This window comes from Coregonus clupeaformis, chromosome 10 (genome assembly GCF_020615455.1).
Source record: "Coregonus clupeaformis isolate EN_2021a chromosome 10, ASM2061545v1, whole genome shotgun sequence".
In the NCBI taxonomy this organism is placed as follows: domain Eukaryota; kingdom Metazoa; phylum Chordata; class Actinopteri; order Salmoniformes; family Salmonidae; genus Coregonus; species Coregonus clupeaformis.
The window spans coordinates 61,586,527-61,730,705 of NC_059201.1; the positions used below are offsets into that span (position 1 = coordinate 61,586,527).

The 144,179-nt window shown below is 43.6% G+C and overlaps 3 protein-coding genes, 1 long non-coding RNA gene and 1 pseudogene across 14 annotated transcripts; 2 read left to right on the forward strand and 3 right to left on the reverse strand.

Annotated features, from left to right (window-relative positions):
- Positions 1–1,618: 1,618 nt before the first annotated feature.
- Positions 1,619–39,703, reverse strand: LOC121576049. 4 transcript variants are annotated; one of them, XR_006661524.1, is made up of 8 exons: positions 38,847–39,703; positions 36,812–36,880; positions 23,523–23,591; positions 21,303–21,416; positions 21,135–21,224; positions 2,590–2,687; positions 2,414–2,497; positions 1,619–2,162 (listed from the first exon to the last, which is right to left on the reverse strand). It is a non-coding gene; the product is annotated as an uncharacterized LOC121576049 (long non-coding RNA). The 4 variants fall into 4 exon arrangements; XR_006661523.1 differs by having other exon boundaries at positions 36,812–37,165; XR_006661521.1 differs by lacking the exons at positions 36,812–36,880; positions 38,847–39,703 and adding an exon at positions 34,576–34,665.
- Positions 39,704–40,735: 1,032 nt separating this feature from the next.
- LOC121576073 lies at positions 40,736–40,854 on the reverse strand (annotated as a pseudogene).
- Positions 40,855–41,976: 1,122 nt separating this feature from the next.
- Positions 41,977–67,662, forward strand: LOC121574672 (RNA-binding protein 39-like). 6 transcript variants are annotated; one of them, XM_045223142.1, is made up of 17 exons: positions 41,979–42,427; positions 42,977–43,039; positions 43,401–43,464; positions 46,760–46,809; positions 46,921–47,106; positions 47,751–47,816; positions 47,916–47,969; positions 48,677–48,794; positions 49,118–49,276; positions 51,642–51,779; positions 53,516–53,581; positions 59,731–59,935; positions 60,089–60,175; positions 60,422–60,551; positions 60,729–60,834; positions 60,913–60,991; positions 66,876–67,662. In XM_045223142.1, exons 3-17 carry the CDS (start codon positions 43,432–43,434, stop codon positions 66,977–66,979), a joined length of 1,581 nt encoding a protein of 526 aa, XP_045079077.1. In that variant the 5' UTR covers positions 41,979–42,427; positions 42,977–43,039; positions 43,401–43,431; the 3' UTR covers positions 66,980–67,662. The 6 variants fall into 6 exon arrangements, with proteins under 6 accessions (XP_045079073.1, XP_045079075.1, XP_045079072.1 ...); XM_045223138.1 differs by lacking the exon at positions 43,401–43,464 and having other exon boundaries at positions 41,977–42,183; positions 49,118–49,270; XM_045223137.1 differs by lacking the exon at positions 43,401–43,464 and having other exon boundaries at positions 41,978–42,183.
- Positions 67,663–85,438: 17,776 nt separating this feature from the next.
- LOC121574673 (histone H1-like) lies at positions 85,439–86,815 on the reverse strand. Its single transcript, XM_041887211.1, has 2 exons — positions 86,729–86,815; positions 85,439–85,906 (listed from the first exon to the last, which is right to left on the reverse strand). Exons 1-2 carry the CDS (start codon positions 86,813–86,815, stop codon positions 85,439–85,441), a joined length of 555 nt encoding a protein of 184 aa, XP_041743145.1.
- A 44,234-nt stretch (positions 86,816–131,049) lies between these two features.
- On the forward strand, positions 131,050–138,707 carry LOC123491630. Of its 3 annotated transcripts, XM_045223144.1 has the most exons (5): positions 131,050–131,943; positions 132,098–132,265; positions 132,479–132,574; positions 135,377–135,538; positions 138,631–138,707. In XM_045223144.1, the coding sequence occupies exons 1-5, from the start codon at positions 131,494–131,496 to the stop codon at positions 138,694–138,696; spliced, it is 942 nt and encodes a 313-aa protein (XP_045079079.1). In that variant the 5' UTR covers positions 131,050–131,493; the 3' UTR covers positions 138,697–138,707. The 3 variants fall into 3 exon arrangements, with proteins under 3 accessions (XP_045079079.1, XP_045079078.1, XP_045079080.1); XM_045223143.1 differs by lacking the exon at positions 138,631–138,707 and having other exon boundaries at positions 135,377–137,539; XM_045223145.1 differs by lacking the exons at positions 132,098–132,265; positions 138,631–138,707 and having other exon boundaries at positions 135,377–137,539.
- Positions 138,708–144,179: the final 5,472 nt, after the last annotated feature.

Consider the following 144,179-nt stretch of genomic DNA (forward strand, 5'->3'; position numbering starts at 1 on the left):
CCTACACTAACATAAGTCAGGAAGTTGTGCGTGTTTCTAGACGGTATAAATCATTTCCAGTCATCACAGGAGTGGCATATTAGGCGGCAAGCTAAACAAGTTCAATATTCACAATGCTCTTAGGTATGTTTCCTGAAGGCTTTCTCTAGTGCTGCGTCCACTTAATGCTCTTCAAATCGATCCCTTCTTGCACCATCTCCCACAAGGGGCTGAAAAGTTGGAGAACAATGAAGACATTGAGACCTGTTAGAGTGCATTGATAATGTTGCAAATTAACAGGCTAATATATAGTATTCCATTAGCTCAGGGATGGGCAACTTTGATGGGGGCCACAAAAAAAAATCAGAACTGATGAGGGGCCGTAGGGGTTGCAGGTCTGCGTACCCATATCCATACCCACACATGCAGTATGCCTTTTGGGTGCCCTAAGCGAAATTTGAAGTTTAGAGTTAATTTCCTGCAATTCTTCACATTTTGCCATGGGGCGGAGAGAAGATTTTAGCAATTTTATAACTAATTTCATGCAATTCTACTCATTGTGCCATGGGACGGAGATAAGATTTTAGCAATTTTATAACTCATTTCATGCAATTGTACTCATTGTGCCATGGGACGGAGAGAACAATTTGCAGTTTTACAGCTAATTTCCTGCAATTCTACACATTTTGCCATAGGGTGGAGAGAAATGTTTGCAGTTTTTAATAATATCTGACAGAGTGATAACAAAATGTATGGGGCCCCCCGGCCGGTAATTGGACCATGATTGAGTCACGGTATATCTGTGCATTCAAATGGCCATCGATAAAAAAGCAATTGTGTTTGTTGTCCGTAGCTTATAACTGCCCATACCATAACCCCACCACCACCATGGGGCACTCTGTTCACAACGTTGACATCAGCAAACCAAATCACTCGCCCACACGACGCCATACATGCTGTCTGCTATCTGTCCGGTACACATGAAACCTGGATTCATTCGTGAAGAACACACTTCTCCAGCGTGCCAGTGGACAAAGGTGAGCATTTGCCCACTGAAGAGTTACGATGCCAAACTGCAGTCAGGTCAAGACCCTGGTGATGACGACGAGCACGCAGATGAGCTTCTCTGAGACGGTTTCTGACAGTTTGTGCAGAAATTCTTTGGTTGTGCAGACCCACAGTTTCATCATCTGTCCGGGTGGCTGGCCCCAGATGATCCCACAGGTGAAGAAGCCGGATGTGGAGGTCCTGGGCTGGCGTGGTTACAGATGATCTATGGTTGTGTATTTGACGTACTGCCAAATTCTCTAAAACAATGTTGAAGGCGGGTTATGGTTCTCTGGCAACAGCTCTGGTGGACATTCCTGCAGTCAGAATGCCAATTACACACTCCCTCAAAACCTGAGACATCTGTGCCATTGTGTTGTGTGACAAAACTTCACATTTTAGAGTGGCCTTTTATTGTTCCCAGCACAAAGTGCACCTGTGTAATGATCATGCTGTTTAATCAGCTTCTTGATATGCCACACCTGTCAGGTGGAGGGATTATCTTGGCAAAGGAGAAATGCTCACTAACAGGGATGTAAACAAATTTGTGAATAACATTTGAGAGAAATAAGCTGTTTGTGCGTATGTTTTATTTCAGCTCATGAAACATGGGGCCAACACTTGACATGTTGCATTTATATTTTTGTTCAGTATATTTAGGTTAAAAGGATACCTATGTCTTCGACAGGCTGCCTCACACCAATCTCATTGTTCACTGTCATCAGACACCAAACTTGTGTCTGGATGAATTGTTTCCTCCAGTAGCTATAAACTATTTCAACATTTTAAGATCAGCATGTGGGGTATTTAGGACATGCAAACATATTGAAGAAATAGGCTATGAGAACTTACAATCAAGTTACCTGGACAATTGAGCTTATTCTTAGTACAAGAAAGCAGTAGTGGATTTATACAATGGGGCTCTATAAAACATTGCACATAGAACAAATGTTTAGATTAAACAACCAAACAATTAAGCTTGCCTGTAGGTAAACCAGGCCCTTAGTCTTCACAGGAAGATAGATTATGTCAAAGCCCTTTGCCTCCAAGACTCGACAGGAGGCCAGCACACACTTATGCTCCGTCTGAGTGGTGTTAACGTGCTTCTTCTCGGCCTTGTAAAACCGGGCCACACCCTAGGAGGAAAGCATTGTGGGAAGAAACAAAAACAGACACTCAGTTCCTTTTCCTCTCAAGTGTTATCATGGTATCTTAATTTACAAATACATGATACAACAGAACAGTTGATCGACCTTAGCTCCTTCTTATGTCTTAATCTTTTCATCAGCTGGCAGTTCTTGGCATGTATTATTCACCCTCCCAAATCCTTGCCAGAGGCCAACCTTGCTCTTAATCTGACTGCTAAAGCGGTACAAGAGGGACTTACTTTGAGTGACATATTATTGGATTCAGTGGCACCACTTGTGAACACGATTTCACGAGGATCTGCAGCAATCAGGTCTGCCACTTGCTGTAAGGATAAATCAAAGGAAGATATTTTAGCACCTGACATCATTGGATGACATGATGCAATAGCTGGTCAATTAATTGTCATTCAATTACCTTTCTAGCTTTTTCCATTGCACTCTCACTGTTCTGGAGTGAGGGTAAACATAACAATCCTCTTTATTGGGAAGCATTGCATCCTGAACTCTTGGATCCTATTGTCATGAAATAAAATATATTGAGTCTGTGGTGGTTGCAATACTCAAAGATGACATTTCATTGAATCGAATTAATAACACCCAATGATTTACCGATTTTATGACACCAGTTTTCTACAATTATCGTTGGAGAGGCTAGAGGCTGGTAGATACAATACCATTGGTGTTGTTGCTTGAAAATCCATGTACAGAGGTCGCAGCTCATTTCTCCAGTTCTCTACTTTTTATAAATTATGTAAAAACACCACAATATTGACATTTGTTATTAGGGTCCAGCAAGCACACACGTCTGTGTGAATTAATTGGCAAATGTCTCATGCATTCAGGGCAGAAAGACACTGTCATACTGATGTGATGATGGCATAAAAGTCGGGGAACTGGTGCTAGCAGATTTGAATGGCTAATGTCATGCTCCATTACACTGGCGTAACACAGAGAGAATTTAACAGTACCTAACTAGCTATCTAATAACGCCTATCAGCCATCTGGAACAGGTCTGATTAGGCAATATTTTAATAGCTAGCCTAGGGAACTGGCTAACGTTAGCTTGCTGCGTCATCGAATGACCATCATTCGCTAACTACATTTACATTTTAGTCATTTAGCAGACGCTCTTATCCAGAGCGACTTACAGTGAATACATTATAATTTTTTTATTTTTTATACTGGCCCCCCATGGGAATCGAACCCACAACCCTGGCATTGCAAACGCCATGCTCTATCAACTGAGCTACATCCCTGCCGGCCATTCCCTCCCCTACCCTGGACGACGCTGGGCCAATTGTGCACCGCCCATGAGTCTCCCGGTCGCGGCCGGCTGCGACAGAGCCTGGATTCGAACCAGGATCTCTAGTGGCACAGTTAGCACTGCGATGCAGTGCCTTAGACCACTGCGCCACTCGGGAGCGCTAACTAGGCAAGCTAACGTTAGCCAGTTCCCTTGCTATTAAAATATCGCCTAGTGTCGTAGTAAATATATAATGTTATAGCTTGGTCTGACTAAAATCTTGTGCATGACCCATCTTGTGTTGGGCCTTTGGATTTAATACAATGCACAAAGACTTCTATCTTGTCGGCCTTATCAGCAGGTGGCTATGGACAACACCCACGCCATAGGTCTCTCAGTTCTCCCAAACTCACGACTTCTTGCTCTGAGGACATACACACACACCCCCACACACACACACATATACACACACACACACACACATCATCATTGTTAAACATACACACACACACACACACACACACACACACACACACACACACACACACACGCACACACACACACACACCTCATCATTGTTAAACATACACACACATACACACACACACACACATACACACACACACACACACACACATCATCATTGTTAAACATACACACACATACACACACACACACACACACACACACATACACACACACACACACACACACATCATCATTGTTAAACATACACACATACACACACACACACATACACACACATACACACACACACATACACACACACACACACACACACACACATACACACACGCACACACACACACACACACACATCATCATTGTTAAGCACACACACACAAAAACCCCCTTCTCTTAGGCTGAACATCTGAAGACAGAGAACCCGACTCAGAGCCAATGCAATGGAAGTGACCTCGACCAACTCATCAGGACCAATCAGAAGATCAGAACTACTAGAATCAACCTACTTTATTTTATTGTATAAAATGTCAGCACACAATGTTTAGGGGCTCGCTCTCTCAGATATCTCCCTACGAGGTTGACGAACGGGTCCGTGCACGCTATTTACAGATATCTTTACCTCTGAATAAACTGCCTCATATTATACAATTATCCACCGTGTCCGAAAGTCTCTACTTGGTCTCCGTTCTCCAGTAAACTTGTTTTATCAACAAACTTGGTAGCAGAGGGTGGTTTTCTAACTCTGAATTCGGTCCACAAAAGTTGATAGAGACAGGAGACAAGTAAGAGACGGATCTGAAAGGACGGGTGACCTGTCCGCAGGAGCAGCCGGGAATCCAGCTCGCCTCAGGAAACTGATCTAGACGGCCGTCAATACAAAGGTAAGCAGAACCTGTTAAAACAAAATCTGCATATTGTATTGTAGGATAAACTAAATTATGATCAGTAAGTACTGGGCGTGAGTATGGATTACTGTAAAATTTATAACATATCTATTATGACTCAAAAGGCACATATGTAAAGATATCTGAATTCTTTAGGTTTTTACTGTTGAAATGTGACTCTCTAGGGGAGGAGTCTAGTTACAGAGGTTGTGGTTCACGAGAGACGGACCCTTTTATTTTTTACTGTTGATATCTGAAATCTTAGGTTTTTACTGTTGAAATGTGACTCTAAGAGAAGAAGTCTAGTTACAGTGGTTTTATTTTCTGTTGAAATGCGGCTTTCTAGTGAGGAGCCTATTACAGAGGTTTTGGTCCACAAGCGATGGACCCCTTTTATTTGATCCACAAGAGAAGGATCTGGTGACTTGATAAAAAGATTCAGATAGTCGGGGTTGAGTTAATTCCGTGAGAATCCAAGTCCAGAAAAGGTTCTCCCGACTAGACGCCAGTTGAATGGTTTAAACGACTGGGAGTCTCCTTGAGGAGAATCAAAAAAAATAAAAATAAAAATACGAGTTCAGATAGTCGGGCAATTGGTTGACGTGGCACTCAACTATATGTACTGTGAGGAACTTAAACTGAATTCGTGTGTTGATGCTGATATGTAATGAAAATGTAATTGTTGAAATGATAACCTGAATGTTGTGTAAGATTGGCCGTTTCATGAGACTAACTAGTGGATAACTTTTAAGAGGACCACTGAGTCCTATTTTGCCTGTTATGTAGCCGCTGCGCTAAAAGCTGACTTGAACTTTTTCCCTCTTGTGGTGTTGGTATTTTCATAATTCCTAAAATTAGATTGATAATTATTTTGGAAGCGCTCGAGTTTGTTAATATATTGTTCCAAAAGGGCGATTCTGATACCTTTTGGGAAAATATATAATAACTCGAATAACTGAAAAACAATAATAACTTTTGCTAAATAATTCCTAAAATTAAATTGATAATTATTTTGGGAGCGCTTGAGTTTGTTAATATATTGTTCCAAAATGGCGGTTCTGATACCTTTTGGGAAAATATATAATAACTCGAATAACTGAAAAACAATAATAACTTTTGCTAAATAATTCCTAAAATTAAATTGATAATTATTTTGGGAGCGCTTGAGTTTGTTAATATATTGTTCCAAAAGGGCGGTTCTGATACCTTTTGGGAAAATATATAATAATTCGAATAATTGAAAAACAATAATACCTTTTGCAAAATAATTCCTAATAATAAAGTATTGAACATTTTTTGTGTACGAGGGTGGGACATCAGAGATAAATCTCAGTCAGCGCCAAGAATACATTGCTGGATTCGGCCAGTGACGGGCTAAGAGCACCAAGATAGTCTAAAAAAACTGTATAACCATGGCAACCACTACCGTCCCAAAACTCAAGTTTAATGAATATCTAGATCAAAAAATACAGGATAGAGCGGGAGTGGTGCCGAATGTTTTTTAATTCGATCTAAAAGTTGGTGCGAGAGGAAAAGGCAAATCATCGATCTAAAAACAGACGGAAGAGTGACCTGAAAATCCTGGAGAAATCAACTATTCGTCTTGGCTCAGGAAACCTGATCAGAGCGCGCTCTTCTAAAAAGGTATGCAGAGCCTGTTAAAACGAAATCTTGCATATTGTATTATAGACCAATACCAAATTATGATCAGTAGTACTGAGCGTGAGTATGAATACTTGTTAAATAATTTTCCATCCTAATGAATTAAGGCATACATGAGATATCTGGTACTGTGTTTTATACTAAGGAATTAAGGAATAAGGAATAAGGAATAAAGATAAACGTATCCAGAATGTGTCGAACTACGGATTGACGCATTGGTGGATAAGATTTGACCCACAACTAGATTCCTAAAGGGACCCAGTTTGAACTGAGACCTTTTGCATAAATCCTATTAGGGGAGGTCCTACCCTATAGGTTGCGAGGAGGTAGAAGTTTAACTGTGGCAGAGTTCTAGACATTAGGTGGAGGGAGAGGTATGGTTTTGAGGGACGTCTGGACGCAGATAAACTCGAATCCATGCTTAAAACAGATACATAAGGTGTGTAAAGGAGAAATGAGCAGTGAGAGAGAAAGAGAGAGTTGCGAGGGGAGGGGCTGGAGAGAGTGAAAGTGTGGCTTTTGGAGCGAGGAAAGACTGGAGTTGGCTGGGAACACCACGGGGTGATTATTTGAGAGGTGCCTGTGGGTTTCTGACGAGGGATGAGATGGGTGAGAAAGTAGAGAATATTTACATTTGCATTTTTGGTGATTTGGCAGATGCTCTTGTCCAGAGCGACTTGCAGGAGCGATTGGGGTTGAGTGCCTTGCTCGAGGGCACATCGGCAGATTTTTCGCCTGGTCGGCTCTGGGATTGGAACCGGCGACCTCTCGGTTCTTGGCGCGGCGCTACTGATCACTAAGCTGCCTGCCGCACCATATGAGTTTAAGGTTGTGGCGTTGTTTGATCATGTGATAAGGTTTAATTTGTAATCGGACCATAACTAAAGTGGTTGTAGAAGTAATGTATAGGTAGGGGAGAGCCAATAGGGGGCTCCATTGAACTATTATGGTTTATTTGGCATTTCAATGGCATAAGGTGAAATCTGTATGCATGAGGGGAATTCGATTATGTATTATTATAGTATTATGGACACTCCGTAATAAATAAACTGAACCAAACAAGACGTTACTACAGCAATAGAGAATAGTTAATGTTGTTACGTTAGTTCTTAAACCCGATGATAGAGGAAAATGCAGAACGCTGTTAGAGTGTGTTTTATTTAGGCTACTAGGGTGTTTGAGACGGAAGGGCTGGCTAGACGGGGGTGATGACGTGGCTGGATGTGCGACGTGAAAGTATTTACTTTGTGAGAATCGTAGATGGTGTGGAGTGACTGGCGATGTCCCTGGTTCGAACACAGGTAGGGACAGTAGACAAAGCTTTCGCAGTGGGGCTATATACCTAGATTACTATGTGGATGTGAAAGGTTGAATTAGATAGCTTAAATAGAAGTATTCTAGAAAAGTCTATGAAAATATGTTATAAGGTTACCATGCGCTCTCCCCGAAGGAGCAAGGGGAGGGTGAGAGACAGTACAGTTCAGATGGTAGGAACATTATTAAATGTATGCTAATCAACGATAGCAAGTATTTGTTTTATTAATTAGGGCATAATCAGAGAGAACAGTTAAATAAATTGAATAGCGAACTGAAATGGTTTAGCGGGAAAATATAAATGTTTGGTACATGTAGCAGAGTTAGGGTAATCAATTAAATAATAATTGTATACGCGAGGAATTTTGAGTGGTTTTATAGATTAGTTATGAGGAATTAGATTGATACAAACAATTATTGATGGGTTAAGACTGGGGATAACCAGGAGAAAGAGATTAGCTCATCTCGTTGGAATGTTGCCAAGGGCTAGGGAGCAGTAGTGAAGTTAGGCCGTATTTAGGTCATGAAAGTGAGCTACCAAATTAAGGCCTGGCTATTTGTGGTTGTTTTTCAAATTGGGTTTTCAAATAAAAACAACACACCTAGTATGATGTTTATAAAGCCTTGTTTCAATTTTGGGGGTTTTCAGCAGGTCAAGGGTTATAGGTCTTAAAGGTGCACACAGTGAATTTTATGGATTTTTTAGGTTTTGGCTGAGTTTGGGGTATATATGATTTCTTATGAGAATGAATGTCATGAGGACTTAATGAACACTTGGGATAACTAACATTTATGAAATATTTAGAATAATGGTAATTGTTTAGTGTACTATGGGATTAAACAGTTCGTTAAATGATTTCAATGGCCTCTGAACTCTGTTTTAACATTCTGGTGTTAATTAATCATCCACACTAGTACATTCTAAAGGCATGAGAGGAAGACTTTAAGATAGTTTATTTTACTAAGTTGAGGGTAATTTATAGTACTGTGAAAATTGTGAAGAAGATTATAATTTGGTAATAATATATTTGATTTGAACCATAAATAACAGAAGAGAGAGTGGAGGAATGGCAATTGGATAATGAAATACCAATATTAACTAAAGTGATTGTTTAGGTAGGTGGTAATATTGACACATGGCCAAATCATGTGTCAAAGAGGGGGATGGTTGGATTAAATATTAAATATATACGAAGGAGAGGACAAAATACTTAAAAAAAAAAAAAAAACATGTATGATAGTTTATTAACCACACCTGTATGTCAGAGGTTTTGTGCCCCACAGGTGAACTAAAGGAGAAGGTGACCCACTCTATCTAACCAGGAGACTGAATCAGGCCTGGCGGGAAGGGCCCTACCAAGTACTGCCTTTGCCAGCAGAATAGCTGAGAGATCCATCTGGGTGCATGTCACACACTGTACAAAACCAGCTACACCTGACGAACAAACACAGAGTTAGGAGAAAGATCCGATCACCACTATGGTTCGGGGGTTGCCTCCTTAACGAAGATTCCTTAACGAAGATTCCCTTACCCTGTCTGATCATCCCTGTGTGAGTTCGATAGAAGGTAAAGCAATGGGTTGGCCTCTGGCATCTGACATGTTCTCAGGGCAAGGGTGGGGATTCACAGGTCTCCCGACGGTAGGTAGCTGTCTGATTGTGGGGGCCATATTCCTAACACACACGGACCCTCCTGTTTCAGCCAGAAGTGGTAGTTAACCTAACACAAGTTGAAAAGGCATAGGAGACAGCTAGACGTAGGGAAAGGGGAAATTCTAGAGTAAACCTCTCTGAGGGAGGTAGTGAGACCGGGGCTGTGATAAAGATAGTGCAAAACTATGGACCTGGAGGAAGTAGTACAGGTGGAAACGGGGTATAGAAATCTTAACCTGTGGTTGGAATGGATTCAGTATACGGGAAAAAAAAAAACTGTCTAAAGAGGACTGTTTTGCCTGTAGGACAGCCAAACCAGGGATAACAACTACTCCGTTCCCCTTGACAGGCTTTAACTCTCTGTCAGGTTTTTCCTCCATGCAAGCCACCTGGGAATGTGGTGAAAGAGTCTTATGGTAACTTGCACTATCTGTTTCCCCCGATAACAAAGTCATCCCGACCTGGGTTGCCTCAGTTTGAAGTCACAGGGGATTCTTATTATTGTTTTTCTAGGACTAGTAAGGATAGGATACTGTCACACCCTGGTTCGGGGACTCATTATGTTGAACCAGGGTGTGTTCATTCTATGTTTTCGGTTTCTCTGGTGGGTGTTCTAGGTGGTTTATTTTCTATGTTTGCCGGTGTGACTCCCAATCAGAGGCAAACGAGTGTCAGCTGTCGGCTGTTTGTCTCTGATTGGGAGCCATATTTAATCTATCTGTTTTCCTTTCGGGTTGTGGGATTTTGTTCGTGTGTGTGCGTGTTGTACACTAGACGTCACGCTTTCGTTGTTTATTGTTTTTGTTGTTGTGAGCATTTAATTAAAATCATCATGTTCACTCCCAACGCTGCGCTTTGGTCCTATTTCATAGACGGACGTGACAGAAAATCCCACCAAGACCAGACCAAGCAGCGTGTCGAAGAGCCATCGCGAATAAATCTCCGTGGCAGCTTCGATTGGGTCAAGCCCATGGAGGAGCTGAGTGAAGAGGGTTGGAGACAGAGGAGCGAGAGATGGGAGAGAATGTTGGAGGCCTGGGAAGACCCCCAGAACATTTTTAGGGGGGGGCTCACGACGTGGACGACGGGGCAGCAGGAGGCCGCGATGGAGCGGTCCAGCGGGTGTGAAGAGGAGGCCGCCAGGTTAAGGGGGCCACTGGTCACAGAGGAGAGGGATAGTGTGGAGGCACGGCGAGAGGTACTGGGGTGTGTGTCCAGTCCGGTCCGGCCCGTTCCTGATCTCTGCGTAGGGCCAGTGGTGTGTGTCTCCAGTACGGGCCGGCCTGTTCCTGTTCCTCGCATCGTGCCGGTGGTGCGCGTCGCCAGCCCGGTCCGGCCTGTTCCGCCACTCGCACCAAGGATACGGTGCGCGTCGCCAGCCCGACCCGGCCTGTTCCGCCACTCGCACCAGGGATACGGTGCGCGTCGCCAGCCCGACCCGGCCTGTTCCGGCCACTCGCACCAGGGATACGGTGCGGCGTCGCCAGCCCGACTCGGCCTGTTCCGGCCACTCGCACCAGGGATACGGTGCGCGTCGCCAGCCCGACCCGGCCTGTTCCGGCCACTCGCACCAAGGATACGGTGCGCGTCGCCAGCCCGACCCGGCCTGTTCCGGCCACTCGCACCAGGGATACGGTGCGCGTCGCCAGCCCAGTCCGGCCCATCCAAGCTTCCCGCACCAAGTCTGTGGTGCGTCTCGTCAGTCCTGTCCGGCTCGTCCCTGCTCTCCGCACCAAGTCAGTGGTGTGCGTCGCCAGCCCATTCCGGTCCATTCCTGCTCCACGCACCAAGCCAGGGGCGCGTGTCGTCAGTCCGGCTCCGGCCAGCGGGGCTAGACAGGACCAGGAGTACTTTGGGGGTTGGAGAGGGAGTGGGGATCAAGCCCGGAGCCGGAGCCGCCGCCGAGGAAGAATGCCCACCCAGCCCTCCCCTGTTTTGCTCGTATTTAGGCGCGGTCACAGTCCGCGCCTTTAGGGGGGGGTACTGTCACACCCTGGTTCGGGGACTCATTATGTTGAACCAGGGTGTGTTCATTCTATGTTTTCGGTTTCTCTGGTGGGTGTTCTAGGTGGTTTATTTTCTATGTTTGCCGGTGTGACTCCCAATCAGAGGCAAACGAGTGTCAGCTGTCGGCTGTTTGTCTCTGATTGGGAGCCATATTTAATCTATCTGTTTTCCTTTCGGGTTGTGGGATTTTGTTCGTGTGTGTGCGTGTTGTACACTAGACGTCACGCTTTCGTTGTTTATTGTTTTTGTTGTTGTGAGCATTTAATTAAAATCATCATGTTCACTCCCAACGCTGCGCTTTGGTCCTATTTCATAGACGGACGTGACAGATACAGGGTAGGGCATCTTAGCTCCTGCTCCCACACAGAGAATGTCACACCTAAAGAGACCATGACTAAATCTCTCCTCTTTGTTGCAGCAAGAGGATTATAGGAGCCAAAACCAGGCCCGTGCTGACATCTGATGGATGTGTGGTGATAACTGATTGTGAACTCACCTACATACGCAAACAATCAAACGTGTCAGAGATTGGTGAGTTGTCACATAGAAAGTAGGACCTCCTCCCGGGATCCTTTGATGAAAGGATATATATTGATGGGATCCACAATCAGATCGCAGCTGGGTTTGAATCAAGTATTTTCTGGTGGTCAAACAATTAATAAAAATGTAGATTGGATAAATTATATTTAATATAACCAGCAAAAGATTTATTAACCACACTCGTGATGCAATAAAGGGATTAGCTGAGCAGACAGCGGCAACTAGCTTAATGACATGGCAGAATAGAATAGCTTTAGATATGCTTTTGGCTGAGCGGGACGGGTTTGTGTTCTGTTTGGATATATGTGTTGTACTTTCATCTCCAACAATATAGCACCGGACGGGCCTGTGACCAAAGCGCTTGAGTGACCATCACCACGCTGGCGAACGAACTGGTTGAGAACTCTGGTATTGATAGCTCCATAAACGGTTGGTTTGATAACATATTTGGTAAATGGAAAACTATTGTTGTGACTATTCTGGGTGAAGTTATGGCCTCTATGGGTATACTTGTTCTTTGTGGATGTTGCCTTATTTCCTGGCTGAGTGACTGGTTTGGTGAGTACTCTTCTATGGTGGTTACTGGATTTCTGACCCTAGTAATTGTGTTTTTGCTGTTAATGTGTTGTGCTGCTTGCATCGTCCCTTGTCTCAGGAGGTCAGTGGTAGGAGTGGTGCAGGCGTCAGGTATGATGCTGTTGTTACCGGCCCAGGATGATGCAGGTGACTCTGCTACTGACTCTGAGACCAAGCTGGATGATCCATGTTTTGCCTAGTAAAATACATACACGCATTTATTTTCAGTTCTTGCTCATTTATTACCTTATGTTTTTACTAACCACTGTGATTGTTTATTCTTCCTGATGTGAAGGTAAAGGATTCCTGGGTGGCTGGTAGCCAACTCAGTACATGTTAGGTGTAGGGGGAGGAATAGAGGGTTAAAATTATTATTTTTATTTTCTATTAACATTAAATGTTGTGATTTAATTTCCATATCCTGTTATTCTTAAGGGTGATTATACTCAGTTTAGAGTGACACCATAAAATTGTTGGGTTTTATTTTTAATTGGATCTGTATGTGATGAATAGCTTGGAAGGAATGCATTAAGGAGGAGCACTACTGATATGGATTGTTTCACATAACAGGCTGATAAGAACACTCTCTCTTTGTTGTCTGTGAAACTGTCCTTGAACATGGGTACATGGAGTACAGTTTTTGGGGGCTCGTCCTTTTGGGTGCTGACTGTTGTACTATTAATAAAAACGTTGATAGAATTAACTGCATACATTAATGTTAAAAATTAGGCAATTGGACACAACAAGGTTTTGAGGCGGTGCATGGCCAGTTGGCTGCAACCTCTCTCATGGCTTTCCAAAATCGTATTGCTGTCGACATGCTCCTGGCTGAAAAAGGAGGAGTATGTGCTATGTTTGGTGAACAATGTTGTACCTTTATTCCCAACAATACAGCCACAGATGGCAGTTTGATAATTGCCCTGGAAGGGTTACAAACTCTTAATGGCAAAATGAAGAGCCACTCAGGGGTGGATACTTCAATGTGGGACTCTTGGATGGATGCGTTTGGTAAATATAAAACGCTTGTTTCTTCTATACTTGTATCCATCTCAATTTTGCTGCAATTCTAGTGCTTTGTGGATGCTGTTGCATTCCATGCATACGGACGCTGACAACCAGGATTATAACCACCGCTATTGATCCACATCCTGCAGATAACGGTCAGATGTTTCCTTTGCTTGCTATTGACGATGCTGACCAAGGATATCTGGATGATGAATAGCATTTAAGCTTTTTGTCACGTCTCTTGTGAGATGTGAAGAGGGGGAATGTAAAACTTTATCCTCTGATAAAGTTTTCCCTATTTTGCCAATTGCAGCATTTAAGCTTTTTGTCACGTCTCTTGTGAGACGTGAAGAGGGGGAATGTAAAACTTTATCCTCTGATAAAGTTTTCCCTATTTTGCCAATTGCAGCATTTAAGCTTTTTTGTCACGTCTCTTGTGAGACGTGAAGAGGGGGGAATGTAAAACTTTATCTTCTGATAAAGTTTTCCCTATTTTGCCAATTACACTGTTAGCTTGTGTCACGTCTTAAGTTTTCCTTCTTTACTGTTACTTGGTCACGTCTCTGGGGAGACGTGAAGAGAGGGATTTGTCGTAGTAAATATATAATGTTATAGCTTGGTCTGACTAAAATCTTGTGCATGACCCATCTTGTGTTGGGCCTTTGGATTTAATACAATGCACAAAGACTTCTATCTTGTCGGCCTTATCAGCAGGTGGCTATGGACAACACCCACGCCATAGGTCTCTCAGTTCTCCCAAACTCACGACTTCTTGCTCTGAGGACATACACACACACCCCCACACACACACACATATACACACACACACACACACATCATCATTGTTAAACATACACACACATACACACACACACACACACACACACACACACATACACACACGCACACACACACACACATCATCATTGTTAAACATACACACACATACACACACACACACACATACACACACACACACACACACACATCATCATTGTTAAACATACACACACATACACACACACACACACACACACACACATACACACACACACACACACACACATCATCATTGTTAAACATACACACATACACACACACACACATACACACACATACACACACACACACATACACACACACACACACACACACACATACACACACGCACACACACACACACACACACATCATCATTGTTAAGCACACACACACAAAAACCCCCTTCTCTTAGGGCTGAACATCTGAAGACAGAGAACCCGACTCAGAGCCAATGCAATGGAAGTGACCTCGACCAACTCATCAGGACCAATCAGAAGATCAGAACTACTAGAATCAACCTACTTTATTTTATTGTATAAAATGTCAGCACACAATGTTTAGGGGCTCGCTCTCTCAGATATCTCCCTACGAGGTTGACGAACGGGTCCGTGCACGCTATTTACAGATATCTTTACCTCTGAATAAACTGCCTCATATTATACAATTATCCACCGTGTCCGAAAGTCTCTACTTGGTCTCCGTTCTCCAGTAAACTTGTTTTATCAACACTAGTCAGACCAAGATACAAGATGACAAGTAGCTAATGAAACATTGTGTAAAAACCTCACGTAATATCAGCTACCTCTCTCAACAACATTCACGGCACTTTCAGCATAGTGTTCGGTGGCTTGGGAGCCCTCGCACGGATCTCAGAAGCTTCGCCGTAACAGTCTTGCTCATCATCTTCACAATTGGGCAGTGTTGCCAACTCGTCAGTAAGGAAAGTAGCTATTGGCTGTCCTAAAAGTCGCTAAATGACGGCATCACCTAATTTTCACAATTGGCCATGTGCATGTAGTTGTGATGGACGCTGTAGGAGAGAGGAATAACGTCGTGGGAGAGACAAAAAGTGAGTAAAAAACACCCTACATTTACATCCCGCCCTGAATTTAAGCCAGGGCGGGATCAGCCAGCGGTGGCTTCCCGCATTCGCGATTCATTTGCAGTCTGGACACGGAGGGGTGAACATCTCCTGCTCTGACTGCAGCTGGGAGGGACTGCTGCGCAAGGACTGGGCCGCCTGTGAGTGCTTTGGGATGGGGGCGGGGCCCACGGCAGCACCCGCTGCTCGTTGAGAAGAGTAAGAATGATACGTGCTTTCACATCAGTCTCCAATAACACCAGAAAAAGTCGCTAGATTTGTCGCTAGTCGCATTTTTGAAAATGTGTCACTAGAGAGGTCTGAACACTCGCTAAATATAGCAACATTTCTTAACTAACAATAATCATACAATAAAACAGACTGAACAAGTGTAAGGCCTAGATTCAATCAGATCAAACGTTAACCGGCGATAGCCGACACCCGCATAGCTGATGTTTTGGCGGTGTCTGAGGTGTTACTTCGTTGGATCGGTCAAATCGGTAAGCAGCTGCTCTTGATCGTTGTCACGAAACTACACCCGTCCTACTTGCGTTCCAAGTTTGAGAAAGTCTAGGCTATATAGATATAATGACGCTCAAATTCAAAATCATTAAATGAAATAATTAGGATTTCTATCAGCCTAATCGAGGTGTAGATTACATCTCAAATTCCAGTGTTCAAACTTGTAAACAGGGCTGCATGAGATTTCTGTTAATGCAACTCTGTGCTGCCAATGGCAATGTCCGCTTTAGTTATAATGCCAGGAGACGCTTGTGGATTTGACAGCTCTAACACAGTTCCACCTCTGACCCCGCCAAAACAACCGCTATGCAGATTTTGGCTAAAACGGATGTGATTGAATAGAGCCCCAAGTGAGGAAGAGTATGCATGTGCGTATACATTGTGATGTCACGAGAGGCTGTGTCCTGGAGGGACGTTACATCCCCCTGAGATGGCTGCAAACCCAGACAGCTATGGCTCCATCTGCTGGTATGGTCGGGAACTCCAACCCTCTATGGCCAATCTTCCCACGCAGCTGAAACCAATGAGGAGCTGATGAGCGGAAGGTTTGTTGAAGGGAAGAGACACAGTCTCCAAGCTGGGCTCTCTGGAGGACAAGAGTGCTGCACGTCCACTTCCATGAGGAATATAAGGATTTGGAGATACTTACCTTTGGGAAATACTCACCTTTGGATATATGCACCTGTGGAAATACGTGTGGGACATTTGGAAGGACGTTTTGCTGGGTTGGCCACTAGCTGCAACGTGGAATACAGTAAGACTGGGGAAAAGTTATTTGAGCGAGGGAGAGTTATGATTTTGGATGTGGAAGAGACATCCCTGAACTGTTAACCCTTAAAGAGCCACCAGAGAACAGAGTTGTGTTATACTTTCGTTAGTTTTCCAAGACCGTTAATAAAATCCTTGTTTTGGTTGAACCTGGTCTCCTTGCACTACTTGAGCAATCCCGCTGAAAGCTGTGTAGCCTCTCGTGACATCACAGATGGTGGAGAATACGGGCACGCTCAAGCGTTAATAGTGCATGTCAGAGGAGGATACCGAAGGTTTGATCACCCAGTTTTCCAAGTTGGCCGTAGGCTCCCCGCCGACTGAAATGGAGGACATATTGAAAGCCCTTGTTGCTGGCCAGCACGCCCAGATGCAAGCAAACGTGGCTCTCTTGGAGGAGCAAAAGAAAGCCAACCTTCTGAAGGCAGAGGAATTGCAGTTGCAGAGACAGAGGGTTGTCCAAAATACCCGCCCAATAAAGGCAAGTGACTTTATATCTAAGATGGGAGCTACCGATGACATTGAGGCATACCTGCATGCATTTGAGGCCACGGCCACTAGGGAAGCCTGGCCCAAGCAACAGTGGGTTGGTCTGTTAGGCCCCTTTCTAACCGGGGAATCGCTGAATGCTGTCCGGGACCTGGGCCCTGACCAGGTTACTGACTATGATGCCCTGAAGTCTGAGATCCTCAGCAGATATGGACTCACAAAGTTTGGTATGGCCCAGCGCTTTCACAGCTGGACCTTCCAACCAGACCAACCTCCTCGGGCGCAGATGCATGAACTTGTCCGAATCGCAAGGAAATGGCTGGATCCGCAGAGGAATACAGCAGCGGCGGTGGTGGAGGCCGTTGTGGTGGATCGTTACCTCACGCGCCCTGCCTTATGAGGCAAAACGGTTCATCAGTCAACAGGCCTTGACCACGGCTGATCTGACCGTGGAAGCTGTGGAAAAGTACCAGGCCACAGCGGAGATGCTGAATGCTTCCCGAAAAGACCCCAGGAGTGCGGCCCCACCACAAATGGGAAGAACCCGTCCAAAGGACCCCAAGGTCTCGAACCCAGCCACGTCAGGACTTATCCCGGCTCCAGGGGGAGCCAGAAACCAGGCGGGTCCAAGAAGAGTACACCAGGAGGGGGAAACTCGACAGTGTTACCGGTGTGGGGAGATGGGACATATCTCCTGGCAGTGTGGGAAACCAGCCGATGAACCTATGCCCACTGCGGAGTCCTCCAGCTCAGCACCCACACACCGTGTTGCCTCGCTCTTGGGAGTCGTAGATGGCGGCCCAGATCGACCCCCCCACCTGCCCGGTAACTGTGAATCACCATGATGTGGAGGCCTTACTGGATTCTGGTAGCCGGGCCACCCTGGTGCGTAAGGATTTGGTGGGCCCAACGTGTCTGACCCCGGGGAAAGTCCTCCCAGTTTCCTGTGTCCATGGGGACACCAGAGAATACCCCATTACTGAACTTACAATGACCAGCACACGGGGAACCATACACACGACGGCGGGGGTGGTTGATTCCCTCCCCGTCCCTGTCCTAATTGGACGAGACTGCCCAGCCTTTTACCCACTCTGGAGAGAGTCTCAGGAGAGGATAACCCGAGTACCTCGGAAACGGAGAGGCAAGACTCATCCTGGGAAGGCTCCGGTGCAATCCTCCGAGTTACTCACTCCCGCCCCGGGCTCTGATAGGGATGGCAGGTGCCCAGACCGACACAGAGACGGAGCTACAGAATCTGGACAAAGAACTGTCTGGTCTGAAGGGGACCGCTGAGAGGTATCGTTTGTTAAAGCAACAGTTAGACATGAAGACAGAAGAGTTAGATATCCTCCAGGCTAAACTCCAACAGAGCTCCTTCCCTAAGCAACAGGAGGAGCTGGAGAGGCTGCGCAGGACCATCGAGGAGTGTGAGGAGACCCTGCGCAGTAGTAAGGAGGTCCAGAAGAAGGCAGAGGAGAAGTACAAGGTGTTGGAGAACAAGATGAAGAATGCGGAGGCAGAGAGAGAGAAGGAACTGAAAGCTGCTCAACAGAAGCTAAACTCTGCTAAAACCAAGGCTGATGCGTTCAGTAAGAAACTCAAGGAGAGACAACAGGAGGCTGAGTCCCTGGTCCTAGAGGTGGAGGAGTTGAAGAGAGAGCAGGCTGGCAAGCACCACGGCAACGCGGACGCCCTCTCCCGGCGTGATGCCTTCTTCGCTGCCTTTACCCCGACGAGGACGTCGGTCCCGAGGAGGGGGATGTGTGATGTCACGAGAGGCTGTGTCCTGGAGGGACGTTACATCCCCCTGAGATGGCTGCAAACCCAGACAGCTATGGCTCCATCTGCTGGTATGGTCGGGAACTCCAACCCTCTATGGCCAATCTTCCCACGCAGCTGAAACCAATGAGGAGCTGATGAGCGGAAGGTTTGTTGAAGGGAAGAGACACAGTCTCCAAGCTGGGCTCTCTGGAGGACAAGAGTGCTGCACGTCCACTTCCATGAGGAATATAAGGATTTGGAGATACTTACCTTTGGGAAATACTCACCTTTGGATATATGCACCTGTGGAAATACGTGTGGGACATTTGGAAGGACGTTTTGCTGGGTTGGCCACTAGCTGCAACGTGGAATACAGTAAGACTGGGGAAAAGTTATTTGAGCGAGGGAGAGTTATGATTTTGGATGTGGAAGAGACATCCCTGAACTGTTAACCCTTAAAGAGCCACCAGAGAACAGAGTTGTGTTATACTTTCGTTAGTTTTCCAAGACCGTTAATAAAATCCTTGTTTTGGTTGAACCTGGTCTCCTTGCACTACTTGAGCAATCCCGCTGAAAGCTGTGTAGCCTCTCGTGACATCACAACATGTACACTACCTGTCAAAAGTTTGGACACACCTACTCATTCAAGGGTTTTTCTTTATTTTTACATTGTAGAATAATAGTGAATACATCAAAACTATGAAATAACACATATGGAATCATGTAGTAAACAAAAAAAGTGTTAAACAAATCAAAGTATATTTTATATTTGAGAATCTTCAAATAGCCACCCTTTGCCTTGATGACAGCTTTGCACACTCTTGGCATTCTCTCAACCAGCTTCACCTGAAAGGTGTTCCCACATATGCTGAGCACTTGTTGGCTTCTTTTCCTTCACTCTGCGGTCCGACTCATCCCAATCCATTTCAATTGGGTTGAGGTCGGGGGATTGTGGAGGCCAGGTCATCTGATGCAGCACTCCATCACCCTCCTTCTTGGTAAAATAGCCCTTACACAGCCTGGAGGTGTGTTGGGTCATTATCCTGTTGAAAAACAAATGATAGTCCTACTAAGCCCAAACCAGATGGGATGGCATATCGCTGCAGAATGCTGTGGTAGCCATGCTGGTTAAGTGTGCCTTGAATTCTAAATAAATCACTGACAGTGTCACCAGCAAAGCATCCCCACACCATAACACCTCCTCCATGCTTTACGGTGGGAAATACACATGCAGAGATCATCTGTTCACCCACACCGCGTCTCACAAAGACACAGCGGTTGGAACCTAAGATCTCCAATTTGGACTCCAGACCAAAGGACACATTTCCACCAGTCTAATGTCCATTGCTCGTGTTTCTTGGCCCAAGCAGGTCTCTTCCTATTATTGGTGTCCTTTAGTAGTGCTTTCTTTGCAGCAATTCGACCATGAAGGCCTGATTCACACAGTCCCCTGTGAACAGTTGATGTTGAGATGTGTCTGTTACTTGAACTCTGTGAAGCATTTATTTGGGCTGCAATTTCTGTTATCCTCCGCAGCAGAGTTAACTCTGGGTCTTCCATTCCTGTGGCGGTCCTCATGAGAGCCAGTTTCATCAGAGCGCTTGATGGTTTTTGCGACGACACTTTAAGAAACTTTCAAAGTTCTTGAAATGTTCTGTATTGACTAACCTTCATGTCTTAAAGTAACGATGGACTGTCGTTTCTCTTTGCTTATTTGAGCTGTTCTTGCCATAATATGGACTTGGATTTTACCAAATAGGGCTATCTTCTGTATACCTTGTCACAACACAACTGATTGGCTCAAAAGCATTAAGAAGGAAAGAAATTACACAAATTAACTTTTAAGAAGGCACACCTGTTAATTTAAATGCATTCCAGGTAACTAGCTCATGAAGCTGGTTGAGAGAAAGCCGAGAGTGTGCAAAGCTGTCATCAAGGCAAAGGGTGGCTATTTGAAGAATCTCAAATATAAAATATATTTTAATTTGTTTAACACTTTTGTTTACTACATGATTCCATATGTGTTATTTCATCGTTTTGATGTCTTCACTATTATTCTACAATGTAGAAAATAGTAAAAATAAAGAAAAACCCTTGAATGAGAGGGTGTGTCCAAACTTTTGACTGGTACTGTATGTGATAATTACCTGTATCACCTGTCGCTGCTGCTGTAACAGGTGCAGGGGCAGACGACTGCAGCTGTGAGGGCTGTGGTTGAGCTAATAGGGGTGTCAGATCTAAAAGAGAGAGGAACAATTTTCATAAGTGAAAATAATTATACAACAAAACAGAGTGAGTGTGTGTGTGATAATTACCTGGACCACATCACACTGCTTCAAGTCTACAGCCTCTGGAAGTTCCAGTGTGCCACTCCAGGCCTGGAACAGCTTGGTGGAAACAATGTCACCTACCGAGCCTGGTTGTCAGATCTGAAAGATAGGCACAATATTATTTTTATGACAAAGCCTTGACTACACTAAAACCTACATTAAGTGTGTGTGGCAACCGCGCAGCAGACTACATTTTTCAAACTGCTCATTGTACTTGCCATCGCAATCTGTGGTGTGTGTGATCTGTGTTATTGTGACTCAACCTGACCTTACTGTGTGTCAACCTGACCACATCCTTGTAGTAAGACATTCAGTGATTAACTTTGGGAAAAAGTGTACAGTAAAAAGGATGTCAAATATTCATATCTGGATTGACAAGTTTGCTAAATCATATGTTACAAAACCTCTAGGGCTTAGTCTAAACAAATTAAATAGAGGATTCTGGACCTAAGCCCTAGGACCATGCCTCAGGGCTACCTGGCCTGATGACTCCTGGCTATCCCTGTCCCCAGTCCACCTTGTCGTGCTGCTGATCCATTCTCTGCTGTTTCTGTCTGCGGCTATGGAACCCTGACCTGCTCAGGACTCACCGGAAGTGCTACCTTGTCCCAGACCTGCTATTTGATCCTGTCTCTCTCTACCGGACCTGCTGTCTCAACCTCTAATTTCTCAGCTATGAAGAGCCAACTGTCATTTACTCCTGAGGTGCTGAACTATTTTACCCTCTATAACCACTGTGATTATTATATGACCCTGCTGGGGGAATATGCACATCTTCCTGTTTACAGCGTTCCCTATGGGGAAATCAGACCAGCGCCACAAAACCAACCAGTGGCCGGAGTTATATTACATCCGGGTTGGTTTAGAAACCCCATTGACAATGCATAGGAAACGGTTTAGGGCCGTTTAGCTAAAGAATCCCTGGCTGCCGCACAGGGGCCGCGGGCGCGGACAAGCTGTGATGCCCCATGTATACTAGCACCCACGCGGTGAAACACCGCTTCCCATTCATTTTCAGTGGAAGGTGGCGTGGGAAGCTGTGAAAAAGTTAATATTTTCCCAACTTTATGCAAATCACCAGCGGCGACCATTGGGCGTTGACCAATAATATCGAGTGGTTCCCATGATGAATTTGATGCCATATGACCCAAGACTGGAGACTTTCATGAGCAAAGATGGCTGACATAAATACTAGGACCCATGGGGTGATGCACAATTGGCCCAGCGTCGTCCAGGGTAGGGGAGGGAATGGCCGGCAGGGATGTAGCTCAGTTGGTAGAGCAAGGCGTTTGCAACGCCAGGGTTGTGGGTTCGATTCGTATGCACTTACTAACTGTAAGTCGCTCTGGATAGGAGCGTCTGCTAAATGACTAAAATGTAAATGTAGGATGGAAGCAAATGTAAGTAATTAAACGTCATATCGAATCATGCAAATAATGTACAGTTGAGAGGAATGTGTTAGTTAACGAAGAGACAAACGATTATGCATATTTTTTTGTCATAAAGTTAATTTACGAAAATCGCTATTCAGCAAGCTAGCTGATTAGCTAACATTAGCTAGCTAGCTGGCTAGCTTTATTAGCGTTGTGACATGAGTATGAAATTCTAATTCTGGTTGTTTAATGTTTTAGGGACTCCTGAAACAACCAGCAAACCAGGCTGTCTTCTTGTGAAACAGTGGATGTAAAGAATCTAGCTAGCTAAAGCATTTACTGCAAATTGAATGTACAATTTTGTAAGCTTGCCTTGCTGATATGTGCTATGCAATGCAGCTGAAGTAACGTAGCTAGTTAACTATTTTCTTGCTTATTGTGCAGTGGAGGATAAAAATACCTGTATGGTCATCTATGAACATTTAAACGTCTTGAAGAGCGATCTGGCCTAAATGGCTGTACTCTTTTAAAATCTCCACCAGCACAACCAGAAGAGGATTGGCCACCCCTCAGAGCCTGGTTCCTCTCTAGGTTTCTTCCTAGGTTCCCACCTTTCTAGGGAGTTTTTCCTAGCAACTGTGCTTTTCGTCTGCATTGCTTGCTCTTTGGGGTTTTAGTCTGGGTCTCTGTATAAGCACTTTGTTACAACTACTGATGTAAAAGGGGCTTTATAAAATACATTTGATAGATTGCTTGTATATGCTTCTATTCATGTCAGTAAATCTAAATATGACATTGAGTTATCTTACATTTCCTCAATAGGAAATTGTACCTTAAGCCAACACGTTTTCCTGGTCTTTCCTGCTGGGGACAGGGGGCTTCAGGTTTGGGAATGGAGGTCCTAGAGAATTGGAATATTAACAATAATTAGTGTCCACAATTATGAATGAATGAAATTCAATTTGGGTTATCTGTGTATCTCATATGATTGAGAATTGCTGATGATATACTGTATAGGTCTATTTTCTTTAGAAAATCTGCCACGGAACCACACAATTAAATTGTTACTGAAGTCAAACCCTTGATTGAAAACAAGGGAAGTTGGGCAGAGCAATGGCAGCGCCATGTGTCGATCCCACACAGTATGCAGTAACATGGCGCCAGAGAAGATGGCTGCCGTTTTACAGCCCTCTAACCAATTGTACTATTACATGTGTTTTTTCGCGTTATTTGTAATATATTCTGTAAATAATGTTTCTACCACCAAAAAGAGCTTCTGGATATCAGGACAGCGATTACTCACCTCGTATTGGACTAAGATTTTTTCTACAACGAGTCGGACGCGAAGGATATTCTACAGACACATGACATTGGCCCAAATCCCTGTCATTCGCATGAGAAAGAGACAGATATCGTGGATGTAGGTTGGGGTGCCTTGTAAGGATCCGACAGCGAGTGAGTAAACTGCCTCTTCCATCAATCCTATTAGGACGACCTAATATCAATAGGACATTAAAAACTGTAATATCTTATGTTTCACCGAGTCGTGGCTGAACGACGACATGATTAACATACAGCTGGCGGGATATACGCTACATCGGCAGGATAGAACGGCTGACTCCGGTAAGACAAGGGGTGGTGGTCTGTATATATTTGTAAACAACAGCTGGTGCATAAAATCAAATACTAAAGAAGTCTCGAGGTTTTGCTCGCCTGAGGTAGAGTATCTCATGATAAGCTATAGACCACACTATTTACCAAGAGAGTTTTCATCTATATTTTTCATAGCTGTCTATTTACCACCACAAACCGATGCTGGCACTAAGATTGCACTCAATAAGCTGTATAAGGCCATAAGTAAACAGGAAAACGCCCATCCAGAGGCAGCACTCCTAGTGGCCGGGGACTTTAATGCAGGCAAACTTAAATCCGTTCTACCTAATTTCTACCAGCATGTTAAATGTGCAACCAGAGAAGAAAAAAAAAACTATACACCACCTTTACTCCACACACAGAGACGCATACAAAGCTCTCCCTCGCCCTCCATTTGGCAAATCTGACCATAACTCTATCCTCTGGAAGCACCAGTGACTGGGTTAATAAGGAAGTGGTCAGATGACGCAGATGCTAAGCTACAGGGCTGTTTTGCTAGCACAGACTGGAATATGTTCCGGGATTCTTCCGATAGCATTAAGGAGTGCACCAAATCAGTCACTGGCTTCATCTGTGAAGCGTGATTTGAAGAGTCAGGCGCAGGAGGGTAAATCACAGTATACCGAGATTATTCCGTAATACAGCGTAACCAGTCCAGTGCGCAAAATAGGCGCACTGGAACAATCAGGCACACGGGGGAAAATACCCCGGCAATACAAAATACACTGAGCTCAACCGAGCTACTATCTCCTCACAATAAACAATCACCAACAAGGACAAGGGGGCAGAGGGAACACTTATACACATACTAATGAGGGGATATGAACCAGGTGTGTGTAATAGACAAGACAAAACAAATGGAATGAGGAGATATGGAGCGGCAGTGGCTAGAAGGCCGGTGACGATGAACGCCGAAGCCTGCCCGAACAAGGAGAGGAGGCAGCTTCAGAGGAAGTTGTGACATCACCAATAAGTACATCAATGACGTCGTCCCCACAGTGACCGTACGTACATACCCCAACCAGACGCCATGGATTACAGGCTACATCCGCATTGAGCTAAAGGGTAGAGCTGCAGCTTTCAAGGAGCAGGACTCTAACCCGGACGCTTATAAGAAATCCCTCTATGCCCTCCGACGAACCATCAAACAGATAAAGAGTCAATACAGGACTAAGATTGAATCGTACAACACCGGCTCCAACGCTCATCGGGTGTGGCAGGGCTTGAAAACTATTACAGTCTACAAAGAAAAGCACAGCGGCGAGCTGCCCAGTGACACAAGCCTACCAGACGAGCTAAATCACTTCTATGCTCGCTTTCAGGCAAGCAACACTGAAGTATGCATGAGAGCATCAGCTGTTCCGGATGACTATGTGATCACGCTCTCCGTAGCAGATGTGAGTAAGACTTTTAAGCAGGTCAACATTCAAAAGGCCGCAGGGACAGACGGATTACCAGGACGTGTACTCTGAGCACGCGCTGACCAACTGGCAAGTGTCTTCACTGAAATGTTCAACATGTCCCTGATTGAGTCTGTAATACCAACATGTTTCAAGCAGACCACAATAGTCCCTGTGCCCAAGAACACTAAGGTAACCTGCCTAAATGACTACCGACCTGTAGCAATCACGTCTGTAGCCATGAAGTGCTTTGAAAGGCTGGTCATGGCTCACATCAACACCATTATCCCAGAAACCCTAGACCCACTCCAATTTGCATACCACCCCAACAGATCCACAGATGATGCAATCTCTATTGCACTCCACACTGCCCTTTCCCACCTGGACAAGAGGAACACCTACGTGAGAATGCTATTCATTGACTACAGCTCAGTGTTCAACACCATAGTGCCTTCAAAGCTCATCACTAAGCTAAGGACCCTGGGACTAAACACCTCCCTCTGCAACTGGATCCTGGACTTCCTGACTGGCCGCCCCCAGGTGGTAAGGGTAGGTAACAACACATCTGTCACGCTGATCCTCAACACGGGGGCCCCTCAGGGGTGCGTGCTCAGTCCCCTCCTGTACTCCCCGTTCACCCATGACTGCATGGCCAGGCACGACTCCAACACCATCATTAAGTTTTCCGACGACACAACAGTGGTAGGCCTGATCACCGACAACGATGAGACAGCCTTTAGGGAGAAGGTCAGAGTCCTGGCCGTGTGGTGCCAGGATAACAACCTCTCCCTCAACATGATCAAGACAAAGGAGATGATTGTGGACTACAGGAAAAAAAGGAGGACTGAGCACGCCCCCATTCTCATCGACGGGGCTGTAGTGGAACAGGTTGAAAGCTTCAAGTTCCTTGGTGTCCACATCACCAACAAACTATCATGATGCAAACACACCAAGACAGTTGTGAAGAGGGCACGACAAAGCCTATTCCCCATCAGGAGACTGAAAATATTTGGCATGGGTCCTCAGATCCTCAAAAAACAGCTGCACCATCGAGAGCATCCTGACTGGTTGCATCACCGCCTGGTATGTCAACTGCTTGGCCTCCGACTGCAAGGCACTACAGGGGGTAGTGCGTACGGCCCAGTACATCACTGGGGCCAAGCTTCCTGCCATCCAGGACCTCTATACCAGGCGGTGTCAAAGGAAGGCCCTAAAAATTGTCAGACTCCAGCCACCCTAATCATAGACTGTTCTCTCTACTACCGCACGGCAAGCGGTACCGGAGCGCCAAGTCTAGGTACAAAAGGCTTCTTAACAGCTTCAACCCCAAAGCCATTAGACTAATCATGGCTACCCGTACTATTTGCATTGCCCCCCCACCCCACCCCCTCTTTTAGGCTGCTGCTACTCTGTTTATTATCTATGCATAGTCACTTTAACTCTACCAACATGTACATATTACCTTAATTACCTCGACTAACCGGTGCTCCCGCACATTGACTCTGTACCATTACCCCCTGTACATAGCCTCCCTACTGTTATTTTATTTTACTGCTGCTCTTTAATTATTTGCTATTTTTATTTTGTACTTATCTATAACTGCATTGTTGGTTAAGGGCTTGTAAGTGAGCATTTCACAGTAAGGTCTACACCGGTTGGATTCGGCGCATGTGGCAAATAAAATGTGATTTGAAAATGTGATTTGAAGCTTCAAACTAAGGCTTCGGTGTCTTCTGAGGTGTGGGTTCAAATCCCAATGTTGTTGTTGAGGTTGTCCTTGTTAATGCTGTTCTTCAATACCGGAATCTTGATTACTTGTAGGGCCATGCACGAGAAAAAATAACAAATGTTTTGCGACGAGGTTGGTGTTCCAATTCTCATGTACAGTCCTTTGCCAAGTCCTGCGCTCTAGCGGTGGCAGTTGGCCCTTCTACCAGTGGTTGGTAAAGTCAAAACCTTTCAGTGCCATGCAAGGAATAACTGTTGCACAACATGGATAGGATTCAAACCCACACACGCAGAGCACAATGGATTAGCAATCCATCGCCTTAACCACTCAGCCACCTCATTCAGTGCAAGACCAGTGGCAGTCACCCCTCCAAACAGTTGTTGCTGAAGTCAAACCCTTGATTGGAAACAAGGAAAGTTGGGCAGAGCAATGGCAGGGCCATGTGTCGATCCCACGCAGATGTTTAACAAATTTGTAGTATGGCTGAGCAGTCTGAAGCACTAAATTAAGGCTTCAGTGTCTTCAGATGTGTGGGTTCAAATCCCACTGTTGAGGTTGTCCTTGTTAATGCTGTTCTTCCATATGTAAATCTTGTCAGTCGTGCTAAGATTTTGCAGGGTTTCTATATTCATGTTGGGCCATGCAAGAGAAAAACTAACAAATGATTTGAGATGAGGATGTTATTCCAATTCACACGTGCAGTCCATCGCCTTCACCACTCAGCTACCAAGTCATGATCTCCAGCAGTGGCAGTCTCCCATCCTACCAGTTGTTGCTAAAGTCAAAATATTTCAGTGCCTGTCTTGTGTTCAAAACACTCTCTTAACCACGTCTTAGTAATGACCAACACATCTGGATTGGAGCTGTTAACCCACACTTTCAATTGATCAATTTTAGGTAATAAGCTTCTAGTGTTAACGTACAGAAAATCCAGGCTTTTACGAGAGCAGAAGTCAGTGAAACAGATATCAGAGCACAAGTCAGAATTGGCCCTAGCAACAGTAAATGGGCCAGGGTGTACATGCACATTTCCAGATATCTATCATCAGCAGTAATACAATCAGGGCACGGCAGTGGACAGGGAGAGCTCTGCAGTGTTGATTTTATATGACATTTGAATGTGCATCAGATGGCAACAAGATCATACTGTATAGCAATTTCATCAGGTAACATGAATACAAAGCCAGCGAGAAGTGGTTAGAATAGGATGGGAGGCCAAGAGTCTGTGTAACCAATAGAGAGTCCTAAGTGTGGGAACAAACATAGTCTGTCCCATGGTTGGGTAAACAAGCAAGTTCATAGTCAACAAAGCACGCAGGAGTCATGAGGCAAATAGCATAAAGCACAATAAAAAATATATAACGACTTGGGGCTAGCCATTGTAAGTTCAAAGAGTCACTCGCCCCAACAAGAACTTGAGAGAGTAGCTCTCTATGAGTCAATGTCACGCCCTGGCTCTGGGGACTCTTAAATGTTGACCCAGGGTGTGGATTTTTCTATGTTTAGTTTTCTATGTTTTTTGTTCTAGATCGTTTAGATCTATGTTGGCCAGGGTGGTTCCCAATCAGAGGCAGCTGTAGCTTGTTGTCTCTGATTGGGGACCATACTTAGGCAGCCCATTTGGCACTAGTTAATTTGTGGGATCTTGTTCCGTAAAGGTTTGTGTTGTTGTAACCTCAGGACTTCACGTATCGTTCGTTTTGTTGTTTTGTTCGTGTGTTGTGTACTAAATAAAATGTACGCTTATCACGCTGCGCCTTGGTCCGTATCTTCCTGTAACGATCGTGACAGAAGATCCCACCATAAGAGGACCAAGCAGCGTGCCCAGGAGGACAGGATTGCGATGTCTCAGGTGGGCAAATGGTGGTCCTGGGAGGAGATATTCGCGGGGAAAGGGCCATGGGCAAAGGTGAATGCCCAGGCAGGAGAGGAGAAACGGCGCCAACCGTGCCGACGAGGGACACGCGAGAGGCAACCCCAAGAAAATGTTTGGGGGGGGGGGAACACGGCGTGGACAACGGGGCAGCAGGAGGCAGCTACAGGGCGACTCTGCGGACTAGGAGAGGAGGCCACCAGGTTACGGGGGCTATTGGTCAGAAGGGAGAAGGAGAGTGTAGAGGCACGGCGAGAGGAACTGGTTAGGCAGCAGAGGGAGCGGAGGTTTATAAGGAAACCCAGTCCCGCTCCTCGCACCAAGAAAGTGGTGTGTGTCACCAGTCCGGTCCGGCCTGTTCCAGCTCCCCGCACCAAGCCTGTGGTGCGCGTCGCCAGCCCGGTCCGGCCCGTTCCTGCTCCCCGCACCAAGCCTGTGGTGCGCGTCGCCAGCCCGGTTCGGCCCGTTCCTGCCCCTCGCACCAATCCAGTGGTGCGCGTCGCCAGCCCGGTCCGGCCTGTTCCTGCTCCCCGCACCAAGCCAGTGGTGCGCGTCGCCAGCCCGGTCCGGCCCGTTCCTGCTCCCCGCACCAAGCCTGTGGTGTGCGTCGTCAGCCCGGTTCGCCCGTTCCTGCTCCCCGCACCAAGCCTGTGGTGCGCGCCGCCAGCCCGGTCCGGCCCGTTCCTGCTCCCCGCACCAAGCCAGTGGTGCGCGTCGCCAGCCCGGTCCGGCCTGTTCCTGCTCCCCGCACCAAGCCTGTGGTGCGCTGCCGCCAGCCAGGTCCGGCCCGTTCCTGCTCCCCGCACCAAGCCAGTGGTGCGCGTCGTCAGCCCGGTCCGGCCTGTTCCTGCTCCCCGCACCAAGCCTGTGGTGCGCGTCGCCAGCCCGGTCCGGCCCGTTCCTGCTCCCCGCACCAAGCCAGTGGTGCGCGTCGCCAGCCCGGTCCGGCCCGTTCCTGCTCCCCGCACCAAGCCAGTGGTGCGGCGTCGCCAGCCAGGTCCGGCCCGTTCCTGCTCCCCGCACCAAGCCAGTGGTGCGCGTCGTAAGCCCGGTCCGGCCCGTTCCTGCTCCCCGCACCAAGCCTGTGGTGCACGTCGCCAGCCCGGTCCGGCCCGTTCCTGCTCCCCGCACCAAGCCAGTGGTGCGCGTCGCCAGCCCGGTCCAGCCCGTTCCTGCTCCCCGCACCAAGCCAGTGGTGCGCGTCGCCAGCCCGGTCCGGCCCGTTCCTGCCCCTCGCACCAAGCCAGTGGTGCGCTTCGCCAGCCCGGTCCGGCCCGTGCCTGCTCCTTCGCACCAAGCCTGTGGTGCGCATCGCCAGCCCGGTCCGGCCCGTTCCTGCTCCCCGCACCAAGGCAGTGGTGCGCGTCGTCAGCCCGGTCCGGCCCGTTCCTGCTCCCCGCACCAAGCCTGTGGTGCGCGTCGCCAGCCCGGTCCGGCCTGTCCTGCTCCCCGCACCAAGCCAGTGGTGCGCGTCGCCAGCCCGGTCCGGCCTGTTCCTGCCCCTCGCACCAAGCCAGTGGTGCGCGTCGCCAGCCCGGTCCGGCCCGTGCCTGCTCCCCGCACCAAGCCAGTGGTGCATGTGTCCAGTCCGGCACGGCCCGTGCCTGTTCCACCGGTGCCTGGTCCGGCCCCGGTCAGCGGCTCCACTCCGGAGCCAGAGCAATCCGCTCCACCGGTGTCCAGTCCAGCTCCGGCCAGCGGGACCAGACCAGGGTCGCAACAGGGGGGTGGAGAGAGAGTGGTGGTCACGCCCGGAGCCGGATCCGCCTCCGAGGCGGAATGACCACCCGGCCCCTACCCTCTTGTGTTTGTGTGGCGCGGTCGCAGTCCGCGCCTTTGGGGGGGGGTACTGTCACGCCCTGGCTCTGGGGACTCTTAAATGTTGAGCCAGGGTGTGGATTTTTCTATGTTTAGTTTTCTATGTTTTTTGTTCTAGATCGTTTAGATCTATGTTGGCCAGGGTAGTTCCCAATCAGAGGCAGCTGTAGCTCGTTGTCTCTGATTGGGGACCATACTTAGGCAGCCCGTTTGGCACTAGTTAATTTGTGTGATCTTGTTCCGTAAAGGTTTGTGTTGTTGTAATCTCAGGACTTCACGTATCGTTCGTTTTGTTGTTTTGTTCGTCTGTTGTGTACTAAATAAAATGTACGCTTATCACGCTGCCCCTTGGTCCGTATCTTCCAGTAACGATCGTGATAGTCAAGTAGGCTATAAAAGTAAGAGATTAATTAACTAGTATAGGCCTACTATTTATTTTAAGTGTTTCTGAGTAAACTCACATACTAAGCTTCACAAGTTAATTAGCATACCTACAATTCCGATCAGTCCAAAGTCTGCGCTGTGTGTGTAAGTGCGTGTGTGCTGGAGGCGAGCGAACCTTTCAGTGCAATGTAAAGGAGCAAAGAAAGAATGTTGGAAGATCGGATTCAAACCCACATGTGCATAGCACAACGGAATAGCAGTCTTTAGCCATAACCCCTCTGCCAACTCTTCCTGTGCCCTGCTATTGGCAGTCGCCCCACCGAATAGTTGTTGCTGAAGTTAAATCCTTGATTGAAAACAAGGAAAGTTGGGCAGAGCAATTGCAGCGCCATGTGTCGATCCCACGCTGACTTTAACAAATGGGTAGTGCAGATGCGCAGGCTGAAGCGCTAAACTAAGGCTTCGGTGTCGGTTCAAATCCCACTGTTGAGGTTGTCCTTGTTAATGCTATTATTCAATAACTGTTGGTCTAAGTTTTTGCAGGATATCTATATTCATGTAGGGCCATGCAAGAGAAAAAATAACACATGTTTTGCGACGAGGTTGGTGTTCCAATCCACACGTGCACTCCATCGCCTTCACTACTCAGCTACCAAGTCCTGCCCTCTAGCGGTGGCAGTCGGCCCATCTACCAGTGGTTGGTCATGTCAAAACCTTTCAGTGCCATGCAAGGGAGAAAATAACAAAATGTTGCGAACCCACACATGCAGAGCACAATGTACTATCAGTTCATCACCTTGAACACTCCGCAACCTCGTCCCGTGCTTTATCAGCGGCAGTCGCCCCTCCTTCCAGTGGTTGCTAATGTCAAAACCTTTCAGTGCAATGCACGACGAGGATGGGACTCAAACACACACATTCAGAGCACAAAGAATAAGCAGTCCATCGCCTTAACCACTCGACCATCTCATCATGTGCTCTACCAATGGCAGTCTCTCCTCCTAACAGCTGTTGCTGAAGTCAAACCCTTGATCAGAAACATGGAAAGTTGGGCAGAGCCATGGTAGGCTGATGTGTCGATCCCACCCAGACATTTAACCAATGGGTAGTGTGGCAGAGCGGATGTTCAAGTCAAAACCGTTTAGCGCCGTGGGCAAAGTACAAATGTTGCGTGACGAGGATGGGATTCAAACCCACACATGCAGAGCAAAATAGCAGTCCATCTCATTAACAACTCAGCCACCTCGTCCTGTGCTCTACCAGTGACAGCCGCCCCTCCAAACAGTTGTTGCTGAATTCAAACCCTTCATTGGAAACAAGGAAGGTTGGGCAGCGCAATGGAAGGGCCATGTGTCGATCCCACCCAGACATTTAACAATTGGGTAGTGTGGCTGAGCAGTCTGAGAACGCTAGATTAAAGCATCGGTGTCTTCGGACGTGTGGGTTGAAATACCACCGTTGTTGATGAGGTTGTCCTTGTTAATGTTGTTCTTCGATACCTGAATCTCATCAGTCACTGTAAGATTTCGCAGGGTTTCTATATTCATGTTGGGCCATGCAAGAGAAAAATAACAAATGTTTTGCGATGAGGATGGTATTCCAATCCACAAGTGCAGTCCATCGCCTTCACCACACACCACCGACAGACATGGCAGCTCTGCTTCTAGCTCCTAAGCAACTTTGCAGTATTTTGTTTTTTGTGTGTTATTTCTTACATTATTAGCCCAGAACGTTTTTTGTGTTATTATATTCAGCTGGAAATAACTTTTGGATATCAGAGTGGCGGTAACTCACCAGCATTACGACCAGGAATACGACTTTCCCGAATTGGATCCTTTGTTTGTACCCCCCAGGGCAATTGAACTTATCCCAGAGGCTGCTCCAAGACGCTGTCGGCGGAGAAGAGGTATTCGGGGTGGACTTCTAGTCCGACTCAGGATGCGGGCACACCATCCACCACTTCCGATTATATTACTCACTAATGTTCAGTCTCTGGACATTAAAAAAGACGAGCTCAGGGCGAGGATCTCCTTCCAGAGAGACATCAGGGAGTGTAACATACTCTGTTTCACGGACTCATGGCTCTCTCAGAATATACTGTCCCATCCATACAGCCAGCTGGGCTCTCAGTTCATCAAGCAGACAGGAATAAAGAACTCTCTGGGAAGAAGAAAGGCGGGGGTGTATGTTTCATGATTAACTACTCATGGTATGATTGTGATAACATACAGAAACTCAAGTCCTTTTGTTCACCTGACCTAGAATACCTCACAATCAAATGCCGACCGTATTACCTCCCAAGATAATTCTCTTCGGTTATAGTCAGAGCTGTGTATATTCCCCCTCAAGCCGATACCACGATGGCCCTCAAGGAACTACACTGGACTTTATGCAAACTGGAAACCACATATCCTGAGGCCGCATTTATTGTAGCTGGGGATTTTAACAAAGCAAATTTGAGGAAAACACTACTGAAGTTCTATCAACACATTGACTGTAGTACTCGCTTAGGAAAAACACTAGACCACTGCTACTCACCTTTTCGAGATGCCTACAAGGCCCTCGGAAAATCAGATCATGACGCCATTTTGCTCCTCCCGTCCTATAGGCAGAAATTCAAACAGGAAGTTCCCATGCTAAGGTCTATTCAACGCTGGTCTGAACAATCGGAATCCATGCTTCAAGATTGTTTTGATCACGCGGACTGGGATATGTTCCGGTTAGCCTCTGAGAATAACGTTGACGTTTAAACGGACCAGCTGACTGGAGTGTTTATGGACATAGTCAATCTCCCTCTATCCCAGTCTACTGTCCCCACTTGCTTTAAGATGTCCACCATTGTTCCTGAACCCAAGAAAGCAAAGGTAACTGAACTAAATGACTATCGCCCCATAGCACTCACTTCTGTCATCATGAAGTGCTTTGAGAGACTAGTTAAGGATCACATCACCTCTACCGTACTGCCCAATAGATCCACAGACGATAATATCACACTGCCCTATCCCATCTGGACAAGAGGAATACCTACGTCAGAATGCTATTCGTTGTCGGCCTCCAGAGTGGTGCAGTGGTCTAAGGCATTGCATTGCAGTGCTAGAGGCTTCACTACAGATCCAGGTTTCAGAGGACGCATGGCTCTCGACCTTCACTGAGTCCGTAAGGGAGTTGCAGCGATGGGACAAGACTGTACCTACCAACTGTGGAGAAAATAGGGGTAAAATACATACAAATAAGAATGCCGTTCATTGACTATAGCTCAGCATTTAACACAATAGTGCTCATCATTAAGCTCGGGCCATGGGTCTGGGGCCCTGGGTCTGAACCCCGCCCTGTCCGACTGGGTCCTGGACTTCCTGACGGGCCACCCCCAGGTGGTGAAGGTAGGAAACAACACCTCCACTTTGCTGATCCTCAACACAGGGGCCCCACAAGGGTGCGTGCTCAGCCCCCTCCTTTACTCCCTGTTCATCCATGACTGCGTGGCCACGCATGCCTCCAACTCAATCATCAAGTTTGCAGACGACACAACAGTAGTAGGCCTGATTACCAACAATGATGAGACAGCCTACAAGGAGGAGGTGAGGGCCCTGGCCGAGTGGTGCCAGGAAAATAACCTCAACAAAATGAAGGAGCTGATCTTGGACTTCAGTAAATGCCCCAATCCACATCGACGGGACGCAGTGGAGAAGGTGGAAAGCTTCAAGTTCCTTGGTGTACACATCACTGACAATCTGAAATGGTCCACCCACACAGACAGTGTGGTGAAGAAGGCTCAACAGCACCTCTTCAACCTCAGGAGGCTGAAGAAATTCAGCTTGGCCCGTAAGACCCTCAAAAACTTTTACAGATGCACAATTGAGAGCATCCTGTCGGGCTGTACCGTACCACCTGGTACGGCAACTGCACCGCCGCAACCGCAGGGCTCTCCAGAGGGTGGTGCGGTCTGCCCAACGCATCACCAGGGGCACACTGCCTGCCCTCCAGGAAGGCCAAAAATATCATCAAGGACATCAACCACCCGAGCCACGGCCTGTTCACCCCACTATCCTCCAGAAGGCGAGGTTAGGGTGCGGTTAAGGTTAGGGTAAGTGTTAGGGTAAAGGTGGGGTTAAGGTTAGTGTTAGGGTGGGGTTTAGGATGTCGTAGGTCGTTCTTTCTTTAACACGTCGCGTTATAGATGTGAGTCCCTTGACGTGTGGTTGGTTGATTGTTTAGAGGGCTTACAGAGGGGAGGCGGGCGTGTGTACCGGTGGATGTGAGGAGGCTGTGTTGCTCCCTCGTGGGCGAGGAATGCTGTTGGACCCGTGGTTTCGGCAACCCCTTGTCCCCGCTTGAAGAGTAGGGTGGGTGGGTGGGCGTGTGTGTTGCTCCCTCGGTGGCGAGGGACGCTGTAGGGCCTGTGGTTTCGGCAACCCCTTGTCACCGCTTGAAGAGTAGGGTGGGTGGGTGGGTCGAGTTGTGTTGCTCCCTTGATTGATGTTGATGGAGGGCCCATGGTTTTGGCAACCCTCAGTCTGTGGCTTGGGTCGGAGACATGGTGGGCCCGTATTTTTCGGCAGCCTCAGGTGTCCGACGTGGGCGGGAACCCTTTCAGGGCCCGGGGTTGCGGCAACCCTTTGTCCCCACCCAGGCCGGAAACCCCGTAGGGCTCATGGTCATGGCAGCTCGAGAAGGTTGCAGGGCCCATAGTTTTGGCAACCCTGAGTATCATGCTGTCGTCGTATGTGGCGGAGACGTTGAAGGGCCTGTGTTTGCGGCAACCCTGGGCGCTAGCTAGTTGGGTTTTCCCTTGTGTGGTGTTGGTTATAGCTGCTCCCACAATGGCTAGTGAAGCGCAAGGGCCTGTGGTTGCGGCCGCCCCTAGGCGCTAGCTAGTTGGGTTTTCCCTTGTGTGGTGTTGGTTAGAGCTGTTCCCACAGTGGCTAGTGACCCTGCAGGGTCAGTTGTTGCGGCCGCCCCTGGGCGCTAGCTTGTATGAGCTATGTAAAACTCAAATTAAAAGAGTAGCCATAAGGAGACCTTTCCGACGCCAGGGTGGAACCCGCATTCCTTAAAGCAACATCACAGGTCTAGAAAGGCCCCAGCCACGATGCGTTTCTGCCTATTCGGCTTCCTCAGGTGGCAGGGAGTAGAAAAAAATTGAGAAAAGGTGCAAAAAGTTGGTATTTGGGGTAAACCGTTCCCGACTATAGAGGTGTGTGTGTGTGTGTGTGTGTGTGTGTATGTATGCATGTATGTATGTATGTATGTAGCGAAGGTCTTACCACATTTTCTGTTGTCTTGGTTGGTCGTTGCTGCGGAGGTCCGTTGTCTCTGTGTCTCTCGACGTAGTGCTAAGGAGTGTGGAGAAATGTGTTGCTTATATAGGGCTAGTGGGCGTGGCCCAGGTGTTACGGACTGTTCTGATTGGTCTGTTCGGTTGCTATGCCGTGTGTGGCAGAAAGGGGAGCGGCCGATTCGTCCAATCAGGTTGCACCTCCCTCGTTGTCACCAGATCGGGTGGTCAATGTCAACTGGAGATCAGGTATTAACCTGTGTGTAACAGTGAGGAGCGGTGTGCTCCCCACTGTGTTCTTTTAGGTTCGACTCACGTTGTTGGGTAGCGAAGGGTTAGGCTCCTAAGACAAGAACATATAACATGGCAGCAACACATGACAACACAGCATGGTAGCAACACAACATGACAACAACATGGTAGCAACACAACATGGCAGCAGAAAACATGGTACGGTTAGGGGGTTAAGGTTAGAGTTAGTGTTAGGGTTTAGGGTAAGGGGTTGCTGTTAGGGTTAGGGCAGGATAGGGTTAGGGTAGGGTTAGAGTTAGGCACAACATGACAACAACATGGTAGCAACACAACATGGCAGCAGCACAACATGGTAGTAGCACAAAACATGTTACAAACATTATTGGGCACAGACAACAATACAAAGGGCAAGAAGGTGGAGACCACAATACATCACGAGAAGCAGACACAACTTGAGAATATAGGACAGAACACACACCCCGACAAGAGGAATGACGAAATAGAGATAAGGTTGAGGTTAAGGTTAGGGTAGGGTTGGGGTTAGAGTTAGGGTTAGAGTTAAAGTTAGGGGGTTGAGATTAAGGTCAGGGTAGGGTTGGGGTTAAGGTTAGGGTTGGAGTAGAGTAGAATTAAGGTTAGGGGGTTAAGGTTAAGGTTAGAGTTAGCGTTAAAGTTAGGGTAAGGGGGTTAGGGTTAAGGTTAGGGTGGGATAGGGTTAGGGTTAGGGTGGGGTTAGAGTTAAGGTTAGGGGGTTGAGGTTAATATTAAGGTTGGGGTTAGGGTTAAGGTTAGGGTTGGAGTAGAGTAGAGTAGAATTAAGGTTAGGGGGTTAGGGTTAAGGTTATGGTTAGGGCAGGATAGGGTTAAGGTTAGGGTAGTGGTTAGGGTTGGAGTAGAGTAGAGTTAAGGTTAGTGGGTTAAGGTTAGAGTTAGCGTTAAAGTTAGGGTAAGGGGGTTAGGGTGGGGTTAGAGTTAAGGTTAGGGGGTTGAGGTTAAGGTTCGAGTTAGCGTTAAAGTTAGGGTTAGGGTAAAGGGGTTAGGGTTAGGGTTAAGGTTAGGGTTAGGGCAGGATAGGGTTAAGGTTAGGGTAGGGGTTAGAGTTAAGGTTAGGGGGTTAAGATTAAGGTTAGAGTTAGTGTTAAAATTAGGGTAAAGGGATTAGGGTTAGGGTTAGAGTTAGGGTTAGGGAGGTCCTTGGCAATCTCCTTCATCTTGTCTTGTCTCCAGGTCTCTGGGTGCCAATCAGCATGGCCAGGATCATCAGGCGCTGGTCGAGGTTGTGGATTTAGGAACGTTACCAGGGGTGCCTGGACGAGAAAGGTCGTGTCAGGATCCCCTTTTGGGCCTGTTCTTGTTGTTACGGTTAAGGGGGATGGGGAGCAAATCAGACCTCTAGGGGTTGACGTTGATGGTGGACTGAGTTCCCAGAGCCCATCAACATCAGACATGGGAGTCAATGTGGGTGGTGTGTAAAACGGATTCTGACTCCTCATGGGCCGCTTCGGGGGGTTTGTTGGGTACTGGCCCCTCCCCCCTAGTCAATCAGGTTCAGGTCAGAATAAATGGTCCATTTTATCATTATGCCTTTAACTTTCCTATCAGCCCTGTGTTCTGCTTCTCTTTCCCATTTCGTGAAATCATCCCAATCTATCCTACTTGCTTTGCCTTTCTTGGTTGTCTCAATCCTGCACCTTCTTTCTACATTCTACTAATAAGGCTTCACTTAATGTGCCTTTCAAGGGAAAATCTGCTACCTTGTGCCAGAGCGGTACCTGTTCCAGAATGTTCCTGCCCCACTTATCCAGGCAAGCAAGGCTCTCCCTTGCTGCTCTTGGCTCCCAATGTGGAAAACAGTCTACACACACACACACACACACACACACACTCAAAAACAAAAATAAACAACAATATTTGATTATGAACGTCTTCCTTTTCTTAGAATTGGTTAATTGTAAAAAAATACATAACAAATATAAAAATATAAAGGCATTTCTTATTCTGAAAAATATGTTTTTACTTGTCTATGTAACACAGGGTTTGGTTCCCATATAGGGGTTCCCCCTACACAGATCACAACACTCCAATCATAGCCCACTACTCTTCCTCTTCATTGATCAAATTGTGCCCTTCTATGGTAATGCTCTAATCTGCAACTTTATCTTCTAACTTCTACCTCAGGACCCTGTCCTGGAATCACATAGCCCCAGCATTTACATCTGACGATTGCAAACCATGGCATATCAATTAATATGAATTTAGTACTTTGCCAATAATGCACATTTACCTGGGATACCTCTGTTATAAAACAGGGTTTTCCCCACACACAGTAGAGCCCTCCTTGTCACTAAAACAAGGTCTTCTTCACACAGTGAAAACTCACACATAGTGAAAGTCACACACAGTAAATGATCCTCTACACACAGTAGAGTCTTATGTCACTAAGACAAGATATATATTTTAACGTGCACTTTAGTTGTCCCTAAAGAAAGTCAGTCTCACCCTTAATTGTATTGTTCGGGATGGCGTATCCGTCCACTGACGCTCCCTGGCGGGTCCGAGGCGGGTCCCTTCTGCTCCACTCAGGCGGAGTGTGGGCTCCCTGGGCCACGTCTAATGCAGCCCCTGCACCCAGTTAACCTTGGTGTCCCTGGGAACATTCAGCAAATGGAGTTATCAATCCCATCCTCATCGCCAAGAATTGTCGTGGAAATTCTAACCAGAAAGGAAGAGAGACTGTAGATTCTTCAAACAACAAGCATTTATTGTAAGAATTGCAATTCTGGAGCTGTTAACAATCAATCAATCAAAAGGTGCAGAGTTAAGAGCCCAATGAACAAGAGTTGTGTCTCAGCTTTTATAACCTTTGTCTACGTGGCAGTTTAGCAGGTGTGTGAGATCGTGATGGGAACATAGCGTACAAATAAGGGATAACGCCAGTTTTGTTACTCCTTTCTACCGATAGAATTGTCGCTGTTGCTCAAGCTAGGCTCTGTTCTCTTCATATCTCCACACAGTTTTGCCCTTGAAATTTATGAAAAGAACAGGATGGACTCAAAAACTGTGGTCACTCTCAGAGGCTCTTTGTCTTTGGCCAAGTGACCAAGTTACACAGAGACAAGAGAGGAAAAATACTAGCTTATTTTTACATGAAACAAAGAGACAGTGGAAGTGTACAGGTTTAAGGCTTATACAGTGCATGTGCATAACAGAGTTTGTCAGACTGCTTAGCTTCCAAGATCAGGCATATTTTGGCTGGTATGGCCTTAAGACATAGAATGAGAGTTTGATAGACTATTTAAAGTTTATGTACACCAAAATAGTTGAAAGAATAGCCATTCCATTTTTAAATTGCCTTTATATTATTACTGTTATAAATAAAAAAGTGTTTACAACAGTACACTCTACTGGGCAAAAGCTTACAGCAACTGATATTCCTAGGCGGTCTCCCATCCAAGCCCAAGCCTGCTTAGCTTCCGAGATCAGCCGTATTCAGGCTGGTATGGCCTTAAGCTACAGAATGAGAGTTGGATAGACTATTTAAAGTTAATGTACACCGAAATAGTTGAAAGAATAGAATAGCCATTCCATTTCAAAATGGCTTTTATATTATTAATGTTATAAATAATAGAGCGTTTACAACAGTACACTCTACTGGGCAAAATCCTTACGGCACCTGGTATTCCCAGGCTGTTTCCCATCCAAGTACTAACCAGGCCCGATCCTGCTTAGCTTCCAAGATGAGACAAGTTCAGGCACATTCAGGCTGGTATGGCCATAAGCCATTGACTATGAGTTGGACAGACTATTTAAAGTTTATGTAACTTGAAAAAGTAGAGGGACTAGAATAGCCATTCCATTCATTTTAAAATGAGGTGTCATAATACCCATAAAACCTAGCAGTCAAACAGGGAAATGTTTCCGATCGTTTTTCCACCATTAATTTTTCCCATAGGGGAATGTGTTTTAAGTGTTTTCAATGGAAACACTTGAAGTAAGGGGTGTGTTTTGTGTAGGCTAACCATGTAAATCTCTTGGACAAGGTGACTTTTATCAATATATTCGGCTCTATTTACTCTCAGATTCGAAAATGCTAATTAGGATCAAAGTAGACATCATGCAAAACTACAAATCCCTGCAAGTTCCTGCACATCCTTTGCTAACAGGTATTGTGTCAATTCAAAACTTGCACTAGTTCACATAATTGTCCATTTAAAGAAATTTAGCCAATTTATTGATTACTACATTTAGCTAACATTAGATAATTTATCCAGAGATTCTTACTTTTGCCTCGGTTTGGCAGTCTCGTCCAGATCATCATGGCATTTGTAGCTCTTTATGATAGCCACATTTACAGCTAATTCGCATTTCATTTTTCGGGGGTAAATACAGGCGAATATTGATCAAATGTACACCCCGTTGATGGGAGCGGCAGGTAGCTTAGTGGTTAAGAGCATTGTGCCAGTAACTGAAAGGTCAATGGTTCTAATCCCCGAGCCGACTGGGTGAAAAAATCTGTCGATGTGCCCTTGAGCAAGGCACATAACCCTAATTGCTCCTGTAAGTCGCTCTGGAGCGTCTGCTGAATGACTAAAATGTCAAAATAAAAGTAACCTTGTCCTAGAGAGATTTACACGGTTATCAAAATGTCCTGCAAGGGTAAGCCTACGTGAATCACAGCCCTTAAGTGTTTCTAAAATCCCCTATGGGAAAAATGAATTGTGGAAAAACGATTGGAATCATTTCCCTGTTTGACCACTAGGTTTTCTATGTATTATGCTGTGGTACTCTATAAGACACAGTTGCAAAGATGAGTCATCTATCTATCTCTATGGCCTATTGTTCACACACGTATCTGCCCTCTCATTGGCTAGAATGGTCCCACCTGACCTCACCTCCTCCCTCCTGCCTTCCATCTTTGAGGACATGTATTTCCATTGTTAAAGCGGTCACTCGAATATCTTTTAAATAGAATAGACAATCTTTGAATATATTCAGCCTGGAACGTGACCACGGATTCTTTACAGCATGCGCCATTAGATGAGCGCGGGGAACAAGACGCAGCAACAGTTTTTTTCCCGAACTCGCATACATTTTTCTCAACACATCAAGGTTATTTAGATTGTTGTCTGTTTACGCTGTTTCTACTGCTTTGGGGTATCAAAAACCCATATTTGAAGTTACATGTAGCTATTCTTAGTTTGCTATTAACAACGCGGTAGAAAAAAACGTTCGTAGCTTCCAAACGAGAGGCCTACTAGCTAGCTATCCTGTTAGCTAGTTTGTTGCAACAAGAAAACGTTACAAGAAACACTCAGGAGTCTTGTCTTGTTTGAGAAGAAAAAACATTTTTCAGGTATGTTAATGTTCGTTAACGTTACTTGCATACCTGAACGTTGTCTTAATACGTTGTATAGTAATTGCTTGCTTGCTAATTTTCTTGTATAACATTACAGTAGCTTAGTTAGCTTGCTACTTCGTGTGTGGTCATAGCTAACTAGGTAACGTTAGATGGCTAACTTAGCTAGCGTTAGTTAGCTCGCTACCTCCCCTGTTCATCCGTGTGCTACCTAGCTAGCTAACGTGGTCAAGTCAGAAGGTCTTTAGTCAAGTGAACAACATGTTACCTAACCAAGAACATCTCATATGGACAAGCCACGTAATACAAGCCGGTATGGTAAACACACAGACCGTTCATATTTAGCTAGTAGTTCATGTTTTGTGGGGTGAACTGAAGCTTACCTGTTAACAAGCATGTGTTGGCTAGCTAGCGTGGTTAGTATGTTGTGGTACAATGAACGCAATAAATGTATTGCATCAACGGGGTGTAAATACACGATTCTCGTATGACGTGTTGTAGCTAACGTTAATGCATTATTCAAATTATGTTTATCTTCCCCTTTAGTGCTCCATCATCATGGCTGATGACTTTGACATAGAAGCAATGCTTGAGGCTCCATATAGAAAGGTGGGTTTTGGCCTACGGTATTGTTTGTGATTGTATTGTAAATACTGTGTCCATATCGCAACAAAACCATACCTCTTAACTCCAGGGGCGTTTTCCAAATGACCCCACGATGAACGCTGGAATCAAATATTTTAGTATTTTGCAGTTTCTAAAAAATATTTTTGTCAGTGTCTGTCAGACAAGCCCAGGCAATACGTTTGTGATTTGAATGCACTTTATTGTAAATACTGTGGTGGCCTATGTCACCTCTTTGCCCCAAACCCTATATTTCTAGACAAGTAGCCTATTCTATATGTTTCTGTTGTGATGCTGCAGTTCCTTTTGAGACTCTGAATAAACGCCCATCTATCTCTTTTTGTAGACTTGCCTAACGATATCTCACCTCTACTTCCATGAATTCCAGTGTGATCTGTCAAAAAATGAAGGTAGTAATTGCCCAATGTATTGCTGTACTGTGGTCCCCTTGGTAACATAATTGTGGTCATCGAATGGCCAGTCTACAAGGCGAATGCAGTGGATGCACAAGAACATTTGAATTTAGGAGCTGGGTTCTTGATCAGGCCCAGTTGGCATTCTCCTATATTTTATCAACTGGGCTAACATTTTGTGCATGGGCTATGCGAAACCCATTGCTAATGCGCTATACATTTCATTTGGGCGAATCTTATGGTCATGTAGTTGGTAACCAAGAATTTGTCAGCTTTCAAACAATTCCTGTCACATGTCTGAGGAGTTTGTCACAAAGTAGAATCCAGGGCTGTATGTGAGGTGTTCAGAATAGATTCCCTATTTTAGCCTAAATTACAGACAATTGTAGTTCAAGCCTTCTGACTGTTTCACCTCACATACAGCCATTATGCTGCTTTGTGACACTGCAGAACGTTAGCCCAGTCGATTAGGAAAAACACAAATGCTTACCGGGCCTGGTCAAGAAGCCAGTTCTTTTAATTTAAAAGACATACTATGGAGTCAGTATTCAAATATTTGTATGCATGGTGTGGTTGTTCCACATGTTTGACTTTACCCCACTGTTGATTTTAAGACCTCTTGGTAAAAATCTGCCTCTGTATTGATAAAGGTTTGGTAAGCTGACACATTATTGAAATACATGATTGTATGTCCTTTACCTTCAATAAATGAGATGTGTATGGTTAAGTAGAGGAAGCAGGTCTGTTCACAATGTTCACTCTTTTTTCTTATTCTAGTGAGAGAGGACGTGTGGATTTTGTCATTATGCTGCTTTCACCAACAAGTTATTTTACATAACCTGTTTAACAGAAAATTGCTTTTTCTCCATGGTTGACCAGAATGTAATTATTTTTTGCATGCTTATTCATGAGTAAATGTTTATTTCCCCATAAGTCCATTTTATATTTGCCACTGTTTTATGTAAGGGTAAAATTTGATAGAACTAAGTACAAACAGTAGGAAACATGGAACTCTTTTATGCTGCTGGCTACAGCACCAACTAAGGAATTTCATATACCTCATCTAATATTTAATCATATGACTTTCCTTGGAAGTCAATATTGCTAAGCAGTCTGAATCCATGTTTGCTTCAGGGCGAGATAGGTGGCATCGCGCTCTTATCGTCCAAGAAACGAAAATGAGTAGAGATCACTAGAATGGCATCCCCACACTGGAAATCGATCAGTGTCTCGCTGCTAGCATGGGCACATTGGTCTTAGGCAAAGAATAGCCGTGGTACTGATCCGGATGGGGCTGCTGAAGACAGATGCACCAGAGATAGTCCCATGTAGCTCAGTTGGTAGAGCATGGCGTTTGCAACGCCAGGGTTGTGGGTTCGATTCCCACGGGGGGCCAGTATGAAAATGTATGCACTCACTAACTGTAAGTCGCTCTGGATACAGTGAGGGGAAAAAAGTATTTGATCCCCTGCTGATTTTGTATGTTTGCCCACTGACAAAGAAATGATCAGTCTATAATTTTAATGTTAGGTTTATTTGAACAGTGAGAGACAGAATAACAACAACAAGATCCAGAAAAACGCATGTAAATTGTTTTATTGATTGATTTGCATTTTAATGAGGGAAATAAGTATTTGACCCCCTCGCAATCAGAAAGATTTCTGGCTCCCAGGTGTCTTTTATACAGGTAACGAGCTGAGATTAGGAGCACACTCTTAAAAGGAGTGCTCCTAATCTCAGCTTGTTAACTGTATAAAAGACACCTGTCCACAGAAGCAATCAATCAATCAGATTCCAAACTCTCCACCATGGCCAAGACCAACGAGCTCTCCAAGGATGTCAGGGACAAGATTGTAGACCTACACAAGGCTGGAATGGGCTACAAGACCATCGCCAAGCAGCTTGGTGAGAAGGTGACAACAGTTGGTGCGATTATTCGCAAATGGAAGAAACACAAAATAATTGTCAATCTCCCTCACCCTGGGGCTCCATGCAAGATCTCACCTTGTGGAGTTGCAATGATCATGAGAACGGTGAGGAATCAGCCCAGAACTACACGGGAGGATCTTGTCAATGATCTCAAGGCAGCTGGGACCATAGTCACCAAGAAAACAATGGGTAACACACTATGCCGTGTAGGACTGAAATCCTGCAGCACCCGCAAGGTCCCCCTGCTCAAGAAAGCACATATACAGGGCCGTCTGAAGTTTGCCAATGAACATCTGAATAATTCAGAGGAGAACTTGGTGAAAGTGTTGTGGTCAGATGAGACCAAAATCGAGCTCTTTGGCATCAACTCAACGTGTTTGGAGGAGGAGGAATGCTGCCTATGACCCCAAGAACACCGTCAAACATGGAGGTGGAAACATTATGCTTTGGGGGTGTTTTTCTGCTAAGGGGACAGGACAACTTCACTGCATCAAAGGGACGATGGACGGGGCCATGTACCGTCAAATCTTGGGTGAGAACCTCCTTCCCTCAGCCAGGGCATTGAAAATGGGTCGTGGATGGGTATTCCAGCATGACAATGACCCAAAACACACGGCCAAGGCAACAAAGGAGTGGCTCAAGAAGAGCACATTAAGGTCCTGGAGTGGCCTAGCCAGTCTCCAGACCTTAATCCAATAGAAAATCTGTGGAGGGAGCTGAAGGTTTGAGTTGCCAAACGTCAGGCTCAACCTTAATGACTTGGAGAAGATCTGCAAAGAGGTGTTGAACAAAATCCCTCCTGAGATGTGTGCAAACCTGGTGGCCAACTACAAGAAACGTCTGACCTCTGTGATTGCCACCAAGTACTAAGTCATGTTTTGCAGAGGGGTCAAATACTTATTTCCCTCATTAAAATGCAAATCAATTTATAACAATTTTGACATGTGTTTTTCTGGATTTTGTTGTTGTTATTCTGTCTCTCACTGTTCAAATAAACCTACCATTAAAATTGTAGACTGATCATGTCTTTGTCAGTGGGCAAACATACAAAATCAGCAGGGGATCAAATACTTTTTCCCTCACTGTAAGAGCGTCTACTAAATGACGTAAATGTAGAAAATGTAGGTTATGGATTAGTACTCATAGAGCTTGATTTTACGCTAAATGGCTAATCAACATTATGACTGGGGGGGGAAGCTAGTAGACACTTGTTAAATAACCTAACTGTAGATCTCAGTCCCTTTGTTAACTTTTGTATGAATACTTTTTAAAACTATATTTTCTCTTGTTCCCACCCACCTTGATCCTGACGACTTGAAATGTTGCCTCTTCGTCCTCATGCTGTTCTATCTACCTTGCTTAGGATGAGATCAAGCACAGTAGTCCCAATGGCCACGAGGAACGCAGCAAGAAGTAAGTTAAACAGACATGGTTTGGTAACAATCAACACTCAAATGTATTTATTCTTGTTTATTGATCTTTCCTCCTTAACTGCCTTTATATTGAGTAATTCTCTTTCCTCAGGAAAAAGAAGAGCAGGAGCCGAAGCAAAGACCGGAAGCGAAGCAAGAGCCGTGATCGCAAGAAGAGCCATGACCACAAGAGGAGCCGCAGCCGCGAGCGAAAGCGGAGCCGCAGCAAGGAGAGGCGCCGGAGCCGCACTCGGAGCAGAGAGCGCAGCGGCCGATACAGGGACCACAAGACCACCTTGTATGTATGCCTCATCTGGTGTCAGCATCTCCCTTCAGTCTGCGTCACCCCAGTCTGTATAGGAAAGTGTGAGCGTCCCGTTCGCATTCAGCTCCAATTCAAACGGAAAATTAAGGCATTGCTTTTTATCAGTAGTTGAGACGAGGGGGAACATTTAGGCTTGCAGGGTAAAGGTTTTGTTCAATAGTCCCCTGTAGCTCAGTTGGTAGAGCATGGCGCTTGCAACGCCAGGGTTGTGGGTTCGTTTCCCAAGGGGGGCCAGTATGAAAATGTATGCACTCACTAACTGTAAGTCGCTCTGGATAAGAGCGTCTGCTAAATGACTAAAATGTAATAAATAAATAAAAAAAGAGAAGAGATGCGGAATAAAGAGCTTCGGCCCTCAGAGTTGATTAGGCTTTGATGGAAGCGTTTAGAAAGGCAAGAGCCACCACATGGACCCCAATACCACTTTGTTTATTTTGGACCCCAGGAGAGTATCTTCTGCAAAAGCTAATGGGGATCCAAAGAAACAAATAACAACCCCCCACTCCCTCCTGCAGTGTCTTGACTGGCACACTTTAATTCCTGGAGTGCCTTATCCCCCTTATGAGATCAGTAATAGTGGCCTTAGATACTGAGATAAACCTTGTTTTCAATCGCAGCTCTGGGCCGAAATTTAACGGTGGTTCCAGAGGGAAGATTGGCCCTCCACCTGTCATCAAGCTAAGGTTTCTATGACACTATTTTCTGCTGTTTGTGTGGGTAGTTTTGTGCTGTGACGCTGCAATGAATGAACTCATAGATTCTAATGGAGCCCTTTCTTTCAGCCGAAGGCGTTCCAGAAGCCGAAGCCCTTTCAAGAAAGAGAAGAGTCCTGTGAGGTAAGTGTTTAGACAACTTTACTGTTGCTTTGTCTAGGGGACCTAGGCTTGCCTAATTGCTCTGTAACCTGACAGTGTGCATTAACATGAAAGTATGATTGTGTGGACAGTGTTGGGTGTGTGTGCCTGGGGACAGCGGTTTTGCATTCCAGGGGGACAGCTCTGGTGTGACTCCATGGTCAGCCAGCCCAAGCAGGTCATTTATGTTCAGTTGGTGACAATTAATAATCAGAAACTCCAAAAGGGCGTCAAATGAAAGATATGAAATCAAAAGCCCCGAGGGTCGGGAGATCACTTGTTCAACTGATTAGCTTGTTAATTTCCCTCACCTGTGCATACCACAGAACTTCTTATGCTCTGGTATAGAGCTTCCTTACCTGGCCTCAGCAGCCATTGCCCCCTAGGTGTAGGATGTGTATCATGGTAGTGTGCTATCTGTGGCTTACCACTCTTACTCACCTACCACTTTTAGAGAATAAACATCAGAGCTCACTGTGATTCAAAGGGGGGGGCATTTGGCCCATAGTAGACTTGCCCAAAACTTGCAGAGGAGCTGGCACGAGATTTTCATTCCGAGTTGCCGAGATTACCATTTTGATGGCAAAATATAGTAAAATACAAGTGCTTTCTGTCTCAAAGATTGAGGCCACTGTGAAAGACAAAATGGGTTTAACTCATAAGAGTAATTCAATGCTTTGTTTCTACAGGCAGCCAATAGACAATCTGACTCCAGAGGAAAGGGATGCTCGCACTGTGTTCTGCATGCAGCTGGCAGCCAGAATCCGACCACGAGACCTGGAGGAGTTCTTCTCTGCAGTGGGAAAAGTGAGTATCTCAGCTGGTAATGTCATTGTTGTCATTCATGCCGAAAAAGTTTGGACCCAGATTTGCCAAGTGTTTGCACCAGTTGCACCAGTTTTTTTTCCAGCAAATATTTAAACATGAAACTTTACTATATAATTGATTTCTCCTGACCTTTTTGTTCAAGCCTCAATATTTAATTTTCTCTTGAAGATAGGTGTTGCACCTAGTGCAAATTTGTATTTTTGACTTATCACAACCACGAAGACCAATGGATTTAGCAATGTCTTTTCCTCTCATGCCTAAACCATCCATTTGAAAACAGATTATTCTTGTTCATTTTCAAGGTGAGAGATGTGCGCATGATCTCTGACAGAAATTCGAGGAGGTCGAAGGGGATAGCTTACATTGAGTTTGTGGAGGCCAACTCTGTGCCACTGGCTATAGGATTGTCTGGCCAGCGACTTCTGGGAGTGCCAATCATTGTTCAGGCCTCGCAGGTAATGGTCAGTAATCATCTCACATGGATTTTACATTTTCTATTTATTTTAACTAGGGCTGTCAAAGTGAATTCATGAATTATGGTTAACTTTTGAAATGTTCATGCCTTAAATTTTTCATTTAATCACATCTCCATCTGTTTTTCCGAACGCACCCCTTAGAGCTCAACGCGCTCTGTGCTCTCTCGGAAGCTGCAATAGAGCTGTCTGTCTTGTGGTAGGGTGTCCAATCAAAAACGCATCTTTTGACCAATGGGTAAAATAATGTTAATAGTATAGATAATCCTCTAATAAAACCAATGGTCCAAACCTCAAGTCTCTATCATAATCCATTCAAAAGTTATTGGAGTTCTTACTGTTGTAGGATGGTCAGAATCAATGGCAGCCAGAGAGAAAATGTGGTCAAAAATCTGATAAAAACAAAAAAATATCCGGTCTGTGCAAGAATTAAGGTTACTGCAGTGTTTTCCACAAGCACGTGGAGTAGCCAGCCAGCATCCCCTGTGCCGGCTAAGATTTTGGACAAAAAAGCTCTATTTTGGTCTCTGGGACTTTCTAATGCATTGATTCCATCCGAAATAAACTGCGAAATATTGAATACTTTGAGTTTACCTTCCAGATTGGAAAAATTAGGTTTACTATTGTTAACAATTTTAAATTATAGAATTTATGAATTCAGTGTATTATTTTTGGGGGGGGATATCGCCTAGACCTATATGATCAGGACAATTTTAAGTAAGAACATTAAACCTTTTATTAACATTTAATTTGTCTTCTCTTGAGATTTTAAAGCATTTTACTGCAAGATATGAATTGTCACAATTATGTTTGTTCTTCAAATTATGTATTTTAATAAAACAGAAATTAAGTAAATAGCCCAAACATTTCAAAATAAATGAAAGGTTAAATATAATAAAAAAAACATTTTGTGATTTAGCACAACATTTTTCACATGGAACAATTTCTCTAAAATAAACAGAACAGATGCTCAATTAAGTTCTGGGTCCATATGTGTTAAGAGAAGAAATAGAACGACATCAGTTAAATTAGTGAAATAATTAATAAGTGTTTGCAACTCTCTTTGTGAATTGCAGTATGTCATTTATTGAAGAAAAAAAAATACTTGTTTAACAACTGACCTACAGATTTCTTCTTAAATAATCTTGTAAGAGTCTGCTGATTTCCAAAGGCCCATATGCCACTGGGTTAGAGAAATTGTCATTCTTTTTGGGCAGAATTTAGGTTTTATGTGTTGGTCAGTCTGTTTAGCTCAAAATGCCCGCCTACTTGGCGGGCAGGCCCTGAATCGACTCGTAAGATTCACTATTTTTGGAACGGAGTCTGATTTAGTTGCTATACTTCTGAGAACACACACACTTACATCTTTCATAGCAGACTGAGTCAGAACCGTTCACTAGGCCTATCTATTGGAAATCAAAAGCTGTATCTCGCAATGGAATGCTGTATTTAGCAATTTCTTGTCTTGCAATGTCTCACAACTTCAGTAAAGCAGGGCCTATCATTCATGAATAGGCTAGGATATTCTACACGCAACAGACCGATGACTGAACACACACTAGCATCATTAGCTAAGAGAGAGCGCAGGCAAGCCAGCTGCACTGATTTTAATTTTGTGGGGGGAAACCCCCCAAACAATTTTTCCGTTAGGGATTTTTCTTAACGTTAGGATCCCAATTTCGTTTAAATGCTCACACCCCTAATATAGAGGTAAGATTGATATTGATTTTGAGACATGACGTAGTGTTTTCACTTTTTAGTATACACTTTTCAGATTAATTAGAAATTCCAGTTATTTTTTGAAGATTTCTCACAAAAACAAGCGTACCTCTGATGTCAACGGAGCACTGTGCGTATACCAAGAATGTTTATAATGCCATGGCTGAATGCCTCTAGATTCAACACTAATTTCCCACAATGATTTTAATCAAAACAGAACTTCTATTCCATTTAGCTAGAGTTTTTGTTGTAGTTCTCAGGTCAAAAGATGTTGAAACTAGTTAATGTTGAACATGGATAAAAAGTAGCCTAGGCTAGATCTAACTATGATATTTTACATTAACTTTTATATCAGACCTGGCTGAGATGTTATCGTCTTAGAATAGTTTTATTTTGCGATTTCTTCCCCTATAATCAAAATATATTATACTTACAACCCAATGGAATGTGTTTTAAATTGAAACATTTTTAATTACGGTCAAATTTGAAAAATGTAAATTATTCGTAGTTAACTATAGAAAACCATGCAATTTATCTCGATGTAATTATTTAAATCATTCGACAGCCTTTATTTTAACAGCCTGAGGCGATTTGCACCATTTCCCTTCGGTCACTTTGTGTGTGTTCTTTCTAGGCTGAAAAAAACAGGGCTGCTGCCATGGCCAACAACCTGCAGAAGGGCAACGCTGGCCCGATGAGGCTCTACGTCGGATCCTTACACTTTAACATCACAGAGGAGATGCTGAGAGGAATCTTTGAGCCTTTTGGAAGGGTGAGAGTTATTGTATAATGTACCCATAGGCGGCACATGAGTTTCAAGTTTGGGGAAGCTGTTATTCCACACACACAAAAAAATCGCCTTTATAATAAAGTATTCCATGCGTCTATCATCACATTTGCAGACTAACATAAGGTGAAATTCATAATGTGATGAGTAGATTCAGACCTGCCAACCTGCACGCATTTTGTGTACCATGCATGCAATTTGAGGTCAAAGTACGCTGATACGAAAAACGACCCTAAAATATGCAAAGATAGGCTTCTAGTTGACACATTGTGGTTTTTGACTCAACCGTCTGAAGTTGGAGCTGAGCCAATCAGAGGACTTCGGCGAGGAGAAAAAAATCTGTAGCGCTCTGCTCTGACCCGTAGTCATAGTATTATTTTCCTTCCTCAAGCTGGATGGCAGCTCTCCACTTCATCCGTTGATACCACTGTGAGGAAAAAGTTTAGGGAAAATGGAGAACGAACTGTTTAAGTGTTAGTCAAGCACATAACCAGTTTTGTAATTAGCTCCTTATCTAAGGCGTCATTACGACAAAGGTAGTTAGCGACAGTGTTTAGTCAACTAAGCGAACATTTTCTTGCCCGCACATGCTTTGATCGCCAACGGTAGTAGGTGCAAGCGCATTGACGAGCAAGGAAACGTGCTGTGTTGAGGTAGTTCAGAGCGTGTCGCTGTGTGGATGGAAACAGACGTGGCAGAGGGAGCTGTTCCGCTAATAGCATCCTTCACAAAGTTATGTTAGGCCTACTAATCTTTAAGTCTATGTTAATTAATCAGGTCTTGATCTCTCCTCTTGATATAGCTGTATGTCAACAGTAGGCTCGATATGATAATAGTCAGTTCACCAATGACGACAAAGCATGTTGAATGACTGGTAGCCTAGTAATCAGACCTAACTTGATGGATTAGGGTGTGGCACTCTGAAACAAGCTCAAATAGGCCTAGTTCAGTTTCATATTCCAAATAGCCTACAGTAAGCTAGACTACTACATTGCATCCAGTAATTGAATTCAGTATTTTTTCCCCAAACAAAGTTAAGAAACCAGTTTACAATTCAATTTCACTAGACTATCCACATAAAAACACCTATGAATTTGAATAATCATTATCCCTAAATGTAACCTATAAAATGTAAAGTGTCATTGAGACCACCTCAATTTAATTCAGGAGCAAACAATACTTTTGTGTTGGCTACATTGTTTGATATAATTTCAGACTCTGTTTCAGGAAATGGCAGTTACAGGTTTTTCAAAAATGTAAAATGTGCCAACCTCCTTAGGGGGAAGTTGACTGACCCCCCCGACCTCCCCTCTACCCAACCTTAGGCCTACATCAGCACCATCTTGTCAGAAAATCAGATTGCGAGCCCTGATTGTACATTTAAACGTATTTCTAGTTAGCTACTGAAGAGCAGACAATTACCAAATACCAATAAGTCTATAGCCTACTGGGGCAGTCTTCTGCCAACATCATTATTAGGCAAAAAAAATATTCATGTAATTCTGTAATTTCATATGACTGGAGACATTAGCAGCATCTTTTTCATTCCACAAAAATGACTGAAATCACAGGCTACTCTGACAAACTGAGATCAATAAAAACAAGCTTGTCTTAAATGCAACCAAAAGCCTAGGCCTATGAAAAGAGGGTAGACACACAGATTGCCTACAATATATCAGTGCAATGCAGATTTTAATCTGTTATCCATTTCCTTCCACCAGATTGAGAGTATTCAGCTCATGATGGACAGTGAGACTGGGAGATCTAAAGGATATGGCTTCATCACTGTAAGTATCACACTCAATCCAGTCAATCTTATCTCTTCCTGTATCAGAAAATTAAATCCCCTCATTGACTACATTTACATGCACACCAGGGTTTCCGTTAGCCGGTAATATCCGGCTTTTGGCCGATTAAAAAAATATAATAAGAAAAGCTGATAAATCAAATTGCCGCTTGCCAAAAAAGAAATCCCCTTGTGAAATAATGTATTTTTGCATGTTAATTTATTTGAAATACCAGTGATGTAGCGCAAGAGCTGCTCATTGAGCTCCAACAGCTGTTTGTTGCTGGTGGTGTGAAACATGTGCTTTTAATAAAGGCCAATCATTGGGCAACAATTCTGAAGGCAATCGTGTGTTAAAAAAAAACAAAAAAAAAACAATGGCCGCGATTTGAAAATGGCTATTATTTGTATTTCTCAACTGGCAATTGAAGCGCGCTTTCCATTCACCATTCAAGTGCATAGGCAACTAGGAAGGCTTTAGCGCTTCACACTACATTTAACATTTAAGTCATTTAGCAGACGCTCTTATCCAGAGCAACTTACAAATTGAATGCCAAGAGTGTGCAGAACTGTCATCAAGGCAAAGGGTGGCTATTTGAAGAATCTCAAATATAAAATATATTTTGATTTGTTTAACACTTGTGTGGTTATTACTACATGATTCCATATGTGTTATTTCATAGTTTTGATGTCTTCACTATTAATCTACAATATAGAAAAAATATATCATAACCCTTGAATGAGTAGGTGTCAACTGTTGATTGGTACTGTATTTTTTAGCATGATCTTTCATTTTAATAAATTCCAATAACGTGGAGGAAAAAGGTAATTGCACCGCGTATTCTCTAACATCTTCAAATTGCTAATCAGAATTCAGTAAGCATAACGCATGCCGTTGCATGTTCTGTTAAAGATGCACTATGCAGAAATCTTTCGGCTATTTCCTGGTTGCTAAAATTATAATAGTTTGCCTCATTTCAGTTTGCGACAAAACAAGTATAGTGTAGATAATCATTGTACCCTCTAAACCGCTGTGAAATTTGTTTTCCATAACCAAAAATATTGTTTTTCAGCTGTTTGAAGATGGTGCACAAAACCGAAAGTAAGACGCAAAAACTAACCTTATGAACAGGAAGTATAAAAATAACACACAACATATCTACCTCTTCTTAGACTTGCTTTCAATCAGTGACAGATCTATCACTTGCATTTCTATGTGAATTTGGTCAGGTCACCCACAAAGTTACATATTGCAGCTTTAAGATGAATTACCATAAACTAAATGTGATTTGTCATTCTGAGATCTGTGGGTGGATGCCCTAATCAGGTTACGCAACCAATGCATATGGGTCCTGTACATTTCTTAAATGTCAGATAAATGAAAATGCTGCTGGTCAAATGTCCGGCGCCACATTTTCCTAACGGAAACCCTGATGCATACAACACCAGGCAGGCGCAAACTCCATCCCACCAAAACAGGCACTATTTTCCAACAGCACACTAAAAGGGCATTATTATAATTTTCACAATATTATTCCAATCTCATTGTGGAAATATAAAACAGGAAAATGTTTTTGACTGCACTGGGCAGTTAACTGTTATTTTGACAGGGAGTCATGCTGAGACCAAGGCTTTTTTTTATATACCGTATTTTCCGCACTATAAGGCGCACTTAAAAGCCTTTAATTTTCTCCAAAAACGACAGTGCGCCTTATAATCCGGAGCGCCTTATATATGGATCAATTGGTTAATTGGTTGATCCATGCTGGTTGTACACGCCGCTCAAGGCGCTCTGTCAAAATGTTTCAGTATGAAAAACCAATAAAAACAATTTAATAATAATGAAATGTTTCAGTACGACTGGTAAACTACAAAGCCGCACCGCTTGCAGCATTACGGCTACCGTTGTCAGTAAACACTGGTACTGTGCTTACTCACAGTCCCACACCACTTGTCTGTGTATAAAGACCCCAAAATGGCAGCTTTCAAGAGACACGCTTACGACGCAGAGTTCAAGCTCAAGGCTGTCGGTCACGCAGTAGAATATGGGAATAGAGCAGCAGCGAGAGAATTCAACATTAATGAATCAATGGGTCTCAACTGTGGTCCAAGCTTTCACGAAGGCAGGAATAATCTCTAAACTGCCAGGCAACAGCAGCGACACTGACTCGGATAATGACGAGAGGGAGCCGGGCAGGTTGGATGCCGTAGTCGCCCAACTGTTCAATTCGGACACTGAAGAAGAAGAATTCGAGGGATTCGTGGACGGGGAATGAACTGAAAAAGTGAGCTTTACGTGTTATACGTAACTGAACAATGTTGAGTTATGCACTAACGTTTGATTTAGTGGTATCAGACTGTTTCTTTTACTACGTGTTTACTGAATCAGGGAAAAGTTCCCCTCCACGTTTGGGAGAAGAGTGAGCAAGGCTGGGAGATATTGTTAATATGCACATTAACGTTTGAACAACGTTACCATGGTAGTGAACGGAGTTGTCAGAACGCTTAATCCAGGCTCTGTCGTAGCTGGCCGCGACCGGGAGACCCATGGGGCGGCGCACAATTGGCCCAGCGTCGTCCAGGGTAGGGGAGGGAATTGCCGGCAGGGATGTAGCTCAGTTGGTAGAGCATGGTGTTTGCAACACCAGGGCTGTGGGTTCAATTCCCACGGGGGTATAAAAAATAATGTATGCACTAACTGTAAATCGCTCTGGATAAGAGCGTCTGCTAAATGACTAAAATGTAAAATGTAAATGTTAATAAAGTTTGACTTTATCTGACTGTTTTGTTGACATTCCCTTTAGCACAGCTCCATCTAGTGGATGCATAACGCAACCCCAGTCAATCGTTTGACTATTTTCTATTCTATGCGCCTTATAATCCAGTGCGCCCTATATATGAAAACAGTTCTAAAATAAACCAGTCATTGAAGGTGCGCCTTATAATCCGGTGCGCCTTATAGTGCGGAAAATACGGTAATCATGAGGCCTGTATACTCGTCGATACAAATCGGCCACACGGTGGCGCTATAACGGGCACGTGTTTATCTCTTGATCTGTTTGACTGATGAAATTTAGCGCACACACTCAGAGGTGATTAGCTAACCTGTAAAGTATGGTTCAGTTTGGCCGCATGAGGGCACTGTTGGACATAACCATTCATGTAAGCTCATTGGCTTATTGTGGCCATATAGTCTTGGAAAATATTGCCTTTTGAAGATGTGCATCCATACAGGCTATATACCAAATTTGGTGCCTAGCGGTTCTGGTTGAAGACATTTACATTTTAGTCATTGGTGAAGTGCGAAGGTCCACACCATCTCATGCCAATAGGCCACATGGTGGCGCTATAACAATCTAACATGCAAACTTTGAAAGGTCACGCCCCTCACCCCATTTGACCTAGTCATGAAATTCGGTACGTAGGTCCCTCTTCAAAACAAAAAACATTTGCCTCGAGGACCCATAAGGTCCACCATGATGGATTTCCCTCCATCTTAAATTTTGTGAAAAACACTTAAAACGTTACTCCTCTGGCACCGAATGACCGATCTGTGCGAAACGTAATGTGGCCATCTACAGTTGAAGTCGGAATTTTACATACACCTCAGCCAAATACATTTAAACTCAGTTTTTTCACAATTCCTGACATTTAATCCTATTAAAAAGTCCCTGTCTTAGGTCAGTTAGGATCACCACTTTATTTTAACATTTTTACATTTTAGTCATTTAGCAGACGCTCTTATCCAGAGCGACTTACAGGAGCAATTAGGGTTAAGTATGTGAAATGTCAGAATAATAGTAGAGAATTATTTATTTCAGCTTTTATTTCTTTCATCACATTCCCAGTAGGTCAGAAGTTACACTCAATTAGTATTTGGTAGCATTCCCTTTAAATTGTTTAACTTGTGTCAAATGTTTCGGGTAGCCTTCCACAAGCTTTCCACAATAAATTGTGTGAATTTTGGCCTATTCCTCCTGACAGAGCTGGTGTAACTGAGTCAGGTTTGTAGGCCTCCTTGCTCGCACACGCTTTTTCAGTTCTGCCCACAAATGTTCTATAGGATTGAGGTCAGGGCTTTGTGATGGCCACTCCAATACCTTGACTTTGTTGTCCTTAAGCCATTTTTCCACAACTTTGGAAGTATGCATGGGGTCATTGTCCATTTGGAAGACCCATTTGTGACCAAGCTTTAACTTCCTGACTGATGTCTTGAGATGTTGCTTCAATATAGCCACAATTTCCCTTCCTCATGATGCCATCTATTTTGTGAAGTGCACCAGTCCCTCTTGCAGCAAAGCACCCCCACAGCATGATGCTGCCACCCCCCATGCTTCACAGTTGGGATAGTGTTCTTTGGCTTGCAAGCAACCACCTTTTTCCTCATTATGGCCAAACAGTTCTATTTTTGTTTCATCAGACCAGAGGACATTTCTCCAAAAAGTAAGATCTCCCCATGTGCAGTTGCAAACGTAGTCTGGCCTTTTTATGGCGGTTTTGGAGCAGTGGCTTCTTCCTTGCTGAGCGGCCTTTCAGGTTGTCGATATAGGACTCGTTTTACTGTGGATATAGATACTTTTGTACCTGTTCCCTCCAGCATCTTCACAAGGTCCTTTGCTGTTATTCTGGAATTCATTTGCACCAAAGTACGTTCATCTCTATGAGTCAGAACGCGTCTCCTTCCTGAGCGGTATGACGGCTGCGTGAGACATGGTGTTTATCCTTGCGTACTATTGTTTGTACAGAAGAACGTGGTACCTTCAGTCATTTGGAAATTGCTCCCATGGATGAACCAGACTTGTGGAGGTCTACACATGTTTTTCTGAGGTCTTGGCAGATTTCTTTTGATTTTTCCATCATGTCAAGCAAAGAGGCACTGAGTTTGAAGGTAGGCCTTGAAATACATCCACAGGTACACCTTCAATTGACTCAAATTATGTCAATTAGCCTATCAGAAGCTTCTGAAGCCATTACATTTTCCAAGCTGTTTAAAGGCACAGTGAACTTAGTGTATGTAAACTTCTGACCCTCTGGAATTGTGATACAGTGAAATAATCTGTCTGTAAACAATTGTTGCAAAAATTACTTGTGTCATGCACAAAGTAGATGTCATAACCGACTTGCCAAAACTATAGTTTGTTAACAAGAAATTTGTGGAGTGGTTGAAAAACGAGTTTTAATGACTCCAACCTTAGTGTATGTAAACTTCCGACTTCAACTGTATGAACCAAAGTTCTCCAACGCAACATTTTCCAGACTAGTACCTAAAACATGGCTATTGACCAATAAATTAAGCTAACATATGGAGGTGTTTTAACATGGTCATACCATGGATCATTTAGGCATAATAAAATATGTAATTTGGCCTTTACTACTATATAGCCCGTAGAAACGCATTGAATGACATTCATAAATGGCAAAAAATACAGTCAAAATATAACTCAAAGGAATAAGGTTTTGAAGTGTCTGTCCTATATCTAAGATTTATAAGAAAGCTCCGGAAATATACATTTTTGTTGGCACTAAACTACTTCCCATACTTCCATTCGTTTGTATTCAGACAAGTCCGAAGCGAAACTGAAAACGCCATCGCATTCGTGAGAGTCTCCCCTTTCCATAGTGTGGTCATATTATACTGAACAAAAATATATACGCAACAATTTCAAAGATTTTACTGAGTTACAGTTCATATAAGGAAATCCGTCAATTGAAATAATTTCACAATTATTTTATTTCAATTGATTACAGAAGTAGCTCATCTTAGGGCGATTTGTCCTGATGGTGGCACAGTGAGCCCACAGCTTCAACCCCAGAATTGCTGCTTGCAGCTTGAATTATGGTTTGTGTCTGGACCATGGTCTATTTTCAGTGCCCACATTATTCTGACTTATTTTAGAATGTTATAATGTGAATGTCAACGCATAATGCCAGGAGACCTATCAAAAAAAGCATTATTCTTAACGGTAATGCATACTTTTTTTGCATGCAGTTTTGTGGGAGTGTGTTCTCTCTATATTACAACAATTAAATGTAATTTTCACGGACCTCAATTTTATAATGAAGTGTTTGAGAAAGGTTTTCAATTGGTCTGTACAAACCCTGATTAGTGTGCATGTAAACAGTCATTGAAATGGCATGTTTCCTCTCCAGTTCTCAGACGCAGAGTGTGCCAAGAAGGCCCTGGAGCAGTTGAACGGCTTTGAGCTGGCCGGCCGGCCCATGAAGGTGGGCCATGTGACGGAGCGCACAGATGCCTCCAGCGCCAGTTCATTCCTGGACAGCGACGAGCTGGAGAGGACGGGCATCGACCTGGGCACCACCGGGCGCCTGCAGCTCATGGCCCGGCTGGCTGAAGGTAAAGCCAGAGACCCCAGGGCCTGTATTTACAAATAATCTTGAAATCATGCGTACTCTTAAATCACGTCAGATTCTTACTGAGTTTCACTTAAGAACCGATTCATAAAGTGTGAACAAGTACGAATGTCGAGCCCAATATCTTCTCTTTCAGGCACGGGACTGCAAATTCCCCCAGCCGCACAGCAAGCCCTGCAGATGAGTGGGGCCATTGCTATTGGTGCCATGGCCGCTGTATCAGGTAATAAAAGGATGATCAATTGGACAAGCACATCTGACTGCCGTGGCTGGTTTTCTCTGAGCTATTTGGAAAAGGCAGGTTTTATCCGGCATTGATCGAATCTGTAGATTTGCCAGTGAGACGCTATGATTGGTTGATATAATGCGAGGAGCTGGTCTGTGAGACTCGCAAATTAAACATGAATAATGTTCAGTTAGTTTAATGTGATATGACACATTTTGACACTTTATTATTTTTACATTTTAGCTGCCATGAATCCTGCTATGAACATGAACATGAATATGAACAATATGAACATGAATACAGCTATGAACCTGCCATCCCAGCCACTTGCTACACACTGTTTCCAGCTGTCTAACATGTTCAACCCTCAGTCGTAAGTATTGAACTATTAATCTAGTTGTTCAATGCAGCATCCTTGTATCCCAAGGGGGCCAGCTGATGAAAGAACACAAACTATAGACTTCTTGGACCTTAAGATGATATTTGTTCCCAAATACTGGTCCCAATCACTAGTCCCTTGTGGGTGATGATTTCCGATCTGGTTTTACAGTGAAGATGACCCAGGCTGGGATGTTGACATTCAGCATGATGTCATTGAGGAATGCAACAAACATGGAGGAGTTGTGCACATATACGTCGATAAGAATTCCACTGAAGTAAGACTTGAATGTAGTTGAATGGTTTTGAAATGGTTGCAGTCTTAAATAGAAATTAATTACAGTTTTTATTTTTAGGGCAACGTGTATGTGAAATGTCCAACCATTCCTGCTGCCATGGCTGCAGTAAACGCATTACATGGTCGATATTTTGCAGGTAAGAGAACTGACTAATGACTCAATTATACACTCACCGGGCAGTTTATTAGGTACTGTCGGACCCCTTCTTTGCCTCCAGAACAGACTGAATTCTTCGGGGCATTGTACAAGGTGTCGGAAATGTTCCACAGGTATGTTGGTCCATGCTGACACGATGGCATCACGCAGTTGCTGCAGATTGGACAGCGGTACATTCATGCTGCGAACTGCCCATTCCATCTCATTCCAAAGATGCTCTATTGGGTTGAGGTCTGGGGACAACACAGGCCACTCAAGTAAACTGAACTCGCTGTGATGTTACAGGCGATGTTTTTCCACTCAATTGTCCAGTTTTGGTGATCGTGTGCGTTTTTAGCTGATAGGAGTGGAACCCGGTGTGGTCGTCTGCTGCAATAGCCCAAGGATCGACGAGTTGGGGGGGGTAGAAGGATTACTTTATCCTATCCCAGGTATTCCTTAAAGAGGTGGGGTTTCAAATGTCTCCGGAAGGTGGTGAGTGACTCCGCTGTCCTGGCGTCGTGAGGGAGCTTGTTCCACCATTGGGGTGCCAGAGCAGCGAACAGTTTTGACTGGGCTGAGCGGGAACTATGCTTCCGCAGAGGAAGGGGAGCCAGCAGGCCAGAGGTGGATGAACGCAATGCCCTCGTTTGGGTGTAGGGACTGATCAGAGCCTGAAGGTACGGAGGTGCCGTTCCCCTCACTGCTCCATAGGCAAGCACCATGGTCTTGTAACGGATGCGAGCTTCAACTGGAAGCCAGTGGAGTGTGCGGAGGAGGGGGGTGACGTGAGAGAACTTGGGAAGGTTGAACACCAGACGGGCTGCGGCATTCTGGATGAGTTGTAGGGGTTTAATGGCACAGGCAGGGAGCCCAGCCAACAGCGAGTTGCAGTAATCCAGACGGGAGATGACAAGTGCCTGGATTAGGACCTGTGCCGCTTCCTGTGTAAGGCAGGGTCGTACTCTCCGAATGTTGTAGAGCATGAACCTGCAGGATCGGGTCACCGCCTTGATGTTAGCGGAGAACAACAGGGTGTTGTCCAGGGTCACGCCAAGGCTCTTCGCACTCTGGGAGGAGGACACAACCGAGTTGTCAACCGTGATGGCGAGATCATGGAACGGGCAGTACTTCCCCAGGAGGAAGAGCAGCTCCGTCTTGCCAGGGTTCAGCTTGAGGTGGTGATCCGTCATCCATACTGATATGTCTGCCAGACATGCAGAGATGCGATTCGCCACCTGGTTATCAGAAGGGGGAAAGGAGAAGATTAGTTGTGTATCGTCAGCGTAGCAATGATAGGAGCGGATATGACAGAGCCAAGTGACTTGGTGTATAGGGAGAAAAGGAGAAAAGGAGAGGGCCTAGAACTGAGCCCTGGGGGACACCAGTGGTGAGAGCACGTGGTGCGGAGACAGCTTCTCGCCACGCCACTTGGTAGGAGCGACCGGTCAGGTAGGACGCAATCCAGGAGTGAGCCGCGCCGGAGATGCCCAGCTTGGAGAGGGTGGAGAGGAGGATCTGATGGTTCACAGTATCAAAGGCAGCAGACAGGTCTAGAAGGACAAGAGCAGAGGAGAGAGAGTTAGCTTTAGCAGTGCGGAGAGCCTCTGTGACACAGAGAAGAGCACTCTCAGTTGAATGACCAGTCCTGAAACCTGACTGGTTTGGATCAAGAAGGTCATTCTGAGAGAGATAGCAAGAGAGTTGGCTAAAGACGGCACGCTCAATAGTTTTGGAAAGAAAAGAAAGAAGGGATACTGGTCTGTAGTTGTTGACATCAGTGGGATCGAGTGTTGGTTTTTTGAGAAGGGGTGCAACTCTCGCTCTCTTGAAGACGGAAGGGACATAGCCAGCGGTCAAGGATGAGTTGATCAGTGAGGTGAGGTAGGGGAGAAGGTCACCGGAGATGGTCTGGAGAAGAGAGGAGGGGATGGGGTCAAGCGGGCAGGTTGTTGGGCGGCCTGCAGTCACTAGTCGCAAGATTTTATCTGGAGAGAGAGGGAGAAAGAAGTCAAAGCATAGGGTAGGGCAGTGTGAGCAGGACCAGCAGTGTCATTAGACTTAACAAACGAGGATCGGATGTCGTCAACCTTCTTTTCAAAGTGGTTGACGAAGTCATCCACAGAGAGGGAGGAGGGGGGATTCAGCAGTGAGGAGAATGTGGCAAAGAGCTTCCTAGGGTTAGAGGCAGATGCTTGGAATTTAGAGTGGTAGAAAGTGGCCTTAGCAGCAGAAACAGATGAAGAAAATGTAGAGAGGGAGTGAAAAGATGCCAGGTCGGCAGGGAGTGTAGTTTTCTTCCATTTCCGCTCAGCTGCCCGGAGCTCTGTTCTGTGAGCTCGCAATGAGTCGTCAAGCCACGGAGCTGGAGGGGAGGACCGAGCCGGCCGGGAGGATAGGGGACACAGGGAGTCAAAGGATGCAGAAAGGGAGGAGAGGAGGGTTGAGGAGGCAGAATCAGGAGATTGGAGGGAGAAGGATTGAGCAGAGGGAAGAGATGATAGGATGGAAGAGGAGAGAGTAGTGGGAGAGAGAGCGAAGGTTGCGGCGGCGCGTTACCATCTGTGTAGGGGCAGAGTGAGTAGTGTTGGAGGAGAGCGAGAGAGAAAAAGGATACAAAGTAGTGGTCGGAGACATGGAGGGGAGTTGCAGTGAGATTAGTAGAAGAGCAACATCTAGTAAAGATGAAGTCAAAGCGTATTGCCTGCCTTGTGAGTAGGGGGACGGTGAGAGGTGAGGTCAAAAGAGGAGAGGAGTGGAAAGGAGGCAGAGAGAAATGAGTCAAATGTAGACTTAGGGAGGTTGAAATCCCCCAAAAACTGTGAAGGGTGAGCCATCCTCAGGAAAGGAACTTATCAAGGCGTCAAGCTCATTGATGAACTCTCCAAGGGAACCTGGAGGGCGATAGATGACAAGGATATTAAGCTTAAATGGGCTAGTGACTGTGACAGCGTGGAATTCAAATGAGGAGATAGACAGATGGGTTAGGGGAAAAATTGAGAATGACTACTTGGGAGAGATGAGGATTCCTGTGCCACCACCCCTCTGACCAGATGCTCTCGGGGTATGCGAGAACACATGGTCAGACGAGGAGAGAGCAGTAGGAGTGGTAATCCATGTTTCCGTCAGCGCCAGGAAGTCGAGGGACTGGAGGGTAGCATAGGCTGGGATGAAGTCAGCCTTGTTGGCAGCAGAACGGCAGTTCCAGAGGCTGCCTGAGACCTGGAACTCCAGGTGTGTGGTGCGTGCAGGGACCACCAGGTTAGAGAGGCAGCAGCCACGCGGTGTGAGGCGTTTGTGTAGCCTGTGCGGAGAGGAGAGAACAGGGATAGGCAGAGGCATAGTTGACAGGCTGTAGCAGATGGCTACAATAATGCAGAGGAGATCGGAATGAAATGAACTAAACATCTGGGAAAGGAGAGAGCAAGGCCTCCCTCACCAAAAAAATATAACTCTCCCAACTTCCACCTCAGAAACTATAATTGTTTCACTGAACCACCCGAATAAAGCTCTCCCAACTTCCACTTTAGAAATTAGAATTGTTGTAAACTACAGCGGTTCAATGTTTCAAGGACTAGACTCAACTTACTTTATTCAGCTAGCTAAGTATGACGCCATAGCTAACTAGCATGCTAGCATCCAATAACACACAGTTTAGCACCAATACTTGGTTACAACAAACTACCAATAGTGTGTTAACACACTAAACAGATAATTCGTGTCCGTGTCTAGTTCTTTCATAACGCAGCAATGATTAAACGTTGGCTAGCTAGCACAAAGATATTATATTTAGCTACCACAGTACAGCCAGCTGGTAGTGTTGGCTAGCTAGCAATGGCTGCTGTGTTGACTTTGTTTGAAAAACGGCGTCGCTGCAAACGAATGTAGCTGGCTAAAAGGATATTGTATTTAGTTGCTACCGTTGCTAATAGCTACTAGCCAGCTAGGCCAGGAGGTAAGTTAGCTAGCTAGCTTCGTGCTACACCCGGCACCGCCGAATACAAAAGTAACCTACAATAACTACATACAACAACTACCCACAACAGCCCACGATGCCTACCTATAATACCTAATAATATACAGCCCACGATGCCTACCTATAATACCTAACTACAATCTAAATACATAGTTTAAGCCTTACTCGACAAAGCCCAAGCTATGTATAAAGCCAAACTTACCCAACGCCAGCTAACTGGGTGGCAGACTGCAATCAGTAGCTGTAATTAAGTACAGCAGCTACCAACCACCTAACGTTAATGCCTCGGATAATGAGGTTAGAAAAACAGCTGAATGGTAGGTAGCTCAAAGTCTCTTAGGTCACTTGTTTTGCCCATTTTCTAACGGTCAATCAAAAGTAACTGGATGCCTTTCTGATTGCTTTATATACAGTGAGGGAAAAAAGTATTTGATCCCCTGCTGATTTTGTACGTTTGCCCACTGACAAAGAAATGATCAGTCTATAATTTTAATGGTATGTTTATTTGAACAGTGAGAGACAGAATAACAACAACAAAATCCAGAAACACGCATGTCAAAAATGTTATAAATTGATTTGCATTTTAATGAGGGAAATAAGTATTTGACCCCTCTGCAAAACATGACTTAGTACTTGGTGGCAAAACCCTTGTTGGCAATCACAGAGGTCAGACGTTTCTTGTAGTTGGCCACCAGGTTTGCACACATCTCAGGAGGGATTTTTTCCCACTCCTCTTTGCAGATCTTCTCCAAGTCATTAAGGTTTCGAGGCTGATGTTTGGCAAATCGAACCTTAAGCTCCCTCCACAGATTTTCTATGGGATTAAGGTCTGGAGACTAGCTAGGCCACTACAGGACCTTAATGTGCTTCTTCTTGAGCCACTCCTTTGTTGCCTTGGACGTGTGTTTTGGGTCATTGTCATGCTGGACTAGCCATCCATGACCCATTTTCAATGCCCTGGCTGAGGGAAGGAGGTTCTCACCCAAGATTTGACGGTACATGGCCCCGTTCATCGTCCCTTTGATGCGGTGAAGTTGTCCTGTCCCCTTAGCAGAAAAACACCCCCAAAGCATAATGTTTCAACCTCCATGTTTGACGGTGGGGATGGTGTTCTTGGGGTCATAGGCAGCATTCCTCCTCCAAAACCGGCGAGTTGAGTTGATGCCAAAGAGCTCTATTTTGGTCTCATCTGACCACAACACTTTCACCCAGTTCTCCTCTGAATCATTCAGATGTTCATTGGCAAACTTCAGACGGGCAGGTATATGTGCTTTCTTGAGCAGGGGGACCTTGCGGGTGCAGCAGGATTTCAGTCGTTCACGGTGTAGTGTGTTACCAATTGTTTTCTTGGTGACTATGGTCCCAGCTGCCTTGAGATCATTGACAAGATCCTCCCGTCTAGTTCTGGGCTGATTCCTCACCGTTCTCATGATCATTGCAACTCCACGAGGTGAGATCTTGCATGGAGACCCAGTCTCCATCCCTTTAAGAGTGTGCTCCTAATCTCAGCTCGTTACCTGTATAAAAGACACCTGGGAGCCAGAAATCTTTCTGATTGAGAGGGGGTCAAATATTTATTTCCCTCATTAAAATGCAAATCAATTTATAACATTTTCTGACATGCGTTTTCTGGATTTTTTTGTTGTTATTCTGTCTCTCACTGTTCAAATAAACCTACCATTAAAATTATAGACTGACCATTTCTTTGTCAGTGGGCAAACGTACAAAATCAGCAGGGGATCAAATACTTTTTTCCCTCACTGTAGCAAGCCTCGGCCACGTGACTCACTGTCTATAGGAGCGATCCGTTTTCGTGACCGAGGTGGTGACTAAATTGTCAGTGATTGGAGTCTTTATTTTTTATTTTTAATACAATGTTTTGTCTGAACTGTCATAATTTCCTTCACAGGTAAAATGATCACAGCGGCATACGTCCCTCTCCCGACATATCACAACCTTTTCCCTGACTCTGTGACGGCTACCCAGCTCCTAATCCCTCCCGCTCGCCGGTGATCTCACAGCAAGACACACAAAAGGATTTGTTGGACACTGTATAATTGATTATTTTCCCTTTCCTCTTTTTAAAAGTTTGACATTTTATTGTCTGTGGTCTGTTTTTCATTCCTGCAAGTTATGGCAGTATGTTTTTATTTTATGTTAGTAGATTAATGAAGATTTTTTTTTCCAGCAACACATGTTTTTTTTTTTTAGACTTTCCTTACGTTGGTGGCAAAAAGAATCAAAGCTTCATTTGCGTAGCCACATCCAAACATGTGTTGGGCAGTGAGGGTGGAGTTTCAACCAGTCTAATAAAGGGATTATAGTCCCTGAAGAGTTTATTGGTGGATCTGGACAATTTACCATTTTATCTTTTGTAAAATGTATTTTTGTTCATACACTGTCTTGTGCTTGATCGCTTTGAAGGGCATGTTTTCCCTGAAGAAGTGTACAACTTAGACACCCAGACACAAGAAAATAGGATATTGATTATTTTTGGAGAAAAAAAAATAAAATTCGAACATTGCCGTTTCAATTATACATCAGAATATTATTCAATGTTTTAAGCTCCATGAGCTCTGAAAACGTAATGACTGATTTCAGTTGTGCTCATTTAGAGACATTTGGTTTTTCAGTATCTGTTTTCTAATCAAGATTTGATTTTGTAAAGACCTTGATTAAAACGTATTTTAAAGTCATCCAGTTTCTTTCCTTGCGCAATACTGTCTGTAGCACATACTTTTATCCTCCCATTTGGTATATCCACAAATCTAAAACTGATTGGGGAAAACGTAAATGCTGATGAGACATAGAATCTCAAAGATGTCAACTCAGCGGGCAATATTGAACTCTTGACAGTTATAACACATGTTGCTTTAATGAGGCAATCTGTGATTGCTACATCCATTTTTGGACTTTTCGATTCATTATATGAACCTATTGATTCTTAAATTATTTAACTTAGTTTAGTTCAACTGTCATGCCCATCCTTCATCTCTTTACCAAAACGGGTGTCTTGTGTGATGTGAAAAACACAGTATTTGGCTAAGCAGTTAACATATGTTGAAAGACAATTCTCTGAGATCATACTATAATTTAGGCCTTGGTATGAATTTGGAGCAACACTATGGGCTCTATTTTAACAAACTTAGCGCAATAGCCAATGTTAGCGCAACTGTCGAGTTGTGGGTTTGTGTGTCGAATATTTGTGCTATTTTCACAGTGGGACTCCAGGGTGCAATAGCTGGCGGTGATATGGTAGGCTGGGTTTTGATGAATAATATGCCAATCACTGTTCTCCATGGCTTAATACATACAATACTATTTATAGAAGCATAATATTTTATGTTCGAGGCACATTCTCAATAGGCAACATACAGTGGGGTCTGAAATTATTTACACCCTTAATAAATATGAACTAAAATTACTGTATAAAATACTGAGCTTTATTGTATGCTTAAAAAAATGTCAAATTATTTATGTTAATACAATTGCTTAGAGAAAGATTTTGTTTAACAAGTAATATTTGTTCTTGCTGGAAGATCCACTTGCCTCCAAGCAGAGGCAACCAGGTTTTGGGCAAAAATGACCTAATTTAAAATCATTCTTTCACAATCTAATTTATTTCCAGGTAAGTATACGGTTTTCCATAACACAGGAACATCCAACGGAAACCGTTTTACCCACACCTTTTCAGCAGCAGGCATGTCAGTAGCCAGTAACATTTTATACAATTTTTTTGTTCTGACACTAGACAGTGCTTTCCATTCATCCCCATGGCCAATGTATAGATTTGGTAATACATACAAATCTTACCCCCTCATCTTTATTCATGACTGAAACCTAGTCTGCTGGAATGCCGCATTTCACTGTTCAAAAACATGCAATATAGTGCCTTTCCGAACAGTGTCATCTACATCATTCACAGTGTCAAAAATGGCCTGGTCTCTTAGAAAATCAGGAATAACTTCATAGACAAAGTCTTTAGTAAGTCTCAGGCCAGCCCTCATTAAAAGGGGATTATACAACACTATAATTAAACAGAATTTAAAAACACAGGTTGAGTACTAGATCCTTATGCTCACACACATACTGAATGTGAGGGAGAAGTTCTCCCCATCCACGAAACTGATGAAACAAAGGAACATGTTCATACATAGGCTTTTTCCAAGCCACTAATAGCCCACTCTCTTCACATCCACCATAATCATGCAAGTAATCCATCTTTGCCATCCAACAAGAAGTTGGAAACAATAGAATTCAGTTATTTAAAAACCCACTCAGGTATCTGTAGCGCACCCAGTATACACATTTAGATAACAGTAAAGAATTTGTTACCACCACTTTCCCTTTTAATTTTAGATTTCTCAATCTCCAAAATGTCAGGGTTTGTTTGATTTTATTTAAGACACCTGTCCTAGTCATATTACAAGCCTCCTTTTCATCAATACCCAAATTAACTCCAAGTACTTTGATATAGCCGTTAGCTCGTTTAAATTGGTACCTACACCCAGTATCAATAACTTGACCCACATACAAGACCTCAGTCTTTTCCACATTCATCTTGGTACCGGATGCTTTCCCAAAGAGCTCAAAACACTCCATAATTCTATTTACACATCTCGAACAGTACAAGTAGTGTCATCTGCATATTGCTGGACAACGCTGACACCACCGCCTGGAAGCGAAATGCCTCGGATTTGGGCATCTGCTTTAAGGAGAGCCACCAGAGGCTCAACCGACATACAGTACAAAGCCGCAGACAACGGGCAGCCTTGTCTCACCGACCTCTCCAATGGGAAAGCATCAGTAAGAAACCCGTTACATTTAACTCTACTAACAGCAGCACTGTATAGCAACTGTATCCAGGCCATCAGTCTGCTTCCAAAGCCAAAAGTTTGGAGCGTCTGCAGTAGAAAGGAGTGTTTTACTCTATCAAATGCCTTGTTTAAATCAAGGCTCAATACTACACCTCCCTCTACAGTCGTATGTCTGATAACATCCCTTATAGTGCATATACTGTCTGGGATGTCTATACAAGGGACGTAAGCCTGTGTCTCTGAAAAAATACTTCCCATTACTTTATTAATTCTGCTAGCAAGAACTTTAGTTAAAATCATATAATCTGCATTTAGAGATAATGGCCTGAAATGTTCCAGTGTTTTTCTACTCCCCTTGTTTTTATACAGAATGGATAACATACAGCTGTCGGGATATATACGCTACATCAGCAGGATAGAACGGCTGACTCCGGTAAGAAAAGGGGTGGCGGTCTGTGTATATTTGTAAACAACAGCAAATCTAATACTAAGGAAGTCTCAAGGTTTTAATTGCCTGAGGTAGAGTATCTCATGATAAGCTGTAGACCACACTATACCAAGATATTTTTCATCTATATTTTTTGTAGCTATCTATTTACCACCACAAACCGATGCTGGCACTAAGATTGCACTCAATGAGCTGTATAAGGCCATAACTAAACAGGAAAACGCCCATCCAGAGGCAGCGCTCCTAGTGGCCGGGGACTTTAATGCAGGCAAACTTAAATCCGTTCTACCTAATTTCTACCAGCATGTTAAATGTGCAACCAGAGGGAAGAAAAACTCTAGACCACCACTACTCCACACACAGAGACAACTACAAAGCTCTCCCTCGCCCTCCATTTGGCAAATCTGACCATAACTCTATCCTCCTGATTCCTGCTTATAAGCAAAAACTAAAGCAGGAAGCACCAGTGACTTGGTTAATAAGGAAGTGGTCAAACGACGCAGATGCTAAGCTACAGGACTGTTTTGCTAGTGTAGTGTATTAAAATTATGTCTTTGTTAAAGGTTTTTCAGGAAGAAATGGAAGGTTGATTATTGCTATCAAGAGGGAAGGTTTTAGCGTGACGTCACATATGACAAACAGGAAGTGGGTGGTAAGATACGGGGATTGAACAGTAGAGGGAGCTATTCAACTCTTGGAAGGCTATATAAAGGGGGGAGCAGCGACGAAGAGTTAGAATACAGCAAGATTTATTTGGGTCTGGTTCTCCGGACATTGTGTCTGTACTTACGCTGGAACCTCGTGGTTTGAATAAAGGCCTTTGAACACGATCCAGCCTAAGCAGACTCCTTGATTGACGGTAACACCTACGAATAACCTACACTACAAATGGAGGCTCCGCTGAGATATTGATTGCATCGTTGTTGGTCCCTTTCCTGGATTCGCGAGTTGACTACTGTCCAAGCCGGCTTTAAAGGTGAGAGATTACTCACAAAGAAATTTGGCCATTGGTTATCCCGCTGATTCATGAGAGGGCTTTGACGGTGTACAGTTAAAAGTACTTGGGTCATGGTTGATGTGGGGTGTTGCTGTCGATTAGGAGTCTGATAATAAATATTCTAAATTTGGTTGATGGTTAAACAGGGAATAATAGCATGTTTAGGACAATGGATTGGTAGAGAATAAATGTTGGAAGACGTCTGCATAGTTAGAGCACCGTGAATCTGGACAAGACCTCGTGGCGAGGCGATTCTTTAGGAATGGGCCATAAAATCCTTGCAACGCGTTATGTGGTGTACGGTTAATTCTGGGAATTATTAAGCTGGACGAATTATATGCATGTTATATACTCATCGTATGGTTGACGAACTATAATGTATGGGGTAACCTCTCTATGATTATTCAGAACTTACGGCAACAAAAAGTTAGACGGAGATAATTGCGATGATGATGATTTGGCCGCGGTGCGGGGTGTTCATTTGTATAGCTAGTAGGCCGCAGTTGGCTAGAGGCTGAAGCTAATGCTTGATTGTTTCAGGCCACGTGGTACATCGTTGCTAAGGCTAATTTTTGTAAGGCTAAAGTGTGAATCATGCTACATTCTACATGGTGGCTGAGGTGGATGCTAATGCTACATGCTAATTGTGTTTTGTGTCAGTGTACCTTAGGCTAAGCTAAATGCTAATGCTACATGCTAATTGTGTTGCGTGCTACATGCTAACGGATATCCTTAGAGATTCCATTGCGATGGATTAAAGTCTCTTAAACTTGTCACTGTCTGTAAGTCAGGTTGTATGTTTTGTGAGTGCTGTTAAAGGTTGTTTGACTAGGAGGGGAACGGAAGGTACAGCTGGACTGTTATCCGTTTAGTGGAGGTGAAAACGTGTTTCTGAATGGTTGTGCGCATGCGTTTAGTTTTGCGACACTACACTACAGAAAGGGGGAGTTTATGACACGAGATTAGGACACGTTTTGGTTTACGGCACTAGAGCTACGACATGCGGTCGTGCTGAGTCTACGAAACAAAATGGTGGCGTAAGGTCATATGTTGTTTGGGGTTTCCTTTTCAGGGGTTTAATGGCTACCGGAAAAGAAAGGTGAACACGACTCTTTTAAAATCGTTAAAGTAACTGTTATGTGAACGTTAAACTAGTTGTAGAGATGTAGTAAATTTATAAATTGAATATATGTTGACGAAGTATAATGCATTGATTTGAATGACGGATTAAAATAAAATTAAAATGTTTTGAGCGATCTATTTATTCTTGGGGTCAGGTTTCAAAATGTTTTGAGCTATTTATTTCTTCCTGGGTTCGGGTTGGTAGCAGAATATATATATTGAATGTGAATAAATGCTTGTCTGTATTGTTTTCTTCCCTTGTTATATGAGGCTATAGAACGGAGCAAAGGAGAGAGAGAGGGGGGTTAACGTGTGCGTGACGTGACGTGACGTGACAAGGTGTGACGCAGGCAGAGGATCATTCAAAATCAGGCTAGTACTTTTTTGTCTACAAATCTTTCCCTAGGATGTTGGATGCAATGACACTCTCTTAGACGCTTGGCAACGGACTGATCAGTGAATAAAAGTTGCAGTTTTGGGTCTCTGTGCATTACTGGGCCTGACTGGGGGATTCGGTTGGAAAGCAGGTACTGACATTATTCTGTGATATTGAAATATTTGGGTTCATATTAAACAATGGTTTATATTGGTGTGGTATTGTTGTAGATTGGAAGTCTTTTATTCTGTGATATTAAAATACTTGGGTGCATATTGTTTTATTCTGTGATAGTAAAATACTTGGGTGCATATTAAACAATGGAATTTATTGGGGTGATGGTGTTGTAGATTAGAATTCCATGTTGTTTGGATTACTGTGGAAGTTGACTACTGGTATTCACTTTCCGGAGGGGTTAAGGTAAGTGGGTCCTAAATTGGTAAAATAGGTGTAGAAATAAAAATTGGTCTTAATTATTCATAATTATTCATGGTTGTTAATTAAAATTTTAATTGAATAATTTAATGGATTTTTTTAGGGGGTTTATTTTTGATTAAAATTTTAATATTCATATTTTAATTTGTTTAATTATTCATATTTTTCAAAAAAATTTAATATTCATATTTTTTGAAAAAAATTTAAAATCAGATTTTTAGATTTTTTTTTAATATTCATATTTTTTAATTTTTAATATTCAGATTTTTAAAATTTTTATTATTCATATTTTAATTTTTTTACTATTCATATTTCTCTCGGGTTGTTTAGGTTATATTAATAATTAAAGGGGGGGAAGCCATAGGCTATATAGGCTAAAATAAATAGTTCACAATAAAGAAAGATAAAAGAGGACTTACAATGGGGAGAAAGGATAGCAAGGCTATGAAAGTTATTACACCGGTTAATATAGTCGAACATAGTAATCCTTTAGTTAAGGGTATTGCGAGATTATCCGGCAAATGGAACAAACGTTGGCCGGACATTGAACAACCCTGGCCAGAGGAAGGGACTCTTAATCCGGATGTTATCAACATCATGAAAGTACTTCTGTCAATTTACAAGGCAGATCAGAAGAAGGGAAAACAAAAAGAACGACGTAAAGAGAAGAGACAAAGGGAGCTGGGTGTTCTTAAATTGTTTGAAGATGAAGGACAAAAACTGAGGAAAGATACCAAAGACAAGGGAAGCAAAGGTATGGAGAAAAAGCTAAAGGAAGAGACGTCGACAGAGAAACTGAGGGTAGAGGTCGGTATACCTTTCTCACATACGGATTCGGCGAGAAGACCCCCACCGTATGAGAAGGAAGTTGAGCTTAGGGATGCTTATCCTCAGCTTCCAGTAATCCTCCAGCAGGGGGATTATTACATCAGAGATGAAGATGAACAAATTATAGAGAGAGGACAAGCAGAAACGACCGTAAAAATGCATCCAAGCACCAAAGGTGGAAAGAAAACGAGAAGTCTGAAAACTAAGGGTGGTATGAGGTTAAGTAGGATGGAATTGGAGAAGGACGATGATGATCAGAGTGATTTAGAGGGGATCATGGGTGGATATGATCCGGTCATCAAACGGAGGTTGGCCAGAACGGAGAGAAGGGGTAAGGAAGGTTTGAAGAAGAAGGATACAAGATATTACAGTGCTGAGGAAGGTTTGAAGAAGAAGGATACAAGATATTACAGTGCTGAGGAAGATTCGAAGAAGAAGGATACAATATATTCGAGTGCTGAGGGAAGCAAAGATGAAGACAGCGATAAAGAGAAGACTGAAGGTGCTGCGTATTCGAAAGGAGTTTGTCCTGCAAAGACTGTCGCAGAAGAAATAGACGGAGATATAGACCAATGCTTATCAGAACTGAAGAGTGCAAGGACTGCAGGAGAAGTAAGAGAGTTACAGGAAAACTTCAGACGCTGACCATACGGAAGGAGAGACAGCTGAGAAGAGAATCTGAAAAAGATGAGACAAAATATGCATTAAGGTCAAGGAAAGATACCCCGAGCAAAATGGTACCAGTTATCATTCGAGGTCAAAACTTTGAATATAAGCCGTTGCAAAATACCGATATGTCGAACATACTTGAGAAGCTGCCTATTCTTCAGAATGGGGCCTATCCTTGGATTTCGAAATTGGAGGAAATTACGGTGGGAACACAGTCTGCCATAGGAGACGTTAAGAGACTGTTGGCTAATCTCATTGGGATTCCGGATATGGAAGAAGTCTTCCAGAGGGCTGGACTCATGAGATATGTTGGGACGGCAGTGAACGATCCTGAATTGTTGGCTGCAAGTAGGAATCGTCTGTGGAGAGCATTGAAAGATACATTTCCAACAAATGTGCATCCTGATAATATTCTAATTGACCCACTAGGACAACAAGAAAATCCGAGAGCCTATGTGTCAAGAGTTCATCAAGTGTGGAGAAATATTACTGGAAATGATCCAGATGTGAGTCAAATTGAGCAGTCAATTTTGAGAGCTAAACTGCAAATGGGACTACCCGCCCCAGTAAGAAGCAAACTGGCAGAAGTGGTTGGACTTGGAAGCATGACAAAAGGGGTCTATACAGATCACATAGCTCATCAAGTGGATCTGTACAGGAAGAAAGAACTCAACCAGAAAGAGCAGGACGAGGAAACTCTCCGGAAACTTAATCTAATACAACTGGGAGAGAATAAAAAGGATAAGAAACAAGCTTTGGTTATGCAGAGTCCGTGTGCACCGAACCAACAAGCACTGCCACAGCTTCCACCAGAACAGTTCCAACCGCAATTGTACCAGCCACCAATGGCGGCACCAGTTAATTCATACCCACAGCCAATTTCTGGACAGACACAGAATTGGAGAGGAAGAGGACGAGAAGGATTAGAAAGGGGAGGAAGAGTTAAGACATACTTCCCGCCGTCTCCAGAGGTGTGTTATAATTGTGGACAGGTTGGTCACTTTTTCCGGGAGTGCAATTGGTCAGGAGAAAACATCAGAGGGAATTTCAGAGGAAGATACAGGGGCCAGGCAAAATCATCTGGAGGACCAGTGAACCCCTACAGGGGTCCGGAGCACGGATTCTAGAGGTGCCTAGATGATCCGAAAGGGGGTGTCAGCTGGTAGCGTCAGGATCGGAAAGAGATCCAACAATTGAGGTGAAAATAAACAACCGACCATTGGAAGTAATGGCGGATAGCGGAGCTGCGTTCACCTGTGTTCGACCTGAAGATGCTACACATCTCCCTATGTCCAATCAACTCGTTAGGACAATCGGATTTGAGGGAGTAAAACAGCTGATTCCTCTTACGGAACCAATTGAGCTCTGCTATAAAGATCACAAAATTAAAATACCCATACTGGTATCAGAACATACACCTGTTGCATTATTGGGAAGAGATGCCTTGTGTAAGTTGAACTGTACAATCAGATGTACACCAGACGGCTGTCTGATAGAAATGCCAAAGGAAAGGGTTTACCAATTGTCGATGATGACGGAGATGGATTCGTCTTCAGTATTCTGGATTGGAAATCTCAGTGAAGATTTTATGAAGCAGGCTAAGATATGGGAAAGATTTATTGTTGCAAATATGCCGGATGCGAAGCTTCCGGAATATCCATTCCATTGTATGCTTAAGTATTTCAAGAAGGCTGCTCAACCACAATCAGAGGAATGGTTGAGTCATCAACCGAAGAATGTTCAACTTAGCTCAAGTTGCATTATTTTAGGACCACAAGGAGCAGCTATGAAGATAAACACCGATGATTATCTGAATAGAGAATTTGAGATTGAGAAGAGTGTGCCACATGTTACCTTGTTGGTTTCAGAAGGCTATGAGCAAAAGCAAATAGGAGAAATGATGACAGAAGCAGAGAAACTTACTTTCAGACCAACGAAAGAAAATTTGGCGATCTGGAGAAGTGAAGATCAACGATTTCTTAAAATAATGATTTCGGCTCAAGGACAAGGAGAGCCACAGGCTGTAGGAATGACACATGAATCTATTTGCAATATGAAGATTGATTCAGATCCTATGAAAGAGGAGATGTTGCAACAAGTTCCAGAAGGGTTGTGGTCTCAACATAGTACTGATATTGGACTTGTAAAATCAGCTCAACCTGTGAAGGTTGAACTTCGACCAGGAGCCAAACCTCCATGGAAAAATCAATATCCATTGACAGAGGAAGCAATCAAAGGGATTGAACCACAAATTGATGGACTTTCGACAGTAGGGGTTTTAAGGACAACAAAACACCCTCGGAGTAACACGCCTTTGTGGCCGGTAAAAAACCCAGATGGAAGTTATCGTGTAGCTCATGACTTGAGAGCAGTAAATGAGATAGTGATTGACTTTCCAGCAGAAGTGCCAGATCCTCATACCTTGTTAGCTCAAGTTCCTCCAGATGCGACACATTTTGCAGTACTGGACTTATGTGGAGCATTTTTCAGTGTTCCACTTAGTGTAGAGAGTCAGGATTTATTTGGGTTCACCTATAAGGGACAGTTCTATGAGTACAATAGAATGCCACAGGGGTACCGGCATTCGCCGCATATCTTCAATAAAGTACTGAAGGAAGATTTGGTAGGGATAGATCAGATATTGCAGAGCACTGTCATTCAGTACGTGGATGATATAATGGTTTGCTCACAAAATAAGGAAACATGTCATAGGGACTCAATTAAATTACTACAGGTATTGGCAGAAAAGGGACACAAGGTGTCACAGAAAAAGTTGCAATATTGTCAGGAGAAAGTTATATATTTAGGTCAAAACATAACTCATGGTCACAGAAACATTTCGGACAAGCAGGTGGAAACTATTCGTAAGGCTCCAAAACCTAGAACAGTCAGAGAAATGATGACATTTCTGGGTATTGCTGGTTATTCCTCCGCTTGGGTAGAGGATTATACTAGTTTGATGGCCCCATTGAGGGCTATGGTGAGGGGTACTGAGAGTGGTCAACTCCATAGCAATCTTTCCTGGACACAGGAAGGCCATGTGGCATTTGAAACTATCAAACAGAGGTTGCAGGAGGCGCCTGCACTTGCACTACCAGATTACTCAAATAACTTTTTGCTATATGTGTCTACTTCTACTGGAGGTAGATATGCATGCGCGGTTCTTTGTCAACCGACAGGCATGGGGACGAATCCTCAGCCTATTTCCTACTACTCTACTGCTTATTCAGAGGTAGAACTAGGGTTACCACTATGCTACAGAGCAATGGTGGGGGTGTATTCCATGTATGACAAAGCATCATCGGTCACGATGGGCTACCCCGTGACAATTCTTACCCATCATAGTCTCAGAAATCTTTTGAACTATGGGAAGTATACATTGACAATGCCTAGGCTCAGAGACTATCATAGACTCTTAGAGCAGGAGGATGTCACCCTTGTGAGATGTGATACAGTAAATCCAGCCGAGAGTTTACCAACTTCCGAGGATGGTGAGCCACATGATTGTGTCCAAGAAGCAGAGAGATATTCGAGGCTTCGATCAGATTTACAAGCCTTTCCATTACGTGAAGCAGACCTGGAGTATTGGACTGATGGGTCTTGCTATCGGGTGGGAGATAAGTTATGTGCTGGTTATGCAGTAGTTAGAGGCAGAGGGACGGGATTTGTTGTTGAAAAGGCTGAAGTAATACCACAGCCTGCATCTGCACAACTTGCTGAACTTGTGGGGCTAACAGAAGCATGTTTGTTAGCGGAAGGTAAGCGAGTAACCATATACACTGATTCAGCATATGCACATAGTGTATGTCATTTGTTTGGGGCGGTATGGAAAGGTCGAGGGTTCAAGAAATCGGATGGTTCTCCGATACAACATCATGCACAAATAATGAAATTGTTGCATGCTATGATGAAGCCTACAGAGATAGCGATAGCTAAGTGTGCAGCTCACAAGACAGATATGTCAAGAGTGACACAAGGGAACAAAGCTGCTGATGAAGCTGCAAAAGCCGTCGCAGGAGCGGATAAATTGGGGGAAAAGTTTTGCTGGTCACTCATGTAGTGGACTTGGAAGACAAAATTACGCTTCGAGATGTAATTTTGATGCAAGAAGCCGCTTCTATGATCGACAAACAGCTATGGCTAGACCGAGGAGCGGTCAAAGATGCTACTGGTCTGTGGAGAAACCATGAGGGGTTGATAGTAGCGCCTCTAGACCTTATAGGTCTGATGATTCAAGAAGCACATGGCTTAGCTCATGTTGCGAGGGGGGAGGTTCACAGAAAGATCACAAAGGAATATGGTTTTTGGGCTCCATATTTGTTTGAACAAATTGATTATTTGATAGGAAGATGCACCATCTGTCTTAAAAATATTGTTCGAAGAGGGATACCTGTTCATCCAGGTTACATTCCTACACCCAGGGGTCCTATGCGTGAGTTGGTCATTGACTTTGTTGATATGATACAACCAGTTTTTTGGAAAAGATGCTGTTTGGTCTTTTTCTTTTTCTTCCAGAAGCATTTGGATGACATGTGGAGATTGAAATACTCAAACAAAGACAATATGAAACGACAATATGACTGGAGGAGATGAAACAAGGAGGGTGTGGCCGATTCCATCAACAAATCCATTGGAAGTCGGGACTACAGGGAGATGAAGTGTAGTGGTCTACATTCCAGTGTCTGCAATGAAATATAGACATGTGTAATACATAATTGTGTCATATTTTTAGGTATTAATTTTTGTAGAATGATGTTTGATGTTATTGACTACATGTAAGGATCTTAGATGTTTTTGTTTATTTCGGTGAATGTTTAGGGACAGAGAGGCTAGGAAGGGAGAGTTTCATTGTCCGGTCCAATGGGTTGACCAGCCGTACAATGGATGTTTATGGATAGGATTTTGTTTACAGGGGCTTACATGTGTAGTTAATTGTATTATAGTTTCAAATGTATTTACATGGTTTATGAGGTTATCTGGAGTACCGAGGTGGTTGCCTGGGGCAGAGGGACCGTAAGAGAATTTTACTGTCTTGATTGATGGATGGATATCTGAAAAGATGGCTGCCAGACAGTTTTTCGCTCTTACACTCCATAGAGATTTCTTCATATGTCATAGTAATGTATTCATACTGCATAAACAGTTGTTCATATTTCATAGTAATGTATTTACACTCCATAAACAGTTATTTCATAGAAAGGTATTTACACTCTAGAGAAGAATGTTTTTGGTTTAAGGTTAAAGATACTCAATAAGATAAATTGTTACTGGTCATAATCCTATTGTTGTCGAGACTTTTTAGTTTTGTCTCGAAGGGGGGAATATGTAGTGTATTAAAATTATGTCTTTGTTAAAGGTTTTTCAGGAAGAAATGGAAGGTTGATTATTGCTATCAAGAGGGAAGGTTTTAGCGTGACGTCACATATGACAGACAGGAAGTGGGTGGTAAGATACGGGGATTGAACAGTAGAGGGAGCTATTCAACTCTTGGAAGGCTATATAAAGGGGGGAGCAGCGACGAAGAGTTAGAATACAGCAAGATTTATTTGGGTCTGGTTCTCCGGACATTGTGTCTGTACTTACGCTGGAACCTCGTGGTTTGAATAAAGGCCTTTGAACACGATCCAGCCTAAGCAGACTCCTTGATTGACGGTAACACCTACGAATAACCTACACTACACTAGCACAGACTGGAATATGTTCCGGGATTCTTCCGATAGCATTAAGGAGTACACCACATCAGTCACTGGCTTCATCAATAAGTGCATCGATGAAGTCGTCCTCACAGTGTCTGTAGGTACATACCCCAACCAGAAGCCATGGATTACAGGCAACATCCGCACTGAGCTAAAGGGTAGAGCTGCCACTTTCAAGGAGCGGGACTCTAACCCGGACGCTTATAAGAAATCCCTCTATGCCCTCAGATGAACCATCAAAGAGGCAAAGAGTCAATACAGGACTAAGATTGAATTGTACCACACCGGCTCCGACGCTCGTCGGATGTGGCAGGGCATGCAAACTATTACAGACTACAAAGGGAAGCACAGCCGCGAGCTGCCCAGTGACACAAGCCTACCAGACGAGCTAAATCACTTGTATGCTCGCTTCGAGGCAAGCAACACTGAAGCATGCATGAGAGCATCAGCTGCTCCGGATGACTATGTGATCACGCTCTCCGTAGCCGACGTGAGTAAGACTTTTAAGCAAGTCAACATTCACAAGGCCGCAGGGCCAGACGGATTACCAGGACGTGTACTCCGAGCATGGGCTGACCAACTGGTAAGTGTCTTCACTGACATTTTCAACACGTCCCTGACTGAGTCTGTAATACCAACATGTTTCAAGTAGACCACCAAAGTCCCTGTGCCCAAGAACACTTAAGATAACCTGCCTAAATGACTACCGACCCGTAGCACTCACGTCTGTAGCCATGAAGTGCTTTGAAAGGCTGGTCATGGCTCACATCAACACCATTATCCCAGAAACCCTAGACCCACTCCAATTTGCATACCGCCCCAACAGATCCACAGATGATGCAATTTCTATTGCACTCCACACTGCCCTTTCCCACCTGGACAAGAGGGACACCTACGTGAGAATGCTATTCATTGACTACAGCTCAGCGTAGGAGATGGTTGTGGACTACAGGAAAAAAAAGAGGACTGAGCACATCCCCATTCTCATCGACAGGGCTGTAGTGGAACGGGTTGAGAGCTTCAAGTTCCTTGGTATCCACATCACCAACAAACTATCATGGTCCAAACACACCAAGACAGTCGTGAAGAGGGCACGACAAAGCCTATTCCCCCTCAGGAGACTGAAAAGATTTGGCATGGGTCCTCAGATCCTCAAAAAGTTATACTGCTGCACCATCGAGAGCATCCTGACTGGTTGCATCACCGCCTGGTATGGCAACTGCTCGGCCTCCGACTGCAAGGCACTACAGTGGGTAGTGCATACGGCCCAGTACATCACTGGGGCCAATCTTCTGCCATCCAGGACCTCTATACCAGGCAGTGTCAGAGGAAGGCCCTAAAAATTGTAAAAGACTCCAACCACCCTAGTCATTGCCTGTTCTAATAATAATAATAATAATAATAATAATAATAATAATAATAATAATAATAATAACAATAATAATATGCCATTTAGCAGACGCTTTTATCCAAAGCGACTTACAGTCATGCGTGCATACATTCTTTTGTGTATGGGTGGTCCCGGGGATCGAACCCACTACCTTGGCGTTACAAGTGCCGTGCTCTACCAGCTGAGCTACAGAGGACCACGTTCTCTCTGTTACCGCACGGCAAGCAGTACCGGAGCGCCTAGTCTAGGTCCAAAAGGTTTCTTAACAGCATCTACCCCCAAGCCATAAGACTCCTGAACAGCTAATCATGGCTACCCGGACTATTTGCATTTTTTACGCTGCTGCTACTCTGTTTATTATCTATGCATAGTCACTTTAACTCTACCCACATGTACATAGTACCTCAATTACCTCGCACATTGACTCTATACCAGTACCCCTTGTATATAGCCTCCCTACTGTTATTTTATTTTACTGCTGGTCTTTAATGATTTGGTATTTTTTATTTATCTATTTTGTACTTGACACTTTTTTTATTTTCTTGAAACTGCATTGTTGGTTAAGGGCTTGTAAGTAAGCATTTCACTGTAATGTCTACACCTGTTGTATTTGGCACACGTGGCAAATACAATTTGATTTGATTTGATTAAGCCGGTAGCCAACGACTCCGGGACTTCCTGACATTGCTCCAAATGATGGTAAACATCGAATAAAACAGGTGCCAATATATCCACAAAGGTTTTATATCAGTCACTCGTCAAGCCATCAGAGCCATGGCTCTTATTACAATGAGCAGACGAAATCGCCTCCCGTATCTCTATGACCGTCAAGTCTGTATCACATATTCTTTCATCTGCAGATATTCTGGCATCCACATCAACACTTCTCCATTTCAATCTTGATCAGTACATTATTTTTGAAAAAGACCACGATAAAAACATTCTATTGTATCTAAAATACCAACCAGATCATTAACTGTCTCCCTCTTCCCATTCTCAAGCTCTGTAATGTCATTTCTAGCTTGCTTTTCTAAACCTAAAAAGAAGGAGGTACACTTCCACCCTTCTAGTGCATACTGTACTCTACTTCTCACAATAGCCCCCATACACTTTCGCTTTTCAAATACATTTACAGCAGCTTGAGCTTGGATGAAACCAGTTATATCATAATCCTTCTCTGTCTCAGCTCTCTCAAGCTTAGTATCAAGCTGCCTGCGCAGCTCAATACCCTCCCGCTTTAAAATAAAGTTTATCTGACTGACATATTTAATAGTCAACTTTTTAATCTCATCCTAGAGCTTCTCCCACCACACCCCAATGTTAACATGCTTAATATGATTATTTAATTTGTTATTAATACATCTAGAAATTAAATCAATATATTTATCTTCTTTAAGCAAGCTGGCATTCAAACACCAGACCTCACCACCTCTACCATGCACACAACATAAAACTGAGTGAAGCATGATCACTCAAATAATTAAAAATATACAAAACATCATGTATATGTTGTCCCACATCCACAGCAGCCAGACAGAAATCAATGAGTCTCTGCTTGATCTCATTTAGTACAATCTGCCGTCTGGAGAACTCTCTCCTAGAAGGGTACTGTTCACGCCACACATCACTTAATTTTTGAGCATACATAACAGTTAACAAGACACTCCTAGAGGAATCTGAACGAAACCTCGTACGTTTGGAAGCATCTAATTTCATTAGGCACACATTTCAATCTCCTACAATGATACAATTCCCCACACACAACGGACTGAGCGTCTTAAAAAACAGAGCACGGTCAGACTCAACATTTGGCGCATAGACATTAATTAATCTATACACCACTGAGCAATAACTGAACTCAATTGCAAGCAGACGTCCATTACAACCTGTGTTAAGTACTCTAACGTCATCCACCCGGTCACTCCTTAGTAAGATAGTTACCCCACATGCACCTCTTTCCCTTGGCTTAGATAAATAGGCTCACTCCAATATTTATACACATTACACATGACTCTATCAGACCATTTAGTCTCTTGCAGACAAATAATATCAGCATTATGCAAAGACAGCACTTGCTCAAACTTGGACATCGCACCCAACACCTGTGCATTCAAAGAGAAAACACAAAGCATAAATATGAGGAACAAGGACATTACCCACATTGTACCGTTCATTTAGGATTAGCATTCGTCATCTTCTCAACACACTTTTTGCCCCTCAATCTAGTGGACAACCGCTTAGAGCGTGAGAGGTCTAAATCACCCATCTCCATGTCCTCATCAGACATCCTTTGGCTTGAAGTATGTGTTAGCACAGCCATTGATTCACAGTCCACTGCCCACTTCTCCGCCATAAGAGGTCCCGCACTGCAGGAATTGAGAGCAGGCTCCGACAGCTGTGAGGCTGTCTGGGCCCCCTCCTCTCCCACACTAGTACCACTCTCTTTAGGCAGCTGGGCCAGGTCTATATCCACATCATCCAGGCTAGGCCCCAAAGGCGCCTCACCTGCCACTTAATCTGCACTTGGTCTCAGCGTGGGCTCAACCGCGTCCGGGCTCAATGACACCTCAATGTCAACCACCTTCGCCTCTACCTCCTCACTCACCCCCTCCTAATCAGAAGACTTGTCAGGCTCACTTTCATCCACTACTTCCCACACACACCACACTTTCTATCATGCAAGTGGCACTCTCGTGCGTAATGCCCTTGTTCCTCACATCTTCTGCATGTAAACTCTGGGCACTCTCTCAGTACATGACCAGGTTGAATGCACAGTCTACACACTTTGACCTGTTTATCATGAATAACTCTAAAGTACTCAGCCCCCTCCAGAGTCTAACATTTTGTAGAATAAGGTAGCGATTGAACAGTGTTTGTAAACTTCACCTTACAAAACCGTGTACCATCCACGATATCAGTCCCTGGCCAAACTCTCCGCTTGATCGTGGAGACTGCAGCCACACCCCAGCTGTTTGCATGGATTTCCGCATCCACGATCTAAGTTAAAAAACGACACCACCAATTCATCGTTCGCCAAGTCCTTCGCCATGATCTGTGAATGTTTTATTTTAAAACCATCCATTAGTCTCTCCTTCCCCTTCACATGGCTCATCGTTATTTCATGCCTCTGGTTTGCTTTAAAGCGGCAGCCCACCACAGAACCACACACTTCCTTAATGCCACGTAGTAACTCCATCATTGTGATTTTCTCTTCACCCACTATCTCCACCACCAACGTCAGATGCCTCTCATATCTCTTGTCCATTCCAGCTGTCGATGTCATGATATCCGTCCAAAGCTCTCTCACGCCACACAAACACAGAAGAAAAACACGCACAAAAAAAAAGGTGTCCCCCAACCAACCAGGCTGATGGGGGAAACGACGGCAAAAACATTATAGAAACTTATATACTTCCTACAAACACTCCTCTCTCCACAACTCTCCAAACTCATACTTCAACACACACTTCCTGATTCCACCAGAGGGCGTATTCAGGCTGAAATGGCCGTAAGCCATGGAATAAGAGTTGGATAGACTATTTCATGTTCATGTAACTCAAAAAACTTTGAGGAACTAGAATAGCCATTCCATTTTAAAATGGACATTATATCATTACTGTGTTTAAAAGAGTATACTCCACTTGGCAAAAAGCTTACAGCACCTGGTATTCCTCAGCGGTCTCCCCACCAAGTACTAACCATGCCGCTTCTTCACCTTCTTGGGGCTCTGGGCGGCCTTTTTAGGTGTAGCGGGCTTCTTGGCCTTCTCGGGGGACTTCTTTGCAGCGACGGGCTTCTTGGCTGCTACCTTATTGGGCTTCTTAGCCGCAGGGGCATCTTTGCGGCCACCTTCTTTGCTTTGGGGGCTGCGGCTTTCTTTGCGGGCTTCCTCGCCTCGACAGCTTTTGTTGAGCTTGAAAGAGCCGGAGGATCCGGTGCCCTTGGTCTGGACCAGGGTGCCCTTGGTGACGAGGCTCTTGACTGCGATCTTGACGCGGGAGTTGTTCTTCTCCACGTCATAGCCGCCTGCTGCCAGAGTCTTCTTGAGCGCGTCCAGGGACACGCCACTCCTCTCCTTGGAGGCGGACACAGCCTTGACGATGAGCTCGCCTACGCTGGGTCCTGCTTTCTTGGGCTTGGCTGCTGCCTTCTTCTTGGGTGCCTTGGCCGGCACGGCGGGTGCTCATGCGACTTCTGCCATGTCTGTCATTTGGTCCGGTACACAAACACGTACAAAACTACGACCTGTGAGGAGTAATTTGCTGTAGACACTGCTCTGCGCTATTGAAGCTCCACACAGAGCAGGGGGCTGGCCTTAAATGCGACATGAGAACCATATAGAGTCAAGCCACCTAGCTCGGCTTCTCCGGGCTAGCTAAATACTCTTTCACTTGTGTTTTCTGTTCACCAATATCGGACCAAAATTCACAGACGGAGCCGTGCTTTTGGTCCAAAAGCGAACAGGCCAACGAGCAAACTTGTCTCCGTTCAGAATAAAGTAATGTGGGCCGCGGAAGCCCAGTGCATTTTGTTGCGCTGGACTGTCAGGTGGAGTGGTGCGCGCTGGTTTTCCTGTGCTATTTGTCTCCTAAATGGGCTAAAAGTGCATCCAATTGCGAGCAGCACTTGTTGTGTAGTGAGCGGAAATGTCTGGCAAGGGAATTAAATGGTTTGGGATCCCATGATGTGGTTCGGGGTGTTTTAAAGAAGAGCTCTTTTGGGGACCTTAAAACACATGCACTCATGGCTGAGACTAGAGTTGTACTTCAAGTTTCAAGTTGTATTTGTCGTATGTACAGGATCCACATGGTATACACTGTCCAACGACATGCTTACCTGCACTGTGTGTGTGTTATTGTATTAGTACTTTTTGTGCACCTGCAGTGTGTGTTGCATTTGTAGCCTACTATTTCTACATAGTGAGAGTGTGTTTGTGTTGTCTTTTTTCTGGTCGGTAGGCTGTCTCTACTAATATATTCTTCACCTGCTTGACTCCGCAGCGTGACTCGGCTCGGCCTTTGTGTCTGTGGGTCTTGGTGGCTGGCTGGCGCAATGGAGGCTGGCGCCCCATAGGCTTGGGCGTGTTGATATAGGCCTAGATAGAGGCAGTCTCTCTCTCTCTCGCTCTCTCTAGCTAGTGCATTCATGCGAGTGAGTGAGTGAGTGAGTGAGTGAGTGAGTGAGTGAGTGAGTGAGTGAGTGAGTGAGTGAGTGAGTGAAACAAGGGCTGCATATCTCCTCATGTGGTTGGACCGGAAGAAGAATCCCAGCAGGTGCATGTTGTTCAGAAGGCTGATTGCCGCTTCTTTTCTTTTCCCTGTTGTATAGGCTATCCCCAATGCAGTCTTTGGAATCGGATTCCACTACTGCTCCAATGACTATCATAAGGCCCACTCACTTACTGTGTTATACTGTGACTTGGCCTACAGACACGCACACATTCATATCCCCACTTTGTCACGTGGAAGCCACTGCCTTTTATCCTGTTGCCTCGTGAGTGTAGTGTAGTTCTTGCCGTATACTAAATCCATTCCAACCACCGGTCAAGATTCCTACACCCCGTCTCCACCTGTCCTACTTTCTTCAGGTCTATAGTTTGCACTGTCTCACTACCTCCCTCAGAGAGGTTTACTCTATAGGGTGCCCCAGTTGAAGAGGATATCTCACTTGTCAGGTCTGTAACCTGTTTTTGCGTACTTCAGACTTTCAGACAGTACCTACCCTTCTATGGGTCGCACTGCCATTTCTGGTAATTCCCTACTTTCACAATACTACACCTGTCCCTAAACTGTGTATGGAGATTGACATATCCCCCCCCACAAGTGTGTTAGGAATATGGCCCCCACAATCAGACAGCTACCTACCATCGGGAGACCTGTGAATCCCCACCCTCGCCCTGAGAACATGTCAGACGCCAGAGGCCAACCCATTGCTTTACCTTCTATCGAACTCACTCAGGGATGATCAGACAGGGTAAGGGAATCTTCGTTAAGGAGCCAACCCCCGAGTCCTAGTGGTGATCAGTTCTTTATCCTAACTTTTGCAGTGTGTGACATGCACCCAGGTGGATCTAATATGACTTCATAGGGCCCTTCCCAACAGGCCTGCTTCCAGTTTTTCTTCTTTAAGGGACTGGATCCACACCCAGTCTCCTGGTGAGATAGAGTGGGTCACCTTCTCCTTTAGTTCACCTGTGGGGCACAAAACCTCTGACATACGGGTGTGGTTAATAAACTATCTTCACACATACATGTTCAGCTCTCAATTTCTATTGTTGTTGGGTTTTTTTAAAAGTATTTTGTCCTCTCCTTCGTATATATTTATTTTTTAATCCTATCTCTCCCCTTTTGTCACATTATTTGCCCATGTGTCAATATTACCACCTACCTAAACAATTTATCAACCAATTGCCATGCCTTTCATTTTTTAGATTGTCTTTTGCTTCTTTATTGCTCCTCCCACTTCCTTTGTCTTTTATGGCAGCTAAATTCGACTTTCATCCAGTTCAGAATCAATTAGTAATCCAATCATCAATCTCTTATCTTGTAAAAATACTTATGTTTAGTTCAAACTCTGTTCTACCCAGGCTCTCCCGGGCCTGACCTGAAGACTGATTGTTGGACATGACAAGTCCATATTTAGGTCACCTAAGTCTTCTGTCTAGCAACAAAGAATAAAAACCTCTATGTTCGTGATTAACCCAGTTATATCTAATAGCCCACCAAAAAAAAACCTCATCATCTTTAAATCACGACCAATGTCATATCCCTCTTTACTCTCTACCATTTGGATAACATCCCTGATGTATGTATGCCTCCTTATAGTTCCAAATGATTTTACCATGGGCTGCCATTGCCTTCCCATAGATAAGATCACTTAATTTACCCGTATGCATTACATAATGGAGTACCCAAGCTTTACAGCAGTTTATCATTACCAAAAAGCTCATCATTTGTTTTTTGTTTAATGGTTTTGGCGCTTCAAGTATAGCAGTTTTCCTGGATGAGTTTAAACATTCGCCCCTCCTGAGTTATAGTGTGTCCTAGGTAAATGACCTCGCTCTGCCAAAGTTGAAGTTTCTTTTTGCTCACTTTGTGTCCCTGTTCTGCCAGGAAGGTTAACAATTGGATTGTATCCCTCTTACATCCCTCCTGAGTGGGATTAGCCAATATAATTTCATCTACATAAACTAACATTTGGCTTCCTTCCCTAGGTTCAAACTTTCCCAAATTCCTAGTTATAGCCTGGGCAAAGATTGTAACACTATCCGAGTAGCCTTGAGGCATCCTAGCGTAAGTCCATTTCCTTCCCTGAAAAGTAAAGCCAAACCACCCCTGACTATCCGGATGAACTGGGATACTAAAGAAAGCATTAGCTAAATCTATCACTGTAAAATAGGAGTTCTCTGGTTTCAATTGGTTCAGCAATATATGTGGATCTGGTACACATGGAGCTCTGGGAATTATATTTCTATTAACCCCCTGCAAGTCCATGACCATCCTCCAGTCGGCGCTAGGTGCCGCCTTTTTAACAGGAAATACTGGAGAGTTGCATTGTGCCTCATCTCCAGGAATTATCACCCCCTCCCTTAAGTAAATGCTCAAATGTAGGTGTTATCCCTTTTATTGCTTCTGGTTTCATAGGGTATTGCTTTTGGTATGGTCTATGATCGGATCGAGGAATCACTTGTACTGGAGCTACCCCCTTAATTAGTCCTACATCGGCTGGTCCTTGTGACCATAATTTGAACGGAATTGCTGCTAACTCAGCCTCCTGTTCCTGAGTTAAGAAAATCTCTTCCTGTCATCTGTTAAAACTTGTCTCCAGGTGGACCCCGGGCAGGGTTTTTGCTCTCCAATTCAACTTTCTTCTATATCTCGCAGTGGAGTGGCTATACTGATCCCCATTTGGTGTATTCTGCCAGTCAGTAATGTTTTTCCCCTGTTTTATCCATTTACCTAGTGATAACCATTCCTCTGAATGTTCTTTCACTAGGGCAGTCCTTCTCAAATAGTGGGGCGCGCCCCCCTGGGGGGGCTCGGAGCGATGCCAGGGGCGCGTGTGACCCCGGGGAACATGCTTTTTTTTGCCGCAGGGAGTAGGGTTTTTTTGCACCGAACAAGAGCACACAGCACCCTTAAGAGACACCATGGAAAAATATTTAACAGGGATGAGAAGAAAGGCGGAGAGAGACGGAGAAAATGAGACAAACGTAAGTCTCCCGAAAGCTAAGACGAGGAAATATGACGAAGCGTATGTAGCGCTTGGCTTCACTGTGACTACGGTGGGAGACGAGGAAAGACCGGTATTTACTGTGTCTAAAAATTTTGGCAGCGGACAGCATGAAGCCAAATAAATTAAGGCGTCACTTAAAGACATTACACCCCAATCACGCTGATAAGCCGCTTGAGTTTTTTCAGCGAAAACGTGCCGAATATTGCCAACAATCGTCCCGCTTTGTGAATGCTACTTCAGTAAACCAACGAGCACTGTTAGCATCATATAAGGTGGCGTACCAAATTGCTCAGTGCAAAAAAAAACACTCCATAGCAGAGGAGCTGATACTGCCTGCAGCATTATACATGGTCTCTGTCATGCTGTGTGCTGCAAAAATAAAAACTATCACTCTGTCCAATGACACTGTCTCCTGACGTATAAATGACATTGCTAACGATCTTAAAGAACAACTGGTAGATAAACTCAAAGACAAATGTTTTGCCTTACAGTTCGATTAAGCAACTGACAGCAACAAAGACTGTTTGTTTATCGCTTATGTACGTTTTGACATGACAAACTCCCTGTGTGAGGATCAAATTTTTTGTAAATATGTCAGAGACAGAGCCACAGCTGAAGAGCTATTCAAAATGCTGGACTGCTTCCTGACTGAGAATGGGCTAAAGTGGGAGAACTGCATTGGTGTTTGCAGTGATGATGCACAGACCATGGCAGGGATGAGAAAAGGACTGGGCACTCATCAAGAAGGCCTCACCTAATGCTGAGTGGACACACTGTGTTATACACAGAGAAGCACTGGCATCAAGGCACCTTTCCTCTGAATTAAGTGAGGTTATGACTGACATTGTAGGTGTAGTCAATTTTATAAAGACCAGACCACTAAAAACAAGAGTCTTCTCTGCTATCTGTGAGGAGATGGGAGCTGAACATCAAGCTGTGCTGTTTCACAGTGAAGCGAGGTGGCTGTCATGAGGAAAAGTCTTGTCCCGAGTTTTTGAGCTCAGAGAGCAGATAAGAATGTTTTTGGAGCAGGAGCACAAGTATGACCTCGCAGAAATTTTTTGTGATGAGAACTTCCTGGCAAAACTGGCCTACCTGAGTGACATATTTGGAAAACTAAATGAACTAAATCTACAGCTTCGAGGGAAAGATAAACACCTCCCTCAGGTCACAGACAAGATCAGCTCTTTCACTCGAAAGCTTGCAATGTGGGGCAGGCGACTTGATGAAGGAAATACTGATTCATTCGAGAACCTGCATGAATGTGTTGACACTACTGACTATGATGCCACCTCGGTGATTCCATATATTAAGGAGCATATTTCATCACTGATGGGATTCTTTAAAAAGTACTTCCCTGAAAACAGTTCCCAATATGACTGGGTGACAGATCCTTTCAATGCACCAGCTCCAACTGGTTTCAGCTCTGCAGAGGAGGACCAGTTCATTGATATGACGTCTGACTCCACATTGAGACTGAAGTTCACATCACAGACACTGAGTGAATTCTGGCTGAGTGTAGAGAGGCAGTATCCACTCTTAGGGCAGAGGGCCATGGGCATTCTTCTTCCTTTTGCAACATCTTATCTTTGTGAGACTGGCTTCTCTGCTGTTGCTGCACTGAAGATCAAGTACAGGTCCCAGCTAAACATTTAGCAGGATCTGAGAGTGGCAGTATCATGCTTCAAACCCCGCTTCGAAAAGCTGTGCACTGCAAAATGTGCTCATTGTAGCCATTAATCCTGACTTCCTCATTTTGATTTAAATTTTTTGTTTGTTTTATAGGTCAAAGTGTTTCATAAATTGTGCTCTTGAGTTAATGTTGCTGATCAATTTGAATGTATTATTATTTCTTGATTATATTGAATTTTATTTTTCAGTATCAAATGGTCAAAAAATGTTTACAGTTTAAGGATTTACATTTTTTTTACATTTCAGGCAAATTGATGCACTTTAAGTATTTTCTGTTACAGACTAAAAAACAATGTTAATAAAGTTATTATTTGTTGTAAGTTTAGTTTTCTTTAATGTTAATAAGGACACAATGTTATGCAGAGGTGTACTTATAACAATTTTATAGACAAATTATACTATTTACAGTCGCGGCGGAGAGTTGGGGGGCGCGAAATGTTTACTTCTTCCTAGGGGGGGGCGTAACAGAAAATCATTGAGAAGCACTGCACTAGGGCAACATGGGGGCTCCACCTTTCTCTGTACAGCCTCTGGCTCTGTGAACCCATTTTAACCCAATTGTTTTTTCTGTGGTTTTTAACACTTCTTCCTCATAATCTGGGTTAGGGCCTGGGTGCTCATTACACCATACTGTACAGTGTAAGTCATCTACTGTCATCTTGGTTGATCCAATCACTAACTCATTTCCTAGGTCTATTAGGTGCTTTCGGTATGTCTGTAAGTCCCCCTCTTAGCAGATCCTGGCTATACCAATAGCATGGTTTTTCCTCCCCGCTCAATACCATATTATCCCTTACGACATATGCCTTCATACCCCTCAGCGTAGGCTTCACAGCTACGTTCAACCGAGTCATGGCATCCCTTCCTAGTACATTTACTGGGCACAGGCTTGATACCAGTACAGGTATGCATACCTCTCCCCCTGAATCTTCATGTTGTAAAGTCACAGGGGCTGATAATCGCTCCATAAATTGATAGCCCGAGGCCGAGCGTACCATGATGTCGGCTACACAGATTGCTGTTCGACATGCCCCTGTGTCACACAAGAATTTAATATTTTTCCCCAATATTGTTAAGGTGAGGTATGGTTTCGGTTCTTGCTGCAGAGCCAATTCAATTGTTTCCAATTCAAACACTTCCCACCCCGTATCAATGGGTTCCTCTGACCCCTCTCTTCTCTTAGGGTGCACTACACCCTCTATAGCTCTTACTACATCTCGCTGTGTCCACGCCCTATATACATCCAGTGTGTCTGGTGCATGCTCCTCCCCAGCCCTTGGGTTCGGCAAGGCTATCAAAGGGTACTGGTCATCCCCTTCCTCATCATCTAACCACTCTCTCTTCCCTGGCTTATTATAGTCTTCTAATCTCTTCAACTCCCTGTGTTTAAACTCTCTGTGTTTACTTTCTCTAGCTCTTCCTGCCTATTTCCTCTCTACCCTTCTATCATTACTGAATCAATGATAATAACTGCAATAACTATCAATAATAATTATAATAACTTACGAATTATATTGTGCCCTTTTTCTGATGTTATAATTGTAGTCTATTCCATCACTTTAGTTTAAAATATAAATGTATTTATAACAAATCCAGAACCCACCACAGGCTGGCGCTATTTCCCCAGCACAACAGCCAATGCCACTTGCTTCCCCGTAACCAAAATAAATTATCGTTGTACCAACTATTTATATTTTCCCGCTAACCCATTTCAGTTCGCTATTCAATTTCTTTAACTGTTCTCTCTGATTAGGCCCTAATTAATAAAACAAATGCTTGATATCGTTGATCAGCATACACTTAATGACATTCCTACCATCTGAACTATGTACTGTCTCTCACATCCCCCCCCCGCTCCTTCCTACATTATGGGGGAGGCGCATGGTGTCCTTATAACATATTTTCATAGACCTTTCTAGAATACTTCTATTTAAGCTATCTAATTCAACCTTTCACATTTCTCAATCCACATAGTAATCTAGGTATATAGCCCCACTGCGAAAGCTTTACTCACTGTCCCTACCTGTTTTCGAACCAGGAACCCTCTACATACATCGCCAGGCATTCCACACCATCTGCGATGCTCTCAAAGTAACTACTTCCAGTTCATAGAGCAAGTGACGTCACCAAATGAAAGTCGCACTAGCTTTCACCTCATTCAGCAACACAAAGTAATGCTATCTCTCCCTTCACCCATTCTCTATTGAATAAGTGAGTCTTTCTATTTAACCCCAAAACACGCTACAAATAGTCCATTCAACATTACCAAACCAAATACTCCATCGTACCCATTCAATCAACACATCAGCAGTGGAATTTACACTCATAAATGCAGATTGTTACTCCATGCCTTGAAATGATAAATAGATTTCCACCAATAGCACCATTACAATGATTTCTCATCTTACCCTCTGACACAAAATGTACTACGTTAGCTCTACCATGATAATTAGTTCAATTGAACCCTTTATTTTCTTTGTACTATATTATACATTACGTCTAAAACAACATTACTTATGGTCAGTTTATTCCACCATCACATGATCCAACAACGCCACAACCTTAAACTCATATGGGGCGGCAGGCAGCTTAGTGACCAATAGCGCCGCGCCAACAACCAAGAGGTCGCCGGTTCCAATCCCCGTGCCGACCAGGCGAAAAACCTGCCGATGTGCCCTCGAGCAAGTCACTCAACCCCAATTGCTCCCATAAATCGCTCTGGACAAGAGCGTCCGCCAAATTATAAAAAATTTAAATGTTCTCTACTTTCTCACCGATGATGTACGTCCACGTTCGGGTGAGCAAGCCCATACGTATATACCATTATAAATTTATAGGTACCTCTCAAACAATCCCCCCGTGGTGTTCCCAGCCAACTCCCAGTCTATCATGGCTCCAAAAGCCACACTTTCGCTGTCTCCAGCCCCTCCCCTTGCAACTCTTCCTTGTCCAGGGGGAACAGGCTTTGTGAGGAGCTGTTTCTCGTTTTAGCGCGTTTCCAATATTCTGCCGTTATTCAAAGTACTCCAGTCCATTCATCCAAATCAAATTATTCCCACCTAATTAGTCAAAGTCGGTGCATATCTATATCTCAACGATAAACCGAATTATTTCGGTCTAATTATTTAACCAGTATTTTGCAGGGTCAAACATCAAACGTTAAATCAAATAATAAACCAAATAGCCTAAACCAAGCACCTAAAACCAGTATTATGCTATGTCAAACATCAAACATCAAATCAAATAATAAACCGAATTGCTTTGACACAACTATTCAAAACCAGTATTATGCTATGTCAAACACCAAATATCAAATTTCAATCATATCAGCTCAAACGTTTCAGTTCAGTCACACTCATTCATCACTTTACATTTTATGTTTTCGATTGTCACTGACGGATTATACGGTTTGAGTAACCACAAATCCAACAGATATTCCAAAATTATACAGTTTGGACAGCCACAGACGTCTTTTGATTCCCAATTAGTTTTCTATCAAGGTATACAGGTTTATTAATTGTAATAACCCCTATTCACGCTTTTATTTCGTCTGTGATCATTCGCGCACTCATGCATACAACAACACCCAGTGTCCCCCTGATCCTAGCCGTATCTAGCCCTCTGATACGTGTCAGTAGCGTAACACTATCTAAAATGTAAGTGCCCGTTATGATCCTAGCCGTATCTCAGTGGATATGTGCCACAACGTTACACTTTGATCAATTAATCCCTGTATCTCACAGTTCCACCATTGGTGGTCCAGAGACTTCAGTATGCTCCTTGGTCCTAGCCATATCTCTCTGAATATGTGTCAAAGAAACAATACTCAACTAAAATTTTGGCGCTCCTCTGATCCTAGCCATATCTCGATGGATATGTGTCAGTAGCCAACGCCCTTGGCCAATATTTCCCTGTGTCAACAGTTCTCACCCCTGGTGATCCTAGCCTGGGGACTTCAGTATTTTTCTCCGAACCTAGCCATATCTCTCTGGATATGTGTCAAAGGAACAATACTCAATGGTACCATGGTTTAACATCACATTCACCAAAGGTTTGCATGTCACAATATTGTGCTTATCTACTCATAATAGTTTCATAATTTAGTTCACTTACATCAAACAGGTGTTTCACAAAATTAATTTGGATAAAGCCAATGTGCAGAACTTTAGTTATATAACAATAGGTATCTGCTTACCTTTTTTAGTAGTCCGGACTCTTTGTGAAACACACCGTCCAATGACAGAGATGACCAAATGGGCCGGACAATACCCAGCGAAGTCCCTTTACCAGATCACGTCGGAAGTCACTAATTGTTAAGTTGCGTCAATTCAAATCTGGTATTAGGAACAAAAGAGGTCAACACGACTTCTAAGATAAACTAGTATTTTAATTAATGCAAAACCTTCAATGGTAAATATGAGGTTCGTATATACGGGCTCCCTGAACTACCTCGCAGGGTAGACAGAGAACTAATCCATTGTTTCAGATTGTTCTTCAAATACTCTTGACAGTTCTCAGTTCCCGCTCTCTGCTGGCCAATCAGAGTAGAGACTGAGCGTGGTTTAGACTTACTCAGCCAATCCGTTGGCGCACGGGCTAGTCCCAGCCCCTTGGCGCATCCCTGTTACCAGGCATACGTTCTTATCATAACAACCTGTCATGGTGAGAAGAGCCAGCTCCCCTAGACACCATTCCTACGTCCAAGGATAGTTCACAGATCACAAAGGACCAGTATAGTCTAGTATTTGGAGACACAAATTATTATCTTATCTTACCCCCTAAAACAGCTCTTCACATCAATCACAGCTTGCCAGGTAAAACAACCCACATGAGCCCAGTCTAGAAGGCATTCTTTCTAAGTTAGTCATCCCATCAATTATGAGAATAATAAATCCCCAACAAAACCTAACTTCACTTACACAAATTGCACTGAAAATCGGTGGTCAGCTAGCTAGAAGGGTGTCGTTAGCAGCAAAACGTACCATTATTTTCCAGTTCCATTTTAAAATGTTGAGCTCGAGGTGATTTAGTCCTCCAACCGCTAGAGAGTGTCAGAGGTTAGGGGGAAATTAGCTACAAGTTAGCTAGCTAGCTAGCTAGCTAGTCTAGGCTACGTTAGCTAGTAACACATGACCAAACGAGAGCTCGCTAACCATCGGTCACATACGACCCAACAAATGCGCAGACAAAACATGTAATCAAAAAACTGTCATTAAAATAATGTGCATTTGTCCAGCATAGATTTGACTTGCAAAAGTGGCTGATTTTTGCGCATCATTTCCTGTATTTATGTAAAAAATTTTGGAATACATTCACCACACTAAATCATGTTCACACGCACAAACAAATAATTTACTTCAAGATTTAAAGTTTAAGAGAGTGAGTACTCAATTGGACGACATTTCATTGTTACATACCTAGTATATAATTAATCATTCAGCAGACGCTCTTATCCAGAGCAATTAGGGTTAAGTGCCTTGCTCAAGGGCACATCGACAGATTTTTCACCTAGTCGGCTCAGAGATTAGAACCAGCGACCTTTCGGTTACTGGCACAACGCTCTTAACCACTAAGCTACCTGCCGCCCTCTCTGATCTTGTCAATTTCAGCATTTTGCTCTACTTACCGTGAAGTAAAATCATAATAGTCATCATCATAATAGTAGTACATTACAGTATATATTTGAGTAAAATAGTACAATTTAAAGGGAGTATGTCAGGGTCAATTACTGACAAATGAGAACACACTAATCCTCAGGGGTCATTTTGGGGCAAAACGCACCACTTTGTGAAGGTTTTGTTTTGATTGAAGAGCAAGAAAAGTATTAATTGGTTAATTAACTTCTTTCCCTTCTAAATGCGTTTGCCTAAGGACAGCCAGTATGCACATATCTAAATGTTATAAAACATTGTTTATTTTTTTGCCACTCAGAACACAGACATTTACCTTAAGGGGAGTTACCCTCATTTTAGACTTCCCAACCATACATTTTCATGACAGTGTTCCTAATCTGCAGTAGGCAAAGCAGTTGAAAATCGGTAGGTTAACACCAAACCGTGAAGTGATTATGAATTCAGAGCAGTCGGATTAGGTCATAGTCAAATACATTTGAACAAATGAACACCAATATCACACGGAAAGTGATGTGAGCATTGCATTGTGGAAAGCAATGACTTTACAAGAGTATGTATTGCAATGCGAAGCATGCATTTCTAGATTAAACACTGATTCAGTGTGGTGAACAAGTACCTGTATGATTTGGTGTGCTCTACTTGAACATGTGCTTAGAGTTTTGAAACCACTGCCTACATGATGAGCTGTTGTTGTATTTTTTTTTTTACCACATACTTATGAAAATTGCACCGGTTGAGAGATGATGGCTCTCTGAGCCTACGGTGAAGAGTACTTCTGATCCAGCAGGTGGTGCTAAGATCCCTCTCTATATTACTTGAATGATGAGTTGACTTATTCCTTATAGCGCCTATTGATTTTAAGGCCAGTGTTGGCAAACATTACTTCTGCTCCAGCAGGTGGCCATGAAATCCCTCCCTATATGACTTGACTGACCAGTTAGTTGATGGACTCCTTATAGCTCTTAATGATTTTAAGCAGAGTGTTGGCCACATGACTTCTGGTCCAGCAGGTGCCTTTTATTTCAACGCCTCAGGCAAGTAAAACGTGCAATACGTAGCTTTTAGACGGGTTAGTTAACAACATACATGGTGAGAAATGTAGAGGTGCGCGTATATAATAAGCCATTTAACAGACGCTTTTATCCAAAGCGACATACAGTCATGTGCGCATATATTTTGACGTCCCGGGGATCGAACCCACTACCCTGGCGTTACAAGCGCCATGCTCTACCAATTTAGCTACAGAGGACCACGAATAAATATATCAATTGTGCTTTTTTGATGGAAATATGGAGGTGGGATTTTGGAGATCAAGTCATAATTTACGCGCGCTCTCTGCGAATAAGGCGGGCCAGCTGGATTTCCTAGGACACGATGGTCACCCTCTTTGCGTGGATGGCACACAGTTTGGTGTCCTCGAACAGACCGACCAGGTAAGTCTCGCTAGCCTCCTGCAGGGCCATCACGGCGGAGCTCTGGAAGCGCAGGTCGGCGATTTTTCTCCACAGGCGCTGGAAGGGCACAATGCGGATGAGCAGCTCATTGGCCCTTTGGTAACGACGGATCTCTCTGAGACACGGTGCCGGGCCTGTAACTGGGAGGCGCTCCTGCGCGCAGACTTGGCGTTGAGCTGCTTCCTGTACGCTTTGCCAAGGGTGGATTTGCAGTCGGAGTATAGCCTCGAAATGCCCATGTGAAATGTATAAAGCCGGCAGTGGCATCTGCTGATTGGACACCATCTCCCCACCACCCCGATTGGCCCATTGCGGAGGACTCCTCTGTCGGTTACTGGAAGGGATGCTTTGCTTCTTTTTTTTAGGACCGCGCGCCCAACACAATACACTGGGCGCCCAAAACAATAGTACACTAAGCGCGTGCGTACAATAGCACACTGCTGGCCCTTTGCGCGCAATAATAGTCGTCAAAGTCAAGAGTGAAATCTTGTGTTATATTTTAATGCTAGCCTGTTATGGCAAACGAGGCCAATGGTACACTGCCTGCACACAACTACACACTGCGCGCCGGCAAAAGCACACTGTGCGCGCGCAACAGCACACTGACGGCCCTTTATGCGGAATAATAGTCTCCAAAGTCCAGAGTGAAATCTTGTGTTCTAATCTAATGCTTGCCTGCTATGGCAAACGAGGCCTAGTAGGTGTTATTGTTCATTCATGGCCTCATGTGGGAACATGATATAGTGCCATGTATGTAAGAAATAGTCGACATAATTGTGTATCCACCCACTCAATTGGTTGGCTCTTAAAATAGCCTTTGGAGGTTGAGTTGTCAAGTTGAAGCCGCAGTAGCGAATTTACTTGGCTTTGACGGTCTTCTTGGGGAGTAGGTAATGGGGAATGATGTGAGGCTTCATGTTTGCACGGGCAATGTCTCCGGCCAACTCCAGGATCTCAGCAGTCAGGCACTCGAGCACGGCAGCCAGGTAGACTGGTGCGACAGCACCCACACGCTCGGCGTAGTTGCCATTGCGCATCAGCCTGGGCATCTCGTAATCCATCTTGATTTAAATGTTCATGTAAAATTTGTTCCCAACATTGAAAAATGTCTGTGTTTGTGTGTTATTTTTTTTCCAGCAAGATGAAGGGGGTGATGTCCTGCAGGACCTAGCACAACATGTAAGGAAAATCGTTGTGTACTAACCTGGGATATTTACGTTAAGGATTATGTTTACCAATCGATGACAGTATTGACTCAATACGGGGTTTGCTTTCCGCTATCCGTCGCCGTTTAAATGTCTGACATATAACCGTGCTCGAGAAAACCACAGGTAGCATAATGTATTTCAGCAGATTTCGTGCATTTCTGTGTGAAAAGACACGAATTTACAGTGGGGAAAAAAAGTGTTTAGTCAGCCACCAATTGTGCAAGTTCTCCCACTTAAAAAGATGAGAGAGGCCTGTAATTTTCATCATAGGTACACGTCAACTATGACAGCCAAAATGAGATTTTTTTTTCAGAAAATCAAATTGTAGGATTTTTAATGAATTTATTTGCAAATTATGGTGGAAAATAAGTATTTGGTCAATAACAAAAGTTCCTCAATACTTTGTTATATACCCTTTGTTGGCAATGACACAGGTCAAACGTTTTCTGTAAGTCTTCACAAGGTTTTCACACACTGTTGCTGGTATTTTGGCCCATTCCTCCATGCAGATCTCCTCTAGAGCAGTGATGTTTTGGGGCTGTCACTGGGCAACACGGACTTTCAACTCCCTCCAAAGATTTTCTATGGGGTTGAGATCTGGAGACTGGCTAGGCCACTCCAGGACCTTGAAATGCTTCTTACGAAGCCACTCCTTCGTTGCCCGGGCGGTGTGTTTGGGATCATTGTCATGCTGAAAGACCCAGCCACGTTTCATCTTCAATGCCCTTGCTGATGGAAGGAGGTTTTCACTCAAAATCTCACGATACATGGCCCCATTCATTCTTTCCTTTACACGGATCAGTCGTCCTGGTCCCTTTGCAGAAAAACAGCCCAAAAAGCATGATGTTTCCACCCCCATGCTTCACAGTAGATATGGTGTTCTTTGGATGCAACTCAGCATTCTTTGTCCTCCAAACACGACGAGTTGAGTTTTTACCAAAAAGTTATATTTTGGTTTCATCTGACCATATGACATTCTCCCAATCCTCTTCTGGATCATCCAAATGCACTCTAGCAAACTTCAGACGGGCCTGGACATGTACTGGCTTAAGCAGTGGGACACGTCTTGCACTGCAGGATTTGAGTCCCCTGGCGGCGTAGTGTGTTACTGATGGTAGGCTTTGTTACTTTGGTCCCAGCTCTCTGCAGGTCATTCACTAGGTCCCCCGTGTGGTTCTGGGATTTTTGCTCACCGTTCTTGTGATCATTTTGACCCCACGGGGTGAGATCTTGCGTGGAGCCCCAGATCGAGGGAGATTATCAGTGGTCTTGTATGTCTTCCATTTCCTAATAATTGCTCCCACAGTTGATTTCTTCAAACCAAGCTGCTTACCTATTGCAGATGCAGTCTTCCCAGCCTGGTGCAGGTCTACAATTTTGTTTCTGGTGTCCTTTGACAGCTCTTTGGTCTTGGCCATAGTGGAGTTTGGAGTGTGACTGTTTGAGGTTGTGGACAGGTGTCTTTTATACTGATAACAAGTTCAAACAGGTGCCATTAATACAGGTAACGAGTGGAGGACAGAGGAGCCTCTTAAAGACGAAGTTACAGGCCTGTGAGAGCCAGAAATCTTGCTTTTTTGTAGGTGACCAAATACTTATTTTCCACCATAATTTGCAAATAAATTCATTAAAAATCCTACAATGTGATTTTCTGGAAAAAAAGTTCTTAATTTGTTTGTCATAGTTGACGTGTACCTATGATGAAAATTACAGGCCTCTCTCATCTTTTTAAGTGGGAGAACTTGCACAATTGGTGGCTGACTAAATACTTCTTTTTCCCCACTGTATGTGCTACTTAATTCGTGCGAAAAGACACCAATTTAACCAGTAGGCTACACACAACAACCATAAACGGATAGCCTATTTTTCTTTATTTTCTTTATTATGGCTAATTAAACGTTATGAATATACAGAAATGTTGTCTTTATTTAATAATGTTTCAAACATTGTAGTTGTATGCCTATGTACTGTTTGAGATTTTCTGAACATCATTTGTGAGAAAATAACCACATTTACGTGCAACTTAATTCGTGGGAAAATTTGTTTTATTAATGCTGACGCTGTTTTCTATGCTTGATTTCGATTAATACTTTGGGATACTGGTGCACTTTTGGTCAGAAAGGCCCCTTTTCCGTGTAGGCAACAGTACACGATTTTCTTCATAATGCATTTCATATTTTGTAGAGTCTAAATTACACAATTTTCTTCATTATTCATTTAATACATGTTAAAGAGGTTAATGTAAAAATAATGAAATATGTCGGCTTTCACTTATGACACTTCCAAGGCCTTTCTATTGTGGTTATGTCAATCATATTATATACTTAGGCTATTGTAACGCGATCAACCAGTTAGCAAGTCAGAAATGTCAGTTTCCTAGTACCGACTAGCACTTGAATGCTGTATTATGCCAACTTCACATTCTCGTGGAAAATGGGAAGTTGTAACTCCCACATGATTGTGTTCAAGTGGTTTTGAAGTCGGAACAATTCTTAAACCAATAAGATTGGCAACAACATTTTCACTATTTCTCACTTGTAATTCCTACTTGGAGGGTCATTCAAGTGAAACTTCCCAGTCGGAACTAGGTATTTCCGATAACTCTGATAGCACCCTGAACACGACATTAATATGTGTGATCGACAACAGTAGGGTCTGGGTCCCGGCGTGTCCAGTCCCCATACCCATTCCATAGGAGTGAGTGTCAGTAGTCTACTATATGTCCGTGCTATGTGAAGTAAGTATGGTGATTATTATTAAGGTTCTGGTCGTCTGAGATACCAACAAGTAAGGCTATACAACATACAATATCAATAAATATATATTTTCTCCTATTAGTGTATTTGAGTTTGTTCTGTCGTTTCTGGATGATTTAATTGAAATTGCAACCAACTTTCTATGGCTTGTTTTAGATATAGTGATATTTGAGAGATTATTTCATTTCAAATAACTGAAAGTGAGAGGTTGTAATTTGAATAAAGGGGGGAAATGCCATTATTGAACATGTGGTGATTAGAACAAAATATTTCACTCTTGACTTTGGCGAATATTATCGCGCGGCAGTGTCCTAATGCCTCCGCGCAGTGTACTATTGGCCTCGTTTGCCATAGCAGGCTAGCATTAAATTATAACACAAGATTTCACTCTTGACTTCAGCGACTATATTGCGCATAAAGGGCCGGCAGTGTACTGTTGCGCGCACATTGTGCTTTTGCCTGCGCGCAGTGTGCAGTTCCATCTGCGCAGTGTACTATTGGCCTCGTTTGCCATAGCAGGCTAGCATTAAATTATAACACAAGATTTCACTCTTGACTTTGGCGACTATTATTGCGTGTAAAGGCCGGCAGTGTTCTATTGTTTTGGGCGCGCAGTGTATTATTGCGGGCGCACGCAAAGTGTATTGTTTTTTGGCGTACAGTGTGTTTTTTGGGCGCGCAGTGTATTGTTTTGGGCGCGCAGTGTACTGTTTTGGGTGCGCGGTCAAAAAATTAAAGAAGCAAAGCATCCCTTCCGATAGCCGACCGGCCAATCACTGTGGTTGGGAGATGGTGTCCAATCAGCAGATGCCACTGCCGGCTTTATACATTTCACATGGGCATTTCGAGGCTATACTCCGACTGTCTAAGAAGGAAGCTAGCGCCATGGCCAGAACCAAGCAAACCGCTCGCAAATCCACCCGTGGCAAAGCCTACAGGATGCAGCTCGCCGCCAAGGCTGCGCGCAGGAGAGCCTCCCCGTTACAGGCCCGGCACCGTGTCTCAGAGAGATCCGTCGTTACCAAAGCTCCACTGAGCTGCTCATCCGCAATTTGCCCTTCCAGCGCCTGGGGAGAAAAATCGCCCTGTTCTTCAAGACCGACCTGTGCTTTCAGAGCTCCGCCGTGATGGCCCTGCAGGAGGCCAGTGAGGCTTACCTGGTCGGTCTGTTCGAGGACACCAAACTGTGTGCCATCCACGCAAAGAGGGTGCATATCGTGCCCTAGGACATCCAGCTGGCCCGCCTTATTTGCAGAGAGCGCGCGTAAATTATGACCTGATCTCCAAAATCCCACCTCAATATTTCCATCAAAAAGGCACAATTGATCTATTTATACGTGGTCCTCTGTAGCTCAATTGGTAGAGCATGGCGCTTGTAATGCCAGGGTAGTGGGTTCCATCCCTGGGACCACCCATACGTAAACATGTATGCGCACATGACTGTAAGTCGCTTTGGATAAAAGCGTCTGCTAAATGGCATATTATTATCATATACGCGCACGTCTACATTTCTCACCATGTATGTTGTTAACTAACCTGTCTAAAAGCTACGTATTGCACGTTTTACTTGCCTGAGGCGTTGAAATAAAAGACATCAATCTAAATGGATTATCTACAATAGTCAAAGTCGCATGGCCAAATCAGGAAGGCTCCGCGCATGCGTTTCTGTATTCAGCACGGTTGAATGCATTCAGAGTCAGAGGTTGAGGATGTGTCTCTCTGGCGGGAGGTAAGCTTGGCTTATATACATACAGAGGTGGGTAGAGTAGCCAAAAATTGTACTCAAGTAAAAATACTGTTACTTCAGAATAATATGACTCAATTAAAAGTAAAAAGTAGTCATCCAAATAATTACTTGAGTAAGAGTAAAAAAGTACTTGGTGAAAAAACTACTCAAGTACTGAGTAACTGTTGAGTTACTTGAGTTTATTTTTTAACACAAGACAACAATCAGACAGACAAAATACAAAATAATCATCTTTAGGCTAATTATAGTTCATCCAATTAATTAAATAAATGAAAATGAATTACAAAATAGCTTAAATTAAAATAATTCAGGTAAATTCAAGTACTTATCAAATAAAATAATAATAATAAATAACTAAGTACAAGTATCACACATTTCCAAACGTTTATACTTTTTTTTACCAGGCAGAACTAGAATGAGGCAGCCCATAAACTGTGTATGTGTGTGTCTCCACGGTGACAGAACAACATTTACATTTTACATTATTTAGCAGACGCTCTTATCCAGAGAGACTTACAGTTAGTGCATACATTATTCTTTTTTTTTTTCATACTGGCCCCCCGTGGGAATCGAACCCACAACCTTGGCGTTGCAAACGCAACGCTACCAACTGAGCTACCTCCCTGCCGGCCATTCCCTCCCCTACCGCTGTAGCTCCTGAGTGGCACAGTGGTCTAAGGCACTGCTTTGCAGTGCTAACTGTGCCACTAGAGATCCTGGTTCGAATCCAGGCTCTGTTGCAGCCGGCCGCGACCTGGATACTCATGAGCGGCGCACAAATCATCCAGGGTAGGGGAGGGAATGGCCGGCAGGGATGTAGCTCAGTTGATAGAGCATAAAAGCGTCTGTTAAATGGCATATTATTATTATATACGCGCACATCTACATTTCTCACCATGTATGTTGTTAACTAACTTGTCTAAAAGCTACGTATTGCACGTTTTACTTGCCTGAGGCGTTGAAATAAAAGGCATCAATCCAAATGGATTATCTACAATAGTCAAAGTCGCATGGCCAAATCAGGAAGGCTCCGCAGATGCGTTGCTTTATTCAGCACGGTTGAATGCATTCAGAGTCAGAGGTTGAAGTTTTGTCTCTCTGGCGGGAGGTAAGCTTGGCTTATATACATACAGAGGTGGGTAGAGTAGCCAAAAATTGTACTCAAGTAAAAGTACTGTTACTTCAGAATAATATTGTTATGTATGGTACGACGTGCTGTACGTTGTTATGGTTTACGACAGTGTGCTGCTTTACGGATGAATGGGTTGTCAGAATGTGTGGCACATGTCATTAAACGACAGAGTGATATACAATGTGAAACTGTGCAGAGGTCCGTTCTTCTACAGCTAGGCTAGATATAACATTGGCGACGAAGATGGCTGAATTCAGTTTACCACCGCCAGCACCATTCCTTGCCGTGCCTGGCGAACCTCCAGTCCCGTGGAATAACTGGCTTGAAAGTTAACACTTATCTCGAAGCTATGGACTTTTCTACAATCTCCGACAAGCGGAGGACAGCACTGATCCGTCACTGCCTTGGTACAGAGGGACAGAGGATTGTCAGAGCGCTTGGATCGGCTCCTACATTCACTGCTGCAGTCAGCCTCCTACGGAACCACTTCGCCGGGAAAGAGCGACGCTACCGGCTACGGAAAAGACACCAACGGCCGGGTGAGTCCATTCAAAGCTACGTGGCTAATCTGAGGGATTTGGCTAGCTCTTGTAACTACGGGACACTTCAGGACGAGATCATCATGCATCAGTTGATAGAGGGGACGTTATGTGAAAAGACAAGGGAGAAACTGCTTTTGGAATCGGATAATTTACAACTAGATGGAGCTATTAAAATAGCACTCCAGGTTGAAGCGGCGTTGGAATGCTCTTCAATGCTAACAGACAGCTCTGCAGCATACACTCGGCCCCCAGCCATTCTCACACAGCAGCTTCAGCCCGAGCAGGCGCACTACAACGATCATGCGCTGCGCACGCCCTCCCACGTCGATAGCTGCATGGACACAGACACCGGCATGCCCGTGCAGCAGGCACACAGACAAACCAACAGAAGTAGCTGTGGCAACTGTGGGGCTAGCTCTCACAATTCAAGGGCTTCAAACTGCCCAGCCCGTGGGAAAATATGCAAGAACTGTTCAAAATACAATCACTTTGCGAAAGTGAGTGTGTCGTTCGACCCCCTGCTACTAGCTCTAAGTTGTCGATCATCCAAGTGTCAGACTGGGTCCGAGCCCGACGGCCTCAGCAGTACAACAAAATGCCCTCATTCTGGTCGGACCCCTTGCAGGTCAGTCGACAACTGGGGCCCGCCATATTTCATGATGAGCAATGGATCACGCTGGCACGCCAGCCTCCTCAGAAAAGTCCCTGCCCCTCGAGGAACACGAAGGCACACAAAACAGACATGCAGGCCAGAGACGCCACCGGATGGACCTCCTCCACCACTACCACCCGAGCCCCAGCCTCTGTGGGCTCCCCAAGGGCCATATCCACAAGCGGTGGCGGTTGAAGAAAGGCCTATGCGGGCACGAATTCGCCCTGCTTATCTGGGGGACTACTTAACCTCTTTTCATTCTTAGGCTCCGTTAGGTGTCTTAGTCAACCTCCAGGTTAATGGACTGAACTGGCTAGTTTGGAGAGTCCATCCGTTTAAGGGTTAATGTTTATTTCTTACAGGTATCACTCTAGGTTCTTGCCCTATGGACATTTTATATATGGTACCAGTCCCTGGTTTTGGAAAGGGGGGGAAATGTTATGTATGGTACGACGTGCTGTACGTCGTACTGGTTTACGACAGTGTGCTGCTTTACGGATGAATGGGTTGTCAGAATGTGTGGCACATGTCATTAAACGACAGAGTGATGTACAATGTGAAACTGTGCAGATGTCCGTTCTTCTACAGCTAGGCTAGATATAACAAATATGACTCAAGTAAAAGTAAAAAGTAGTCATCCAAATAATTACTTGAGTAAGAGTAAAAAAGTACTTGGTGAAAAAACTACTCAAGTACTGAGTAACTGTTGAGTTACTTGAGTTAATTTTTTAACACAAGGCAACAATCAGACAGACAAAAATACAAAATAATCATATTTAGGCAAATTATAGTTCATCCAACAATAAAATAAATTAAAATGAATTACAAAATAGCTTAAATTAAAATAATTCAGGTAAATTCAAGTTCTTATCAAATAAAATAATAATAATAAATAAAATAAAAAAATAAGCACAAGTAACACACATTTCCAAACCTTTATACTTTTTTTTTATCAGGCAAAACTAGAATGAGGCAGCCCATAAACTCTCATAAACTGTGTATGTGTTTGTCTCCACAGTGACAGAACAACAGAAGGAAAACATTTCATACCAGGCATGCTGAACAGAAAACTGCACACCAGAAGGAAGCGGTCAACATAAAATAATCAATAGGTGTTGATTAGGCCTACTCAGTACCTTTGTATTGCATGGCAAGCAACAGCCCTTTTTCTGTGTGCCTAGAAATTAATACTCTGATCTGTGATTAGGCCACACTGCACATCTCACTGAGCAGAGGAAAAGAGCAGCAATACACATCAACTGAAAAAGCACCAGTCCATGATAGATGGCCAAATAAAACAATATTGCAGGCCTAGTATCCCAGAACACAAATTAAGCTGAATGCATGTTCTCTAAAAGGCATCAGGGGAGAGTGATGTAGTTGTAGATGGGGCATTATGTTTACTTCCAGCTCCAATATCTAACAAGAAAAGTCAGCAAAAAAAAAGTCACACTTGTCCCCACCCCCCCAAGATAAGCAGTGTCTTTACAATGGAGTTATACATTAATAGCTCTGTGCTCTCTAGCACAACCATTACACAGTTAAGGGGATTAAACGCTTTGCTCAAAAGCAGCTGAGAGAGGAGCAGCTTCCCCCATCTAGACTCCCACAGACAGACAACAGATTTGGCAATATTCTAACCTTTAGGCTGACACTGGCCCTTTGACTGGTTGACTTCAGTCAACACTCAAGGAACTCTTTGGCACAGTAACATGAAAACCCTTTTATATTGAAGGCCCCACTGGGAGTTTGTGTATGTGTGTCAAAACATGCAGAAACAAACTATTTCACCAAAGAATCGCTCAGTGATGTCACTATTAAGCTTCAACAGTAGCTGGCTCTCAAGGTTCTTGCTGTGAAGCTGTGATCGTTTAGCAGTGAACAGGAGTCCTGCATGACTGAAAAGTCTCTCACAGGCTGCAGATGCAGGAAGACCTGTGTTGACTTTGAGTGACAGCTTCTTGATGCGAGGAAAGGTGTGGAGTAGATCCATACCTGCAGGGGACAGACATGAAAGGTACCTCTCCAGCTCTCCTACTTGTGATTTTCCCAACTCCATGGATGCAAAGAAGTCGTCTTCATCAGAGAGGCCGCTGTTTGCGCTGGTGACATCATCCAAGTCGGTGTTGAGGTGATTTCTGATGTAGTCAAGGCCTGTGGGTTTTAGGGCAAGATAAATCGTTTTTCAAACGAATTAAGTCTGCACATTATTCTTACCCTTCTACTGTATAGGCTGTCAAGCTGCTGATGTTTGACATTAAAAGCTACCTGAGCTTCTAACTATATTGCCACCCTGTGGTTTGTCACTGACACACTATAATCCTAAATTACAGTAATATTATACAGAGTTATATAGGTCAATGTCTACTGGTTCACATTTGAATTGATAAACAAGTATATTTTCCAGCATTTAAGATGTTCTCCTCTGTGGTCCAGGATGTTCTGAATCTTGGTAGGAGTATTGCTGCTGCAATCAGCTCAGGCTCTTTCATGACGTCTCCAAAACGTTTCTGGTGTACAGCTTGTATAACAGTGTAAATTTGCTGTCCCCTCAAAATAACACAACACACAGCCATTAATGTCTAAATCGCTGGCAACAAAATTGAGTACACCCCTAAGTGAAAATGTCCAAATTGGGCCCAAAGTGTCAATATTTTGTGTGGCCACCATCATTTTCCAGCACTGCCTTAACCCTCTTGGGCATGGAGTTCACCAGAGCTTCACAGGTTGCCACTGGAGTCCTCTTCTACTCCGCCATGACGACATCACAGAGCTGGTGGATGTTAGAGACCTTGCACTCCTTCACCTTACGTTTGAGGATGCCCCACAGATACTCAATAGGGTTTAGGTCTGGAGACATGCTTGGCCAGTCCATCACCTTTACCCTCAGCTTCTTTAGCAAGGCAGTGGTCGTCTTTGAGGTGTGTTTGGGGTCGTTATCATGTTGGAATACTGCCCTGCGGCTCAGTCTCCGAAGGGAGGGGATCATGCTCTGCTTCAGTATGTCACAGTACATGTTGGCAGTAATGGTTCCCTCAATGAACTGTAGCTCCCCAGTGCCGGCAGCACTCATGCAGCCCCAGACCATGACACTCCCACCACCATGTTTGACTGTAGGCAAGACACTTGTCTTTGTACTCCTCACCTGGTTGCCGCCACACACGCTTGACACTATCTGAACCAAATAAGTTAATCTTGGTCTCATCAGACCACAGGACATGGTTCCAGTAATCCATGTCCTTAGTCTGCTTGTCTTCAGCAAACTGTTTGCGGTCTTTCTTGTGCATCATCTTTAGAAGAGGCTTCCTTCTGGGACGACAGCTATGCAGACCAATTTGGTGCAGTGCATGGTCTGAGCACTGACAGGCTGACCCCCCACCCCTTCAACCACTGCAGCAATGCTGGCAGCACTCATACGTCTATTTCCCAAAGACAACCTCTGGATTTGACGCTGAGCACGTTCACTCAACTTCTTTGGTCGACCATGGTGAGGCCTGTTCTGAGTGGAACCTGTCCTGTTAAACCGCTGTATGGTCTTGGCCACCGTGCTGCAGCTCAGTTTCAGGGTCTTGGCAATCTTCTTATAGCCCAGGCCATCTTTATGTAGAGCAACAATTCTTTTTTTCAGATCCTCAGAGTTCTTTGCCATGAGGTGCCATGTTGAACTTCCAGTGACCAGTATGAGGGAGTGTGAGAGCGATGACACCAAATTTTAACACACCTGCTCCCCATTCACACCTGAGACCTTGTAACACTAACGAGTGAACATTTTCACTTAGGGGTGTACTCACTTTTGTTGCCAGCGGTTTAGACATTAATGGCTGTGTGTTGAGTTATTTTGAGGGGACAGCAAATGTACACTGTTATACAAGCTGTACATTCACTACTCTACAATGTAGCAAAGTGTCATTTCTTCAGTGTTGTCACATGAAAAGATATACTCAAATATTTACAAAAATGTGAGGGGTGTACTCACTTTTGTGAGATACTGTATATATGTGTATATGTTTGGGAGGGAACAGCTATGTGTTTGATATTTTCTAAGAAGTGATATGTGTCCCTAAAATAACTGGGGTGCTTAGTGGAGAGGGGGTTGATATAATTAAGATGTTGTAGGACTCACTGTTGCAGTCAGAAACAATTTCTCTTCCGCGGGGAACCTCAACAGGAATTATCCAGGTGTCTGGTTCTTTGTGTATACACCCACTCAATTGGTTGGCACTTAAAATAGCCTTTGGGGGTTGAGTAGTCAAGTTGAAGCCGCAGTAGCGAATTTACTTGGCTTTGACGGCATTCTCGGTCTTCTTGGGGAGTAGCACCGCCCGGATGTTGGGTCCTCGTCGTTACGGAAGGCCAGCTGCAGGTGACAGGGGATGATGTGAGTCTTCTTGTTTGCACAGGCAGTCTCCGGCCAACTCCAGGATCTCAGCAGTCAGGTATTCAAGCACGGCGGCCAGGTAGACTGGTGCGACAGCGCCCACACGCTCAGCGTAGTTGCCTTTGCGCATCAGCCTGTTCACTACATTCTGATTTTAAAAAAATAAGGGCATCTTGTAATGCAGCTTGATTTAAATGTTCATGTAACATTTGTTCCCAACATTGAAAGAATGTTTGTGTTTTTTTTTTTTTTACAGGAAGATGAAGGGGGTGATGTCCTGCAGGACCTAGCACAACATGTAAGGAAAATCGTTGTGTACTAACCTGGGATATTTATGTTAAGGATTATGTTTACCAATAGATGTCAGTATTGACTCAATACGGGGTTTACTTTCCGCTATCCCTAGCCGTTTAAATGTCTGACGTATAACCGTGCATGAGAAAGCCACAGGTAGCATAATGTAGTCCCCATACCCATTCCATACGAGTGAGTGTCAGTAGTCTACTACACTGTAAACCCGAATGTTCCAAATAATTAATTGTAATACGTAGTGTAAACTTAAAATGTTCTTAAAAGTTGTACTTACTTAAAAATGTTGAGTGCCAGTAGAAATTTTCTTCTTTTTGAGTTTATTGAACTTATAATAATAATAATAATAATAATAATAATAATAATAATAATAATAATAATAACAATATGAACATTTTTCATTTTTATGTAACTGCTACTTAACATATATATTTTTTTACTTAAAACTATATGGATTAAACATGAATGTATGTCTTATTTTGAAAGAACACATGAATCAAATCAAGAACGAATTGAGAATAAATCAATTGCATCAGATAGATTTGTATATATATATAAAATATCACACACACACACACACGTGTATATACGTTTATAAATAATTAATTGTTAATAGTTTGCTTGTTACAAGGTTGGCTAGTTAATAAATTACATATATGCACTCACATATTTTATTTTGTAGTATTTGCGTGCACTTCCTCTTCAGGCAGCAGACCGGAGCCGAGGAGAAGGGCAGGAGACCGGAGGGTAACACTCAGCTCTGCACAAATGAGTTGTGAATGTAAGTAGTCAACATAAAACTTGCTTGAATGTTTGTATGTTTGTTTCTGGAGGTTCAACGTGTTTGTAAGACGGACAAAGTGAGTCACGTTAGCAATGTAAAACGGTTATCTGTTAGGTTAGCAAGCTAACATGCAAAGTCATCCCGCCAGTTAGCTAGCTGTATAGGCTACATGGCTAGGCTAATGTAGTTGTAAAAAACTGGTTGAGCCCAACGTGCAGCGGTGGATATTAAGGTATCATGTACTGCTCAATAAAAACTCGAAATCTGTGCTGGAGCTGTGTCAGTGTTGTGAATGAAAGCAGAAGGTAACTCCACGTGTTGTGACTTAGGCTAACTGAAAGCTATTCTCTGCAAGTTGAATTAGCTGGTTACTTTGTTTGTATTCATATTTTTGTTATTGCTACGATAAGAATTTATGGATGCTACCAGCCCAAAATTACCTAACTTTGACTTATTTGTGTAATAAAATGTTTTGAATAGTCTAACAGGCATTTTACACATCTACTTTGTTTTAATCAATGTTGGTGTAGCTATATTGTTGTACACTTTTAGTATGAGGAATATGACTGCAGTTTTTGATAGTTCTGATGGAGGTTTAAACTTCATGACAGGTGTCCTGTAAAATAATATTTTTTTGTGTGTTTTCAGGTTGCTGCAACAAATATGACTTGGCACTGTAAGTTGTGTTCAGCTTCTTTTACCACTAGAAAATATTTATTTAAACATTGCAGACTGCAGCACAGCCACTTTTCAAAAATGAGCCCGCTCCCATGCCTCCATGATGATTGCATGTGCACATTTCAGACACTTAGTGCCCTGAGTACTCATCTGTCAAGATATCATACTCAAGAACATAACAGCAATGCAAAGGAGATTCAGGAACTTGTGACTTTCAAGTGTCCTTTATGCACATTTCAGCAACCTTTTTCTGAGTCTGTACTCCTCAGTCACATAAGAACACACTTAAAAAAGCATGAGACAGTGGTATGCCCATACAAAGGTTGTAACTATAGCACAAATGTGTACGCTTCTTTTAATTCCCATAAAAGTAGAGTGCAGCAAGCGAGTCTTGCGTCAGACTTTGGTAGTGACATTGTCTATGAACATACTCAATCTCCAAGCCACCAACTCTAACGTCACTATTGATGTGGATGAAGAGTGTCCAGTTCAGAGCACAGAAATGCAGGATGATGAGCAGTGTGATACTTCAAAACTAAAAAATCAGCTCAAACTTAATGCAGCATCTTTATTTCTAAAGATGCAGGCTATCCTTCATGTGTCAAACACAGCTTCACAAGAAATAGTTGATCACTTGAATCAGATCTTCTCTTTATCTCAGCCATTGATCAAGGATGCAATAATGATATATTGCAGAGACATGGTCACAATATCACAGATTCCACACTCAATGAAGTTGTCATTGCTGTCATGGACTCTAATGTTGTATTTAGTGCAACCTCCAAAGGTGCAGAGTTGTCCTCTTATAAGCAAAGGAAGACATTTATAGAGCACAACTATCCATTGGTAATGCCAGTAGAGTACGATTTAGATGCACCTGGTCATACCATCATGTATGTTCCAATCCTTCAAATGATTCAGGAGCTGTTTAAAAACACAGATATCCTGAGCAAGATCAGAGAACCAAGCACTGAGCCTGGTTATTATGTGTCATATTGTGATGGCTCTCATTTCCAGGAAAATGAGGTACTCTCAACAGAAGATCTACACCTGGCAATACAGCTATATATTGACGATCTTGAAATCACTAACCCTCTCGGCACATCAGTCACTTGAGCACTTCCACCCTATCACAGGTTTTCCTCCAGATCTACTACACAATCTTTTGGAAGGAATCGTTCCAGTTGAACTTGCACTTTGCATTAGAGAAATGATTTGGCTTAAGCACTTCACTTTAGAGTATTTGAACCAAAGGATCACATCATTCCCATATCAGCACACTGATAAAGTAAATACACCTCATCCAGTTCCCAAAACATTCATGACCCAGAAAACAATTGGAGGCAACGGGCATGAAAATGCCACGCTGCTCAGACTACTTCCGTTACTTGTAGGCAGTAACGTACCAGAGGGTAATGTTGCATGGGAGGTTTTGATGGACTTGAAAGAGTTGATGGAATTAGCATTGTGCCCATCATTTTCTGATGAAACATTGGACTATTTTGTTTGCAAAATCAGTGACCACAGACAGATCCTACAAGAGGCTTTCCCTGAGTTTAGGCTTCGTCCTAAACATCACTATGTGGAGCATTACCCCACCTTAGTTAAGTGTTTTGGGCCCCTGGTGTATGTTTGGACCATGCGATTTGAAGCTAATCATCGCTTTTTCAAGAGAGTGGTGCATGATGCTCAAAACTTCAAAAATGTCTTGAAGACACTGGCAATCAGACACCAACACATGATGGCATATCACCTTGGTTCACCATAGTTTTTCAAACCAAAAATGCAAACATCCAGGGTTGACTCTGTTTTGGTTTCAGCTCTACCAGAAGTAGCTCAGGCTCACATTAGAGGACAAACAACTAGTGACACTGTCTATCGTACATCAAAGGTGACCATTGACCATTGATGGCACAGACTATACCAGTGGCATGTTTGTGTCAGTTGGAATCAGTGGGGGACTGTCAAAATTTTGCAGACTAACACAGATCTACCTTGTGAATCACAATGTTTATTTTCTCTGTTGTGATTATGACTCCTGTTATGTAGAGCATCTTCGATCCTATGAGCTGTCAGCCATACAGGGAAGCCTGTCTATCCACCTGCAATCTGACTTCAATGATACAATCCCACTCTCTGCATACAAGATTGATGGCTTGCTGCTGTTGACTCCCAAGAGGTTCATACAAGTGAGACAAAATTAAGCCACTCTATGGTAAGTAATTCTTCATAAAATCATTAATTGTTCATTTATTGGAAAATGTGCTCAATATAATCAATCATTATATAAATCAACAAACCTGCAAACAACAAACCTGCCTGATAAGTTTTGGAGACATACAGTGTTTGTTTTGCCATACATTCATTATGTCCGCCAGGGCCTCCTCCCCCCCACCCCAAGATTAGATTAAGATCGATTTTATGTCCACGAATAATCGATTGTCTAAATATGGTAATCGGGACAGCCCTAATCAACATACATGACCTGCATTTTGGAATTGCACTCTTTGGTAACACATTCTAAAGAACATGTCTATAATGCATTAAAAGCACAAATATATCTGGCTAATGTTATGGTAGTTATAATGTACTGTGGAACCCAGGTCTCAGATTTTTCTTTCAAACACTGTCACTTTGGTATGGAGGTATAAAGCATTATGAATGCTGAACACAGTTGGAGGTTGTCATTAATGATTAAAAACATTTAGAAAGCCTTATAAATGCACTATAATGTCTGTGTGCTGATGTGTTTTTAACCTCCAAATCTCTTCTTTTATTAAAGTGATGGCAGCTGAAGCCCCACAAAACATGATCCTTCGTGTCATCGAGGCAGACCGTGTTAGAAAATTAAAACTCAGCTCCCGTCCAGCCTCTGTTGATGCAGTGATTGAGATTGTAAAAGAACAACTGGAATTGGACTGTGACAAAGATCCAGACTTTGATGGAAAACTCACTTGCCTTGTTGACATCGAGGAGTTACCACAAAAAGCCTGTGTTCATATTTCAGTTAGACAGGATTCCAGTTCTCTTGCATCAACTGATACCCTTTCAGATGTGTCATCCCCAGAACGTCTGAGCAGATGGCCTCCAGGTCCTTTACAAATTCCCACATTTGCATTTGACGTTGAGCTGACACTTAGAGATGGGAATGCTGAATTTGAAAAGAATGAGAGACCTCTTCAGTTGTCAAGGGACCAAAAGCACAATATTTTAGACAAACTGGCATCTACCATATATGGATTTAAGGCATACCCCAGTGATAAAGAGATAGCAATGGTGGCTGAAGCTATTGTGAGGAAACACCCCTGTTTAAAAGAAGCAGATTCTGACAATGGATGGAATGGCTGGAAGAACAGCATCAAGTTTAAAATGGGCAATTACAGGACCAAGATGAGAAGGGCTGGATGTCAGGAGGTCGCTGTAAATGCTGGGAAAAGAAGCCGAAAAAACCCTGAGAATGAACCTTCACACTCCAACATCAAAAGGCCTAAGTGTGCAGAGGTCAACTTTCTGCCTTACTTTCCTCAAGGAGAGGATCCCTCAAGCCTTGAACTTTTGAGGCAGGCTATTGTCGAGGAAGTAAAGAAGACTGAGAGAAACCTACCCCTTATTAGTAAGATGATGCAGAACACGTTTGCCTTGCGACGACAGACTATTGTAATGTCCTGCCCACCGGTGAAAGCTAATGGACCTCTGGCCTGCTCTTCATATGCAGTCTGAGGTAAAATCATCATCAATTTAATAAATAAAATCATTTTGTAGGTTATTTTTTCTGTTTTTATCTTTGCTACTGTATGTCACATTGTGTGTAATGTTGCCTAATTTCATTCATCCTAAAATAAATAATTGCTGTTACTGTCCTTTCCTCAATGGAGGTATATGCAGAGTTCCAACGGATAACTAACCAGAACCTAGCTAACACTTTCTATGCCGAGCTTGATCGCCACACTCCTCGTTTGATGGCCTTATTTAGACAGAAAGCTTCCAAAACTGAAAAGACTGCAGATGCTTTGGCAAACATTTTCAAAGTCCATGATACACAGGTGATTATACATTTCACAGGTAGTCTTAGTGTAATGTTGGGAGTTTAATGCTTCAAATAAGCTTTTAATTCCACAATTGCACCAGTCAGCAGGTTATTAGTGGATTTATGTGCAGATATTGGCAATTAATTAATGAATTAATAATTAGTTGGGACTGTTTGTCATTGGGTTTGATAAGTAAACTTGTCACAACACTATTTTAATCTTCTTAGGAATTACATGATGTCCACACAAGGCGTACCACTGTTCTCCATGCCCTTCCTGATTATCTACTAGAGGAAGTCTCTGGATTTTTCAGAACATGTGTGGTAAGTCCCAGTAAAGAGATATCAGGCCTATTGTACTGTAAATTAACAAATTCATATCTTCATTTCATTTCCAACACACTAGAATTTCTGTATATGTACCAGTGTTTCAACTACAAACCTCTGGCAAGATGTTTATAAGTGTGAAGTGTCATTTTGAGCCCATTACAGCATCAAAAAAATCAACTGCAAAGAAAATCAAGTAGCCGTCATTAGCCTCACAGTGGAACACATAAAAGTAATCTCACTTTCTCAGCAACGAGAGCACAACGCAGCAGAATGAACAGGAGTCTTTCAGACTTGTGTATTTATTGTTATTTATATGACATCCAACTAGGGGTGGAACAGTACACAGAAGTCACGGTTCGGTTCATAACTCGGGTCAGACATCACGGTTCGGTTTGGTACAATGGAGGGGAAAGCAAAACAAAAATGCAGAAGGCACATTTTTTTATTGTGCATGTCTCAGGCTGTCCACTGAGCTAGCTGTAACAGCTTGAAGTGTATAAAGTAAGATGTAAACAGTAAACAAGAAGTACCCTGCATCATCTCCAGACTCCATCTGTAACTTGTAAACAAAATAAGACAATCAGCTAGTAGTGTGATATGGGAGACAAGTGCTGCTCTCATATGTGAATGCACAGAGCAGGGATGTTAAAAGAGCAGCTTCGGTTACACAGAGCAGTTGACGAGTTTTGGTGTTAGCTTCACACGCTAACGGCGAAGCTAACGGCGGAGCTAACAGCTAATACCGGTGCAAACAGCGAATCAAACGGGCCTGGAGGCCATTTGTGGTCGAGGCGAGAAGGGATACAGCTACGTCCGTGTTTGGTTGTATTTGGAAGGGACTAGTTCGCTTCATGTGGACTCTTCATTTGGACTGGACTGACTGACTCGACATGTAGGCGGGGCTCGGGAGCTTCAGAGCTAAGGGCAGGGCTACAGATTAGGTGTCCCTAAAGAACCGCTTGTCTAACAGTAGTTCCGCATTACATTAATTCATTTGCACTCAAGTTTTATAAATTTTTCTACTGTGTATTCTCCGTGTAAATTCATGTACCGTACCGAGACGCCCGTACCATTTCGGTTCAATACAAATACATGTACCGTTCCACCCCTACATCCAACTGTAATCAAAATTGCCACAGCCATAGTTTCAGTAAATGTGATTAGTATATGTTCTCCCTTTCATTTTTTAAAGGATGATATGGATGAGCCAGACCTGTGGGATGCATCAGTGGTCCTCCTTACAACAGTCAGTGATGATGCCACAAGCCCAGTTCACTACCACCCAGTGAGAGTCTCTGTCGTCCTAGAGGGTGATGTGGTTGTCAATCTCCCCAGGCTTGCTGATGCCTTCCTGGTAATGTTCGGCCTGATTTATGCACTACATCTCAGCTATCCCAAGGGACTGACAAACACTTTTGAGTTCACACAGAAAATCTTACTTGGTCTTGATGAATCTAAACTTTCACCCAAGCTGCAGACTCTTAAAAATGAGCTTTAGCGTTTTAATTACATTTTATTGTTGTTAAACTGAAATTCAGGTTTGAATTAAGTGTTTCTATATGGAGGATATTTTTATTCATAATTCAAATTGAAAGGCCAAAGGGAAAACGAAGCGAGATCAAATTAAAAATATTATTACTTTACTACACTACTAGGAAAAATCATGCCATAATTAAATTTTAAAAGTCAAATTTAAAATACAAAGCTTCAACTGTCAGCTGGAAGTCGTTTCAGACCCTCCCACCAGCCGTTGGGCCATGCCTCCTCATTTAAATTGACATCTGTCACTTCTAAATGAAAAGCTTAAATCAAAATGTAAAAGGTGAATCTGAAAATGTCAATGTAAAATTCAAAAGATAAAATGTCAAATTGAAAATTATAAAGGGGAAAGGCTAAAATAAAACAATTATATTTTAGATTTTAATTGAAGTATTTCCATTTTAAGCTTTTACATCATACATTTAATTATGCCATGTTTTTTCCTAGTAGCGTAGTAAAATAATACTATTAATTTGATCTTGCTTCATTTTCTCTTTGGACTTTCAATTTGAATTATGAATAAATATATCCTCCATATTTATACACTATGGCATTTTGTTTTTAAAAGGTGTACTATATAGCTTTGGGAAGTACATTTTTATCAGAAAGGAAAGCTCTTCATTGATACATTTTCATAAATAAATAAACTGTCCTCAAAGTTTCAGGCTACTTTACTTTAAAGTAGCCACCTTTCTAGCTGGAAATAGTGTTATAGGGACTTTATTTTCTTCTGTGGATGGGATGTTTATTCAGTTATGGAAATGGATAAAATAATTTTTATTGTCTTATTAATATTGTTAATTTTGCTTTTCGAGTTTGAATTAATTTTCTAAAACTATACAGTGCACCCTGAAGTTGCTAGATTTGAACCAGATAGCCAAAGGAAGGCTAAACACTGCCTTTGTACATGGTAATGTACCGTTTTGAAATTTTAGCAGTTTTAGTTGTGAAGAATTTACAAGCAATTTGTTTATACATTGCTGCACTGCAAGTTTACAACCAGATGGCCAAAAGTGTGCCTTTGTAATTGTTTATTTAATTCTCTTTTTAATTCTTAATTATTTGTATTACTATTATTGTTATATTACTATTATTATTAAATAGATTGTTTCATGTTGTGCTAAAAGGCACAGGTGTGGGCAAATAATCTTTCTAAACAAATGTTTGGTCACCACCCAAGACTTGCTGATGCCCTCCTGGTAATGTTGTATTAACAGTTTATAAGCTATTTGTGATATAATGATATTTTCTTAATGTAATTTTAGCTTTTCTGAGTTTGAATATGTTCTACTATTACATAGTTCATCTTAAAGTATAAACAAAATGCCCAGAAGTAGACTTGTTAATTGTTATTTTTTATTTTATATTTTTTTGCTAAAAGACTGGGCAAGAAAAGTTTATACTAATCATCTGAATAGATGATGTTTTTTTGTTTGACCTTTAAGTCAAGAGTACTTATTATTTTTAAGGCAATCAGTTGCCACAAATATTTTAAGTTTGGTTGTAAATGATTTTGAGTTGTAACAAGTCTATGTTTTTGAGTTATGGGTAATCAGAGGATTGATTGAAAAAACGAATAAATGTTAAGTTAACTCAGGATATTTATGTTTCATTTTCATGCTTGAAATTATTAAGTTCTCTTGAGATATTGCAATGAGAAAGATGAATAAATATTCTGAGTAGCATAAACTGAAAAGGTTTGAGTTGGCTTAATCAGTAAATTTAATTGAATTATAATTTAAAATTATATTTAACATGAACTCCAAATATATAAGGAATGATATACTCAAATGTTTGAGTTTATGAACTTGTGGCAACTGATTACCTCACTTTTATTAAGTTCTGCTTACTTATTCGGGTTTACAGTGTATATGTCTGTGCTATGTGCAGGCAGCTAGTATAATTATTGTTTGTGAAGTAAGTATGGTGATTATTATTAAGGTTCTGGTCGTCTGAGATACCAACAAGTAGGCTATACAATATCAAGGAATATATGTATTTTTCTATTAGTGTATTTGAGTTTGTTCTGTCGTTTCTAGATGATTAAATTGAAATTGCATCCAACTTTATATGGCTTTTACATACAGTGGGGGAAAAAAGTATTTAGTCAGCCATCAATTGTGCAAGTTCTCCCACTTAAAAAGATGAGAGGCCTGTAATTTCCATCATAGGTACACGTCAACTATGACAGACAAATTGAGAAAAAAGAATCCAGAAAATCACATTGTAGGATTTTTTATGAATTTATTTGCAAATTATGGTGGAAAATAAGTATTTGGTCACCTACAAACAAGCAAGATTTCTGGCTCTCACAGACCTGTAACTTCTTCTTTAAGAGGCTACCCTGTCCTCCACTCGTTACCTGTATTAATGGCACCTGTTTTAACTTGTTATCAGTATAAAAGACACCTGTCCACAACCTCAAACAGTCACACTCCAAACTCCACTATGGCCAAGACCAAAGAGCTGTCAAAGGAACCAGAAACAAAATTGTAGACCTGCACCAGGCTGGGAAGACTGAATCTGCAATAGGTAAGCAGCTTGGTTTGAAGAAATCAACTGTGGGAGCAATTATTAGGAAATGGAAGACATACAAGACCACTGATAATCTCCCTCGATCTGGGGCTCCACGCAAGATCTCACCCCGTGGGGTCAAACTGATCACAAGAACGGTGAGCAAAAATCCCAGAACCACACGGGGGGACCTAGTGAATGACCTGCAGAGAGCTGGGACCAAAGTAACAAAGCCTACTATCAGTAACACACTACGCCGCCGGGGACTCAAATCCTGCAGTGCCAGACATGTCCCCCTGCTTAAGCCAGTACATGTCCAGGCCCGTCTGAAGTTTGCTAGAGTGCGTTTGGATGATCCAGAAGAGGATTGGGAGAATGTCATATGGTCAGATGAAACCAAAATATAACTTTTTGGTAAAAACTCAACTTGTCGTGTTTGGAGGACAAAGAATGCTGAGTTGAATCCAAAGAACACCATACCTACTGTGAAGCATGGGGGTGGAAACATCATGCTTTGGGGCTGTTTTTCTGCAAAGGGACCAGGACGACTGATCCGTGTAAAGGAAAGAATGAATGGGGCCATGTATCGTGAGATTTTGAGTGAAAACCTCCTTCCATCAGCAAGGGCATTGAAGATGAAACGTGGCTGGGTCTTTCAGCATGACAATGATCCCAAACACACCGCCCGGGCAACAAAGGAGTGGCTTCGTAAGAAGCATTTCAAGGTCCTGGAGTGGCCTAGCCAGTCTCCAGATCTCAACCCCATAGAAAATCTTTGGAGGGAGTTGAAAGTCCGTTTTTGCCCAGCGACAGCCCCAAAACATCACTGCTCTAGAGGAGATCTGCATGGAGGAATGGGCCAAAATACCAGCAACAGTGTGTGAAAACCTTGTGAAGACTTACAGAAAACGTTTGACCTGTGTCATTGCCAACAAAGGGTATATAACAAAGTATTGAGTAACTTTTGTTATTGACCAAATACTCATTTTCCACCATAATTTGCAAATAAATTAATAAAAAATCCTACAATGTGATTTTCTGGATTTTTTTTCTTCTCATTTTCTCTGTCATAGTTGACCTATGATGAAAATTACAGGCCTCTCTCATCTTAAGTGGGAGAACTTGCACAATATATATATATATATATATATACAGTGGGGGGAAAAAGTATTTAGTCAGCCACCAATTGTGCAAGTTCTCCCACTTAAAATGATGAGAGGCCTGTAATTTTCATCATAGGTACATGTCAACTATGACAGACAAAATGAGATTTTCTTTCTCCAGAAAATCCCACCACCATGTTTGACTGTAGGCAAGACACTTGTCTTTGTACTCCTCACCTGGTTGCCGCCACACACGCTTGACACCATCTGAACCAAATAAGTTTATCTTGGTCTCATCAGACCACAGAACATGGTTCCAGTAATCCATGTCCGTAGTCTGCTTGTCTTCAGCAAACTGTTTGCGGTCTTTCTTGTGCATCATCTTTAGAAGAGGCTTCCTTCTGGGACGACAGCCATGCAGACCAATTTGGTGCAGTGTATGGTCTGAGCACTGACAGGCTGACCCCCCACCCCTTCAACCGCTGCAGCAATGCTGGCAGCACTCATACGTCTATTTCCCAAAGACAACCTCTGGATTTGACGCTGAGCACGTTCACTCAACTTCTTTGGTCGACCATGGTGAGGCCTGTTCTGAGTGGAACCTGTCCTGTTAAACCTCTGTATGGTCTTGGCCACCGTGCTGCAGCTCAGTTTCAGGGTCTTGGCAATCTTCTTATAGACCAGGCCATCTTTATGTAGAGCAACAATTCTTTTTTTCAGATCCTCAGAGTTCTTTGCCATGAGGTGCCATGTTGAACTTCCAGTGACCAGTATGAGGGAGTGTGAGAGCGATGACACCAAATTTTAACACACCTGCTCCCCATTCACACCTGAGACCTTGTAACACTAACGAGTGAACATTTTCACTTAGGGGGTGTACTCACTTTTGTTGCCAGCGGTTTAGACATTAATGGCTGTGTGTTGAGTTATTTTGAGGGGACAGCAAATGTACACTGTTATACAAGCTGTACATTCACTACTCTACAATGTAGCAAAGTGTCATTTCTTCAGTGTTGTCACATGAAAATATATACTCAAATATTTACAAAAATGTGAGGGGTGTACTCACTTTTGTGAGATACTGTATATATGTGTATATGTTTGGGAGGGAACAGCTATGTGTTTGATATTTTCTAAGAAGTGATATGTGTCCCTAAAATAACTGGGGTGCTTAGTGGAGAGGGGGTTGATATAATTAAGATGTTGTAGGACTCCCTTTTGCAGTCAGAAACAATTTCTCTTCCGGGGGAAACTTAACGGGAACTATCCAGGTGTCTGGTTCTTTGTGTATACACCCACTCAATTGGTTGGCACTTAAAATAGCCTTTGGGGGTTGAGTAGTCAAGTTGATGCCGCAGTAGCGAATTTACTTGGCTTTGACGGCATTCTCGGTCTTCTTGGGGAGTAGCACCGCCCGGATGTTGGGTCCTCGTCGTTACGGAAGGCCAGCTGCAGGTGACAGGGGATGATGTGAGTCTTCTTGTTTGCACAGGCAGTCTCCGGCCAACTCCAGGGTCTCAGCAGTCAGGTATTCAAGCACGGCGGCCAGGTAGACTGGTGCGACAGCGCCCACACGCTCAGCGTAGTTGCCTTTGCGCATCAGCCTGTTCACTACATTCTGATTTTTAAAAATAAGGGCATCTTGTAATCCAGCTTGATTTAAATGTTCATGTAACATTTGTTCCCAACATTGAAAGATTGTTTGCGTTTGTGTTTTTTTTTTTTACAGGAAGATGAAGGGGGTGATGTCCTGCAGGACCTAGCACAACATGTAAGGAAAATCGTTGTGTACTAACCTGGGATATTTATGTTAAGGATTATGTTTACCCATAGATGTCAGTATTGACTCAATACGGGGTTTACTTTCCGCTATCCCTAGCCGTTTAAATGTCTGACGTATAACCGTGCATGAGAAAGCCACAGGTAGCATAATGTAGTCCCCATACCCATTCCATACGAGTGAGTGTCAGTAGTCTACTACACTGTAAACCCGAATGTTCAAAATAATTAATTGTAATACGTAGTGTAAACTTAAAATGTTCTTAAAAGTTGTACTTACTTAAAAATGTTGAGTGCCAGTAGCAATTTTCTTCTTTTTGAGTTTATTGAACTTATAATAATAATAATAATATGAACATTTTTCATTTTTATGTAACTGCTACTTAACATATATTTTTTTTACTTAAAACTATATGGATTAAACATGAATTTATGTCTTATTTTGAAAGAACAAATTAATCAAATCAAGAACGAATTGAGAATAAATCAATTGCATCAGATAGATTTGTATATATATATATAAAATATCATACACACACACACACACGTGTATATACGTTTATAAATAATTAATTGTTAATAGTTTGCTTGTTACAAGGTTGGCTAGTTAATAAATTACATATATGCACTCACATATTTTATTTTGTAGTATTTGCGTGCACTTCCTCTTCAGGCAGCAGACCGGAGCCGAGGAGAAGGGCAGGAGACCGGAGGGTAACACTCAGCTCTGCACAAATGAGTTGTGAATGTAAGTAGTCAACATAAAACTTGCTTGAATGTTTGTATGTTTGTTTCTGGAGGTTCAACGTGTTTTTAAGACGGACAAAGTGAGTCACGTTAGCAATGTAAAACGGTTATCTGTTAGGTTAGCAAGCTAACATGCAAAGTCATCCCGCCAGTTAGCTAGCTGTATAGGCTACATGGCTAGGCTAATGTAGTTGTAAAAAACTGGTTGAGCCCAACGTGCAGCGGTGGATAGTAAGGTATCATGTACCGCTCAATAAAAACTCGAAATCTGTGCTGGAGCTGCGTCAGTGTTGTGAGTGAAAGCAGAAGCTAACTCCACGTGTTGTGACTTAGGCTAACTGAAAGCTATTCTCTGCAAGTTGAATTAGCTGGTTACTTTGTTTGTATTAATATTTTTGTTATTGCTACGATAAGAATTTATGGATGCTACCAGCCCAAAATTACCCAACTTTGACTTATTTGTGTAATAAAATGTTTTGAATAGTCTAACAGGCATTTTACACATCTACTTTGTTTTAATCAATGTTGGTGTAGCTATATTGTTGTACACTTTTAGTATGAGGAATATGACTGCAGTTTTTGATAGTTCTGATGGAGGTTTAAACTTCATGACAGGTGTCCTGTAAAATAATACAGCCCTAATCAACATACATGACCTGCATTTTGGAATTGCACTCTTTGGTAACACATTCTAAAGAACATGTCTATAATGCATTAAATGCACAAATATATCTGGCTAATGTTATGGTAGTTATAATGTACTGTGGAACCCAGGTCTCAGATTTTTCTTTCAAACACTGTCACTTTGGTATGGAGGTTGTCAGTGGGTGCTGTAGGTGGGTGTGGTGCAGGAATCAGATGCAGGACGCAGAAAAATAAGTCCAATAGACTTTAGTGAACAGCACACTCAAATACACGAGTCAAACGCCCGGAGGCGAGAAGGTCCGCACACAGGCGAAAACCAAAGGCGCACAAAACAGTGCGTAAATAACCTCCTAACACAGAGGAGGAAAATACGAAATGCACAAGGAAAACAGTAGCGCACAAAACACGACAGCGAAACAATAACACACAAACACAGACACACACAACAAGAACTAAATAGAACACTAACGAGGACTAACTAGACACAGGTGTACAACATCAAGACCAAACCAAACGAACATGAAACATAGATCGGTGGCAGCTAGTACTCCGGAGACGACGACCGCGAAGCCTGCCCGAACCAGGAGGAGGAGCAGCCTCGGCGAAACCGTGACAGTACCCCCCCTTGACGCGCGGCTCCAGCCGTGCGCCGACCCCGGCCTCGGGGACGACGCGGAGCAGGGCGCGCGGGATGGTCCCGGTGGAACTCCGACAGGAGAGATGGGTCTAGGATGTCCCTCCGCGGCACCCAGCACCGCTCCTCCGGGCTGTACCCCTCCCACTCCACGAGATACTGGAGACCCCCATCCGGCGTCTGGAGTCCAAGATGGACCGAGCGGTGTGCGCCGGAGCCCCCTCGATGTCCAATGGGGGCGGAGGAGTCTCTCCTATCTCATTGTCCTGGAGTGGACCAGCTACCACCGGCCTGAGAAGAGACACATGGAACGAGGGGTTAATATTCTTATATTCAACAGGTAGATGTAACCTATAACACACCTCGTTCAATCTTCTCAGGACTTTAAAGGGCCCCACAAACCGCCGACCCAGCTTCCGGCAGGGCAGGCGGAGGGGTAGGTTTCTGGTAGAGAGCCAGACTCGATCTCCGGGTGCGTACACCGGCCCCTCACTGCAGTGGAGATCGGCGCTCGCCTTGTGACGAAGGACAGCCCGCTGCAGGTGGACATGGGCAGCGTTCCACGTCTCTTCCGAGCGCCTCATCCAATCATCCACCGCAGGGGCCTCGATCTGGCTCTGCTGCCACGGTGCCAGAACCGGCTGGTAACCTAATACACATTGAAAAGGGGTTAGATTAGTAGAGGAGTGGCGGAGAGAGTTCTGGGCCATCTCGGCCCAGGGAATGTAACGCACCCACTCCTCAGGCCGGTCCTGGCAATACGACCTCAGAAACCTACCCACATCCTGGTTGACACGTTCCACCTGCCCGTTACTCTCCGGGTGGTACCCCGAGGTAAGGCTAACCGAGCCCCCCAAACGCTCCATAAACGCTCTCCACACACGGGAGGTAAACTGGGGGCCTCGATCAGACACAATATCCTCGGGGACCCCGTAATGCCGGAAGACGTGGGTAAATAGGGCCTCAGCGGTCTGTAGGGCAGTAGGAAGACCCGACATAGGGAGAAGACGACAGGCCTTAGAGAACCGGTCCACAACGACCAGGATGGTGGTATTCCCCTGAGAGAGGGGAAGGTCTGTTACAAAATCCACCGAGAGGTGGGACCATGGTCGTTGTGGAACGGGTAGGGGCTGTAACTTACCCCTGGGCAGATGTCGGGGCGCCTTAAACTGGGCGCACACCGAGCAGGAGGAGACCCTCACATCCCTAGCCAAAGTAGGCCACCAGTATTTAGTGCTAAGGCAATGCACTGTCCGGCCAATACCCGGATGTCCAGAGGAGGGTGACGTGTGAGCCCAGTAGATGAGTCGATCCCGAATCTCGAGCGGAACGTACTTCCGACCCTCAGGACATTGTGGAGGGCTGGGGTCGGTACGCAACGTTCGCTCGGCCTCGACCTCCCACACCACCGGTGCCACAAGGCAAGACTCCGGTAGTATGGGAGTAGGCTCAACGGACCTCTCCTCCGTGTCATACCGCCAGGACAGTGCATCTGCCTTGCCATTCTGGGACCCAGGGATGTACGTGATTTTAAATACGAACCTGGTGAGAAACATACTCCATCGAGCCTGGCGAGGGTTCAGTCTCCTCGCTGCCCGGATGTACTCCAGGTTCCGATGGTCAGTCAAAATGAGGAAAGGGTGTTGAGCCCCCTCAAGCCAATGCCTCCACACCTTAAGGGCCTGAACTACAGCTAACAGCTCCCTGTCCCCAACGTCATGGTTACGGCTCCGCCGGGCTGAGCTTTTTGGAGTAAAAGCACAGGGGCGGAGTTTAGGTGGCGAGCCGGACCGTTGAGAGAGCACGGCCCCTATACCAGCCTCAGACGCGTCCACCTCAACCTGAAAGGAATTGTGGGATCCGGATGCGCCAGCACCGGAGCCGGCGTAAACAGGTCCTTCAGTCTCCCAAAGGCCCTGTCAGCATCAGCTGACCACTGCAGCCGCACCGGACCCCCCTTTCAGAAGGGGCGTGATGGGAGCTGCCACCTGTCCAAAACCCTGGATAAACCTCCGGTAGTAATTCGCAAAGCCCAAGAACTGCTGCACCTCTTTTACAGTGGTTGGAGTTTGCCAATTACGCACAGCGGACACACGATCCACCTCCATACTCACCCCTGACGCGGACAACCGATAACCCAAAAAGGAGACCGACTCCTGGAAAAACAGACATTTCTCTGCCTTGACATATAGGTCGTGCTCCAACAGCCTCCCTCAATACACGTCGCACCAGGGTTACATGCTCGGCTCGGGTAGACGAGTACACCAGAATATCATCAATGTACACGACCACCCCTTGTCCCTGCATATCCCGGAAAATGTCATCTACGAAGGATTGAAAGACTGATGGAGCATTCATCAACCCATATGGCATGACAAGATATTCGAAATGACCTGACGTGGTACTAAACGCTGTTTTCCATTCATCGCCCTCCCTAATGCGCACCAAGTTATACGCGCTCCTGAGATCCAATTTTGTGAAAAACCGCGCCCCATGCAACGACTCCGTCATGGTCTCAATCAGAGGAGTGGATAACTGTATTTCACAGTAATCTGATTGAGACCACGGTAATCAATGCACGGGCGCAACCCTCCATCTTTCTTTTTCACAAAAAAGAAACTCGAAGAGGCGGGGGAAGTGGAAGGCCGAATGTATCCCTGTCTCAAAGATTCGGCTATGTAGGTCTCCATAGCTTTTCTCTCCTCTTGAGACAAAGGATACACATGGCTCTGTGGGAGCGCTGCTCCTGCCTGGAGATCAATCGCACAATCCCCCGGTCTATGGGGAGGCAACTGCGTCGGCCTAGTTTTGCTAAACACAAGAGCTAAATCCCCATATTCAGGCGGAATGTGCAGTGCGGGCACTTGGTTTGGACTTTCCACTGAAGTCGCCCCCACGGAAACACCCAGACATCGCCCCTCACACTGAACAGACCACCCATCGAGAGCCCTCTGTTGCCACGAAATAGCAGGGTTATGGGTGCTTAACCAGGGAATCCCCAGCACCACTGGGTACGCAGGAGAGTCGATCAGATACAGCTGTATAGTCTCTTCATGACCCCCCTGCGCACACATCCTAAGTGGCGCTGTGACTTCCCTGATCAACCCCGACCCCAACGGACGGCTATCTAAGGCATGAACGGGAAAAGGTTTGTCAACGGGTAGGAGAGGGATCCCTAACTCTATACAAAAGTGCGCAACAGAAAGCTCTGGGTAGGTGGGGCGTCTACTCACCTGGGAGGCCCCCCCAGTGCGTGGCCTGTTGTCTTCTCCCCCGGAGAACCCTCCCCAGCACCTGGCCGCAGTGTGCCCTCCACGACCGCACTTGGTGCAGGAGACAGGCCCCCTCGGGCTCCTCCTACTCCGTTCTCTAGCGCCGGCACCCCCGAGCTCCATAGGGCTCGGCTCGGAGGTGCCGGAGGGTGGAATGGACGGACCCCCCTCGGTACGTCCACGGGTGGCCAGCAGGGTGTCTAAACGGATGGACATATCAACAAACTGGTCGAAAGTCAGATGGGTATCCCTGCAGGCCAACTCTCGTTGAACGTCCTCCCGGAGGCTACACCGAAAATGGTCAATGAGAGCCCGTTCATTCCAGTACTCTAAAGCAAACGCCTGTGCGCTCCTCCTCCCCTGTCTCAAGTGGACTAGCCGCTCCCCCGCCGCTTTGCCCTCAGGTGGATGGTCAAACACGGCCTTGAAGCGGCGGGAGAACTCGGCGTAGGAGATGGTGTTGGCGTCCATCTTCCTCCACTCAGCGTTAGCCCACTCCAACGCCTTTCCCGAGAGACAGGAGATGAGGGCGGAAACGCTCCGTGTCCCGAGGGCACCGGGTGTACAGTGGCCAGGTAGAGCTCCACCTGCAGGAGGAACCCCTGACACCCGGCAGCTGTTCCGTCATACGCCCTCGGGAGCGAGAGCCGAATCCTCCTGGGTTCCGGACCTGGGGCTGGTGGACCGGCCGATGGGGTGGACAGGGTAGGTGGAGGTGTGGGTACCCTGCTGGCTTCCCATCGGTGCAGGGTGTTGATCACGTCCTGTAGAGCGGTCTCCAGTTGTCTTATCTGGCCCTCCTGCCAATGGATATGCTCCTCGAGCGACACAGGTGTCACAGCCGATCCTGCTGATTCCATAATGGTGTGTTATTCTGTCAGTGGGTGCTGTAGGTGGGTGTGGTGCAGGAATCAGATGCAGGACGCAGAAAAATAAGTCCAATAGACTTTAGTGAACAGCACACTCAAATACACGAGTCAAACGCCCGGAGGCGAGAAAGTCCGCACACAGGCGAAAACCAAAGGCGCACAAAACAGTGCGTAAATAACCTCCTAACACAGAGGAGGAAAATACGAAATGCACAAGGAAAACAGTAGCGCACAAAACACGACAGCGAAACAATAACACACAAACACACACAACGAGAACTAAATAGAACACTAATGAGGACTAACTAGACACAGGTGTACAACATCAAGACCAAACCAAACGAACATGAAACATAGATCGGTGGCAGCTAGTACTCCGGAGACGACGACCGCCGAAGCCTGCCCGAACCAGGAGGAGGAGCAGCCTCGGCCGAAACCATGACAGTGGTATAAAGCATTATGAATGCTGAACACAGTTGGAGGTTGTCATTAATGATTAAAAACATTTAGAAAGCCTTATAAATGCACTATAATGTCTGTGTGCTGATGTGTTTTTAACCTTCAAATCTCTTCTTTTATTAAAGTGATGGCAGCTGAAGCCCCACAAAACATGATCCTTCATGTCATCGAGGCAGACCGGGTTAGAAAATTAAAACTCAGCTCCCGTCCAGCCTCTGTTGATGCAGTGATTGAGATTTTAAAAGAACAACTGGAATTGGACTGTGACTTCAGTTTGCAATACAAAGATCCAGACTTTGATGGAAAACTCACTTGCCTTGTTGACATCGAGGAGTTACCACAAAAAGCCTGTGTTCATATTTCAGTTAGACAGGATTCCAGTTCTCTTGCATCAACTGATACCCTTTCAGATGTGTCATCCCCAGAACGTCTGAGCAGATGGCCTCCAGGTCCTTTACATATTCCCACATTTGCATTTGACGTTGAGCTGACACTTAGAGATGGGAATGCTGAATTTGAAAAGAATGAGAGACCTCTTCAGTTGTCAAGGGACCAAAAGCACAATATTTTAGACAAACTGGCATCTACCATATATGGTTTTAAGGCATACCCCAGTGATAAAGAGATAGCAATGGTGGCTGAAGCTCTTGTGAGGAAACACCCCTGTTTAAAAGAAGCAGATTCTGACAATGGATGGAATGGGTGGAAGAACAGCATCAAGTTTAAAATGGGCAATTACAGGACCAAGATGAGAAGGGCTGGATGTCAGGAGGTCGCTGTAAATGCTGGGAAAAGAAGCCGTAAAAACCCTGAGAATGAACCTTCACACTCCAACATCAAAAGGCCTAAGTGTGCAGAGGTCAACTTTCTGCCTAACTTTCCTCAAGGAGAGGATCCCTCAAGCCTTGAACTTTTGAGGCAGGCTATTGTCGAGGAAGTAAAGAAGACTGAGAGAAACCTACCCATTATTAGTAAGATGATGCAGAACACGTTTGCCTTGCGACGACAGACTATTGTAATGTCCTGCCCACCGGTGAAAGAGCTAATGGACCTCTGGCCTGCTCTTCATATGCAGTCTGAGGTAAAATCATCATCAATTTAATAAATAAAATCATTTTGTAGGTTATTTTTTCTGTTTTTATCTTTGCTACTGTATGTCACATTGTGTGTAATGTTGCCTAATTTCATTCATCCTAAAATATATAATTGCTGTTACTGTCCTTTCCTCAATGGAGGTATATGCAGAGTTCCAACGGATAACTAACCAGAACCTACCTAACACTTTCTATGCCAAGCTTGATCGCCACACTCCTCGTTTGATGGCCTTATTTAGACAGAAAGCTTCCAAAACTGAAAAGACTGCAGATGCTTTGGCAAACATTTTCAAAGTCCATGATACACAGGTGATTATACATTTCACAGGTAGTCTTAGTGTAATGTTGGGAGTTTAATGCTTCAAATAAGCTTTTTAATTCCACAATTGCACCAGTCAGCAGGTTATTAGTGGATTTATGTGCAGATATTGGCAATTAATTAATGAATTAATAATTAGTTGGGACTGTTTGTCATTGGGTTTGATAAGTAAACTTGTCACAACACTATTTTAATCTTCTTAGGAATTACATGATGTCCACACAAGGCGTACCACTGTTCTCCATGCCCTTCCTGATTATCTACTAGAGGAAGTCTCTGGATTTTTCAGAACATGTGTGGTAAGTCCCAGTAAAGAGATATCAGGCCTATTGTACTGTAAATTAACAAATTCATATCTTCATTTCATTTCCAACACACTAGAATTTCTGTATACAGTGGGGAAAAAAAGTATTTAGTCAGCCACCAATTGTGCATGTTCTCCCACTTAAAAAGATGAGAGAGGCCTGTAATTTTCATCATAGGTACACGTCAACTATGACAGACAAATTGAGAAAAAATAATCCAGAAAATCCCATTGTAGGATTTTTTATGAATTTATTTGCAAATTATGTTGGAAAATAAGTATTTGGTCACCTACAAACAAGCAAGATTTCTGGCTCTCACAGATCTGTAACTTCTTCTTTAAGAGGCTCCTCTGTCCTCCACTCGTTACCTGTATTAATGGCACCTGTTTGAACTTGTTATCAGTATAAAAGACACCTGTCCACAACCTCAAACAGTCACACTCCAAACTTCACAATGGCCAAGACCAAAGAGCTGTCAAAGGACACCAAAAACAAAATTGTAGACCTGCACCAGGCTGGGAAGACTGAATCTGCAATAGGTAAGCAGCTTGGTTTGAAGAAATCAACTGTGGGAGCAATTATTAGGAAATGGAAGACATATATGACCACTGATAATCTCCCTCGATCTGGGGCTCCACGCAAGATCTCACCCCGTGGGGTCAAAATGATCACAAGAACGGTGAGCAAAAATCCCAGAACCACACGGGGGGACCTAGTGAATGACCTGCAGAGAGCTGGGACCAAAGTAACAAAGCCAACCATCAGTAACACACTACGCCGCCAGGGACTCAAATCCTGCAGTGCCAGACGTATACCCCTGCTTAAGCCAGTACATGTCCAGGCCCGTCTGAAGTGCATTTGGATGATCCAGAAGAGGATTGGGAGAATGTTATATGGTCAGATGAAACCAAAATATAACTTTTTGGTAAAAACTCAACTCGTCATGTTTGGAGGACAAAGAATGCTGAGTTGCATCCAAAGAACACCATACCTACTGTGAAGCATGGGGTTGGAAACATCATGCTTTGGGGCTGTTTTTTCTGCAAAGGGACCAGGACGACTGATCCGTGTAAAGGAAAGAATGAATGGGGCCATGTATCGTGAGATATTGAGTGAAACCCTCCTTCCATCAGCAAGGGCATTGAAGATGAAACGTGGCTGGGTCTTTCAGCATGACAATGATCCCAAACACACCGCCCGGACAACGAAGGAGTGGCTTCGTAAGAAGCATTTCAAGGTCCTGGAGTGGCCTAGCCAGTCTCCAGATCTCAACCCCATAGAAAATCTTTGTAGGGAGTTGAAAGTCTGTGTTGCCCAGCGACAGCCCCAAAACATCACTGCTCTAGAGGAGATCTGCATGGAGGAATGGGCCAAAATACCAACAACAGTGTGTGAAAACCTTGTGAAGACTTACAGAAAACGTTTGACCTGTGTCATTGCCAACAAAGGGTATATAACAAAGTATTGAGAAACTTTTGTTACTGGCCAAATACTTATTTTCCACCATCATATGCCAATAAATTCATTAAAAATCCTACAATGTGATTTTCTGGATTTTTTTTCCTCATTTTGTCTGTCATAGTTGACGTGTACCTATGATGAAAATTACAGGCCTCTCTCATCTTTTTAAGTGGGAGAACTTGCACAATTGGTGGCTGACTAAATACTTTTTTTCCCCACTGTATGTACCAGTGTTTCAACTACAAACCTCTGGCAAGATGTTTATAAGTGTGAAGTGTCATTTTGAGCCCATTACAGCATCAAAAAAATCAACTGCAAAGAAAATCAAGTAGCCGTCATTAGCCTCACAGTGGAACACATAAAAGTAATCTCACTTTCTCAGCAACGAGAGCACAACGCAGCAGAATGAACAGGAGTCTTTCAGACTTGTGTATTTATTGTTATTTATATGACATCCAATTAGGGGTGGAACAGTACACAGAAGTCACGGTTCGGTTCATAACTCGGGTCAGACATCACGGTTCGGTTTGGTACAATGGAGGGGAAAGCAAAACAAAAATGCAGAAGGCAAATTTTTTTATTGTGCATGTCTCAGGCTGTCCACTGAGCTAGCTGTAACAGCTTGAAGTGTATAAAGTAAGATGTAAACAGTAAACAAGAAGTACCCTGCATCATCTCCAGACTCCATCTGTAACTTGTAAACAAAATAAGACAATCAGCTAGTAGTGTGATATGGGAGACAAGCGCTGCTCTCATATGTGAATGCACAGAGCAGGGATGTTAAAAGAGCAGCTTCAGGTTACACAGAGCAGTTGATGCGAGTTTTGGTGTTAGCTTCACACGCTAACGGCGAAGCTAACAGCTCGGCGGAGCTAACAGCTAATACCGGAGCAAACAGCGAATCAAACGGGCCTGGAGGCCATTTGTGGTCGAGGCGAGAAGGGATACAGCTACGTCCGTGTTTGGTTGTATTTGGAAGGGACTAGTTCGCTTCATGTGGACTCTTCATTTGGACTGGACTGACTGACTCGACATGTAGGCGGGGCTCGGGAGCTTCAGAGCTAAGGGCAGGGCTACAGATTAGGTGTCCCTAAAGAACCGCTTGTCTAACAGTAGTTCCGCATTACATTAATTAATTTGCACTCAAGTTTTATTTATTTTTATACTGTGTATTCTCCGTGTAAATTCATGTACCGTACCGAGACGCCCGTACCGTTTCGGTTCAATACAAATACATGTACCGTTCCACCCCTACATCCAACTGTAATCAAAATTGCCACAGCCATAGTTTCAGTAAATGTGATTAGTATATGTTCTCCCTTTCATTTTTTAAAGGATGATATGGATGAGCCAGACCTGTGGGATGCATCAGTGGTCCTCCTTACAACAGTCAGTGATGATGCCACAAGCCCAGTTCACTACCACCCAGTGAGAGTCTCTGTCGTCCTAGAGGGTGATGTGGTTGTCAATCTCCCCAGGCTTGCTGATGCCTTCCTGGTAATGTTCGGCCTGATTTATGCACTACATCTCAGCTATCCCAAGGGACTGACAAACACTTTTGAGTTCACACAGAAAATCTTACTTGGTCTTGATGACTCTAAACTGTCACCCAAGCTGCAGAATCTTAAAAATGAGCTGATGTTGTATGTGTAACTGAAGATCCAAAAAGGAGTGGTGGATTCTGATGGCTCACTCTGTTAGAGCATAGTCCATAATGAGAATATGTCATGTCAGGTCCATGTTGAATACTGTTCAACTGTTTATGTTAAAGTTGCTGCTCTACTCAACGGGTTTTCAGCCAAATGGCACAAAGTACACAGTGTCTTTGTGCGTTTTAATGTACATTTAATTGTTGTTAAACTGAAATTCAGGGTTGAATTAAGTGTTTATATATGGAGGATATTTTTATTCATAATTCAAATTGAAAGGCCAAAGGGAAAACGAAGCGAGATCAAATTAAAAATATTATTATTTTACTACACTACTAGGAAAAATCATGCCATAATTAAATTTAAAAAGTCAAATTTAAAATGCAAAGCTTCAACTGTCAGCTGGAAGTCGTTTCAGACCCTCCCACCAGCAGTTGGGCCATGCCTCCTCATTTAAATTGACACCTGTCACTTCTAAATGAAAAGCTTAAATCAAAATGTAAAAGGTGAATCTGAAAATGTCAATGTCAAATGTAAAACGTAAAATTCAAAAGATAAAATGTCGAATTGAAAATTATAAAGGGGAAAGGCTAAAATAAATCAATTATATTTTAGATTTTAATTGAAGTATTTCCATTTTAAGCTTTTACATCATACATTTAATTATGGCATGATTTTTCCTAGTAGCGTAGTAAAATAATACTATAAATTTGATCTTGCTTCTTTTTCTCTTTGGACTTTCAATTTGAATTATGAATAAATATATCCTCCATATTTATACACTATGGCATTTTGTTTTTAAAAGGTGTACTATATAGCTTTGGGAAGTACATTTTTATCAGAAAGGAAAGCTCTTCATTGATACATTTTCATAAATAAATAAACTGTCCTCAAAGTTTCAGGCTACTTTACTTTAAAGTAGCCACCTTTCTAGTTGGAAACAGTGTTATAGGGACTTTATTTTCTTCTGAGGATGGGATGTTTATTCAGTTATGGAAATGGATAAATACTTTTTATTGTCTTATTAATATTGTTAATTTTGCTTTTCGAGTTTGAATTAATTTTCTAAAACTATACAGTGCACCCTGGAGTTGCTAGATTTGAACCAGATAGCCAAAGGAAGGCTAAACACTGCCTTTGTACATGTTAATGTACCGTTTTGAAATTTTAGCAGTTTTAGTTGTGAAGAATTTACAAGCAATTTGTTTATACATTGCTGCACTGCAAGTTTACAACCAGATGGCCAAAAGCGTGGCTTTGTAATTGTTTATTTAATTATCTTTTTAATTCTTAATTATTTGTATTACTATTATTGTTATATTACTATTATTATTAAATAGATTGTTTCATTTTGTGCTAAAAGGCACAGGTGTGGACAAATAATCTTTCTAAACAAATGTTTGGTCACCACCCAAGACTTGCTGATGCCCTCCTGGTAATGTTGTATTAACAGTTTATAAGCTATTTGTGATATAATGATATTTTCTTAATGTAATTTTAGCTTTTCTGAGTTTGAATATGTTCTACTATTACATAGTTCATCTTAAAGTATAAACAAAATGCCCAGAAGTAGACTTATTAATTGTTATTTTTTATTAATGTTTTTTTATTTCATATTTTTTTGCTAAAAGACTGGGCAAGAAAAGTTTATACTAAACGTCTGAATAGATGATGTTTTTTTGTTTGACCTTTAAGTCAAGAGTACTTATTATTTTTAAGGCAATCAGTTGCCACAAATATTTTAAGTTTGGTGGTAAATGATTTTGAGTTGTAACAAGTCTATGCTTTTGAGTTATGGGTAATCAGAAGATTGATTGAAAAAACGAATAAATGTTAAGTTAACTCAGGATATTTATGTTTCATTTTCATGCTTGAAATTATTAAGTTCTCTTGAGATATTGCAATGAGAAAGATGAATAAATATTCTGAGTAGCATAAACTGAAAATGTTTGAGTTGGCTTAATCAGTACATTTAATTATAATTAAAAATTACATTTAACATGAACTCCAAATATATAAGCAATGATATACTCAAATGTTTGAGTTTATGAACTCAAAAAAACAGTGGCAACGGATTGCCTCACTTTCTTAAAGTTCTGCTTACTTATTCGGGTTTACAGTGATATGTCTGTGCTATGTGCAGGCAGCTAGTATAATTATTGTTTGTGAAGTAAGTATGGTGATTATTATTAAGGTTCTGGTCGTCTGAGATACCAACAAGTAGGCTATACAATATCAAGACATATGTATTTTTCTATTAGTGTATTTGACTTTGTTCTGTCGTTTCTGGATGATTAAATTGAAATTGCATCCAACTTTATATGGCTTGTTTTAGATATAGTGATATTTGAGAATTGATTTCATTTCAAATAACTGAAAGTGAGAGGTTGTAATCTGAATAAAGGGGGAAAATGCCATTTATTGAACGTGGTGAGACAGTCTTACACATTTCTAGAGAACCAGTTCGGATTTAAGTATAACTTTTGTATGACTGAAGCTTTTAGTGGTAGGTCCAAGCTTAAAATATTTAATCAATTCTGTCCTCTCTATTGATATTCATTTTATAAATAGGCCCGTTTAATTTTGTCTGGCTTGCTGTTCCAAATCAAATGGAATATTTATTTTTCATATCAATTAAAAAACTGTTCGCTAGGTGTAGGCAAGACCGTAAACTGGGATAATACTATAGAGTTAATCAGTGTAATGTGAGGCTTCTTGTTTGCACGGGCAATGTCTCCGGCCAACTCCAGGATCTCAGCAGTCAGGCACTCGAGCACGGCAGCCAGGTAGACTGGTGCGACAGCGCCCACACGCTCGGCATAGTTGCCTTTGCGCATCAGCCTGGGCATCTCGTAATCCATCTTGATTTAAATGTTCATGTAAAATGTGTTCCCAACATTGAAAGAATGTCTGTGTTTGTGTGTGATTTTTTTATTCCAGGAAGATGAAGGGGGTGATGTCCTGCAGGACCTAGCAAAACATGCAAGGAAAATCGTTGTGTACTAACCTGGGATATTTACGTTAAGGATTATGTTTACCAATAGATGACAGTATTGACTCAATACGGGGTTTGCTTTCCGCTATCCGTAGCCGTTCAAATGTCTGACATATAACCGTGCTCGAGAAAGCCACAGGTAGCGTAATGTATTTCAGCAGATTTCGTGCGTTTCTGTGTGAAAAGACACGAATTTATGTGCTACTTAATTCGTGCGAAAAGACACCAATTTAACCAGTAAGCTACACACAACAACCATAAACGGATAGCCTATTTTTCTTTATTATAGTTGTGAATATACAGAAATGTTGTCTTTATTTAATAATGTTTCAAACATTGTAGTTGTATGCCTATGTACTGTTTGAGATTTTCTGAACATCATTTGTGAGAAAATACACACATTTACGTGCAACTTAATTCGTGGGAAAAATTGTTTTATTAATGCTAACGCTGTTTTCTATGCTTGATTTCGATTAATACTTTGGGATACTTGTGCACTTTTGGTCAGAAAGCCCCCTTTTCCGTGTAGGCAACAGTACACGATTTTCTTCATAATGCATTTCATATTTCGTAGAGTCTAAATTACACAATTTTCTTCATTATTCATTTAATACATGTTAAAGAGGTTAATGTAAAAATAATGAAATATGTCGGCTTTCACTTATGGCACTTCCAAGGCCTTTCTATTGTGGTTATGTCAATCATATTATATACTTAGGCTATTGTAACGCGTTCAACCAGTTAGCAAGTCAGAAATGTCCGTTTCTTGGTACCGACTAGCACTTGAATGCTGTATTATGCCAACTTCACATTCTCGTGGAAAATGGGAAGTTGTAACTCCCACATGATTGTGTTCAAGTGGTTTTGAAGTCGGAACAATTCTTAAACCAATAAGATTGGCAACAACATTTTCACTATTTCTCACTTGTAATTCCTACTTGGAGGGTCATTCAAGTGAAACTTCCCAGTCGGAACTAGGTATTTCCGATAACTCTGATAGCACCCTGAACACGACATTAATATGTGTGATCGACAACAGTAGGGTCTGGGTCCCGGCGTGTCCAGTCCCCATACCCATTCCATAGGAGTGAGTGTCAGTAGTCTACTATATGTCCGTGCTATGTGAAGTAAGTATGGTGATTATTATTAAGGTTCTGGTCGTCTGAGATACCAACAAGTAAGGCTATACAACATACAATATCAATAAATATATATTTTCTCCTATTAGTGTATTTGAGTTTGTTCTGTCGTTTCTGGATGATTTAATTGAAATTGCAACCAACTTTCTATGGCTTGTTTTAGATATAGTGATATTTGAGAGATTATTTCATTTCAAATAACTGAAAGTGAGAGGTTGTAATTTGAATAAAGGGGGGAAATGCCATTACTGAACATGTGGTGATTAGAACAAAAGATTTTACTCTTGACTTTGGCGAATATTATCGCGCGGCAGTGTCCTAATGCCTGCGCGCAGTGGACTATTGGCATCGTTCGCCATAGCAGGCTGGCATTAGATTAGAACATAAGATTTCACTCTTGACTTCAGCGACTATTATTGCGCATAAAGGGCCGGCAGTGTACTTTTGCGCGCACATTGTGCTTTTGCCTGCGCGCAGTGTGCAGTTGCATCCGCGCAGTGTACTATTGGCCTCGTTTGCCATAGCAGGCTAGCATTAAATTATAACACAAGATTTCACTCTTGACTATGGCGACTATTATTGCGTGTAAAGGCCAGCAGTGATCTATTGTTTTGGGCGCGCAGTGTATTATTGCGGGCGCACGCAAAGTGTATTGTTTTTTGGCGTACAGTGTGTTTTATGGGCGCGCAGTGTATTGTTTTGGGTGCGCAGTGTACTGTTTTGGGTCCGCGGTCAAAAAAAAGAGAAGCAAAGCATCCCTTCCGATTGCCGACAGAGGAGGCCTCCGTAACGGGCCAATCGGGGTGGTGGGGAGATGGTGTCCAATCAGCAGATGCCACTGCCGGCTTTATACATTTCACATGGGCATTTCGAGGCTATACTCCGACTGTCTAAGAAGGAAGCTAGCGCCATGGCCAGAACCAAGCAAACCGCTCGCAAATCCACCCGGTGCAAAGCCTACAGGATGCAGCTCGCCGCCAAGGCTGCGCGCAAAGTCAACATGTAAGGAAAATCGTTGTGTACGAACCTGGGATATTTACGTTAAGGATTATGTTTACCAATCGATGACAGTATTGACTCAATACGGGGTTTGCTTTCCGCTATCCGTCGCCGTTTAAATGTCTGACATATAACCGTGCTCGAGAAAACCACAGGTAGCATAATGTATTTCATCAGATTTCGTGCGTTTCTGTGTGAAAAGACACGAATTTATGTGCTACTTAATTCGTGCGAAAAGACAGCAATTTAACACACAACAACCATAAACGGATAGCCTATTTTTTTTTATTTTCTTTATTATGGCTAATTAAACGTTATGAATATACAGAAATGTTGTCTTTATTTAATAATGTTTCAAACATTGTAGTTGTATGCCTATGTACTGTTTGAGATTTTCTGAACATCATTTGTGAGAAAATACACACATTTACGTGCAACTTAATTTGTGGGAAAAATTGTTTTATTAATGCTAACGCTGTTTTCTATGCTTGATTTCGATTAATACTTTGGGATACTGGTGCACTTTTGGTCAGAAAGGCCCCTTTTCCGTGTAGGCAACAGTACACGATTTTCTTCATAATGCATTTCATATTTCGTAGAGTCTAAATTACACAATTTTCTTCATTATTCATTTAATACATGTTAAAGAGGTTAATGTAAAAATAATGAAATATGTCGGCTTTCACTTATGGCACTTCCAAGGCCTTTCTATTGTGGTTATGTCAATCATATTATATACTTAGGCTATTGTAACGCGTTCAACCAGTTAGCAAGTCAGAAATGTCCGTTTCCTGGTACCGACTAGCACTTGAATGCTGTATTATGCCAACTTCACATTCTCGTGGAAAATGGGAAGTTGTAACTCCCACATGATTGTGTTCAAGTGGTTTTGAAGTCGGAACAATTCTTAAACCAATAAGATTGGCAACAACATTTTCACTATTTCTCACTTGTAATTCCTACTTGGAGGGTCATTCAAGTGAAACTTCCCAGTCGGAACTAGGTATTTCCGATAACTCTGATAGCACCCTGAACACGACATTAATATGTGTGATCGACAACAGTAGGGTCTGGGTCCCGGCGTGTCCAGTCCCCATACCCATTCCATAGGAGTGAGTGTCAGTAGTCTACTATATGTCCGTGCTATGTGAAGTAAGTATGGTGATTATTATTAAGGTTCTGGTCGTCTGAGATACCAACAAGTAAGGCTATACAACATACAATATCAATAAATATATATTTTCTCCTATTAGTGTATTTGAGTTTGTTCTGTCGTTTCTGGATGATTTAATTGAAATTGCAACCAACTTTCTATGGCTTGTTTTAGATATAGTGATATTTGAGAGATTATTTCATTTCAAATAACTGAAAGTGAGAGGTTGTAATTTGAATAAAGGGGGGAAATGCCATTACTGAACATGTGGTGATTAGAACAAAAGATTTTACTCTTGACTTTGATGAATATTATCGCGCGGCAGTGTCCTAATGCCTGCGCGCAGTGGACTATTGGCATCGTTCGCCATAGCAGGCTGGCATTAGATTAGAACATAAGATTTCACTCTTGACTTCAGCGACTATTACTGCGCATAAAGGGCCGGCATTGTACTTTTGCGCGCACATTGTGCTTTTGCCTGCGCGCAGTGTGCAGTTGCATCCGTGCAGTGTACTATTGGCCTCGTTTGCCATAGCAGGCTAGCATTAAATTATAACACAAGATTTCACTCTTGACTTCAGCGACTATTATTGCGCATAAAGGGCCGGCAGTGTACTTTTGCGCGCACATTGTGCTTTTGCCTGCGCGCAGTGTGCAGTTGCATCCGCGCAGTGTACTATTGGCCTCGTTTGCCATAGCAGGCTAGCATTAAATTATAACACAAGATTTCATCATTTTTTCCTTTTTTTTTTCTCCTTGTTTTTCCCCTCCCTACTCTTGACTATGGCGACTATTATTGCCTGTAAAGGCCAGCAGTGATCTATTGTTTTGGGCGCGCAGTGTATTATTGCGGGCGCACGCAAAGTGTATTGTTTTTTGGCGTACAGTGTGTTTTATGGGCGCGCAGTGTATTGTTTTGGGTGCGCAGTGTACTGTTTTGGGTGCGCGGTCAAAAAAAAAGAAGCAAAGCATCCCTTCCGATAGCCGACAGAGGAGGCCTCCGTAACGGGCCAATCGGGGTGGTGGGGAGATGGTGTCCAATCAGCAGATGCCACTGCCGGCTTTATACATTTCACATGGGCATTTCGAGGCTATACTCCGACTGTCTAAGAAGGAAGCTAGCGCCATGGCCAGAACCAAGCAAACCGCTCGCAAATCCACCCGTGGCAAAGCCTACAGGATGCAGCTCGCCGCCAAGGCTGCGCGCAGGAGAGCCTCCCGTTACAGGCCTGGCACCGTGTCTCAGAGAGATCCGTCGTTACCAAAGCTCCACTGAGCTGCTCATCCGCAATGTGCCCTTCCAGCGCCTGGGGAGAAAAATCGCCCTGTTCTTCAAGACCGACCTGCGCTTCCAGAGCTCCGCCGTGATGGCCCTGCAGGAGGCCAGCGAGGCTTACCTGGTCGGTCTGTTTGAGGACATCAAACTGTGTGCCATCCACGCAAAGAGGGTGCATATCGTGCCCTAGGACATCGAGCTGGCCCGCCTTATTTGCAGAGAGCGCGTAAATTATGAACTGATCTCCAAAATCCCACCTCAATATTTCCATCAAAAAGGCATAATTGATCTATTTATACGTGGTCCTCTGTAGCTCAATTGGTAGAGCATGGCGCTTGTAACGCCAGGGTAGTGGGTTCCATCCCTGGGACCACCCATACGTAAACATGTATGCGCCCATGACCGTAAATCGCTTTGGATAAAAGCGTCTGCTAAATGGCATATTATTATTATATACGCGCACGTCTACATTTCCAACCACTTCGCCGGGAAAGAGCGACGCTACCGGCTACGGAAGAGACACCAACGGCCGGGTGAGTCCATTCAAAGCTACGTGGCTAATCTGAGGGATTTGGCTAGCTCTTGTAACTACGGGACACTTCAGGACGAGATCATCAGGGATCAGTTGATAGAGGGGACGTTATGTGAAAAGACATGGGAGAAACTGCTTTTGGAATCGGATAATTTACAACTAGATGGAGCTATTAAAATAGCACTCCACGTTGAAGCAGCGTTGGAATGCTCTTCAATGCTAACAGACAGCTCTGCAGCATACACTCGGCCCCCAGCCATTCTCACACAGCAGCTTCAGCCCGAGCAGGCGCACTACAACGATCACGCGCTGCGCACGCCCTCCCACGTCGATAGCTGCATGGACACAGACACCGGCATATCCGTGCAGCAGGCACACAGACAAACCAACAGAAG

What these genes read in the sequence shown, in the direction of transcription:
- LOC123491630 (XM_045223143.1), top strand. Translation starts at nt 131,494, where the DNA reads ATGGTGGCTGAAGCTCTTGTGAGGAAACACCCCTGTTTAAAAGAAGCA. An exon ending in TCAAAGTCCATGATACACAG is followed by an intron (nt 132,266 to 132,478) that starts GTGATTATACAT and finishes TAATCTTCTTAG; the next exon opens with GAATTACATGATGTCCACAC. An exon ending in GATTTTTCAGAACATGTGTG is followed by an intron (nt 132,575 to 135,376) that starts GTAAGTCCCAGT and finishes CATTTTTTAAAG; the next exon opens with GATGATATGGATGAGCCAGA.
- LOC121574672 (XM_045223137.1), top strand. Translation starts at nt 42,112, where the DNA reads ATGAGCGCGGGGAACAAGACGCAGCAACAGTTTTTTTCCCGAACTCGC. An exon ending in ATTTTTCTCAACACATCAAG is followed by an intron (nt 42,184 to 42,976) that starts GTTATTTAGATT and finishes CTTCCCCTTTAG; the next exon opens with TGCTCCATCATCATGGCTGA. An exon ending in CATGGCCCGGCTGGCTGAAG is followed by an intron (nt 59,936 to 60,088) that starts GTAAAGCCAGAG and finishes CTTCTCTTTCAG; the next exon opens with GCACGGGACTGCAAATTCCC.
- LOC121574673 (XM_041887211.1), bottom strand. Translation starts at nt 86,815, where the DNA reads ATGGGGCGCCAGCCTCCATTGCGCCAGCCAGCCACCAAGACCCACAGA. An exon ending in CACGCTGCGGAGTCAAGCAG is followed by an intron (nt 85,907 to 86,728) that starts GTGAAGAATATA and finishes GTGCCGGCCAAG; the next exon opens with GCACCCAAGAAGAAGGCAGC.